The sequence below is a fragment of the Phyllobates terribilis genome, unplaced genomic scaffold, assembly GCF_046119375.1.
Source record: "Phyllobates terribilis strain yellow unplaced genomic scaffold, ASM4611937v1 Scaffold_12__6_contigs__length_324123572, whole genome shotgun sequence".
Classification (NCBI taxonomy): domain Eukaryota; kingdom Metazoa; phylum Chordata; class Amphibia; order Anura; family Dendrobatidae; genus Phyllobates; species Phyllobates terribilis.
In genome coordinates, this window is record NW_027362772.1 from 317,021,622 (window position 1) to 317,165,800 (window position 144,179).

Below are 144,179 nucleotides of genomic sequence, written 5' to 3' on the forward strand. Positions count from 1 at the left end.
CCTCTGTCCAGCATCAGCCGTCTGTCCAGTATCAGCCGTCTATCCAGCATCAGCCCTCTGTCCAGCATCAGCCATCTGTCCAGCATCAGCCCTCGGTCCAGCATCAGTCGCTTGTCCAGCATCAGCCCTCTGTCATGCATCAGCCGTCTGTCCAGCATCAGCCATCTGTCCAGCATCAGCCGCCTGTCCAGCATCAGCCCTCTGTCCAGCATCAGCCTTCTGTCCAGCATCAGCCCTCTGTCCAGCATCAGCCTTCTGTCCAGCATCAGCAGTCTGTCCAGCATCAGCCATCTGTCCAGCATCAGCCATCAGTCCAGCATCAGCCGTCTGTCCAGCATCAGCCCTCTGTCCAGCATCAGCCCTCTGTCCAGCATCAGCGTCTATCCAGCATCAGCCCTCTGTCCAGCATCAGCCCTCTGTCCAGCATCAGCCGCCTGTCCAGCATCAGCCGTCTATCCAGCATCAGCCCTCTGTCCAGCATCAGCCCTCTGTCCAGCATCAGCCCTCTGTCCAGCATCAGCCGTCTGTCCAGCATCAGCCCTCTGTCCAGCATCAGCCGCCTGTCCAGCATCAGCCCTCTGTCCAGCATTAACCGTCTGTCCAGCATCAGCTCTCTGTCCAGCATCAGCCCTCTGTCCAGCATCAGCTGTCTGTCCAGTATCAGCCGTCTATCCAGCATCAGCCCTCTGTCCAGCATCAGCCATCTGTCCAGCATCAGCCCTCGGTCCAGCATCAGTCGCTTGTCCAGCATCAGCCCTCTGTCATGCATCAGCCGTCTGTCCAGCATCAGCCATCTGTCCAGCATCAGCCGCCTGTCCAGCATCAGCCCTCTGTCCAGCATCAGCCCTCTGTCCAGCATCTGCCGTATGTCCAGCATCAGCTCTCTGTCCAGCATCAGCCATCTGTCCAGCATCTGCCGTCTGTCCAGCATCAGCCCTCTGTCCAGCATCAGCCCTCTGTCCAGCATCAGCCGCCTGTCCAGCATCAGCCGTCTGTCCAGCATCAGCCGCCTGTCCAGCATCAGCCATCTGTCCAGCATCAGCTCTCTGTCCAGCATCAGCCATCTGTCCAGCATCTGCCGTCTGTCCAGCATCAGCTCTCTGTCCAGCATCTGCCGTCTGTCCAGCATCAGCTCTCTGTCCAGCATCAGCCGTCTGTCCAGCATCAGCCGTCTGTCCAGCATCAGCCCTCTGTCCAGCATCAGCCCTCTGTCCAGCATCAGCGCTCTGTCCAGCATCAGCGTCTATCCAGCATCAGCCGTCTGTCCAGCATCAGCCTTCTGTCCAGCATCAGCTCTCTGTCCAGCATCAGCTGTCTGTCCAGCATCAGCCTTCTGTCCAGCATCAGCTCTCTGTCCAGCATCAGCTGTCTGTCCAGCATCAGCTGTTTGTCCATCATCAGCGCTCTGTCCAGCATCAGCGTCTATCCAGCATCAGCCGTCTGTCCAGCATCAGCCTTCTGTCCAGCATCAGCTCTCTGTCCAGCATCAGCCGTCTGTCCAGCATCAGCCTTCTGTCCAGCATCAGCTCTCTGTCCAGCATCAGCTGTCTGTCCAGCATCAGCTCTCTGTCCAGCATCAGCTGTCTGTCCAGCATCAGCTGTTTGTCCATCATCAGATGTACGGACAGGCAGAGGAACCTAGAGAGGAGGAAACAACACATTTATATACATTCACCTAGAATGCAGACAGACCTGGGAATCTGTACAACACAGCAATGCATTGACATAGGACTGCAAATCTACAATAAACAACAAAGCACTTACATAGGACTGAAAATATAAAATCAACTGCAATGCACTTACTTAGGACTGCACATGTAAACATACAATTATGCACTTACATGGGCCTTCATATCTACAAATTTGCAGCCCTTACACACGGCTGCAAGTATAAAAAGACACATATCACAAACATGGGGCTAAGAAACAAATCTACAAAATACAGCTGAGTCCTTACATGGGTCTGCAGGTCTATAAAAACAGCATTTCACATACGAAGGGTGTCAGATCGACAACATACAGGTGCAGCTCACTAAATAAGAATATCATCAAAAAGTGAAGCTCCTATATTATATAGAGTCATTACACACAGAGGGATCTATTATATAGAGTCATTACACACAGAGGGATCTATTATATAGAGTCATTACACGCAGAGGGATCTATTATATAGAGTCATTACACACAGAGGGATCTATTATATAGAGTCATTACACGCAGAGGGATCTATTATATAGCGTCATTACACACAGAGGGATCTATTATATAGAGTCATTACACACAGAGGGATCTATTATATAGAGTCATTACACACAGAGGGATCTATTATATAGAGTCATTACACACAGAGGGATCTATTATATAGAGTCATTACACGCAGAGGGATCTATTATATAGAGTCATTACACACAGAGGGATCTATTATATAGAGTCATTACACACAGAGGGATCTATTATATAGAGTCATTACACACAGAGGGATCTATTATATAGAGTCATTACACACAGAGGGATCTATTATATAGAGTCACTACACACAGAGGGATCTATTATATAGTCATTACACGCAGAGGGATCTATTATATAGAGTCATTACACGCAGAGGGATCTATTATATAGAGTCATTACACACAGAGGGATCTATTATATAGAGTCATTACACGCAGAGGGATCTATTATATAGAGTCATTACACGCAGAGGGATCTATTATATAGAGTCATTACACGCAGAGGGATCTATTATATAGAGTCATTACACGCAGAGGGATCTATTATACAGAGTCATTACACACAGAGTGATCTATTATATAGAGTCATTACACGCAGAGGGATCTATTATATAGAGTCATTACACACAGAGCGATCTATTATGACTTTTGTGTTTTCATTGGCTGTAAGCCATAATCATCAACATTAACAGAAATAACCCCGTGAAATAGATCCCTCTGTGTGTAATGACTCTATATAATAGATCCCTCTGTGTGTAATGACTCTATATAATAGATCCCTCTGTGTGTAATGACTCTATATAATAGATCCCTCTGCGTGTAATGACTCTATATAATAGATTCCTTTGTGTGTAATGACTCTATATAATAGATCCCTCTGTGTGTAATGACTCTATATAATAGATCCCTCTGTGTGTAATGACTCTATATAATAGATCCCTCTGCGTGTAATGACTCTATATAATAGATCCCACTGCATGTAATGACTCTATATAATAGATCCCTCTGCGTGTAATGACTCTATATAATAGATCCCTCTGCGTGTAATGACTCTATATAATAGATCGCTCTGTGTGTAATGACTCTATATAATAGATCCCTCTGTGTGTAATGACTCTATATAATAGATCACTCTGTGTGTAATGACTCTATATAATAGATCGCTCTGTGTGTAATGACTCTATATAATAGATCCCTCTGTGTGTAATGACTCTATATAATAGATCCCTCTGTGTGTAATGACTCTATATAATAGATCCCTCTCCGTGTAATGACTCTATATAATAGATCGCTCTGTGTGTAATGACTCTATATAATAGATCCCTCTGCGTGTAATGACTCTATATAATAGATCACTCTGTGTGTAATGACTCTATATAATAGATCCCTCTGTGTGTAATGACTATATAATAGATCCCTCTGCGTGTAATGACTCTATATAATAGATCACTCTGTGTGTAATGACTCTATATAATAGATCGCTCTGTGTGTAATGACTCTATATAATAGATCCCTCTGCGTGTAATGACTCTATATAATAGATCCCTCTGCGTGTAATGACTCTATATAATAGATCCCTCTGCGTGTAGTGACTCTATATAATAGATCGCTCTGTGTGTAATGACTCTATATAATAGATCCCTCTGCTTGTAATGACTCTATATAATAGATCACTCTGTGTGTAATGACTCTATATAATAGATCCCTCTGTGTGTAATGACTCTATATAATAGATCCCTCTGCGTGTAATGACTCTATATAATAGATCGCTCTGTGTGTAATGACTCTATATAATAGATCCCTCTGTGTGTAATGACTCTATATAATAGATCCCTCTGTGTGTAATGACTCTATATAATAGATCCCTGTGTGTAATGACTCTATATAATAGATCACTCTGTGTGTAATGACTCTATATAATAGATCCCTCTGCGTGTAATGATTCTATATAATAGATCGCTCTGTGTGTAATGACTCTATATAATAGATCCCTCTGCGTGTAATGATTCTATATAATAGATCGCTCTGTGTGTAATGACTCTATATAATAGATCCCTCTGTGTGTAATGACTCTATATAATAGATCCCTGTGTGTAATGACTCTATATAATAGATCACTCTGTGTGTAATGACTCTATATAATAGATCCCTCTGCGTGTAATGATTCTATATAATAGATCGCTCTGTGCGTAATGACTCTATATAATAGATCCCTCTGTGTGTAATGACTCTATATAATAGATCCCTGTGTGTAATGACTCTATATAATAGATCACTCTGTGTGTATTGACTCTATATAATAGATCCCTCTGCGTGTAATGATTCTATATAATAGATCCCTCTGTGTGTAATGACTCTATATAATAGATCCCTCTGCGTGTAATGATTCTATATAATAGATCGCTCTGTGTGTAATGACTCTATATAATAGATCCCTCTGTGTAATGACTATATAATAGATCCCTCTGTGTGTAATGACTCTATATAATAGATCCCTCTATGTGTAATGACTCTATATAATAGATCCCTCTGTGTGTAATGACTCTATATAATAGATCGCTCTGTGTGTAATGGCTCTATATAATAGATCCCTCTGTGTGTAATGACTCTATATAATAGATCCCTGTGTGTAATGACTCTATATAATAGATCCCTCTGTGTGTAATGACTCTATATAATAGATCCCTCTGTGTGTAATGACTCTATATAATAGATCGCTCTGTGTGTAATGACTATATAATAGATCCCTCTGTGTGTAATGACTCTATATAATAGATCCCTGTGTGTAATGACTATATAATAGATCCCTCTGTGTGTAATGACTCTATATAATAGATCCCTCTGCGTGTAATGATTCTATATAATAGATCGCTCTGTGTGTAATGACTCTACATAATAGATCACTCTGTGTGTAATGACTCTATATAATAGATTGCTCTGTGTGTAATGACTCTATATAATAGATCCCTCTGTGTGTAATGACTCTATATAATAGATCCCTCTGTGTGTAATGACTCTATATAATAGATCCCTCTGTGTGTAATGACTCTATATAATAGATCCCTCTGTGTGTAATGACTCTATAATAGATCCCTCTGTGTGCAATGACTCTATATAATAGATCACTCTGTGTGTAATGACTCTATATAATAGATCCTTGTGTGCAATGACTCTATATAATAGATCCCTCTGTGTGCAATGACTCTATATAATAGATCCCTCTGTGTGTAATGACTCTATATAATAGATCCCTCTGTGTGCAATGACTCTATATAATAGATCCCTCTGTGTGTAATGACTCTATATAATAGATCCTTGTGTGTAATGACTGTATATAATAGATCCCTCTTTGTGTAATGACTCTATATAATAGATCCCTCTGTGTGTAATGACTCTATATAATAGATCCCTCTGTGTGTAATGACTCTATATAATAGATCCCTCTGTGTGTAATGACTCTATAGAATAGATCCCTCTGTGTGTAATGACTCTATAGAATAGATCCCTCTGTGTGTAATGACTCTATATAATAGATCCCTCTGTGTGTAATGACTCTATATAATAGATCCCTCTGTGTGTAATGACTCTATATAATAGATCCCTCTGTGTGTAATGACTCTATATAATAGATCCCTCTGTGTGTAATGACTCTATATAATAGATCCCTCTGTGTGTAATGACTCTATATAATAGATCCCTCTGCGTGCAATGACTCTATATAATAGATCCCTCTGTGTGTAATGACTCTATAGAATAGATCCCTCTGTGTGTAATGACTCTATATAATAGATCCCTCTGTGTGTAATGACTCTATAGAATAGATCCCTCTGTGTGTAATGACTCTATAGAATAGATCCCTCTGTGTGTAATGACTCTATATAATATGAGTTTCACTTTTTGAATTGAAGAACTGAAATAAATTAACTTTTTGATGATATTCTAATTTTGTGAGAAGCACCTGTACAACAATGCAATTACATGGGGCTAGAAAATCAACCTACAAAGCACAGCAGTACGTTTACATGGGACTGTTCCTGTAAGGAGGCGTCTGGTTTTATGTATAACCTATGAACAATAAAAAGTCCTTCAAATTCCTATGGTGCTCGGTGGTGTTTTATTTTTCAGTGCCCGGTTTATTAGTAGGGCTGCGGAGAAGACAGATCCTGGAATCTGCTGTTCCTAGAAGCTGGTGCAGATTTGTGCTAGAATTTTCCATAATTAATAATAAATGTTTTATTCATTAGTAAACCGACCCAGTGACAAAAGGCAAGAAAAATCTGACATTTTAGTGCAAATAATGTGACTTTTTAAACCACAAGAAAAGGAACATATCCCTTAAAGGGGATGTCCGCCTTACTCTCTCATATCAGACTGGTGGGGGATTGACACATATGTTCGGCTCCAGGGATCGGAGGTGACAGCACAGCGCCATACACTACGCAGTGGCCGCTGCTGAGAACTGCACCTCAGCTCTGTGAACAGGAGCTCAGCTGGTCTTACCCCAGGTTTACCTGTACAGTTAGTGTAGTCAGACTGTCACGAAACAACACCCACTTTTGGGTCAGACCTTGCAGCTCTCTGGCACCCCCTTATCCTGCTGGTCACACACGGTATTGACCGAGGATAAGCACGGGCGCAGCTGCTCTAATTTATGTCGACTATTGCGGCACGTGACGTGACAGGACGTATATATACCACCAGTTCCTTCCAGGAACGTATATATACCTCCAACCAGCCACCCTCAAACCACAATATCACATAAATACTGGTATACTGCCACCACCGATCGCTTAACAGGTGGATCGGGTACCCGTTAGGTAACGTGAATTAGCGGGTGAGGAACGTGTTTGCTCGACATAGGACAAGAAGAACGAAGCTGGTAAATAATGATGATTTACTCCCGAAAGTGGGCAGTGTTCACAAAAGATATACAAGATATTATAAAAGAGACAATTTACATATATGCATAAACAGTTATTAAAATAAAAGGGATAAGTAATAGCAAAACCTGCTTCACAAGGTGATGGTCTCAGATTCTGTGGGGGGGACAGCTCCCCGGAAATTAGAGGTGATTCTTCTACGCAGCGTGGTGTGCATGCGTCTGACGTCCCTGAGAAGAAAGACTTGGAAAATGGCCGTTCTGGTTTTTACTAAAGGGGCCAAACGATTAGGAAACACCCATATTGTTTACCTCACACGGCGGCTCGGTTTTGTGAAACCACCCAGCTGCATAGAACATAAAAACCTTCAGATTTCATATCTTGGTGTGGGGGGGTCCCACATCCAAGATGGAGACATCATGTTGGCCGTCACCACTATTCATGAAGATTAATATCAAATATGAAATCTCTATGACGCTCAGAAGCTCAGAATCCATTACCCCAGTTCCCAGTCGTTTCTCAGTTATGCAAGATATACTATTATAATGGGGGAAAGGTGAGCATTCCAAAAATGTGGTCCCTGGGTTAGTGACAGTCCTGTGCGTTATTAAAATTGACATTAAACGTTTGTCCAGCTAAACAATAGAATTGGAGGGAGAGACCAGTTTAACCCTCCGTCAGGGGCAACTGATCTGACAGGCGCAGCTCACTTAGTTTCATTTCTCTATTTTCAGTGGTTTGTCTGGGAAACACCCTCCTCCCAGTACCTTCCTAACTTTAAAGGCTGCGTGATTATGTGTATTCTCATTTATTACATTCCTATTAAGGTAACTGATCACTTTTAGAGCATTGAAATTTAAAAAAAAGGAAAATATAGCCAATTTTCTAGCCTGTGCCTGACAGGCGCAATGCCCCTAAACTCGTTATAAAACATATTGCCCCTGACGGAGGGTTAAACTAGACGCTGCTCTACGCTGAGGGTTTACGACAGTAATAAAAATTCTTAGGGTGGGGGCAAGCACTGCAGTTCTATGTCTTACAAATGGACAGGGGGGGGGGTGGAATTTGAGACAGCTCTCATTTTTTAAAACTAGGACCAAAAATACATTTTGCCTGACACAGACTGTGGAACGCCCGACCACTAGAGGCAGTAATGGTCGACTCTGGATCAGCCTGTATATTCGGCCGCGGGCTCCTCACAACAAATGGCATTGTGGCAATAAATAATCTAGTGATACAGAATGCAGGACTGGTGGAGAAGAGATGAACTTGATGGAGCAGAGACTTTTTCAGCCCGTATAACTATGTGTTTTAGTCATTTCTCAGTTTCCTGAGAGGTGGGTGACGAGCAGTATGGTGGCCACCAGAGCTGGCACAGAGGCTGCGGACATACCCCCTCCAGATCTTCAGGATACGGTAGATGATAATGCCCCGGCTCGGCTCTGGTGTCAGGCAGAGATGGCACCTTACTCTGCCCATTTAGCGGACACAGACATCTGAGTTGGCATCAGCCGCATTTGGCGCTCTCTCCAGGGCAGGACGGGCAGAGCTGTACCCGCACACTTCCTTGTGAGTGATTGATTATACAAACACCGATCCTACATTACCATGTGCAATGTATTCCTTCATTATGATGACGGGCGATAAGCCTTTGTCATGGTGGGTAATTAATACGGGCGTTCCCCTTCTTTGTTATTTTTTCTGCTGGTTACATTACTTTTCAGATGTGATAAATGGTAAATCATCACGTTAGATAAATAGAGAGCGGCGGTGCCCGCCTGAACATGACGCCATAGAACGTGATATTACCGGGGTGGTCGAGTAGAGCAGATCCGTCCATGTCAGGTCAGAGCCGGGAGGAAGACTCGCTGTCAACACCCGTCGGCTGAATTCTCCATCAGTCATCGGCTCTTCCTCCAGTGCCTTCCCTGGATACGGGCACGCGCAGTGCCCGCAGAGTGCACACGTGTTTTCAATGGTGAAGGTGGAGTATGGCATTGGCAGACCCGACTAGTGGCAGCTTATGTCCCACGTGAAAGATTGTGGCTTAAATTCCTTCTTCCACCCGACATCATCTATTGGGTGAGTCCTTGTGCACATTAATGCATAAGGCCATTCTTACAAGTGACCCGACATCATGAAAGAACGATTGCTGCCCATTAATCGTCACAATGTTACTGCTGCACGGCCGGTCATTATAGAGGGACTACGGCAGAAGTGGACGCTCGCGGCGGATCGGACCTTATAAAACGAGCTGCCGCGGGGGAAATGCGGCCAATTGCATTATTAATTGGCAAACTGGGCCGAAAGGTGATGAAGACAGAGACGATCCCACTGATCCCGAGGTGTGAATGGAGCCATGTCTGCTTTATGTAGAGGAGGATTTCCAGATGATTTAGGATCAGATCGGGGGGTGTTTCTGGAAAAAATATGAGTCGACAGCGCCCCCCTAATAAATCTGTAATAGTCAGTGAAGAGCAAGGAGTTGTGATCACGACACGGATAATAAGGGGCGAGGGCCGTCGGGAGATAATCTGCCATACAACGACTGCAATTATATAAAAATTTTGGGGAATCATCCAGAGGCGTCAATCACGGCACGCAGATTACTGCAATTACATCCAGATTATACATTTTAAGATCCGAGACTTTTTTTTTTATTTCTTCTAAATGAAGTAGTTTGTAGAAGAGGCCAAAGCCCCGAGAAAGGTAATTGTAGCGAGAACATGACGAGTAATTGCCGCATTCCCACTGGTTTTGAGCTTCATTCGCCTCCGCAGTTCATGAGACAAAGATGGAAGCATGAGACTGGGCGCAGAGGACGCGGGCACCACGTGGCGGCACGTCACAGATCGCAGAGACACGCGATATCAGGACCTCGGCTTGTTGTCAGTGGAGTGGTCCAGTGGTCCGGTGGTCGTCCTGCTCTCACACAATCATACCATACGGCTCAGTATCTCAGCTATTCTCACACCCACATCCTCCTCATACACCACCGGGAAGATTCCCATAAATGATACTGAAACCTTGTGCAGAGTCCTCAGATCCGATACAACCTGCAGTCTCCAGGGTGGCGGATTATTTACTTACTGACACATGTGTTTCACCCAGAGGTTAAGAGACTGACAAAGTAGGAAAGACCCCACAGATAGAGCATGGCCGCCTAATGCTGCCAGCTGCTCGGCTCATTCACCCTGTTCATTAAAGTTGTAAAAGCAAACAATAACTCTCATTTTCCTTTACTCTCAGGGCACAAACAAGGAGACTGACAGATACAATATGTGCTGAGAACATAAACACAACATGCAAAATACCACTAATGAGAGGTGATGAGAAGAGCTGGGAGACATGGAAAACAAGCTCAATGAGCAGGAAGAGTGCAGTCCAGACCCTGAGAGCCGCTCCAGCCCCCGAGTACAGCCACAGCCTGAGAGCAGCTCCAGCCCCCGAGTACAGCCACAGCCTGAGAGCCGCTCCAGCCCCCGAGTACAGCCACAGCCTGAGAGCCGCTCCAGCCCCCGAGTACAGCCACAGCCTGAGAGCCGCTCCAGCCCCCGAGTACAGCCACAGCCTGAGAGCCGCTCCAGCCCCCGAGTACAGCCACAGCCTGAGAGCCGCTCCAGCCCCCGAGTACAGCACCAGCCTGAGAGCAGCTCCAGCCCCCGAGTACAGCCACAGCCTGAGAGCCGCTCCAGCCCCCGAGTACAGCACCAGCCTGAGAGCAGCTCCAGCCCCCGAGTACAGCCACAGCCTGAGAGCCGCTCCAGCCCCCGAGTACAGCCACAGCCTGAGAGCCGCTCCAGCCCCCGAGTACAGCACCAGCCTGAGAGCAGCTCCAGCCCCCGAGTACAGCCACAGCCTGAGAGCCGCTCCAGCCCCCGAGTACAGCCACAGCCTGAGAGCCGCTCCAGCCCCCGAGTACAGCCACAGCCTGAGAGCCGCTCCAGCCCCCGAGTACAGCACCAGCCTGAGAGCAGCTCCAGCCCCCGAGTACAGCCACAGCCTGAGAGCCGCTCCAGCCCCCGAGTACAGCCACAGCCTGAGAGCAGCTCCAGCCCCCGAGTACAGCCACAGCCTGAGAGCCGCTCCAGCCCCCGAGTACAGCACCAGCCTGAGAGCAGCTCCAGCCCCCGAGTACAGCCACAGCCTGAGAGCCGCTCCAGCCCCCGAGTACAGCCACAGCCTGAGAGCCGCTCCAGCCCCCGAGTACAGCCACAGCCTGAGAGCCGCTCCAGCCCCCGAGTACAGCACCAGCCTGAGAGCAGCTCCAGCCCCCGAGTACAGCCACAGCCTGAGAGCCGCTCCAGCCCCCGAGTACAGCCACAGCCTGAGAGCAGCTCCAGCCCCCGAGTACAGCCACAGCTTGAGAGCCGCTCCAGTCCCCGAGTACAGCCCCATCCTGAGAGCCGCTCCAGCCCCCGAGTATAGCACCAGCCTGAGAGCCGCTCCAGCCCCTGAGTACAGCCACAGCCTGAGAGCAGCTCCAGCCCCCGAGTACAGCCACAGCCTGAGAGCAGCTCCAGCCCCTGAGTACAGCCACAGCCTCAGAGCCGCTCCAGCCCCCAAGTACAGCCACAGCCTGAGAGCAGCTCCAGCCCCCGAGTACAGCCACAGCCTGAGAGCAGCTCCAGCCCCCGAGTACAGCCACAGCCTGAGAGCAGCTCCAGCCCCCGAGTACAGCACCAGCCTGAGAGCAGCTCCAGCCCCCGAGTACAGCCACAGCCTGAGAGCCGCTCCAGCCCCCGAGTACAGCCACAGCATGAGAGCCGCTCCAGCCCCCGAGTACAGCACCAGCCTGAGAGCAGCTCCAGCCCCCGAGTACAGCCACAGCCTGAGAGCCGCTCCAGCCCTCGAGTACAGCCACAGCCTGAGAGCAGCTCCAGCCCCCGAGTACAGCCACAGCCTGAGAGCCGCTCCAGCCCCCGAGTACAGCCCCATCCTGAGAGCCACTCCAGCCCCCGAGTATAGCACCAGCCTGAGAGCCGCTCCAGCCCCTGAGTACAGCCACAGCCTGAGAGCAGCTCCAGCCCCCGAGTACAGCCACAGCCTGAGAGCAGCTCCAGCCCCTAAGTACAGCCACAGCCTCAGAGCCGCTCCAGCCCCCGAGTACAGCCACAGCCTGAGAGCAGCTCCAGCCCCCGAGTACAGCCACAGCCTGAGAGCAGCTCCAGCCCCCGAGTACAGCCACAGCCTGAGAGCAGCTCCAGCCCCCGAGTACAGCCACAGCCTGAGAGCAGCTCCAGCCCCCGAGTACAGCCACAGCCTGAGAGCAGCTCCAGCCCCTGAGTACAGCCACAGCCTGAGAGCCGCTCCAGCTCCCGAGTACAGCCACAGCCTGAGAGCCACTCCAGCCCCCAAGTATAGCACCAGCCTGAGAGCCGCTCCAGCCCCCAAGTATAGCACCAGCCTGAGAGCCGCTCCAGCCCCCGAGTACAGCCCCAGCCTGAGAGCCGCTCCAGCCCCCAAGTATAGCACCAGCATGAGAGCTGCTCCAGCCCCCGAGTACAGCCACAGCCTGAGAGCCGCTCCAGCCCCCGAGTATAGCCACAGCCTGAGAGCAGCTCCAGCCCCCGAGTACAGCCACAGCCTGAGAGCCGCTCCAGCCCCCGAGTACAGCCACAGCCTGAGAGCCGCTCCAGCCCCCGAGTACAGCCACAGCCTGAGAGCAGCTCCAGCCCCCGAGTACAGCCACAGCCTGAGAGCCGCTCCAGCCCCCGAGTACAGCCACAGTCTGAGAGCCGCTCCAGCCCCCGAGTACAACCACAGCCTGAGAGCCGCTCCAGCCCCCGAGTACAGCCCCAGCCGGAGAGCCGCTCCAGCCCCCGAGTACAGCCCCAGCCGGAGAGCCGCTCCAGCCCCCGAGTACAGCCACAGCCTGAGAGCCGCTCCAGCCCCCGAGTACAGCCCCATCCTGAGAGCCGCTCCAGCCCCCGAGTACAGCCCCAGCCGGAGAGCGGCTCCAGCCCCCGAGTACAGCCACAGCCTGAGAGCCGCTCCAGCCCCCAAGTACAGCCACAGCCTGAGAGCCGCTCCAGCCCCTGAGTACAGCCACAGCCTGAGAGCCACTCCAGCCCCTGAGTACAGCACCAGCCTGAGAGCCGCTCCAGCCCCTGAGTACAGCCCCATCCTGAGAGCCGCTCCAGCCCCCGAGTACAGCCCCAGCCTGAGAGCCGCTCCAGCCCCCGAATAGAGCCCGTTCTGAGAGCCGCTACTGCCCCCGAGTATAGCACCAGCCTGAGAGCTGCTACAGCCCCAGAGTACAGCACCAGCCTGAGAGCCGCTCCAGCCCCCGAGTATAGCACCAGCCTGAGAGCCGCTCCAGCCCCCGAGTACAGCCCCATCCTGAGAGCCGCTCCAGCCCCCGAGTACAGCCCCAGCCGGAGAGCGGCTCCAGCCCCCGAGTACAGCCACAGCCTGAGAGCCGCTCCAGCCCCCGAGTACAGACACAGCCTGAGAGCCGCTCCAGCCCACGAGTACAGCCACAGCCTGAGAGCAGCTCTAGCCCCCGAGTACAGCCCCGTCCTGAGAGCCGCTCCAGCCCCCGAGTATAGCACCAGCCTGAGAGCTGCTACAGCCCCTGAGTACAGCACCAGCCTGAGAGCCGCTCCAGCCCCCAAGTATAGCACCAGCCTGAGAGCCGCTCCAGCCCCCGAGTACAGCCCCAGCCTGAGAGCCGCTCCAGCCCCCGAGTATAGCACCAGCCTGAGAGCCGCTCCAGCCCCCAAGTACAGCCACAGCCTGAGAGCCGCTCCAGCCCCCGAGTACAGCCACAGTCTGAGAGCCGCTCCAGCCCCCGAGTACAGCCACAGCCTGAGAGCAGCTCCAGCCCCCGAGTACAGCCCCATCCTGAGAGCGGCTCTAGCCCCCGAGTACAGCCACAGCCTGAGAGCCGCTCCAGCCCCCAAGTACAGCGACAGCCTGAGAGTCGCTCCAGCCCCCAAGTATAGCACCAGCCTGAGAGCCGCTCCAGCCCCCGAGTACAGCCACAGCCTGAGAGCCGCTCCAGCCCCCGAGTATAGCACCAGCCTGAGAGCCACTCAAGCCCCCGAGTACAGCCACAGCCTGAGAGCCGCTCCAGCCCCCGAGTACAGCCACAGCCTGAGAGCCGCTCCAGCCCCCGAGTATAGCACCAGCCTGAGAGCCGCTCCAGCCCCCGAGTACAGCCACAGCCTGAGAGCTGCTACAACCCCTGAGTACAGCACCAGCCTGAGAGCCGCTCCAGCCCCCGAGTACAGCCACAGCCTGAGAGTCGCTCCAGCCCCCGAGTATAGCACCAGCCTGAGAGCCGCTCCAGCCCCCGAGTACAGCCACAGCCTGAGAGCCGCTCCAGCCCCCGAGTATAGCACCAGCCTGAGAGCCGCTCCAGCCCCCGAGTACAGCCACAGCCTGAGAGCCGCTTCAGCCCCCGAGTATAGCACCAGCCTGAGAGCCGCTCCAGCCCCCGAGTACAGCCACAGCCTGAGAGCCGCTCCAGCCCCCGAGTATAGCACCAGCCTGAGAGCCGCTCCAGCCCCCGAGTACAGCCAAAGCCTGAGAGCCGCTCCTGCCCCCGAGTACAGCCACAGCATGAGAGCCGCTCCAGCCCCCGAGTATAGCACCAGCCTGAGAGCCGCTCCAGCCCCTGAGTATAGCCACAGCCTGAGAGCTGCTACAACCCCTGAGTACAGCACCAGCCTGAGAGCCGCTCCAGCCCCTGAGTACAGCCACAGCCTAAGAGCCGCTCCAGCCCCCGAGTATAGCACCAGCCTGAGAGCCGCTCCAGCCCCCGAGTACAGCCACAGCCTGAGAGCCGCTGCAGCCCCCGAGTACAGCCGCAGCCTGAGAGCCGCTCCAACCCCCGAGTATAGCACCAGCCTGAGAGACGCTCCAGCCCCCGAGTACAGCCACAGCCTGAGAGCTGCTACAACCCCTGAGTACAGCACCAGCCTGAGAGCCGCTCCAGCCCCCGAGTATAGCACCAGCCTGAGAGCCGCTCCAGCCCATGAGTATAGCACCAGCCTGAGAGCCGCTCCAGCCTCCGAGTACAGCACCATCCTGAGAGCCGCTCCAGCCCCAGAGTACAGCACCAGCCTGAGAGCAGCTCCAGCCCCCGAGTACAGGCCCAGCCTGAGAGCCGCTCCAGCTCCCGAGTACAGCACCAGCCTGAGAGCAGCTCCAGCCCCCGAGTATAGCACCAGCCTGAGAGCAGCTCCAGCCCCCAAGTATAGCACCAGCCTGAGAGCCGCTCCAGCCCCCGAGTACAGCACCAGCCTGAGAGCAGCTCCAGCCCCCGAGTATAGCACCAGCCTGAGAGCAGCTCCAGCCCCCGAGTATAGCACCAGCCTGAGAGCCGCTCCAGCCCCCGAGTATAGCACCAGCCTGAGAGCCGCTCCAGCCCCCGAGTAGAGCACCAGCCTGAGAGCCGCTCCTACCCCCGAGTATAGCACCAGCCTGAGAGCCGCTCCAGCCCCCGAGTACAGCCTCAGCCTGAGAGCCGCTCCAGCCCCCGAGTATAGCACCAGTCTGAGAGCCGCTCCAGCCCCCGAGTACAGCCACAGCCTGAGAGCCGCTCCAGCCCCCGAGTACAGCCACAGCCTGAGAGCCGCTCCTGCCCCCGAGTACAGCCACAGCATGAGAGCCGCTCCAGCCCCCGAGTATAGCACCAGCCTGAGAGCCGCTCCAGCCCCCGAGTACAGCCACAGCCTGAGAGCTGCTACAACCCCTGAGTACAGCACCAGCCTGAGAGCCGCTCCAGCCCCTGAGTACAGCCACAGCCTAAGAGCCACTCCAGCCCCCGAGTATAGCACCAGCCTGAGAGCCGCTCCAGCCCTCGAGTACAGCCCCAGCCTGTCAGTGCTCAGCCCCAGCCACTGAGTGCAGCCCCAACCCACAAATACAGCCCAGTCCTGAGAGCCCTCAGCCCCAGCCCTGAATTCAGCCCCAGCCTTAGAGGGCTCGGCCCCACCCCCCGGAGTACAGTCCCAGCCCCCAATACAGCCCCCTTCTGAGAGCACTCAGCCCCAGGCACTGAATACAGCCCCAGCTTGAGAGGGCTCAGCCAACCCCTGAATACAGATTTGGCCCCTGAATACAGCCCCAGCCCCCAAATACAGCCCCATCCTGAGAGCGCTAAGTCCCAGCCCATGAGTACAGCCCCTGCCTGAGAACGTTCAGCCCCGGCCTCTGAGTACAGAACCAGCCTGAGAGGGCTCAGCCCCAGTCATTGAGTACTGGCCCAGCCATAGAGGGCTAAGCCAAAGTCCCCGAGTACAGCACCAGAATGAGAGGGCTCAGCCCCAGCCTCAGCCTCTGAGTACAGGGCCAGCCTCCGAATACAGCTCCAGCCCCTAACTACAGCCACAGCCCCTAACCACAGCTCAGCCCGCGTACAGTCCCTAGCCTTAGAGGGCTCAGCCCCAGTCCTGGAGTACAGCCCCAGAATGAGAGGGCTCAGCCCCAGCCTCTGAGTGCAACCCAAGCTCCTAATCACAGCACAGCTCCTGAATATAGCCCCAGCCTGACAGCACTCAGCCCAAGCCCCTGAGTACAGCCCCAGTCCCTGAGTACAGTCCCAACCCTTGAGTACAGCCCCAGCCCATCCTCTGAGTACAACTCCAGCCTGTGAGGGCTCAGCCCCAACCCCTGAGTACAGCCCCAGCCCTGAATACAGCCCCAGCCCCTGAGTACAGCCCCAGCCCCTCCTCTGAGTACAGCTCCAGCCTGTGAGGGCTCAGACCCAACCCCTGAGTACAGCCCCAGCCCCTCCTTTGAGTACAGCTCCAGCCTGTGAGGGCTCAGCCCCAACCCCTGAGTACAGCCCCAGCCCTGAGTACAGCCCCAGCCCCTCCTCTAAGTACAGCTCCAGCCTGTGAGGGCTCAGACCCAACCTCTGAGTACATCCCCAGCCCCTCATCTGAGTACAGCTTCAGCCTGTGAGGGCTCAGCCCCAACCCCTGAGTACAGCCCCAGCCCTGAGTACAGCCCCAGCCCCTTCTCTGAGTACAGCTCCAGCCTGTGAGGGCTCAGACCCAACCCCTGAATACTGCCCCAGCCCTGAGTACAGCCCCAGCCCCTTCTCTGAGTACAGCTCCAGCCTGTGAGGGCTCAGACCCAACCCCTGAATACAGCCCCAGCCCTGAGTACAGCCCCAGCCCCTCATCTGAGTACAGCTTCAGCCTGTGAGGGCTCAGCCCAAGCCATTTAGCACAGCCCTTAATCCGTCAATATAACCCTAGCTCCAGAGTACTTCCCTAGGCCCTGGACACATCCCCGGAATAACACAGTAAGCTTTGGATTAAACATCACACTCTTTACTTATTTCTAACATAAAATCACGAATGTATATAAAATCTTTTTAGCAGCTTTTCTGTCAGCTCTTTTTTCGCTACGTAAACCGATAATACTTCTAAAACGAAATGACTGTGCTAAATCTGAAGCAGCGCAATCACAGAAATCCCATAAAATAGTCATCTGGGAGGAGTCCAAATCAGGACCAGTCATGCGGTGCTCCGACCCTTCCAGGACAGATTGACATCTCCATGGTCAGTGTAGGTCACTAGCAACCTCCACCAGAGAGATGTCAATCAAGTCAGCAGGTGCCATGTCCTCCTCTTAGGTATGTGCGCATGATCAGGAATTGCTTGCAGAAATTTCAGCAGTGTTTCTACAAGGTTCTGCACCTATTGGCCTCAACAACGCTACGGGAATTCTTCGCATTTTTGATGTGTTTTTTTGCATTCACATGCGTTTTTCGGCGTTTTTGCCTGCGGATTTGCCATGTGTTGTTTTCAATGCATTGTATAGGAAAAACACAGGCAAATCTGCACAAAGAATGGACATGCTGTTTCTTTTTCCGCACATGAAATCCTGGCAGGAAAATTCCTGGTCATGTGCACAGATCTTCCAAAATCCCATAGAAAATGCTGGAATAAGGTTTGCAATGCGTTTTTGGGACCAAATCCACACGGATTTGCCACAGCAAAAACGCACAAGAAAAGCACCGTGTGCACATAGTCTTAGGGGTTGGTTACTGTTTTGTTACAGTGGGTCTACGGCACTAGATAATGATATCATAGGACGGAGTCTTTTACGTGGACACCTATTCCTGATTGCTTCTAATTTGGGATGAATAAAGCTGTGTAATATACATTGCATATAAGTTGGTGTAATTTGTCGGTTTCGTTACCGGGGACGTGATCAGACTTTACTTTCAGTGCTGCCTCATGTTATTTCCGAGTGATACATCTTTTCCTATTAGTGTGATGATTCTTCAGCTGATTGCTAATGTTTGGCTTCGGTTACGTCTCAGTAATAGTTAGGATTCGGAGCTTGTTCACATTCGTCAGTTTGCACACAGACAGTTTCCTATGATGATCCCTCCCTGAGTTGTGCAGTATTTGCTGCAGTGTTTAGAGGCAAAATCCAGAGTTGCTACAAAACTAGTAAAAACAAAAAAGAAAGGTGGATACACCCCGGACACTGTATCTGAGCTCTGTACAGGTGGATACACCCCGGACACTGTATCTGAGCTCTGTACAGGTGGATACACCCCGGACACTGTATCTGAGCTCTGTACAGGTGGATACACCCAGGACACTGTATCTGAGCTCTGTACAGGTGGATACACCCAGGACACTGTATCTGAGCTCTGTACAGGTGGATACACCCAGGACACTGTATCTGAGCTCTGTACAGGTGGATACACCCAGGACACTGTATCTGAGCTGTGTACAGGTGGATACACCCCGGACACTGTATCTGAGCTGTGTACAGGTGGATACACCCAGGACACTGTATCTGAGCTGTGTACAGGTGGATACACCCCGGACACTGTATCTGAGCTGTGTACAGGTGGATACACCCCGGACACTGTATCTGAGCTGTGTACAGGTGGATACACCCAGGACACTGTATCTGAGCTCTGTACAGGTGGATACACCCAGGACACTGTATCTGAGCTCTGTACAGGTGGATACACCCCGGACACTGTATCTGAGCTCTGTACAGGTGGATACACCCAGGGCACTGTATCTGACCTCTGTACAGGTGGATACACCCCGGACACTGTATCTGAGCTCTGTACAGGTGGATACACCCAGGACACTGTATCTGAGCTCTGTACAGGTGGATACACCCAGGACACTGTATCTGAGCTGTGTACAGGTGGATACACCCAGGACACTGTATCTGAGCTCTGTACAGGTGGATACACCCAGGACACTGTATCTGAGCTCTGTACAGGTGGATACACCCCGGACACTGTATCTGAGCTCTGTACAGGTGGATACACCCAGGACACTGTATCTGAGCTCTGTACAGGTGGATACACCCAGGGCACTGTATCTGACCTCTGTACAGGTGGATACACCCCGGACACTGTATCTGAGCTCTGTACAGGTGGATACACCCAGGACACTGTATCTGAGCTCTGTACAGGTGGATACACCCAGGACACTGTATCTGAGCTCTGTACAGGTGGATACACCCAGGACACTGTATCTGAGCTCTGTACAGGTGGATACACCCAGGACACTGTATCTGAGCTGTGTACAGGTGGATACACCCCGGACACTGTATCTGAGCTCTGTACAGGTGGATACACCCCGGACACTGTATCTGAGCTCTGTACAGGTGGATACACCCAGGACACTGTATCTGAGCTCTGTACAGGCGGATACACCCAGGACACTGTATCTGAGCTCTGTACAGGTGGATACACCCCGGACACTGTATCTGAGCTGTGTACAGGTGGATACACCCCGGACACTGTATCTGAGCTCTGTACAGGCGGATACACCCAGGACACTGTATCTGAGCTCTGTACAGGTGGATACACCCAGGACACTGTATCTGAGCTCTGTACAGGTGGATACACCCAGGACACTGTATCTGAGCTCTGTACAGGTGGATACACCCCAGACACTGTATCTGAGCTGTGTACAGGTGGATACACCCCGGACACTGTATCTGAGCTCTGTACAGGTGGATACACCCAGGACACTGTATCTGAGCTGTGTACAGGTGGATACACCCAGGACACTGTATCTGAGCTCTGTACAGGTGGATACACCCAGGACACTGTATCTGAGCTGTGTACAGGTGGATACACCCCGGACACTGTATCTGAGCTGTGTACAGGTGGATACACCCAGGACACTGTATCTGAGCTCTGTACAGGTGGATACACCCCGGACACTGTATCTGAGCTGTGTACAGGTGGATACACCCCGGACACTGTATCTGAGCTGTGTACAGGTGGATACACCCCGGACACTGTATCTGAGCTCTGTACAGGTGGATACACCCAGGACACTGTATCTGAGCTGTGTACAGGTGGATACACCCCGGACACTGTATCTGAGCTGTGTACAGGTGGATACACCCAGGACACTGTATCTGAGCTCTGTACAGGTGGATACACCCCGGACACTGTATCTGAGCTCTGTACAGGTGGATACACCCAGGACACTGTATCTGAGCTCTGCACAGGTGGATACACCCAGGACACTGTATCTGAGCTCTGTACAAGTGGATACACCCAGGACACTGTATCTGAGCTCTGTACAGGTGGATACACCCCGGACACTGTATCTGAGCTGTGTACAGGTGGATACACCCAGGACACTGTATCTGAGCTGTGTACAGGTGGATACACCCCGGACACTGTATCTGAGCTCTGTACAGGTGGATACACCCCGGACACTGTATCTGAGCTCTGTACAGGTGGATACACCCAGGACACTGTATCTGAGCTCTGTACAGGCGGATACACCCAGGACACTGTATCTGAGCTGTGTACAGGTGGATACACCCAGGACACTGTATCTGAGCTCTGTACAGGTGGATACACCCAGGACACTGTATCTGAGCTCTGTACAGGTGGATACACCCCGGACACTGTATCTGAGCTCTGTACAGGTGGATACACCCCGGACACTGTATCTGAGCTCTGTACAGGTGGATACACCCAGGACACTGTATCTGAGCTCTGTACAGGTGGATACACCCCGGACACTGTATCTGAGCTCTGTACAGGTGGATACACCCCGGACACTGTATCTGAGCTGTGTACAGGTGGATACACCCAGGACACTGTATCTGAGCTCTGTACAGGTGGATACACCCCGGACACTGTATCTGAGCTCTGTACAGGTGGATACACCCAGGACACTGTATCTGAGCTCTGTACAGGTGGATACACCCCGGACACTGTATCTGAGCTGTGTACAGGTGGATACACCCCGGACACTGTATCTGAGCTGTGTACAGGTGGATACACCCAGGACACTGTATCTGAGCTCTGTACAGGTGGATACACCCCGGACACTGTATCTGAGCTCTGTACAGGTGGATACACCCCGGACACTGTATCTGAGCTGTGTACAGGTGGATACACCCCGGACACTGTATCTGAGCTGTGTACAGGTGGATACACCCCGGACACTGTATCTGAGCTCTGTACAGGTGGATACACCCCGGACACTGTATCTGAGCTCTGTACAGGTGGATACACCCCGGACACTGTATCTGAGCTCTGTACAGGTGGATACACCCAGGACACTGTATCTGAGCTCTGTACAGGTGGATACACCCCGGACACTGTATCTGAGCTGTGTACAGGTGGATACACCCAGGACACTGCATCTGAGCTCTGTACAGGTGGATACACCCAGGACACTGTATCTGAGCTCTGTACAGGTGGATACACCCCGGACACTGTATCTGAGCTCTGTACAGGTGGATACACCCCGGACACTGTATCTGAGCTCTGTACAGGTGGATACACCCCGGACACTGTATCTGAGCTCTGTACAGGTGGATACACCCCGGACACTGTATCTGAGCTGTGTACAGGTGGATACACCCAGGACACTGTATCTGAGCTGTGTACAGGTGGATACACCCCGGACACTGTATCTGAGCTCTGTACAGGTGGATACACCCAGGACACTGTATCTGAGCTGTGTACAGGTGGATACACCCCGGACACTGTATCTGAGCTGTGTACAGGTGGATACACCCAGGACACTGTATCTGAGCTCTGTACAGGTGGATACACCCCGGACACTGTATCTGAGCTCTGTACAGGTGGATACACCCAGGACACTGTATCTGAGCTCTGCACAGGTGGATACACCCAGGACACTGTATCTGAGCTCTGTACAAGTGGATACACCCAGGACACTGTATCTGAGCTCTGTACAGGTGGATACACCCCGGACACTGTATCTGAGCTGTGTACAGGTGGATACACCCAGGACACTGTATCTGAGCTGTGTACAGGTGGATACACCCCGGACACTGTATCTGAGCTCTGTACAGGTGGATACACCCCGGACACTGTATCTGAGCTCTGTACAGGTGGATACACCCAGGACACTGTATCTGAGCTCTGTACAGGCGGATACACCCAGGACACTGTATCTGAGCTGTGTACAGGTGGATACACCCAGGACACTGTATCTGAGCTCTGTACAGGTGGATACACCCAGGACACTGTATCTGAGCTCTGTACAGGTGGATACACCCCGGACACTGTATCTGAGCTCTGTACAGGTGGATACACCCCGGACACTGTATCTGAGCTCTGTACAGGTGGATACACCCAGGACACTGTATCTGAGCTCTGTACAGGTGGATACACCCCGGACACTGTATCTGAGCTCTGTACAGGTGGATACACCCCGGACACTGTATCTGAGCTGTGTACAGGTGGATACACCCAGGACACTGTATCTGAGCTCTGTACAGGTGGATACACCCCGGACACTGTATCTGAGCTCTGTACAGGTGGATACACCCAGGACACTGTATCTGAGCTCTGTACAGGTGGATACACCCCGGACACTGTATCTGAGCTGTGTACAGGTGGATACACCCCGGACACTGTATCTGAGCTGTGTACAGGTGGATACACCCAGGACACTGTATCTGAGCTCTGTACAGGTGGATACACCCCGGACACTGTATCTGAGCTCTGTACAGGTGGATACACCCCGGACACTGTATCTGAGCTGTGTACAGGTGGATACACCCCGGACACTGTATCTGAGCTGTGTACAGGTGGATACACCCCGGACACTGTATCTGAGCTCTGTACAGGTGGATACACCCCGGACACTGTATCTGAGCTCTGTACAGGTGGATACACCCCGGACACTGTATCTGAGCTCTGTACAGGTGGATACACCCAGGACACTGTATCTGAGCTCTGTACAGGTGGATACACCCCGGACACTGTATCTGAGCTGTGTACAGGTGGATACACCCAGGACACTGCATCTGAGCTCTGTACAGGTGGATACACCCAGGACACTGTATCTGAGCTCTGTACAGGTGGATACACCCCGGACACTGTATCTGAGCTCTGTACAGGTGGATACACCCCGGACACTGTATCTGAGCTCTGTACAGGTGGATACACCCCGGACACTGTATCTGAGCTCTGTACAGGTGGATACACCCCGGACACTGTATCTGAGCTGTGTACAGGTGGATACACCCAGGACACTGTATCTGAGCTCTGTACAGGTGGATACACCCAGGACACTGTATCTGAGCTCTGTACAGGTGGATACACCCAGGACACTGTATCTGAGCTCTGTACAGGTGGATACACCCAGGACACTATATCTGAGCTCTGTACAGGTGGATAGACCCAGGACACTGTATCTGAGCTCTGCACAGGTGGATACACCCAGGACACTGTATCTGAGCTCTGTACAGGTGGATACACCCAGGACACTATATCTGAGCTCTGTACAGGTGGATAGACCCAGGACACTGTATCTGAGCTCTGTACAGGTGGATACACCCAGGACACTGTATCTGAGCTGTGTACAGGTGGATACACCCAGGACACTGTATCTGAGCTCTGTACAGGTGGATACACCCCGGACACTGTATCTGAGCTGTGTACAGGTGGATACACCCAGGACACTGTATCTGAGCTCTGTACAGGTGGATACACCCAGGACACTGTATCTGAGCTCTGTACAGGTGGATAGACCCAGGACACTGTATCTGAGCTCTGTACAGGTGGATACACCCCGGACACTGTATCTGAGCTGTGTACAGGTGGATACACCCCGGACACTGTATCTGAGCTCTGTACAGGTGGATACACCCAGGACACTGTATCTGAGCTGTGTACAGGTGGATACACCCCGGACACTGTATCTGAGCTGTGTACAGGTGGATACACCCCGGACACTGTATCTGAGCTCTGTATAGGTGGATACACCCAGGACACTGTATCTGAGCTCTGTACAGGTGGATACACCCAGGACACTGTATCTGAGCTCTGTACAGGTGGATACACCCAGGACACTGTATCTGAGCTCTGTACAGGTGGATACACCCAGGACACTGTATCTGAGCTCTGTACAGGTGAATACACCCAGGACACTGTATCTGAGCTCTGCACAGGTGGATACACCCCGGACACTGTATCTGAGCTCTGTACAGGTGGATACACCCAGGACACTGTATCTGAGCTCTGCACAGGTGGATACACCCAGGACACTGTATCTGAGCTCTGTACAGGTGGATACACCCAGGGCACTGTATCTGAGCTCTGCACAGGTGGATACACCCAGGACGCTGTATCTGAGCTCTGTACAGGTGGATACACCCCGGACACTGTATCTGAGCTGTGTACAGGTGGATACACCCCGGACACTGTATCTGAGCTCTGTACAGGTGAATACACCCAGGACACTGTATCTGAGCTCTGCACAGGTGGATACACCCAGGACGCTGTATCTGAGCTCTGTACAGGTGGATACACCCCGGACACTGTATCTGAGCTGTGTACAGGTGGATACACCCCGGACACTGTATCTGAGCTCTGTACAGGTGGATACACCCAGGACACTGTATCTGAGCTCTGTACAGGTGGATACACCCCGGACACTGTATCTGAGCTGTGTACAGGTGGATACACCCCGGACACTGTATCTGAGCTCTGTACAGGTGGATACACCCCGGACACTGTATCTGAGCTCTGTACAGGTGGATACACCCCGGACACTGTATCTGAGCTCTGTACAGGTGGATACACCCCGGACACTGTATCTGAGCTGTGTACAGGTGGATACACCCCGGACACTGTATCTGAGCTCTGTACAGGTGGATACACCCAGGACACTGTATCTGAGCTCTGTACAGGTGGATACACCCAGGACACTGTATCTGAGCTCTGCACAGGTGGATACACCCAGGACACTGTATCTGAGCTCTGTACAGGTGGATACACCCAGGACACTATATCTGAGCTCTGTACAGGTGGATACACCCCGGACACTGTATCTGAGCTGTGTACAGGTGGATACACCCAGGACACTGTATCTGAGCTCTGTACAGGTGGATACACCCCGGACACTGTATCTGAGCTCTGCACAGGTGGATACACCCAGGACACTGTATCTGAGCTCTGTACAGGTGGATATGACTCGCCCCCTGGGCCAGTGCTGTAGTGCGGCGCGCGTGCGCGCGGGGGATACCCGGAGCCGGATCCGATGGGGGTAGTAGTCTTCGTGTGGCGGTGACCCGGTCCGCGCTCAGGGTGGTCAAACTAAGTGGCAGTTATTGGTATGATGGTATTAGTGTCCGACTACGCCACCCGTTGAATGCGGTTATGAAACCGCCGCTGCAGGGCAGACCGCTGAGGCCGGTGGTATAGGTGTGCAGCAATGTTGATATAACCCCCAACGGGAGAGGTATGGCCTCAGGGCAGCGGATGTGGATGATGTTGGGAGTGATGGTGTGGATGTCCCAGCACTAACGGTGCGACAAGGAAGCACGGAAACGCGAGGGTACAGTTCAGGGCCTTTACTGATGGTACAAGGCAAATTCCCCCGGGAGTACTGGCTAGTAGTTGGGGCCTGGTTAGTCTGCGAGTAAGCCGGAGTTCCCCTGGCCAGGTGGAGTTGTAGGCCTTCCCGTTAGTCTGTACCCTTCCTGGCTACCCTGCTTTCAGCGGTTACAAGTAGCCCACGTCCCTGGGTATACCGTGTGGTGCTCACCCGTATGGCTGGTGACCTGGGGCCTCCTGTTAGCCTCCGCTCCGGGATGGCGGTGCTGGTCCCTTCGTTGTGACTGAGCTTTTATGGCCAGAGGACCTGGAATCCCCTGCCGGATGGATTCTGCTGCTGGGTATATCTTAGTCCCCACAGCCTCGGACTCCTGTGTCCGGTTTTAGTACCTTCTCCCAGGGCGAGCTCTGCACAACTCCAGCCCCTGGCGCTTCTCCTTGGCTCCTACAGAGCTCCTGATGTCTATCTGTCCCTGTTTCTGCGTGTCCAGACCAGACTCCGTCTCTGTCTGGAACTCCTCTCTCTAACCCTGCCTCAGCCCCAGTTTATATAGGGGAAGTTCTTCCCCTCCCAGGACTGGGCAGGAGGTGTGGCATGCTTAGGATTCCTGCCCAGGAGACCTCCCACCTGCTCACAGACGTAATACTGCTATTACTGTGGAAACCAGACCCCTGGGGTGCCACATTCCCCCCTAGTGAAATTTAGTACTCCCGGACTAAACATAACAGGGTATAAACAATAACAATTAAATACATGAGATGGTCACGGCGTGTCCGTAACCGGGAAGCAATAAGGGTGTCCATTTCACCAAAGAACAGGGAGCCGTAACCAGGTAGGGGTCTGTCCTGCCCCGAGTCTCTAACAGTCTTTAGTCCATTCCTGGGTCACGCTCCAAACATATTTACAACAGAGTTCCGGTTGCTCACTGTCCATAACCTGTCAGTCCATATAAAGAAATCTGTAACTGAAAAACATAATTAGCAACGACTACAACTAAACAGGTAAACATAAAATAGTTAAAGCAACTAGCCAACTTAGATTCTCCAACGTACGGGCAACTGGCCTCTGGTAACCCTAGTGGACCTACGGAGCTCACTAACTGGTCCTGCACTGCAGGGTGTAGGAGGTGTTATGGGCAGGCTGGGCAGCTTTCTGTGCACTCTTTGGCTCACTAGGGGCACGGCAGGCTCACTACTAGCAGAGGGTTGATCCTCCTGTACTGCTGGTGTGGACTCTTCTGCCTCTTGGGCCGGCTGCTCTTCCAGCTCTACTGGTTCTTCTGTAGGCACTTGCGGGGCTGGCTGGAGAAAGGTGAGGACGGGTACCACGACAGCACCGTTTACTTGTGTCCAAGACCGGGGGAAGTCTCCGAGTACAGTCCTGAACATTTCTTCCCTTTCCTCTGCGGGTCGAGGGTTTTCTTGATCTTCCTCTTCAGGGTTTTGCAGCTGCTCGGGACACTTCTTCAGGTGGTCTCTGGAGACAACGGCTGTGGTTTCTCCTCCATCCTTACTGATCACGCAAATCTTTGGGCTCTCATAGCTTGATGGCAGTACGGTGTACGGGTCCTTCTCCCACTGGTCGTCCAACTTGTGGAGCCGTCTTTTCCTCTTCAAGACCTGCTCTCCAGGTACCAGGGGAACAGCGGGAGCATACTGATTATAAGCCCTCTCTTGCCTTTCTCTAGCTTGAGACAGACTTCGCTCCACGCTCTCCTGCACTTTCCGATACTGCTGCTGCCGTCCTGTATCCCAGTCTGCCTCTGGCGAGGTGTCCTCGGGCGTCAGGACTCCCATATCCAGGTCGATAGGCAGCTTACCAGGTCTCGCTCTCATTAGGTAAGCCGGGGTACAGTTGGTAGAACCTACAGGGATGTGGTTGTATAGGTCCACCAGATCAGGCAGCTTCTCAGGCCACATACTGCGTTCTTCCAGGGGCAATGTTTTCAGGAGGTCTATCACCACCTGGTTCATCTTCTCGCAGAGTCCATTAGTTTGTCGGTGATAGGGCGTTGTTCTTATCTTCGTGCAGCCATACAGGTTGCAGAACTCCTGGAAGACTTCCGCTTCGAAGGCTGGCCCTTGGTCTGTCAGCACTTGGTCCGGGTACCCGTGTGGACGGCAGAAGTGCTGCTGGAAGGCTCTAGCTGCTGTTTGAGCCGTTAAGTCCTTGACCGGGACCACCACCAGGAACCGGGAGTAATGATCTACGATTGTGAGGGCGTAGACATACCCAGATCTGCTTGGAGCCAGTTTCACATGGTCCAGGGCTACCAGTTCCAGTGGCTGTCGGGTGATGATGGGCTGCAAGGGAGTCTTCTGGCTGGCACGGTCCTTCCTTCTTAGGTGGCACGGTCCACAGTCTCTGCACCACCTCTCGATGGCTCCTCTCATGCCTACCCAGTAGAACCGCTCACGCAATAAGAACTCCAGCTTCTTCCACCCGAAATGTCCTGCTCCGTTGTGGTACGCCTCCAGAATCATAGCCGCGTCTCGTCTGGGGACCACTACCTGCCAGGTCAACTCATGTGTTCTAGAGTTAACCATTCTCCGGCACAACTTCTCCCTGTAGAGGAACAGCCTACTTTTCTCCTTCCACAGTTGCTTAGTCTCCTCTGGGGCATCTGGGTTCAGACTGGCATCGGCTTGGGTCAGCATTTCCTTCACCAGACGGACTGCAGGATCACTGTCTTGCGTCTCCGCCCAGTTGTAGTGGGGCAAGGGATTGAACGTCGCGGAGCGCCTGTCCTTCACACAGTGGGAATACAGGGTAATCCCATGACGGTGGAACGCAGGGAGCTCAACTTCTTCCAGATCTTCTAGATCTTCCCCTACGTCCGGTAAGTTCGGCATTCTAGACAGGGCATCCGCGTTGGCATTTGAGCGTCCTGCCCGGTATTTGATGGTGAATTCAAAGTTGGACAGGCGGGCCATCCATCTCTGTTCCAGAGCACCGAGCCTTGCAGTGTCCAGGTGTGTCAACGGGTTGTTATCCGTGTACACGATGAATTTGGAGGAGGCAAGGTAATGCTTGAAACGTTCGGTCACTGCCCACACTACTGCCAGGAACTCCAGCTTGAATGAGCTATAATTCTCAGGGTTCCTCTCGGTGGGTCGTAGCTTTCGGCTAGCGTAAGCGATTACTCGTTCTTTTCCTTGCTGGATCTGGGACAGCACGGCTCCTAGTCCGATGTTACTTGCGTCCGTGTGGAGGATAAAGGGCTGGCTGTAGTCTGGATATGCCAGGATTTCATCCCCCGTGAGGGCCATCTTCAGCTGGCAAAAGGACTCCTCTTCCAGCTTTTCCCACCTGAAGGGCGGCTTCTGGTTTTTGGCTTTTCGAGATTGACCTATCAGGAGGTCCTGCATAGGGGCTGCCATTTTGGTGAAACCGGGAATGAATCTTCGGTAGTAGCCTACCAACCCGAGGAACTGCCGCACTTCCTTTATGCTGGAGGGTCTTGGCCAGTCCTTAATCACGGTGATCTTATCAGGGTCAGGAGCCACTCCGTCAGCACTCACCACGTGTCCCAGGTATTGCACCTTTGGTTTCAGGAGGTGACACTTGGAGGGTTTCACCTTTAGGCCGTAGTTTGCCAGAGCTTCGAACACTTCTGCCAGGTGTTTCAGGTGGTCCTCGTAGGTCTTGGAATAGACGATGACATCGTCCAGGTATAACAGGACCGTCTCGAAGTTCCGGTGTCCCAGACAGCATTCCATCAACCGTTGGAAGGTTCCTGGTGCGTTGCAGAGCCCGAACGGCATACAGTTAAATTCGCTGAGACCCATCGGGGTGGTGAATGCGGTCTTCTCTCGGTCTGCCTCTGCTACAGGAACCTGCCAGTACCCGCTAGTGAGATCCAAAGTAGAGAAGAAATTAGCAGATTTTAATGCAGCTAAGGACTCTTCTATCCTTGGTAACGGGTACGCATCTTTGTGTGTGATACGGTTGACCTTCCTGTAGTCTACACACATTCTCATAGTGTTGTCCTTCTTTTTCACTAAGACTAGTGGAGCTGCCCAGGGGCTACAGCTGTCCCTGATTACCCCAGCCTCCTTCATGTCTCTAAGCATCCCCTTGGCGTGTTGGTAGTGTGCAGGGGGTACGGGTCGGTATCTCTCCTTTATGGGAGGATGGTCTCCCGTGGGGATGTGGTGTTCTACCCCCTTTACTCGCCCGAAGTCTAACGGGTGTTTACTAAACACTCTCTCGTACTCTTGAACCACCCGATAGACTCCTTGTTTCTGGTGTGAGGGAGTGGATTCGGTACCCAGATGTAGTTGCTGACACCAGTCCCCCACTGGTTTCTTAGAGCCGTTACCTTCCTCTGGTTGAGATGGAGGCAAGGGTTCCACGGCCTGTACAGAATTCTGGTTTATGGTGAACAATTTAGCTAGCGTGGCATACCGGGGCAGGTGTACTTCTCTCTCACCGATATTTATGATGCGAACGGGCACCCTCCCATGGCGTACATCGACCACCCCCCGTGCTGTCAAAATGGTGGGCCTACTGTCTGAGTAGACGGGTTCTACCATTGCTTGGTAGTCTCTACCTCTTAGACCAATAGCTGCCCGGCACCAAATCATCATCTCACTTTTTGGGGGCATGGCAATAGGGAACGGGTCACACATTCTCACGCTACCTATCTCACCACCAGATAGTTCCACCTGTTGCCGCTTCATCAGTGCCCGGATCTCTTTTTGGAGCACACGCTGCTGGCCGGAACTGGCGTTCTTGGCAACCTGCTGTAAAATGAGAATCACCTCTGCAAGACAATTTTCAATTACATTGGTTCCCAGGGTGATTCTAGGGTGACTCTCATGACGGTCTATGTCCACTATAATCAGTCCTTGTGCCGCCAGTTCGACTTTACCGATTTTAATGGTCACCTCCTTGAATCCCACCTGCGGCACGGGCTGACCATTGCTGGCGATGATACTCAGGTCGTCGTCTGGGTAGCGGGTTATGTCCGAATCATTCCAGTACTGCTTGAAGAGCACGTACGGGATGGTGGTGACCTGTGACCCAGTGTCTAGTAGGGCACTCATAGGAATGCCATCCAGTACCACAGCCAAGATTGGACGTCCCCCTACATATTTATCACGCCAGTTTGATGGGCCTGATGGTCTTATGCCTGGGGGTTGGCCCTCTACCCCAGGTTGTGCCCGTTTAAATGACAGTACCTTGCCACATGTCCGGGTTGATTGCAGCGGCGGCAGATGGGTCGTCCGTCCTCGTTGTATCGGTCACTGGGTCTTCCTCTGGCCGGTGGGGTCCTCCTTGGTCGGCGCCACGGGATGTCCTCCGGTCCGGATGCCAGCTCGATCTTCCCTGCAGTAGAAACCTGTAAAGACTGCACAGTTCGGGTTAGCGCGGCAACGCTTTTAGTTAGCTCTTGGACCTGATGGTGCAGGTCTGGAGCCGGGTCATTGTTCAAAGCCTGCGCATCAGCTCCCACAGGCCCTGCAGACAAGGGCGCCGTCTCCTGGTGATAAGTGGTAGTAGGGCGCCTGTGGGTCACAGCGCCACCTGGTGCCGGTTCTCGGAGCACCCGGATGGCTCTGTCCTTGAACTGTGCAAAGTCCAGGTCAGGGTCCTGTAAGGCCATTGCCCGCAACTGGGTTCGGTGGGCATTGCACAGTAGACCCTCAATGAATTGTTCAGTCAACAGCTTATCTTCATTTCCCACGCTGTCAGGGTCTGCCTGCTTAATGGCTCTCAGGGCCTCTTGTAGGTTTAGAGCATAGTCTCTTATACTCTCATGTGCCCGTTGTTTGCACCCATAAAATCTTAGTTTTATTTCGGCTGAGGTGCGGGTGTCAAATGTGTCTTTCAGCCGGGTTAGTATGTCTCTGACAGTCCTCTTCCTCCCAGGTGGCCAGGACTTTACCTCCCTTTGGGCTGCCCCGATTAATTGAGCCACCAGGATGCTCACTTTTTGCTCTTCTGTGAGGGGGTACACCTGGAAGAGGCTATCCAGCCTTTCTCTGAAGTCATTTAGGGTATGTGACTCCCCTGAGTACTGGGGTAGCCAGGCTGCCCCCGGGATATAGGGCATGGTGAAAGGCATGACCGCAGCAGCGGTGGCGCTGGCGGCGGCTGTGGCGGTGAAGCTCTCCTCCGTATCCGACATCCTCCTCCCCCCTAGTGGACCGTGGCCTACCTTGCGATGATCCTCTTCCGTAGGCCGCGGCTCCGCAGTCGATCGTCAGGGTTGAGGACCTTCCGTCGCGCTCCTGTGACGTCGGCGTCCGCTGGGCTCCTTCCAGGACCTTACGCAACGTCCGGACGTGAGGCGGGGCTTCAGTTCTCGCGGGCTTTCGGAGTCCACGCCCCTCTTCTTCCCGCGCGGCGCCCTCAAGATGACGTCCAATGGCGGGAAAACTCCACGGATGGCGGGAAGAAGGCAGAAGATGGCGTCGGATGGCGGGAATCGGCTCCAGATGGCGGGAAACGACTCCGGACGGCGGGAAACTTCACCACAGGTAAGTGTAAAAGTCTCTTTTTTCAGGTACGCAGTACCCGGTGGTTGCGGGCATGTAATCCTGCCGACTACGCCAAAGTTGACTCGCCCCCTGGGCCAGTGCTGTAGTGCAGCGCGCGTGCGCGCGGGGGATACCCGGAGCCGGATCCGATGGGGGTAGTAGTCTTCGTGTGGCGGTGACCCGGTCCGCGCCCAGGGTGGTCAAACTAAGTGGCAGTTATTGGTATGATGGTATTAGTGTCCGACTACGCCACCCGTTGAATGCGGTTATGAAACCGCCGCTGCAGGGCAGACCGCTGAGGCCGGTGGTATAGGTGTGCAGCAATGTTGATATAACCCCCAACGGGAGAGGTATGGCCTCAGGGCAGCGGATGTGGATGATGTTGGGAGTGATGGTGTGGATGTCCCAGCACTAACGGTGCGACAAGGAAGCACGGAAACGCGAGGGTACAGTTCAGGGCCTTTACTGATGGTACAAGGCAAATTCCCCCGGGAGTACTGGCTAGTAGTTGGGGCCTGGTTAGTCTGCGAGTAAGCCGGAGTTCCCCTGGCCAGGTGGAGTTGTAGGCCTTCCCGTTAGTCTGTACCCTTCCTGGCTACCCTGCTTTCAGCGGTTACAAGTAGCCCACGTCTCTGGGTATACCGTGTGGTGCTCACCCGTATGGCTGGTGACCTGGGGCCTCCTGTTAGCCTCCGCTCCGGGATGGCGGTGCTGGTCCCTTCGTTGTGACTGAGCCTCCGGGCTTTTATGGCCAGAGGACCTGGAATCCCCTGCCGGATGGATTCTGCTGCTGGGTATATCTTAGTCCCCACAGCCTCGGACTCCTGTGTCCGGTTTTAGTACCTTCTCCCAGGGCGAGCTCTGCACAGCTCCAGCCCCTGGCGCTTCTCCTTGGCTCCTACAGAGCTCCTGATGTCTATCTGTCCCTGTTTCTGCGTGTCCAGACCAGACTCCGTCTCTGTCTGGAACTCCTCTCTCTAACCCTGCCTCAGCCCCAGTTTATATAGGGGAAGTTCTTCCCCTCCCAGGACTGGGCAGGAGGTGTGGCATGCTTAGGATTCCTGCCCAGGAGACCTCCCACCTGCTCACAGACATAATATCTCTATCACTGTGGCAACCAGACCCCTGGGGTGCCACAGATACACCCAGGACACTGTATCTGAGCTCTGTACAGGTGGATACACCCAGGACACTGTATCTGAGCTGTGTACAGGTGGATACACCCAGGACACTGTATCTGAGCTCTGTACAGGTGGATACACCCAGGGCACTGTATCTGAGCTCTGTACAGGTGGATACACCCAGGACACAGTATCTGAGCTCTGTACAAGTGGATACACCCAGGGCAGTGTATCTGAGCTCTGTACAGGTGGATACACCCAGGGCTCTGTATCTGAGCTCTGTACAGGTGGATACACCCAGGACACTGTATCTGAGCTGTGTACAGGTGGATACACCCAGGGCTCTGTATCTGAGCTCTGTACAGGTGGATACACCCAGGGCACTGTATCTGAGCTCTCTACAGGTGGATGTACCTAGGACACTGTATCTGAGTTCTGTACAGGTGGATACACCCAGGGCACTGTATCTGAGCTCCGTACAGGTGGATACAACCAGGGCTCTGTATCTGAGCTCTATACAGGTGGATACACCCAGGACACTGCATCTGAGCTCTGTACAGGTGGATACACCCAGGGCTCTGTATCTGAGCTCTGTACAGGTGGATACACCCAGGGCACTGTATCTGAGCTCTGTACAGGTGGATACACCCAGGGCTCTGTATCTGAGCTCTGTACAGGTGGATATACCTAGGACACTGTATCTGAGCTCTGTACAGGTGGATACACTCAGGGCTCTGTATCTGAGCTCTGTACAGGTGGATACACCCAGGGCACTGTATCTGAGCCGTGTACAGGTGGATACACCCAGAGCAGTGTATCTGAGCTCTGTACAGGTGGATACACCCAGGGCTCTGTATCTGAGCTCTGTACAGGTGGATACACCCAGGACACTGTATCTGAGCTGTGTACAGGTGAATACACCCAGGGCTCTGTATCTGAGCTCTGTACAGGTGGATACACCCCGGACACTGTATCTGAGCTGTGTACAGGTGGATACACCCAGGGCACTGTATCTGAGCTCTCTACAGGTGGATATACCTAGGACACTGTATCTGAGCTCTGTACAGGTGGATACACTCAGGGCTCTGTATCTGAGCTCTGTACAGGTGGATACACCCAGGGCACTGTATCTGAGCCGTGTACAGGTGGATACACCCAGAGCAGTGTATCTGAGCTCTGTACAAGCGGATACACCCATGACACTGTATCTGAGCTCTGTACAGGTGGATACACCCAGGGCACTGTATCTGAGCTCTCTACAGGTGGATATACCTAGGACACTGTATCTGAGCTCTGTACAGGTGGATACACTCAGGGCTCTGTATCTGAGCTCTGTACAGGTGGATACACCCAGGGCACTGTATCTGAGCCGTGTACAGGTGGATACACCCAGAGCAGTGTATCTGAGCTCTGTACAAGCGGATACACCCATGACACTGTATCTGAGCTCTGTAGAGGTGAATACACCCAGGGCACTGTATGTGAGCTCTGTACAGGTGGATACACCCAGGACACTGTATCTGAGCTCTGTACAGGTGGATACACCCAGGGCACTGTATCTGAGCTCTGTAGAGGTGAATACACCCAGGACACTGTATCTGAGCTCTGTACAGGTGGATACACCCAGGACACTGTATCTGAGCTCTGTACAGGTGGATACACCCAGGGCACTGTATCTGAGCTGTGTACAGGTGGATACACCCAGGACACTGTATCTGAGCTCTGTACAGGTGGATACATTTGGTGAAGGTCTCATACATGGAGAGTGATGAGAAGGGGATTAAGAACAAGAAAGGAGACAGTCAGCAGAGAGACGGCAGATGGGAGTGAGAGACACCCACTAATACAGGGGGAGTGCCATCCACATGTAGCGTCTCCAGAGACATAGTGGAGAGATCCCAGCAGGAGGGAGTAGTGCTGAGCGTGCAGCCTGGGTGACACAGTGAGAGGCAGCAGATCAGGGGCAGCAGATCAGGAGCAGTGGCAGAGGTGGCAGCAGATCAGGAGCAGTGGCAGAGGTGGCAGCAGATCAGGGCAGCAGATCAGGGGCAGCAGATCAGGGGCAGCAGATCAGGGGCAGCAGATCAGGGGCAGCAGATCAGGAGGGCAGCAGATCAGGGGCAGCAGATCAGGGCAGCAGATCAGGGCAGCAGATCAGGGGCAGCAGATCAGGGGCAGCAGATCAGGGCAGCAGATCAGGGGCAGCAGATCAGGGCAGCAGATCAGGGCAGCAGATCAGGGGCAGCAGATCAGGGGCAGCAGATCAGGGCAGCAGATCAGGGCAGCAGATCAGGGGCAGCAGATCAGGGCAGCAGATCAGGGGCAGCAGATCAGGGCAGCAGATCAGGGGCAGCAGATCAGGGCAGCAGATCAGGGGCAGCAGATCAGGGCAGCAGATCAGGGGCAGCAGATCAGGGCAGCTCCTGCTGACGCTCCCTCCTTCTCCTCTCGCCATGCTCAGCGCTGATTGACAGCTGCACGCTCCCAAAAAGGGATTGAAATGACGTTGATATAACAGAGGAGCTGCGACCCCGCACAGGACAGAAGCGCCCACCCGACACTGCGAGCCCCGAGGATTCACTGGCCGGGCTCACCATGCACTGCCAAGCCGAGCTCAGGCTGCCGTCCCCCGGACACATCAAGGCGGCCCGGCGGCGCTACAAGTCCTTCATGATCGACGAGATTCTCTCCAAGGAGACGTGCGATTACTTCGAGAAGCTGTCGCTGTACTCGGTGTGTCCGTCCCTGCTGGTGCGACCCAAACCCCTGCACTCCTGCCCCGGTAAGAGCCGCGTGCAGACCGCGCGATAGCTGGGGGGATCCTATATCTATTTATTCATTATCTATTTACTATCTATTATTTATCATCTATCTATTATATATTATCTATCTGTTATCTATTATCTATCTATCTATCATCTATCTATTATCTATCATCTATCTATTATCTATCTGTTATCTATTTACTATCTGTTATTTATCACCTATATATCTATTTATCTATTATATCTATTTATTTACTATCTATTATTTATTATCTATATATTATCTATTATCTATCTGTTATCTATTATCTATCTATTATCATCTATCTATTATCTATCTGTTATCTATTATCTATCTATCTATCATCTATCTATTATCTATCATCTATCTGTTATCTATCATCTATCTATTTACTATCTGTTATTTATCGTCTATATCTATTATCTATCTATTATATACATTATATTTATCTATTATCGATCTATTTACTATCTGTTATTTATTTATTATCTATCTATAGAACAAAATATCAGAACAGCATCAATTTAGAAAAGATGTGCGCAAGGCCTCCTAAACAACTATGCCGTGGTTATGTATTTATTGTATAAGAAAAGCAGACAGCACTGAAAAATAGATGAAAAAAGAGGACTTTATTAGGCCATCTGATGTGGCACCACTATCTATCTGTCTATCTATCTATCTATCTATCTATCTATCTCACATCTATCCATTATGATCTATTTATTTACTATCTATTATCTATTTATCAGTCATATATCTATTATAAACTATTTACTATCTATTATCTATCCATATATCTATTTATCATCTATTATCTACCTATTTACTATCTATTATTTCTTTCATCTATTTATTATCAATCATCTATTATCTATCATCTATTTACTATCTATTATCTATCTATTATCCATCTGTCTATTATCTATCATCTGTTATCTATTATCTATCATCTATCTATTATCTATCTATCATCTATCTATTATCTATTATCCATCTGTCTATTATCTATCATCTATCTATTATCTATCTATCTATTATATATCAATCACCTATTATCTATCTATTTACTATCTGTCTATTATTTCTATCATCTATCAAACAAAAAATAAATAATTCCTGACCACTGAATGTATAAAATAACACATGGCAGCACTCCCATTTAAAAAAAAACTGATAAAATAGTATTTATTCTACACCACTGCCACAACATGATCACAGAATAGATACTTTGTTTTCCCCTTGCTGGAGTGGATGCTGCCATCTGTATCTATCCCACATCTCTGCCATATCTTCTATCTATGTATGTGAATCAGGTGATGAGGATTTGGGGGTCACCCGCTGTTCAGCTGTTCTTTGCTGCTGTCACTATCTTGATTTGCCCATGAAGTGGTACATGTGTTATCTGGCAAGGACTGGGGCTGCTCGACAGATATCATCATCATCATCACTGATATTTGCTGCTACTTATGTTATTATAATGATAATATTATGGTAGAGAAATCAGCGCCAGGAGTAATTCCAGAGAAGTGAGGGATCTCAGCTGAGGGTGCAGCCCCCCTCACCCAGGAGTTGACACTTTTCCCTGCATCCTCTGCTCGCCCCAGGAGCTGACACTTTTCCCTGCATCCTCTGCTCGCCTCAGAAGCTGACACTTTTCCCTGCATCCTCTGCTCGCCCCAGGAGCTGACACTTTTCCCTGCATCCTCTGCTCGCCCCAGGAGCTGACACTTTTGCCTGCATCCTCTGCTCGCCCAAGGAGCTGACACTTTTCCCTGCATCCTCTGTTCGCCCCAGGAGCTGACACTTTTCCCTGCATCCTCTGTTCGCCCCAGGAGCTGACACTTTTCCCTGCATCCTCTGCTCGCCCCAGGAGCTGACACTTTTCCCTGCATCCTCTGCTCGCCCCAGGAGCTGACACTTTTGCCTGCATCCTCTGCTCGCCCAAGGAGCTGACACTTTTCCCTGCATCCTCTGCTCGCCCCAGGAGCTGACACTTTTGCCTGCATTCTCTGCTCGCCTCAGAAGCTGACACTTTCCCTGCATCCTCTGCTCGCCTCAGAAGCTGACACTTTTCCCTGCATCCTCTGCTCGCCCCAGGAGCTGACACTTTTGCCTGCATCCTCTGCTCGCCCCAGGAGCTGACACTTTTCCCTGCATCCTCTGTTCGCCCCAGGAGCTGACACTTTTCCCTGCATCCTCTGCTCGCCCCAGGAGCTGACACTTTTGCCTGCATCCTCTGTTCACCCCAGGAGCTGACACTTTTCCCTGCATCCTCTGCTCGCCCCAGGAGCTGACACTTTTCCCTGCATCCTCTGCTCGCCCCAGGAGCTGACACTTTTGCCTGCATCCTCTGCTCACCCCAGGAGCTGACACTTTTCCCTGAATCCTCTGCTCGCCCCAGGAGCTGACACTTTTGCCTGCATCCTCTGCTCGCCCCAGGAGCTGACACTTTTCCCTGCATCCTCTGTTCGCCCCAGGAGCTGACACTTTTGCCTGCATCCTCTGCTCGCCCCAGGAGCTGACACTTTTCCGTGCATCCTCTGCTCGCCCCAGGAGCTGACACTTTTCCCTGCATCCTCTGCTCGCCCCAGGAGCTGACACTTTTCCCTGCATCCTCTGTTCACCCCAGGAGCTGACACTTTTCCCTGCATCCTCTGCTCGCCCCAGGAGCTGACACTTTTCCCTGCATCCTCTGCTCGCCCCAGGAGCTGACACTTTTGCCTGCATCCTCTGCTCACCCCAGGAGCTGACACTTTTCCCTGCATCCTCTGCTCGCCCCAGGAGCTGACACTTTTCCCTGCATCCTCTGCTCGCCCCTGGAGCTGACACTTTTCCCTGCATCCTCTGCTCGCCCCAGGAGCTGACACTTTTCCCTGCATCCTCTGCTCGCCCCAGGAGCTGACACTTTTCCCTGCATCCTCTGTTCACCCCAGGAGCAGACACTTTTCCCTGCATCCTCTGCTCGCCCCAGGAGCTGACACTTTTCCCTGCATCCTCTGCTCGCCCCAGGAGCTGACACTTTTGCCTGCATCCTCTGCTCACCCCAGGAGCTGACACTTTTCCCTGCATCCTCTGCTCGCCCCTGGAGCTGACACTTTTGCCTGCATCCTCTGCTCGCCCCAGGAGCTGACACTTTTGCCTGCATCCTCTGCTCGCCTCAGAAGCTGACACTTTTCCCTGCATCCTCTGCTCGCCCCAGGAGCTGACACTTTTCCCTGCATCCTCTGCTCGCCCCAGGAGATGACTCTTTTCCCTGCATCCTCTGCTCGCCCCTGGAGCTGACACTTTTCCCTGCATCCTCTGCTCGCCCCTGGAGCTGACACTTTTCCCTGCATCCTCTGCTCGCCCCAGGAGCTGACACTTTTCCGTGCATCCTCTGCTCGCCCCAGGAGCTGACACTTTTCCCTGCATCCTCTGCTCGCCCCAGGAGCTGACACTTTTCCCTGCATCCTCTGCTCGCCCCTGGAGCTGACACTTTTCCCTGCATCCTCTGCTCGCCCCAGGAGCTGACACTTTTCCCTGCATCCTCTGCTCGCCCCTGGAGCTGACACTTTTCCCTGCATCCTCTGCTCGCCCCTGGAGCTGACACTTTTCCCTGCATCCTCTGCTCGCCCCAGGAGCTGACACTTTTTCCTGCATTCTCTGCTTGCCTTTTGCGCTAACACTTTTGCATTCTTCGCTCATGAACTTGGAGCAGAGGTCACGCAGGAGGTGTCAGCAGTGATTGGAGGGATTTGGAGCTCCTGTTTCTTGTTGAATGAAGAGAGACTGTTGGCAAATAAAGATCGTGAGCACAACTGAGCTTTTGTTTGAAGCAACAACATTTGTGAACTGTCACTTGACTCCTGATTTAATAATGCATCAGCCTGTCAGGGAGAGCCGGCATCTGAGGGCCAACCTGCCATGTGCACTGGAGCAGGGTCCTCTGTATCTGTCATCTGCACTGGAGCAGGGTCCTCTGTATCTGTCATGTACAATAGAGCAGTGTCCTCTGTATCTGTCATGTGCACTGGAGCAGAGAACTCTGTATCTGGGATGTGCACTGGAGTAGGGTCCTCTTTATCTGTCATGTGCACTGGAGCAGGGAACTCTGTATCTGGGATGTGCACTGGAGTAGGGTCCTCTGTATCTGGGATGTGCACTGGAGTAGGGTCCTCTGTATCTGTCATGTGCACTGGAGCAGGGAACTCTGTATCTGGGATGTGCACTGGAGTAGGGTCCTCTTTATCTGTCATGTGCACTGGAGCAGGGAACTCTGTATCTGGGATGTGCACTGGAGTAGGGTCCTCTGTATCTGTCATGTGCACTGGAGCAGGGAACTCTGTATCTGTCAAGTGCACTGGAGCAGGGAACTCTGTATCTGGGATGTGCACTGGAGTAGGGTCCTCTGTATCTGAGCTGTGCACTGGAGCTGGGTCCTCTGTATCTGTCATGTGCACTGGAGCAGAGAACTCTGTATCTGGGATGTGCACTGGAGTAGGGTCCTCTGTATCTGTCATGTGCACTGGAGCAGGGAACTCTGTATCTGGGATGTGCACTGGAGTAGGGTCCTCTGTATCTGTCATGTGCACTGGAGCAGGGAACTCTGTATCTGGGATGTGCACTGGAGTAGGGTCCTCTGTATCTGTCATGTGCACTGGAGCAGGGAACTCTGTATCTGTCAAGTGCACTGGAGCAGGGAACTCTGTATCTGGGATGTGCACTGGAGTAGGGTCCTCTGTATCTGAGCTGTGCACTGGAGCTGGGTCCTCTGTATCTGTCATGTACACTAGAACAGTGTCCTCTGTTTCTGTCATGTACACTGAAGCAGGGAACTCTGTATCTGAGCTGTGCTCTGCAGCAGTGTCCTCTGTATCTGTCATGTGCACTGGAGCAGGGTTCTCTGTATCTTGGATGTGCACTGGAGCAGTGTCCTCTGTATCTGGGATGCACAATGGAGCAGGGTTCTCTGTATCTGGGATGTGCACTGGAACAGGGTCTTCTACATCTGAGCTGTGCACTGGAGCTGGGAACTCTGTATCTGGGCTGTGCACTGGAGCAGGGCCCTCTGTATCTGGGTTGTGACCTGGAACAGGGTCCTCTGTATCTGGGTTGTGACCTGGAACAGGGTCCTCTATATCTGGGATGTGCACTGGAGCAGGGTCCTCTGCATCTGAGCTGTGCATTGGAACAGGGTCCTCTGTATCTGTGATGTACACTGGAGCAGAGTCCTCTGAATCTGTCTTGTACACTGGAGCAAGGTCCTCTGTATATGGGCTGTGCACTGGAGCAAGGTCCTCTGTATCTGTCTTGTGCGCTGGAGCCGGTTCCTCTGTATTTGGGATGTGTGCTGGAGCAGGGATTATTGCACATTGATTTATCATCCTGTATCGATACATTGATTATCTCTGTAGTTATTGTTCCTGTAGTTATTGCCTCTCTAGTTATTACAGTTATTACCTCTGTAGTTATTACCTCTGTAGTTATTGCCTCTGTAGTTGTTACCTTTGTAGTTATTGCCTCTGTAGTTATTGCCTCTGTAGTTGTTACCTCTGTAGTTATTACCTCTGTAGTTGTTACCTCTGTAGTTATTGCCTCTGTAGTTGTTACCTCTGTAGTTGTTGCCTCTGTAGCTATTGCCTCTGTAGTTGTTACCGCTGTAGTTATTGCCTCTGTAGTTATTGCCTCTGTAGTTGTTACCTCTGTAGTTATTGCCTCTGTAATTATTGCCTCTGTAGTTGTTACCGCTGTAGTTATTGCCTCTGTAGTTATTGCCTCTGTAGTTGTTACCTCTGTAGTTATTGCCTCTGTAGTTGTTACTTCTGTAATTATTGCCTCTGTAGTTGTTACCGCTGTAGTTATTGCCTCTGTAGTTATTGCCTCTGTAGTTGTTACCTCTGTAGTTATTGCCTCTGTAGTTATTGTCTCTGTAGTTATTGCCTCTGTAGTTATTGCCTCTGTAGTTGTTACCTCTGTAGTTATTACAACTGTAGTTATTGCCTCTGTAGTTATTGCCTCTGTAGTTGTTACCTCTGTAGTTGTTACCGCTGTAGTTATTGCCTCTGTAGTTATTGCCTCTGTAGTTGTTACCTCTGTAGTTATTGCCTCTGTAGTTATTGTCTCTGTAGTTGTTACCTCTGTAGTTATTGCCTCTGTAGTTATTGCCTCTGTAGTTATTGCCTCTGTAGTTGTTACCTCTGTAATTATTGCCTCTGTAGTTATTGCCTCTGTAGTTATTACCTCTGTAGTTATTGCCTCTGTAGTTATTACCTCTGTAGTTATTGCCTCTGTAGTTGTTACCTCTGTAGTTATTGCCTCTGTAATTATTGCCTCTGTAGTTATTGCCTCTGTAGTTGTTACCTCTGTAGTTGTTACCGCTGTAGTTATTGCCTCTGTAGTTGTTACCTCTGTAGTTATTACCTCTGTAGTTATTGCCTCTGTAGTTGTTACCTCTGTAGTTATTGCCTCTGTAGTTATTGCCTCTGTAGTTGTTACCTCTGTAGTTATTACCGCTGTAGTTATTGCCTCTGTAGTTATTGCCTCTGTAGTTGTTACCTCTGTAGTTGTTACCTCTGTAGCTGTTACCTCTGTAGTTATTGCCTCTGTAGTTATTGCCTCTGTAGTTATTGTCTCTGTAGTTGCAGGACTCGGCAGCTGTGTGATTATTTCTGACGTATTGTGTGTTCTAGACCTGACAATTGTCGGTCTGCGTCGTTTCTCGGTCATTTTGTTACATGCAGTTATATTTTCATGAGCGACAAGATCGCTTTTGGGTCAGTTTGCAGCTCACAGGAATGAACCTGAGCAACTAGGGAATTAATTACTATACATTGTTATGTAGGATTTGTTTATAGATCTGCTGTGATACAAGATAGATCACTAAAAGGAAAAGTCCTGCCAGTCTGTTACTGTCACCAACCAGGGACTCTACACCGGAATCTCTGCTGCTCCATCAGTTCCCCATAGACGAGCGCATGCACTGGCTGCACTGCCAGGACTCTGCCCTACAGATACAATGCTGGCACCTCAGGTGGCACATTTGTCTGGAGAGGTTTGCACTTTTCTCATTTCTTGCTTCTCTAGGGTCATCACTACAGATCTTCTCTACTGATTGTTGTGGGAATTATGACTATATTCTACAATTGCTCAATAATTTGGCATATAAGAGTCACTATTGATGAGCAGTAAAAGGTTTCATTTCTGAATTTGCAGCCATCTGCATCCAGCTTGTTATCCTTTTAGGGTGGGAGAAAAATGCTGGCGATAGTCTGATCCAGGGTATTCTATCAGCTTGTTCCCATTCACATGGTGCATCAGTTCTCGTCCTAGTTTGGTTTTAGAGCCGGATCAGAAAACGCAGCACACACGGTTTTGTAATCTGGTATAGACAATGGCATCGGTTGCATCCAAATGAGAACAAAGCCTAAAAATGAGAGGGGAAGAGATTTTCCCTTCTGTCCAGTATGACAGTGATTTGTTGTGGGATTTTTCATGGTCTTTATTTCGCCTCCTCGCACACAGTGGAGCAGATTTGGGAATCCTGGCACAGAAGCATGTGCTGCTTGGTAGATTCCATCTGATTTGGCGCGATATTCTTCACCTCCTCTTGGTTGATCTACTTTAGATCTTGCCTCTAAACTTGGTCACATCAGTATTAAATCTGGTGGAACATAAAGCTTCACAATATTGACGCCTGTTTTACAAAGTGTCCAGTAAGGGGGCAAAACCCATTGTTTCTGGCACAAATAATTATTAATTGTGTATAAAATTATTTAAAGTATATTTTTGTGAGCCTAATAGTGGATTCCTGGCACCGTGAAAGTCAATCTGTCCCAGTGGTTGAGTGATTTTAAAAATCAAAAAGTAACTTCAGTTTTAAACATTTTTAATATAACTTTTTTTTTTTCACAATAATTTTAGTTTTTGTATTGTTACATTTGTAAGAACGGCGTTTTCTGAAAATAAAATCCACGCAAAAAAAAACCATCAGTTTTTTTATGGCAGTTCTTCACTTAACAAACCACACAGATACAAAAGGAATAGGAAATATAGAGAAGCAATTATACTTCTAATGGATCCATTTCTTGGTTTAGCTCAAAAAAAAAAAACGGCATCAAAAACTGAAACAATGTTTTTTCCCAAAAACTGCTTTTGTGTGTGTAACGGCCCTGGCTTCACTCGCCAGGTTTATGGAAATAGACACATTTTTGTTCATGGTGTTTTTAGCATTTTTTTGTGCAACCATATATTAACGTAAAATGTTCTACAATACACTGTCTCAACACGCCGCAGATTTTTAGGAACATTGTTGCATATTGTTCAGACATTTGTTCCCATAGGCTTCTCATTAGCGCTTTAGAAACAACAGAAAAACAAAAGCAAATTTATAATTATAACCAAATAAAATAAATAAATAAAATCCCAATAAAACAATTTCAGACTGAGTAAAATATCTGCACATTCGAGTCTGTATTACGGCTCCGCATCCTGCGCTGTTCTGCTGAATCTAACTCAGGTCACTAATCTTAAATACCTGCAAAGAAAAAAAAACGAAAAAAAACCCATAAAATAGTGGAAACGTTTATTATAGACAGAACCTGACACTACTTTGGGTCTTTAAACAGATGTAAATATTATATATGTATAGATACATTTGATCTCATTGATTCATAAGTCGACCAGTTTGTTTTATCCATGTTTAAAAAAAAGAAATGAAAAATAAAAAAACAGCTGCCAGTGTGAACGCGGCAATATTTGCCATTGTTGGCTGCATTGTACTAATCTCTGTCCTGTCCAATTACACAGCACAGAATAAGATCCGGCTAGAAAAATAACATTAATAATAAGAAAAAAAATAACAACAACATTTCAAAATAATAGTAATAATAAAATACAAATAAAGCAACAATAGAATTTATAAGTTGACATGACTTCATCCTTACTAGAAAATGTGAGATTTGATGTTTTATCATTTAAAATAAATAATTCACAATAAATTCTGCATCTATAAATCTGCTGTATAAAACAAGACCCAAAAAAGAAGCGATGGGAAGAAACGCTGCGTCGGATGTCCCGCGTCAATCATCTCCGTAGCCGTTAATAATAGTAGAAATTCCCAGAAGCTTCAGGGTGAATTTATCCTTCATTATAATAAATGTAACAAGTCTTCAGTTTTAGAAATAATTGGATTTTCTTTTTGTTTTGCTTACAGTTTACATAACTAAAGATATTTATTAAATTGTAATTGAAGAAAACCTCGAGTAATCTATCCTTTACACAATAAGAAGAACATCTGATTCTCTACAGTCACACATTTCTTTTCCTTAATATTCTGATTAGAAAATTCAAACATATGAAATTGCCACATTATTATCAGCAAGTGACAGAAAATATTCTTAACATTTCTTTGTATTTTTTTTTATATTGGGAAATATCTTTTATTAATAAAAATAAAATAAAACCTTAGAAACTAAATATTCAGTTGGATTTAATAAAACATCTAATATAATAGCAGCAACAAAAATTATAGAAAAACTCTTTCTTTCTCAATTAAAAATACTTTGTTATAATTTTTTATAACTTCCAACAAAAAAAACATATTTCATTGTTACCAAATATATACACATATATCTATACGTACACACATATTTACATTCACATATTGGTAAAGTAACAACCTGCATAAAACTTTCAGTGTTGGGAACGGTGTAAAAACAGTAAAAAAAAGAATAAGGATTAAAGAAAATACAATCTAAATTAAATAATAACTTTTTTCTTTCATGAGAAGCCTTTGTTACTGCAGTTACACAGGGCTGGTACTTACATGAAGTTGCGCTATGGGATATTCACATGTAACAAGAATTTCAGAAGGGGTCTGCAGTGTCTTCCGGGGTCATTTATTTGTGGTCATGGATATATTCTGGTGATTGAGGTTTACACGACCTAACGTGCATCAGGTGCTTGTGCGGGGCAGAGGTCGCTGGGTCCCGGGGCTCGGTGCGCCTCCTTGTTATGTGCACAGCAGCCGTATGGAACAGTCTTCCTATCTTTGTTTCTCACTTAATTGTTTATACTCGAACGCTTCTTCATAGACATTATTTTCATAACTGTCCTTTTGTTCTTTTTAATTATTACGCTATTATACCCGGCAGAGTCCACTCTGCACAGAACCGCTGCCAGTGCATCCCACAAACTACCCACCCATTCACACTTGTTATTTGTCATGTTATGTCTCACAAGATAAATATTAATATTAATTATCTTATAAGCATTGAACCAGTTCTGCAAGACGGAAAAAGCTGCACATAAACCTAACTAATATACATAAACCATTACCGAAATATATTACACAAACCTGTTCATAAACACCACTAAAATACATCAATCTCAACATAAAGGGAAATAAAATACATAAACCTGAGCATAAAGGGAAATAAAATACATAAACCTGAGCATAAAGGGAAATAAAATACATAAACCTGAGCATAAAGGGAAATAAAATACATAAACCTGAGCATAAAGGGAAATAAAATACATAAACCTGAGCATAAAGGGAAATAAAATACATAAACCTGAGCATAAAGGGAAATAAAATACATAAACCTGAGAATAAAGGGAAATAAAATACATAAACCTGAGCATAAAGGGAAATAAAATACATAAACCTGAGCATAAAGGGAAATAAAATACATAAACCTGAGCATAAAGGGAAATAAAATACATAAACCTGAGAATAAAGGGAAATAAAATACATAAACCTGAGAATAAAGGGGAAATAAAATACATAAACCTGAGCATAAAGGGAAATAAAATACATAAACCTGAGCATAAAGGGAAATAAAATACATAAACCTGAGCATAAAGGGGAAATAAAATACATAAACCTGAGCATAAAGGGAAATAAAATACATAAACCTGAGCATAAAAGGGAAATAAAATACATAAACCTGAGCATAAAGGGGAAATAAAATACATAAACCTGAGAATAAAGGGAAATAAAATACATAAACCTGAGAATAAAGGGAAATAAAATACATAAACCTGAGAATAAAGGGAAATAAAATACATAAACCTGAGAATAAAGGGGAAATAAAATACATAAACCTGAGAATAAAGGGAAATAAAATACATAAACCTGAGAATAAAGGGAAATAAAATACATAAACCTGAGAATAAAGGGGAAATAAAATACATAAACCTGAGAATAAAGGGAAATAAAATACATAAACCTGAGCATAAAGGGAAATAAAATACATAAACCTGAGCATAAAGGGGAAATAAAATACATAAACCTGAGAATAAAGGGAAATAAAATACATAAACCTGAGAATAAAGGGAAATAAAATACATAAACCTGAGCATAAAGGGAAATAAAATACATAAACCTGAACATAAAGGGAAATAAAATACATAAACCTGAGCATAAAGGGAAATAAAATACATAAACCTGAGAATAAAGGGAAATAAAATACATAAACCTGAGAATAAAGGGAAATAAAATACATAAACCTGAGCATAAAGGGGAAATAAAATACATAAACCTGAGAATAAAGGGAAATAAAATACATAAACCTGAGAATAAAGGGAAATAAAATACATAAACCTGAGCATAAAGGGAAATAAAATACATAAACCTGAGCATAAAGGGAAATAAAATACATAAACCTGAGCATAAAGGGAAATAAAATACATAAACCTGAACATAAAGGGAAATAAAATACATAAACCTGAGCATAAAGGGAAATAAAATACATAAACCTGAGAATAAAGGGAAATAAAATACATAAACCTGAGAATAAAGGGAAATAAAATACATAAACCTGAGAATAAAGGGGAAATAAAATACATAAACCTGAGCATAAAGGGAAATAAAATACATAAACCTGAACATAAAGGGAAATAAAATACATAAACCTGAGCATAAAGGGAAATAAAATACATAAACCTGAGAATAAAGGGAAATAAAATACATAAACCTGAGAATAAAGGGAAATAAAATACATAAACCTGAGAATAAAGGGAAATAAAATACATAAACCTGAGCATAAAGGGAAATAAAATACATAAACCTGAGAATAAAGGGGAAATAAAATACATAAACCTGAGAATAAAGGGGAAATAAAATACATAAACCTGAGAATAAAGGGAAATAAAATACATAAACCTGAGAATAAAGGGAAATAAAATACATAAACCTGAGAATAAAGGGAAATAAAATACATAAACCTGAGAATAAAGGGAAATAAAATACATAAACCTGAGAATAAAGGGAAATAAAATACATAAACCTGAGAATAAAGGGAAATAAAATACATAAACCTGAGAATAAAGGGGAAATAAAATACATAAACCTGAGAATAAAGGGAAATAAAATACATAAACCTGAACATAAAGGGAAATAAAATACATAAACCTGAGAATAAAGGGAAATAAAATACATAAACCTGAGCATAAAGGGAAATAAAATACATAAACCTGAGAATAAAGGGAAATAAAATACATAAACCTGAACATAAAGGGAAATAAAATACATAAACCTGAGAATAAAGGGAAATAAAATACATAAACCTGAGCATAAAGGGGAAATAAAATACATAAACCTGAGAATAAAGGGAAATAAAATACATAAACCTGAGAATAAAGGGAAATAAAATACATAAACCTGAGCATAAAGGGAAATAAAATACATAAACCTGAGAATAAAGGGAAATAAAATACATAAACCTGAGAATAAAGGGAAATAAAATACATAAACCTGAGAATAAAGGGAAATAAAATACATAAACCTGAGAATAAAGGGAAATAAAATACATAAACCTGAGAATAAAGGGAAATAAAATACATAAACCTGAGAATAAAGTAAGATAAAATATGAAGTGAAAGGCGGAGAATTTTTTGGACCTGACTTAACTGATTAAACGGATCTATTTCTTAATTACTCTGCATTCAATAGAAGCACATGGGATCCACCCAATAATTCTTACATTTATGTTTTTCTTTCTTTCATGAATAATCTTGCGTCAACAACGGAATATTATGATTAGGAAATGAATAAATCCATGTTTCAGGACTTCGCCAAACCCAGATTCCTATTACAAAGTTTCCCTCTAAGTCTCAGGGCGATCTCCTTTATTTTTAGCTGCAGGAGATAGGAGCTCGGGGAGGAAGGATTTTGGCTGAAGTTGGCAATCGTTCACATTTAGCAGGGAATCTTGCCCCGTCCTCAGTGGTACAGGTCTGCGCCATGTGGCTGTGAATATATTGGGCCGGCGAGCAGAGGCCGCCATGACACCAGATCATGGAGCACAACATCTGCGCATTCTGCGGATCACACGTTAATTTTAGAACGGCTTCACGTCGGCATAGTTGTCACCTGTTCTCCTCTCGGGGACGGTCCCTTGGGGTGTAACGTTATAAGGGTCTCTGTATCATGCTGTCCCCTATGGATCTACGCCACACATAGGTGACATCGCGGGCAACCGCAGTACAAAGTCCCATTCTAATATATTTAATAGATATTTGCAGAAATTTCTGCAACAAAACTGCTGCGTAACTGCTAATATGGTGATGTTCATTTCTGGGACCCCCGGCTGGGGGGCTGCACGGAGTACTACTCTACTATGTATTGTCCCCGGAGATCACCTGGTGCATGTGACCCTCGCTTTATATTTTACGTCTTGTAAGACCAGGAGCAATCGTTGCTAACCCTTCTGACCTGGTATTTCTCACAGCCCAGCTTGTTACTGTTGTATCCAGTCCTAACAATCCTGTAACACTGGCAGGACCCCAGAAACTGTGAGGACCCCAGAAACTGTGAGGACAAGGCAGAGATCTGTGCTGCCGAGGAGCTGAGCTCACAGACCATGGCGTCGCTGGATATTGAGTTCCAGCCTCTGTGTTTCCATTAACTGACAGCAAGGAGAGATCTTGGAAACGTTGAGGCATTTTATATTGGTGCCGACGCTTCCAGGTAGCGAGGACCGGTCACCTGCAGCCGCGTAATTCAGTGTTATGTACATATTAGCAGCTTTATCTCATGTCTGCAGGTTCGTTCACTGCTTCTTACTACTCCTGTGTGATACAGGACATTTTATTAGCTGCCACCTCACACACAGTACATTACCCTGCAGGCAGCACACAGGATGACTAAGCCAGGGAGTAACGATGGGTGTAGTAGTACGTGTAACTGGCTATACACATTCTGCGCACGTATTAGTGCCTGCAAACTACTGACATATAAGGGCCAGCAGCCGGCACACAGGCTAGCTGCATGATAATGATTAGTCGGGGTGAATGCTCTCGTGCCCTGGCAGTTAGTGGCATGCTGGCGCAGGAGCTGGAGCTGGCACCGGAGCTGGCACAGGAGCCGACACAGGAGCCGGCACAAGAGCTGACACAGGAGCTGGCACAGTTGCTGGCGCAGGAGCTGGCACAGGAGCCGGCACAAGAGCTGACACAGGAGCTGGCACAGGAGCTGGTACCGGAGCTGGCACAGGAGCCGGCACAAGAGCTGACACAGGAGCTGGCACAGGAGCTGGCGCAGGAGCTGGCACAGGAGCTGGCGCAGGAGCTGGCACAAGAGCTGGCACCGGAGCTGGCACAGGAGCCGACACAGGAGCCGGCACAAGAGCTGACACAGGAGCTGGCACAGGAGCTGGCACCGGAGCTGGCACCGGAGCTGGCACAGGAGCTGGCGCAGGAGCTGGCACAGGAGCCGGCACAGGAGCTGACACAGGAGCTGGCACAGGAGCTGGCACCGGAGCTGGCACAGGAGCCGACACAGGAGCCGGCACAAGAGCTGACACAGAAGCTGGCGCAGGAGCTGGCACAGGAGCCGGCGCAGGAGCTGGCACAGGAGCTGGCACAGGAGCTGGCACAAGAGCTGGCACAGGAGCTGGCACAGGAGCCGACACAGGAGCCGGCACAAGAGCTGACACAGGAGCTGGCACAGGAGCTGGCGCAGGAGCTGGCACAGGAGCTGGCGCAGGAGCTGGCGCAGGAGCCGACACAGGAGCCGGCACAAGAGCTGACACAGGAGCTGGCACAGGAGCTGGCACCGGAGCTGGCACCGGAGCTGGCACAGGAGCTGGCGCAGGAGCCGACACAGGAGCCGGCACAAGAGCTGACACAGGAGCTGGCACAGGAGCTGGCACCGGAGCTGGCACCAGAGCTGGCACAGGAGCTGGCGCAGGAGCTGGCACAGGAGCCGGCACAGGAGCTGACACAGGAGCTGGCACAGGAGCTGGCACCGGAGCTGGCACAGGAGCCGACACAGGAGCCGGCACAAGAGCTGACACAGAAGCTGGCGCAGGAGCTGGCACAGGAGCCGGCGCAGGAGCTGGCACAGGAGCTGGCACAAGAGCTGGCACAGGAGCTGGCACCGGAGCTGGCACAGGAGCCGACACAGGAGCCGGCACAAGAGCTGACACAGGAGCTGGCACAGGAGCTGGCGCAGGAGCTGGCGCAGGAGCCGACACAGGAGCCGGCACAAGAGCTGACACAGGAGCTGGCACCGGAGCTGGCACCGGAGCTGGCACAGGAGCTGGCGCAGGAGCTGGCACAGGAGCCGGCACAGGAGCTGACACAGGAGCTGGCACAGGAGCTGGCACCGGAGCTGGCACAGGAGCCGACACAGGAGCCGGCACAAGAGCTGACACAGGAGCTGGCGCAGGAGCTGGCACAGGAGCCGGCGCAGGAGCTGGCACAGGAGCTGGCACAGGAGCTGGCACAAGAGCTGGCACAGGAGCTGGCACCGGAGCTGGCACAGGAGCCGACACAGGAGCCGGCACAAGAGCTGACACAGGAGCTGGCGCAGGAGCTGGCACAGGAGCCGGCGCAGGAGCTGGCACAGGAGCTGGCACAGGAGCTGGCACAAGAGCTGGCACAGGAGCTGGCGCAGGAGCTGGCATCAGGACCCAGTCCTGGGGCTCACATTACACTTGGGCTTATTTTCAGGGTGAATGCTCCCTCTGAACCTGCTGCAAGAGACGTGGCTGCCTACATGTACACAAGTCACAAATGATAAATCAGCATTTCTACAGTTTTTTCACTTCCATTTGACTATTAGGCTATGTTCACACGTTACATTTTTTCTGCGTTATTTATACAAATGTATGCAAATTTTAAGCTGCATTTTACAGCACCCGCAAAAGCTATGACATTTCTGAAATCTCTGAACTCACATTGTTTTGTTTTTTTTCCTCACTGAATTGGAAAAATTGCAGCCTGTCACTTCTTTCAACGTTTTTTCACCCATAGAAAGCAATAAATAAGTGCAAAAACGCAGCAAAAATGCAGCAAAAAACGCAAGTATCGGGTTTTACTGTGTTTTTTAGTGAAAAAAAAAGCATGTACAGCAGTATGGGAAACCCATTTATTTTTGTGATTTTCCCAAGTTTAAACCGTAATGTTTTGGCCTCATCACCTGAGATGGAAGTTTAGGATTAGTACAGTTTAATTAGGATTAATGTGGTGTGGAAAGTAAACATCTGGCGACCAAGGTGTGAAATTGAACAGTGTCCTACAACCTCAATGCTCTGCCAATGTCTTAGGTAAACTATTCCCGACCAATTCACCTCCCTCGGCTGTTACATTTGTAATTGTGTATTTTTTCATGAACTTTCTTGTTCAGAATAGTTACTGTTTTTTTCAGACATAAAAATCTTTTTCCACTAATAATTTGATCAAATTGCCCTTTTTTTTTTCCAAAAATGTTTTTTATGGTTTCACATGTCTTGCATTGTGCCCTAACACCTTGCATTGTTCATGCTTCCGTGGTGGAAACAAAGCTGAACTTTGGGATCCTGAAAAACGCAGCAAAACCTGCTTTTTGTAAGCAGCATCAGGTTTTGCCTGCAGCGAAAAACGCAACGTGTAAACATAGCTTAACTCTAAGGCCACGTTCACACGTTCAGGATTTTACATCAGTATTTGTAAGCCAAAAACCAGGAGTGGGTGATAAATACAGAAGTGGTGACGTGTTTCTATGATACCTTTCCTCTCCTGGTTCTGGCTTACAAATAAGTGATGTAAAATACTGACCAAATACTGAGAGTGTGAACGTGGGCTAAGGCGGGGTACAGAATGCTGTGTGAAAACTGGGACCAGTCAGGTCAGCATAGGGTCCACAGGCCGCTCCCAGTGCCCGTCGGCATAGCAGATAGGAGCAGGGGCCGGCTGCTATTCACATGCAATAGTCTTTGCCATATAGCGGACCAGACTTGCACAAGCTGCCATTTATTTCAGACGGAGCTCAGGCGGAAATACGGTCCTTGTGGGGTCTGGAAACGTTTGTCTGAACGTACCCTAGAGGGGCACTAAGGACCTCGATGTAAGAAATCCATCGTCTCTTGTTTAAGGCCCCTTCACACGGCCGATGCAAACTGTATGTGGTTAAGACGATAGCTTGCTACCCTTGTTGTCTGCAGCACATCCTCTCTTTACACGTAGCGATGTGCTGCCGACAACAATAATCTAATAGCCGCATAACTGGTCCAATCACTGCCCGATTGTTGGGTGGTCGGCGACATGCTTACAGGGGCCGCTAACTGGAAACATATGAAAGCCCTGACAATTCACTGACAATTGTGGAGGGTCTTTAGTGGTGATTGACTTATTATTGGATACTCTATGCTCCTGACCAAAGGACCATTATTACCAGACTGATTATCATCTCCCAAAGCTTAAGTAAAATGGGTGGAAGTCTGGTAACCAGGGCTGTCCGCGCTACTGTGTGTGATGGCGATACTGCATTTCCGTTCCTGTCTGGAGTCCAAAAGAATGTGTCACCCTGCACCGATACATTGTAACAGACGTGGCAGAAGAGAGAATTCCGCTGCTGATTGGGCCGAGTGCATTTGTAACGGCTTCTAGATGTCGATATGAAAGTCTCCATCATCCCCTGACAGCAAAGCCGAGATGTCGAAAATGGTGAGGAAGTGAAAAACACCGGGCTCAATTCATTATTCCGGGGATTTTTTAGGTCACTTTTGTTTGGTCTTGTGCTATTTGCTGACATTGTTTGTGCCTAATTCTGCAAAATGAGATTTATGCGAAATAAAAGGACTGCTCTTCACTTTTGTCTTTAACGCGTTTTATGACTTTTTAGTGTAAAAAAGACGCATATTGCAGTAAAAAGGTCACAAGTTACAGCGAAAGACTGGAGCATAATTGCATTAAAATGTGGGATATTTGGAAAAGTCACAAATGATGAATCATCTGGAAATCCTGAACTACGACCACTGTGACAAATTAGAAAAAAACAACAAACACATAAAAAGCGACTTTAGAAAAGGATCAAATGGAAAAGATGGATTTGGTGCAAAAAAAAAAAGACCCAAAAATCCAGGAGTAGGTGCAATAATGAATGCGCCCCATAGTGTATTGGAAGCGCCATCGCTGTCCATTGTAATGATATAATGAGGCGGAAATACTTGGGGGGTCTCTCGCTCTCCGTTGTCCGTCAGATGCGTCGCGGGGCCGGTGTCACTGTCACCACAGCTATATACACAGAATGGAACAAAACGTATCGGTGGGACAGAAAGTCAATGTGAATTCTGCAGCTTCCGTCAATGGCCGCCGGGAACATAAGACGTGTCCCTACAATATGGCAGGTGCAGATACTGCAGAAGACCATGGGCTAAGATTATAGACGACTTCTAAAGACGTGGCCTCCAGCCGGAAAGTACAACTCCCAACATGCACCGCCACCGGGCAAGTGTCCGGTACACCGGCAGGACAATCGCTGTCCCGCATGTCTGGATGGGGCTGCAGGGCGGCGCTCCGCTGTTACCTGGATTTTCGGGGGGTCTCTGGGCACTGATCATGACTGATGCAGCAGGGTGTCAGATATGGCGTACAGCTGCTGGATTGTCACCTGTATGGGGGGATGCTAGTCTCTTATATATCAGGCCAGTAAAAAGACGCATTGGTGGACACTAAGGGGTTAAAAGAATATGGATTTTACAATATAAAATTAGAAAAGAAATATATACAACATACATGAGATATGAAATATAAAAAAAAATCTATAATATAAAAATATTACATATCGTTCTATGTGAAATGTAAAAATCTAGAAAATGTTACATTTATTTCTTCTAATATTAAATGTAAAGAAAATTAGCTTTATATAAGGTCTAAGACTTTCTGGAATTTTTTTTTGCATTGACCATGAAGGTTTTTTTTTCTCATTTGACTTCTGTAGGTGTAAGACGTGGGGCTGTGAGCGAGCGGCGTATAGTTCTGCCATGTAGGGCACATGTGTAATGCTGTGACGGATCAGTAGATTCTGTGTATAGTCAACTCCTCATGAAGGACCAGAGCCCAATGTGAACTGGAAACACCTGCAGAAGTCTCCCACAGTCCATGAAATCTGTGCCGGGGGGGACAGTCTGCTCCACGACCAGGAGGGGATATCCGGGGGCATCGGTGAATGGCGTAAAGGCTGGACAGGAAAGTCAGGGCAGCACGTGTCTCCACACACTGACCCCCGGATCCCTTCTTATGGCAGCACCCCGGCTCTAGGTCCCTACCGGCACATTGGTTTTTACCCAGGCTGCAGTGTTGTGTCATTAAATTGTGGCAAAATAGAATTGATAACATATAGAACGTGTAAGAGAAAGAAAAAGAACAGAACAATAGGACTAAAGAGAAAGTGACCCGTGCTGCAACTTAGTTCTATACTTGCCGCACACGTCTCTGCCGCACACGTCTCTGCCGCTCACGTCTCTGCCGCACACGTCTCTGCCGCTCACGTCTCTGCCGCACACTGACATCTCTGCCGCACACGTCTCTGCCGCACACGTCTCTGCCGCACACGTCTCTGCCGCTCACGTCTCTGCCGCACACGTCTCTGCCGCTCACGTCTCTGCCGCACACTGACATCTCTGCCGCTCACGTCTCTGCCGCTCACGTCTCTGCCGCACACTGACATCTCTGCCGCTCACGTCTCTGCCGCACACGTCTCCGCCGCTCACGTCTCCGCCGCTCACGTCTCTGCCACTCACGTCTCTGCCGCACACTGACATCTCTGCCGCACACGTCTCTGCCGCTCACGTCTCCGCCGCTCACGTCTCCGCCTTTCACGTCTCTGCCGCACACGTCTCTGCCGCACACGTCTCTGCCGCTCACGTCTCTGCCGCACACTGACATCTCTGCCGCACACGTCTCTGCCGCACACTGACATCTCTGCCGCACACGTCTCTGCCGCTCATGTCTCTGCCGCACACGTCTCTGCCACTCACGTCTCTGCCGCACACTGACATCTCTGCCGCACACGTCTCTGCCGCTCACGTCTCTGCCGCACACTGACATCTCTGCCGCTCACGTCTCTGCCGCACACGTCTCTGCCGCTCACGTCTCTGCTGCACACGTCTCTGCCGCACACTGACATCTCTGCCGCTCACGTCTCTGCCGCACACGTCTCTGCCGCACACTGACATCTCTGCCGCACACGTCTCTGCCGCACACGTCTCTGCTGCACACGTCTCTGCCGCTCACGTCTCTGCCGCTCACGTCTCTGCCGCACACTGACATCTCTGCCGCACACTGACATCTCTGCCGCTCACGTCTTAGCCGCACACGTCTCTGCCACTCACGTCTCTGCCGCACACTGACATCTCTGCCGCACACGTCTCTGCCGCTCACGTCTCTGCCGCACACGTCTCTGCCGCTCACGTCTCTGCCGCTAACGTCTCTGCCGCTCACGTCTCTGCCGCACACGTCTCTGCCGCTCACGTCTCCGCCGCTCACGTCTCTGCCGCTCATGTCTCTGCTGCACACGTCTCTGCCGCTCACGTCTCTGCTGCACACGTCTCTGCTGCACACGTCTCTGCCGCTCACGTCTCTGCTGCACACGTCTCTGCTGCACACGTTTCTGCCGCTCACGTCTCTGCCGCACACGTCTCTACCGCTCACGTCTCTGCCGCACACGTCTCTGCCGCTCACGTCTCTGCCGCACACGTCTCTGCCGCACACTGACATCTCTGCCGCACACTGACATCTCTGCCGCACACGTCTCTGCCGCACACGTCTCTGCCGCTCACGTCTCTGCCGCTCACGTCTCTGCCGCTCACGTCTCTGCCGCACACTGACATCTCTGCCGCTCACGTCTCTGCCGCTCACGTCTCTGCCGCACACTGACATCTCTGCCGCTCACGTCTCTGCCGCACACTGACATCTCCGCCGCTCACGTCTCCGCCGCACACTGACATCTCTGCCGCACACGTCTCTGCCACTCACGTCTCCGCCGCTCACGTCTCCGCCGCACACTGACATCTCTGCCGCACACGTCTCTGCCGCACACGTCTCTGCCGCTCACGTCTCTGCCGCACACGTCTCTGCCGCACACGTCTCTGCCGCTCACGTCTCTGCCGCACACTGACATCTCTGCCGCACACGTCTCTGCCGCTCACGTCTCTGCCGCACACTGACATCTCTGCCGCACACGTCTCCGCCGCACACTGACATCTCCGCCGCACACGTCTCCGCCGCACACTGACATCTCTGCCGCACACGTCTCTGCTGCTCACGTCTCTGCCGCACACGTCTCTGCCGCACACGTCTCTGCCGCTCACGTCTCTGCCGCACACGTCTCTGCCGCTCACGTCTCTGCCGCACACTGACATCTCTGCCGCACACGTCTCTGCCGCTCACGTCTCTGCCGCACACGTCTCTGCAGCACACGTCTCTGCCGCTCACGTCTCTGCCGCACACGTCTCTGCCGCACACGTCTCTGCCGCTCACGTCTCTGCTGCACACGTCTCTGCCGCACACGTCTCTGCCGCTCACGTCTCTGCTGCACACGTCTCTGCCGCACACGTCTCTGCCGCTCACGTCTCTGCCGCACACGTCTCTGCCGCACACGTCTCTGCCGCACACGTCTCTGCCGCACAAGTCTCTGCCGCTCACGTCTCTGCCGCACACGTCTCTGCCGCACACGTCTCTGCCGCTCACGTCTCTGCCGCACACTGACATCTCTGCCGCACACGTCTCTGCCGCTCACGTCTCTGCCGCACACGTCTCTGCCGCACACGTCTCTGCCGCTCACGTCTCTGCCGCACACGTCTCTGCCGCACACGTCTCTGCCGCTCACGTCTCTGCTGCACACGTCTCTGCCGCACACGTCTCTGCCGCACACGTCTCTGCCGCTCACGTCTCTGCCGCACACGTCTCTGCCGCACACGTCTCTGCCGCACACGTCTCTGCCGCTCACGTCTCTGCCGCACACGTCTCTGCTGCACACGTCTCTGCCGCTCACGTCTCTGCCGCACACGTCTCTGCCGCTCACGTCTCTGCTGCACACGTCTCTGCCGCTCACGTCTCTGCCGCACACGTCTCTGCCGCTCACGTCTCTGCCGCACACGTCTCTGCCGCACACGTCTCTGCCGCTCACGTCTCTGCCGCACACGTCTCTGCCGCACACGTCTCTGCCGCTCACGTCTCTGCCGCACACGTCTCTGCCGCACACGTCTCTGCCGCTCACGTCTCTGCTGCACACGTCTCTGCCGCACACGTCTCTGCCGCACACTGACATCTCTGCCGCACACGTCTCTGCCGCACACGTCTCTGCCGCTCACGTCTCTGCCGCACACGTCTCTGCCGCTCACGTCTCTGCCGCACACGTCTCTGCCGCACACGTCTCTGCCACTCACGTCTCTGCCGCACATGTCTCTGCCGCACACGTCTCTGCCGCACACGTCTCTGCCGCTCACGTCTCTGCCGCACACGTCTCTGCCGCACACGTCTCTGCCGCTCACGTCTCTGCTGCACACGTCTCTGCCGCTCACGTCTCTGCCGCACACGTCTCTGCCGCACACGTCTCTGCCGCTCACGTCTCTGCTGCTCACGTCTCTGCCGCACACGTCTCTGCCGCACACTGACATCTCTGCCGCACACGTCTCTGCCGCACACGTCTCTGCCGCTCACGTCTCTGCCGCACACGTCTCTGCCGCTCACGTCTCTGCCGCACACGTCTCTGCCGCACACGTCTCTGCCACTCACGTCTCTGCCGCACATGTCTCTGCCGCACACGTCTCTGCCGCACACGTCTCTGCCGCTCACGTCTCTGCCGCACACGTCTCTGCCGCACACGTCTCTGCCGCTCACGTCTCTGCTGCACACGTCTCTGCCGCTCACGTCTCTGCCGCACACGTCTCTGCCGCACACGTCTCTGCCGCACACGTCTCTGCCGCTCACGTCTCTGCCGCACACGTCTCTGCCGCACACGTCTCTGCCGCACACGTCTCTGCCGCACACGTCTCTGCCGCACACGTCTCTGCCGCTCACGTCTCTGCTGCACACGTCTCTGCCGCACACGTCTCTGCCGCACACTGACATCTCTGCCGCACACGTCTCTGCCGCACACGTCTCTGCCGCTCACGTCTCTGCCGCACACGTCTCTGCCGCTCACGTCTCTGCCGCACACGTCTCTGCCGCACACGTCTCTGCCGCTCACGTCTCTGCCGCACACTGACATCTCTGCCGCACATGTCTCTGCCGCACACGTCTCTGCCGCTCACGTCTCTGCCGCTCACGTCTCTGCCGCACACTGACATCTCTGCCGCTCACGTCTCTGCCGCTCACGTCTCTGCCGCACACGTCTCTGCCGCACACGTCTCTGCCGCTCACGTCTCTGCCGCACACGTCTCTGCCGCACACTGACATCTCTGCCGCTCACGTCTCTGCCGCTCACGTCTCTGCCGCACACTGACATCTCTGCCGCTCACGTCTCTGCCGCACACGTCTCCGCCGCACACGTCTCCGCCGCTCACGTCTCCGCCGCTCACGTCTCTGCCACTCACGTCTCTGCCGCACACTGACATCTCTGCCGCACACGTCTCTGCCGCTCACGTCTCCGCCGCTCACGTCTCCGCCTTTCACGTCTCTGCCGCACACGTCTCTGCCGCACACGTCTCTGCCGCTCACGTCTCTGCCGCACACTGACATCTCTGCCGCACACGTCTCTGCCGCACACTGACATCTCTGCCGCACACGTCTCTGCCGCTCATGTCTCTGCCGCACACGTCTCTGCCACTCACGTCTCTGCCGCACACTGACATCTCTGCCGCACACGTCTCTGCCGCTCACGTCTCTGCCGCACACGTCTCTGCCGCACACTGACATCTCTGCCGCTCACGTCTCTGCCGCACACGTCTCTGCCGCTCACGTCTCTGCTGCACACGTCTCTGCCGCACACTGACATCTCTGCCGCTCACGTCTCTGCCGCACACGTCTCTGCCGCACACTGACATCTCTGCCGCACACGTCTCTGCCGCACACGTCTCTGCTGCACACGTCTCTGCCGCTCACGTCTCTGCCGCTCACGTCTCTGCCGCACACTGACATCTCTGCCGCACACTGACATCTCTGCCGCTCACGTCTTAGCCGCACACGTCTCTGCCACTCACGTCTCTGCCGCACACTGACATCTCTGCCGCACACGTCTCTGCCGCTCACGTCTCTGCCGCACACGTCTCTGCCGCTCACGTCTCTGCCGCTAACGTCTCTGCCGCTCACGTCTCTGCCGCACACGTCTCTGCCGCTCACGTCTCCGCCGCTCACGTCTCTGCCGCTCATGTCTCTGCTGCACACGTCTCTGCTGCACACGTCTCTGCCGCTCACGTCTCTGCTGCACACGTCTCTGCTGCACACGTCTCTGCCGCTCACGTCTCTGCTGCACACGTCTCTGCTGCACACGTTTCTGCCGCTCACGTCTCTGCCGCACACGTCTCTACCGCTCACGTCTCTGCCGCACACGTCTCTGCCGCTCACGTCTCTGCCGCACACGTCTCTGCCGCACACTGACATCTCTGCCGCACACTGACATCTCTGCCGCACACGTCTCTGCCGCACACGTCTCTGCCGCTCACGTCTCTGCCGCTCACGTCTCTGCCGCACACTGACATCTCTGCCGCTCACGTCTCTGCCGCTCACGTCTCTGCCGCACACTGACATCTCTGCCGCTCACGTCTCTGCCGCACACTGACATCTCCGCCGCTCACGTCTCCGCCGCACACTGACATCTCTGCCGCACACGTCTCTGCCACTCACGTCTCCGCCGCTCACGTCTCCGCCGCACACTGACATCTCTGCCGCACACGTCTCTGCCGCACACGTCTCTGCCGCTCACGTCTCTGCCGCACACGTCTCTGCCGCACACGTCTCTGCCGCTCACGTCTCTGCCGCACACTGACATCTCTGCCGCACACGTCACTGCCGCTCACGTCTCTGCCGCACACTGACATCTCTGCCGCACACGTCTCCGCCGCACACGTCTCTGCCGCTCACGTCTCTTCCGCACACTGACATCTCTGCCGCACACGTCTCTGCCGCTCACGTCTCTGCCGCACACTGACATCTCTGCCGCACACGTCTCCGCCGCACACTGACATCTCCGCCGCACACGTCTCCGCCGCACACTGACATCTCTGCCGCACACGTCTCTGCTGCTCACGTCTCTGCCGGACACGTCTCTGCCGCACACTGACATCTCTGCCGCACACGTCTCTGCCGCACACTGACATCTCTGCCGCACACGTCTCTGCTGCTCACGTCTCTGCCGGACACGTCTCTGCCGCACACTGACATCTCTGCCGCACACGTCTCTGCCGCACACGTCTCTGCCGCACACGTCTCCGCCGCACACTGACATCTCTGCCGCACACGTCTCTGCCGCTCACGTCTCTGCCGCACACTGACATCTCTGCCGCACACGTCTCCGCCGCACACTGACATCTCCGCCGCACACGTCTCCGCCGCACACTGACATCTCTGCCGCACACGTCTCTGCTGCTCACGTCTCTGCCGGACACGTCTCTGCCGCACACTGACATCTCTGCCGCACACGTCTCTGCCGCACACTGACATCTCTGCCGCACACGTCTCTGCTGCTCACGTCTCTGCCGGACACGTCTCTGCCGCACACTGACATCTCTGCCGCACACGTCTCTGCCGCACACGTCTCTGCCGCACACGTCTCCGCCGCACACTGACATCTCTGCCGCACACGTCTCTGCCGCTCACGTGTCTGCCGCACACGTCTCTGCCGCTCACGTCTCCTCCGCACACGTCTCCGCCGCTCACGTCTCCGCCGCACACGTCTCCGCCGCACACTGACATCTCTGCCGCACACGTCTCTGCCGCACACGTCTCTGCCGCTCACGTCTCTGCCGCACACGTCTCTGCCGCTCACGTCTCTGCTGCACACTGACATCTCTGCCGCACACGTCTCTGCCGCACACGTCTCTGCCGCTCACGTCTCTGCCGCACACGTCTCTGCCGCACACTGACATCTCTGCCGCACACGTCTCTGCCGCTCACGTCTCTGCTGCACACTGACATCTCTGCCGCACACGTCTCTGCCGCTCACGTCTCTGCCGCACACTGACATCTCTGCCGCACACGTCTCTGCCGCACACTGACATGTCTGCCGCACACGTCTCTGCCGCTCACGTCTCTGCCGCACACGTCTCTGCCGCGCACGTCTCTGCCGCACACTGACATCTCTGCCGCACACGTCTCTGCCGCTCACGTCTCTGCCGCACACTGACATCTCTGCCGCACACGTCTCTGCCGCACACTGACATCTCTGCCGCACACGTCTCTGCCGCTCACGTCTCTGCCGCACACGTCTCTGCCGCGCACGTCTCTGCCGCACACTGACATCTCTGCCGCACACGTCTCTGCCGCGCACGTCTCTGCCGCACACTGACATCTCTGCCGCACACGTCTCTGCCGCACACTGACATCTCTGCCGCACACGTCTCTGCCGCTCACGTCTCTGCCGCACACGTCTCTGCCGCGCACGTCTCTGCCGCACACTGACATCTCTGCCGCACACGTCTCTGCCGCACACGTCTCTGCCGCTCACGTCTCTGCCGCACACGTCTCTGCCGCGCACGTCTCTGCCGCACACTGACATCTCTGCCGCACACGTCTCTGCCGCTCACGTCTCTGCCGCACACTGACATCTCTGCCGCACACGTCTCTGCCGCACACTGACATCTCTGCCGCACACGTCTCTGCCGCTCACGTCTCTGCCGCACACGTCTCTGCCGCGCACGTCTCTGCCGCACACTGACATCTCTGCCGCACACGTCTCTGCCGCACACTGACATCTCTGCCGCTCACGTCTCTGCCGCACACTGACATCTCTGCCGCACACGTCTCTGCCGCACACTGACATCTCTGCCGCACACGTCTCTGCCGCTCACGTCTCTGCCGCACACGTCTCTGCCGCGCACGTCTCTGCCGCACACTGACATCTCTGCCGCACACGTCTCTGCCGCACACGTCTCTGCCGCTCACGTCTCTGCCGCACACGTCTCTGCCGCTCACGTCTCTGCCGCACACTGACATCTCTGCCGCACACGTCTCTGCCGCTCACGTCTCTGCCGCTCACGTCTCTGCCGCACACTGACATCTCCGCCGCTCACGTCTCTGCCGCACACGTCTCTGCCGCTCACGTCTCTGCTGCACACGTCTCTGCCGCACACTGACATCTCCGCCGCTCACGTCTCTGCCGCTCACGTCTCTGCCGCACACGTCTCTGCCGCTCACGTCTCTGCCGCACACTGACATCTCCGCCGCTCACGTCTCTGCCGCACACGTCTCTGCCGCACACTGACATCTCTGCCGCACACGTCTCTGCCGCTCACGTCTCTGCCGCACACGTCTCTGCCGCACACTGACATCTCTGCTGCACACGTCTCTGCCGCACACGTCTCTGCCGCGCACGTCTCTGCCGCACACTGACATCTCTGCCGCACACGTCTCTGCCGCACACGTCCCTGCCGCTCACGTCTCTGCCGCACACGTCTCTGCCGCTCACGTCTCTGCCGCACACGTCTCTGCCGCGCACGTCTCTGCCGCACACTGACATCTCTGCCGCACACGTCTCTGCCGCACACGTCTCTGCCGCTCACGTCTCTGCCGCACACGTCTCTGCCGCTCACGTCTCTGCTGCACACGTCTCTGCTGCTCACGTCTCTGCCGCACACTGACATCTCTGCCGCACACGTCTCTGCCGCTCACGTCTCTGCCGCACACTGACATCTCCGCCGCGCACGTCTCCGCCGCTCACGTCTCCGCCGCACACTGACATCTCTGCCGCACACGTCTCTGCCGCTCACGTCTCTGCCGCACACGTCTCTGCCGCTCACGTCTCTGCCGCTCACGTCTCTGCCGCACACTGACATCTCTGCCGCTCACGTCTCTGCCGCACACGTCTCTGCCGCTCACGTCTCTGCTGCACACGTCTCTGCCGCACACGTCTCTGCCACACACGTCTCTGCCGCACACGTCTCTGCCGCTCACGTCTCTGCCGCACACGTCTCTGCTGCACACGTCTCTGCCGCTCACGTCTCTGCCGCACACGTCTCTGCCGCTCACGTCTCTGCGGCACACGTCTCTGCCGCTCACGTCTCTGCCGCACACGTCTCTGCCGCACACGTCTCTGCCGCTCACGTCTCTGCCGCACACGTCTCTGCCGCACACGTCTCTGCCGCTCACGTCTCTGCCGCACATGTCTCTGCCGCACACGTCTCTGCCGCACACGTCTCTGCCGCTCACGTCTCTGCCGCACATGTCTCTGCCGCACACGTCTCTGCCGCACACGTCTCTGCCGCACACGTCTCTGCCGCTCACGTCTCTGCCGCACATGTCTCTGCCGCACACGTCTCTGCCGCTCACGTCTCTGCCGCACACGTCTCTGCCGCTCACGTCTCTGCTGCACACGTCTCTGCCGCACACGTCTCTGCCGCACACTGACATCTCTGCCGCACACGTCTCTGCCGCACACGTCTCTGCCGCTCACGTCTCTGCCGCACACGTCTCTGCCGCTCACGTCTCTGCCGCACACGTCTCTGCCGCACACGTCTCTGCCGCTCACGTCTCTGCCGCACACGTCTCTGCTGCTCACGTCTCTGCCGCACACGTCTCTGCCGCACACGTCTCTGCCGCTCACGTCTCTGCCGCACACGTCTCTGCCGCACACGTCTCTGCCACTCACGTCTCTGCCACTCACGTCTCTGCCGCACACGTCTCTGCCGCTCACGTCTCTGCCGCACACGTCTCTGCCGCACACGTCTCTGCCGCTCACGTCTCTGCCGCACACGTCTCTGCCGCACACGTCTCTGCCGCTCACGTCTCTGCTGCACACGTCTCTGCCGCTCACGTCTCTGCCGCACACGTCTCTGCCGCTCACGTCTCTGCCGCACACGTCTCTGCCGCACACGTCTCTGCCGCTCACGTCTCTGCCGCTCACGTCTCTGCTGCACACGTCTCTGCCGCACACGTCTCTGCCGCACATGTCTCTGCCGCACACGTCTCTGCCGCTCACGTCTCTGCCGCACACGTCTCTGCCGCACACGTCTCTGCCGCTCACGTCTCTGCTGCACACGTCTCTGCCGCACACGTCTCTGCCGCACACGTCTCTGCCGCTCACGTCTCTGCCGCACACGTCTCTGCCGCACACGTCTCTGCCGCTCACGTCTCTGCCGCACACTGACATCTCTGCCGCACATGTCTCTGCCGCACACGTCTCTGCCGCTCACGTCTCTGCTTCACACGTCTCTGCCGCACACTGACATCTCTGCCGCTCACGTCTCTGCCGCTCACGTCTCTGCCGCACACTGACATCTCTGCCGCTCACGTCTCTGCCGCTCACGTCTCTGCCGCACACGTCTCTGCCGCACACGTCTCTGCCGCTCACGTCTCTGCCGCACACGTCTCTGCCGCACACTGACATCTCTGCCGCTCACGTCTCTGCCGCTCACGTCTCTGCCGCACACTGACATCTCTGCCGCTCACGTCTCTGCCGCACACGTCTCCGCCGCACACGTCTCCGCCGCTCACGTCTCCGCCGCTCACGTCTCTGCCACTCACGTCTCTGCCGCACACTGACATCTCTGCCGCACACGTCTCTGCCGCTCACGTCTCCGCCGCTCACGTCTCCGCCTTTCACGTCTCTGCCGCACACGTCTCTGCCGCTCACGTCTCCGCCGCTCACGTCTCCGCCTTTCACGTCTCTGCCGCACACGTCTCTGCCGCTCACGTCTCTGCCGCACACTGACATCTCTGCCGCACACTGACATCTCTGCCGCACACGTCTCTGCCGCACACTGACATCTCTGCCGCACACGTCTCTGCCGCTCATGTCTCTGCCGCACACGTCTCTGCCACTCACGTCTCTGCCGCACACTGACATCTCTGCCGCACACGTCTCTGCCGCTCACGTCTCTGCCGCACACGTCTCTGCCGCACACTGACATCTCTGCCGCTCACGTCTCTGCCGCACACGTCTGTGCCGCTCACGTCTCTGCTGCACACGTCTCTGCCGCACACTGACATCTCTGCCGCTCACGTCTCTGCCGCACACGTCTCTGCCGCACACTGACATCTCTGCCGCACACGTCTCTGCCGCACACGTCTCTGCTGCACACGTCTCTGCCGCTCACGTCTCTGCCGCACACTGACATCTCTGCCGCACACTGACATCTCTGCCGCTCACGTCTTAGCCGCACACGTCTCTGCCACTCACGTCTCTGCCGCACACTGACATCTCTGCCGCACACGTCTCTGCCGCTCACGTCTCTGCCGCACACGTCTCTGCCGCTCACGTCTCTGCCGCTAACGTCTCTGCCGCTCACGTCTCTGCCGCACACGTCTCTGCCGCTCACGTCTCCGCCGCTCACGTCTCTGCCGCTCACGTCTCTGCTGCACACGTCTCTGCTGCACACGTCTCTGCCGCTCACGTCTCTGCTGCACACGTCTCTGCTGCACACGTTTCTGCCGCTCACGTCTCTGCCGCACACGTCTCTACCGCTCACGTCTCTGCCGCACACGTCTCTGCCGCTCACGTCTCTGCCGCACACGTCTCTGCCGCACACTGACATCTCTGCCGCACACTGACATCTCTGCCGCACACGTCTCTGCCGCACACGTCTCTGCCGCTCACGTCTCTGCCGCTCACGTCTCTGCCGCACACTGACATCTCTGCCGCTCACGTCTCTGCCGCTCACGTCTCTGCCGCACACTGACATCTCTGCCGCTCACGTCTCCGCCGCTCACGTCTCCGCCGCACACTGACATCTCTGCCGCACACGTCTCTGCCGCACACGTCTCTGCCGCTCACGTCTCTGCCGCACACGTCTCTGCCGCACACGTCTCTGCCGCTCACGTCTCTGCCGCACACTGACATCTCTCCCGCACACGTCTCTGCCACTCACGTCTCCGCCGCACACTGACATCTCTGCCGCACACGTCTCTGCCGCACACGTCTCTGCCGCTCACGTCTCTGCCGCACACGTCTCTGCCGCACACGTCTCTGCCGCTCACGTCTCTGCCGCACACTGACATCTCTGCCGCACACGTCTCTGCCGCTCACGTCTCCGCCTTTCACGTCTCTGCCGCACACGTCTCTGCCGCACACGTCTCTGCCGCTCACGTCTCTGCCGCACACTGACATCTCTGCCGCACACGTCTCTGCCGCACACTGACATCTCTGCCGCACACGTCTCTGCCGCTCATGTCTCTGCCGCACACGTCTCTGCCACTCACGTCTCTGCCGCACACTGACATCTCTGCCGCACACGTCTCTGCCGCTCACGTCTCTGCCGCACACGTCTCTGCCGCACACTGACATCTCTGCCGCTCACGTCTCTGCCGCACACGTCTCTGCCGCTCACGTCTCTGCTGCACACGTCTCTGCCGCACACTGACATCTCTGCCGCTCACGTCTCTGCCGCACACGTCTCTGCCGCACACTGACATCTCTGCCGCTCACGTCTCTGCCGCACACGTCTCTGCCGCACACTGACATCTCTGCCGCACACGTCTCTGCCGCACACGTCTCTGCTGCACACGTCTCTGCCGCTCACGTCTCTGCCGCTCACGTCTCTGCCGCACACTGACATCTCTGCCGCACACTGACATCTCTGCCGCTCACGTCTTAGCCGCACACGTCTCTGCCACTCACGTCTCTGCCGCACACTGACATCTCTGCCGCACACGTCTCTGCCGCTCACGTCTCTGCCGCACACGTCTCTGCCGCTCACGTCTCTGCCGCTAACGTCTCTGCCGCTCACGTCTCTGCCGCACACGTCTCTGCCGCTCACGTCTCCGCCGCTCACGTCTCTGCCGCTCACGTCTCTGCTGCACACGTCTCTGTTGCACACGTCTCTGCCGCTCACGTCTCTGCTGCACACGTCTCTGCTGCACACGTTTCTGCCGCTCACGTCTCTGCCGCACACGTCTCTACCGCTCACGTCTCTGCCGCACACGTCTCTGCCGCTCACGTCTCTGCCGCACACGTCTCTGCCGCACACTGACATCTCTGCCGCACACTGACATCTCTGCCGCACACGTCTCTGCCGCACACGTCTCTGCCGCTCACGTCTCTGCCGCACACTGACATCTCTGCCGCTCACGTCTCTGCCGCTCACGTCTCTGCCGCACACTGACATCTCTGCCGCTCACGTCTCTGCCGCACACTGACATCTCCGCCGCACACGTCTCCGCCGCTCACGTCTCCGCCGCACACTGACATCTCTGCCGCACACGTCTCTGCCACTCACGTCTCCGCCGCTCACGTCTCCGCCGCACACTGACATCTCTGCCGCACACGTCTCTGCCGCACACGTCTCTGCCGCTCACGTCTCTGCCGCACACGTCTCTGCCGCACACGTCTCTGCCGCACACGTCTCTGCCGCTCACGTCTCTGCCGCACACGTCTCTGCCGCTCACGTCTCTGCCGCACACTGACATCTCCGCCGCGCACGTCACTGCCGCTCACGTCTCTGCCGCACACGTCTCTGCCGCACACGTCTCTGCCGCACACTGACATCTCTCCCGCACACGTCACTGCCGCTCACGTCTCTGCCGCACACTGACATCTCTCCCGCACACGTCACTGCCGCTCACGTCTCTGCCGCACACTGACATCTCTCCCGCACACGTCACTGCCGCTCACGTCTCTGCCGCACACTGACATCTCCGCCGCGCACGTCTCCGCCGCACACGTCTCCGCCGCTCACGTCTCTGCCGCACACGTCTCTGCCGCTCACGTCTCTGCCGCACACTGACATCTCTGCCGCACACGTCTCTGCCGCTCACGTCTCCGCCTTTCACGTCTCTGCCGCACACGTCTCTGCCGCACACGTCTCTGCCGCACACTGACATCTCTGCCGCACACGTCTCTGCCGCACACTGACATCTCTGCCGCACACGTCTCTGCCGCTCATGTCTCTGCCGCACACGTCTCTGCCACTCACGTCTCTGCCGCACACTGACATCTCTGCCGCACACGTCTCTGCCGCTCACGTCTCTGCCGCACACGTCTCTGCCGCACACTGACATCTCTGCCGCTCACGTCTCTGCCGCACACGTCTCTGCCGCTCACGTCTCTGCTGCACACGTCTCTGCCGCACACTGACATCTCTGCCGCTCACGTCTCTGCCGCACACGTCTCTGCCGCACACTGACATCTCTGCCGCACACGTCTCTGCCGCACACGTCTCTGCTGCACACGTCTCTGCCGCTCACGTCTCTGCCGCTCACGTCTCTGCCGCACACTGACATCTCTGCCGCACACGTCTCTGCCACTCACGTCTCTGCCGCACACTGACATCTCTGCCGCACACGTCTCTGCCGCTCACGTCTCTGCCGCACACGTCTCTGCCGCTCACGTCTCTGCCGCTAACGTCTCTGCCGCTCACGTCTCTGCCGCACACGTCTCTGCCGCTCACGTCTCCGCCGCTCACGTCTCTGCCGCTCACGTCTCTGCTGCACACGTCTCTGCTGCACACGTCTCTGCCGCTCACGTCTCTGCTGCACACGTCTCTGCTGCACACGTTTCTGCCGCTCACGTCTCTGCCGCACACTGACATCTCTGCCGCACACGTCACTGCCGCTCACGTCTCTGCCGCACACTGACATCTCCGCCGCGCACGTCTCCGCCGCACACGTCTCCGCCGCACACGTCTCTGCCGCTCACGTCTCTGCCGCACACTGACATCTCTGCCGCACACGTCTCTGCCGCTCACGTCTCTGCCGCACACGTCTCTGCCGCTCACGTCTCTGCCGCTCACGTCTCTGCCGCACACTGACATCTCTGCCGCACACGTCTCCGCCGCACACTGACATCTCTGCCGCACACGTCTCTGCTGCTCACGTCTCTGCCGGACACGTCTCTGCCGCACACTGACATCTCTGCCGCACACGTCTCTGCCGCACACTGACATCTCCGCCGCACACGTCTCCGCCGCACACTGACATCTCTGCCGCACACGTCTCTGCTGCTCACGTCTCTGCCGGACACGTCTCTGCCGCACACTGACATCTCTGCCGCACACGTCTCTGCCGCACACTGACATCTCCGCCGCACACCTCTCCGCCGCACACGTCTCTGCCGCTCACGTGTCTGCCGCACACGTCTCTGCCGCTCACGTCTCCTCCGCACACGTCTCCGCCGCTCACGTCTCCGCCGCACACGTCTCCGCCGCACACTGACATCTCTGCCGCACACGTCTCTGCCGCACACGTCTCTGCCGCTCACGTCTCTGCCGCACACGTCTCTGCCGCTCACGTCTCTGCTGCACACTGACATCTCTGCCGCACACGTCTCTGCCGCTCACGTCTCTGCCGCACACTGACATCTCTGCCGCACACGTCTCTGCCGCACACTGACATCTCTGCCGCACACGTCTCTGCCGCTCACGTCTCTGCCGCACACGTCTCTGCCGCACACTGACATCTCTGCCGCACACGTCTCTGCCGCACACTGACATGTCTGCCGCACACGTCTCTGCCGCTCACGTCTCTGCCGCACACGTCTCTGCCGCGCACGTCTCTGCCGCACACTGACATCTCTGCCGCACACGTCTCTGCCGCTCACGTCTCTGCCGCACACTGACATCTCTGCCGCACACGTCTCTGCCGCACACTGACATCTCTGCCGCACACGTCTCTGCCGCTCACGTCTCTGCCGCACACGTCTCTGCCGCGCACGTCTCTGCCGCACACTGAAATCTCTGCCGCACACGTCTCTGCCGCACACTGACATCTCTGCCGCTCAAGTCTCTGCCACTCATGTCTCTGCCGCACACTGACATCTCTGCCGCACACGTCTCTGCCGCACACTGACATCTCTGCCGCACACGTCTCTGCCGCTCACGTCTCTGCCGCACACGTCTCTGCCGCGCACGTCTCTGCCGCACACTGACATCTCTGCCGCACACGTCTCTGCCGCACACGTCTCTGCCGCTCACGTCTCTGCCGCACACGTCTCTGCCGCTCACGTCTCTGCCGCACACTGACATCTCTGCCGCACACGTCTCTGCCGCTCACGTCTCTGCTGCACACTGACATCTCTGCCGCTCACGTCTCTGCCGCTCACGTCTCTGCCGCACACTGACATCTCTGCCGCACACGTCTCTGCCGCACACTGACATCTCTGCCGCACACGTCTCTGCCGCTCACGTCTCTGCCGCACACGTCTCTGCCGCACACTGACATCTCTGCTGCACACGTCTCTGCCGCACACGTCTCTGCCGCGCACGTCTCTGCCGCACACTGACATCTCTGCCGCACACGTCTCTGCCGCACACGTCTCTGCCGCTCACGTCTCTGCCGCACACGTCTCTGCCGCTCACGTCTCTGCCGCACACGTCTCTGCCGCGCACGTCTCTGCCGCACACTGACATCTCTGCCGCACACGTCTCTGCCGCACACGTCTCTGCCGCTCACGTCTCTGCCGCACACGTCTCTGCCGCTCACGTCTCTGCCGCACACGTCTCTGCCGCTCACGTCTCTGCCGCACACTGACATCTCTGCCGCACACGTCTCTGCCGCACACTGACATCTCTGCCGCACACGTCTCTGCCGCTCACGTCTCTGCCGCACACGTCTCTGCCGCGCACGTCTCTGCCGCACACTGACATCTCTGCCGCACACGTCTCTGCCGCACACGTCTCTGCCGCTCACGTCTCTGCCGCACACGTCTCTGCCGCTCACGTCTCTGCCGCACACTGACATCTCTGCCGCACACGTCTCTGCCGCTCACGTCTCTGCCGCACACTGACATCTCTGCCGCACACGTCTCTGCCGCTCACGTCTCTGCCGCACACTGACATCTCTGCCGCACACGTCTCTGCCGCTCACGTCTCTGCCGCACACTGACATCTCCGCCGCTCACGTCTCTGCCGCTCACGTCTCTGCCGCACACTGACATCTCTGCCGCACACGTCTCTGCCGCACACTGACATCTCTGCCGCACACGTCTCTGCCGCTCACGTCTCTGCCGCACACGTCTCTGCCGCACACTGACATCTCTGCTGCACACGTCTCTGCCGCACACGTCTCTGCCGCGCACGTCTCTGCCGCACACTGACATCTCTGCCGCACACGTCTCTGCCGCACACGTCTCTGCCGCTCACGTCTCTGCCGCACACGTCTCTGCCGCTCACGTCTCTGCCGCACACGTCTCTGCCGCGCACGTCTCTGCCGCACACGTCTCTGCCGCTCACGTCTCTGCCGCACACTGACATCTCTGCCGCACACGTCTCTGCCGCTCACGTCTCCGCCGCACACGTCTCCGCCGCTCACGTCTCCGCCGCACACTGACATCTCTGCCGCACACGTCTCTGCCGCTCACGTCTCTGCCGCACACGTCTCTGCCGCTCACGTCTCTGCCGCTCACGTCTCTGCCGCACACGTCTCTGCCGCTCACGTCTCTGCCGCACACTGACATCTCTGCCGCACACGTCTCTGCCGCTCACGTCTCTGCCGCACACGTCTCTGCCGCTCACGTCTCTGCCGCACACGTCTCCGCCGCTCACGTCTCCGCCGCACACTGACATCTCTGCCGCACACGTCTCTGCCGCTCACGTCTCTGCCGCACACGTCTCTGCCGCTCACGTCTCTGCCGCACACGTCTCTGCCGCTCACGTCTCTGCCGCACACTGACATCTCCGCCGCTCACGTCTCCGCCGCACACTGACATCTCTGCCGCACACGTCTCTGCCGCTCACGTCTCTGCCGCACACGTCTCTGCCGCACACTAACATCTCTGCCGCACACGTCTCCGCCGCACACTGACATCTCCGCCGCACACGTCTCCGCCGCACACGTCTCCGCCGCACACTGACATCTCTGCCGCACACGTCTCCGCCGCACACTGACATCTCTGCCGCACACGTCTCTGCTGCTCACGTCTCTGCCGCACACGTCTCTGCCGCACACTGACATCTCTGCCGCACACGTCTCTGCCGCACACGTCTCCGCCGCACACTGACATCTCCGCCGCACACGTCTCCGCCGCACACTGACATCTCTGCTGCACACGTCTCTGCCGCTCACTTCTCTGCCGCACACGTCTCTGCCGCTCACGTCTCCGCCGCACACGTCTCCGCCGCTCACGTCTCCGCCGCACACGTCTCCGCCGCTCACGTCTCCGTCGCACACGTCTCCGCCGCTCACATCTCCGCCGCACACGTCTCCGCCGCTCACGTCTCCGCCGCACAAGTCTCCGCCGCTCACGTCTCCGCCGCTCACGTCTCCGCCGCTCACGTCTCCGCCGCACAAGTCTCCGCCGCTCACGTCTCCGCCGCTCACGTCTCCGCCGCACACGTCTCCGCCGCTCACGTCTCCGCCGCACAAGTCTCCGCCGCTCACGTCTCCGCCGCACAAGTCTCCGCCGCTCACGTCTCCGCCGCACACGTCTCCGCCGCTCACGTCTCCGCCGCACACGTCTCCGCCGCACACGTCTCCGCCGCTCACGTCTCCGCCGCACACGTCTCCGCCGCTCACGTCTCCGCCGCACACGTCTCCGCCGCTCACGTCTCCGCCGCACACGTCTCCGCCGCTCACGTCTCCGCCGCTCACGTCTCCGCAGCACAAGTCTCCGCCGCTCACGTCTCCGCCGCTCACGTCTCCGCCGCACACGTCTCCGCCGCTCACGTCTCCGCCGCACAAGTCTCCGCCGCTCACGTCTCCGCCGCTCACGTCTCCGCCGCACACGTCTCCGCCGCTCACGTCTCCGCCGCACAAGTCTCCGCCGCTCACGTCTCCGCCGCACAAGTCTCCGCCGCTCACGTCTCCGCCGCACACGTCTCCGCCGCTCACGTCTCCGCCGCACACGTCTCCGCCGCACACGTCTCCGCCGCTCACGTCTCCGCCGCACACGTCTCCGCCGCTCACGTCTCCGCCGCACACGTCTCCGCCGCTCACGTCTCCGCCGCACACGTCTCCGCCGCTCACGTCTCCGCCGCTCACGTCTCCGCAGCACAAGTCTCCGCCGCTCACGTCTCCGCCGCTCACGTCTCTGCTGCACACATCTGTAGATGAGACAAGTGACGTGAAGAAGAACTATGAGGATGGGAGGGGGAGAAAGAGTTGTGGCCGTAAACTGCCCCAATAAGCTCTAAAGCGGACGAGGTGATGAACGCACACGGCTCTACAGAAGATCATGGGGTTTGTGCTCACTGCTAATGTTTCATAATTCCCATCCACTACAATGAAGCCGCAGACACGGCGGCCGCCTGTCCAATTCACATATTGCTTTCTGGAGCAGAACAGGTGACGAGACCCCATTCTCCTGATGTCTGAGGCCTCCAGAGATGTCCACGCCGGGCACCATTACTACCTGCCAGTCCCGACTCCTCCGCTGCTGCTCTTCTGTGTGCCTGCCCACATATAGTTAATCTGGCAAGCATTTTTCTGTCCGTGTGGTTGGGGGCCGCACAGAATGGCATCGGGGGCCACTCCTGGACTAGACAGTCACTGACAGAAAGCCAATAGCTTAAAATGTAAAGTTTTGTCTATATAAAAGAGGAAAACTTTTATTTTGCCGTCATGTTTTCTTTTTCTGTGTGTGGTGTTTTTTGTAGCCTTTTTTTCCTCTACACTTTTTTTGGTCGGGCGTAAAACCTGATAGGCACGGTGCCATCTTCAGTACATATTCTTCATATTTCCACAACTTTCTAAAAGGAGCTTTCTTCCTCTAGACGCCTGTGTCAGAGGTTACAATGGAGCTGAGATTGAGGAGTAAATCCATGGGGCGAGACCACGCAGACGAGGTGCTCCCGGGGCAGATGCTGCCCCCCGATCTGCTCCAGCATAAACTGCTGCGATAATGAACATTTACTGCAGAACATCAGGCAGAAATTCCCACACAAAGAACGGATGGCAACATGAGATTACGGATATCACCACAGCAAATAATAGATGTCATGATCGCCTCCGAGGCAGCAGAGATGCTAATGGATTTTCTGGGAGTTCCCTGGCACACTTCACTGCCAGGAGAAATGAATGCGAGGCAGGTACAGAGCCAGGAACAGAGGCAGCCTGAGACCTCTTTACACGGAGCATGAAATACAGACGAGTGATGTCCCCCGACGAGTGATGTCCCCCGACGAGCAATGTCCCCCCCAACGAGCGATGTCCCCTGACGAGCAATGTTCCCCCGACATTCGATGTCCCACCCCCGATCTGCAATGTCCCCCCGACATGCGATGTCCCCCGACGTGCGATGTCCCGACGTGTGATGTCCCCTGACGTGCGATGTCCCCCCGACTTGCAGTGTCCCCCGACGTGAGATGTACCCTGATGTGCGATGTCCCCCACAATGTGTGATGTCCCCCGACGTGCGATGTCCCCCGACATGCTATGTCCCCCGATCTGCGATGTCCCCCGATGTGAAATCGATGTGCAATGTCCCCCCGACATGCGATGTCCCACTGTCATGCGATGTTCCAACGTGCGATGTCCCCCGCTCCTGCCATCACTTATTACGTCAGTGACAATCACTCCGTCGTTGATGCTGTGTTTAGATCACAAAGCATCGTCTATACCGATACACTGTAACAAATTGCTGCTGTGTAGGAAGGTCTGGGTCGGGACTGGTCTTCATAGTGATTTCCGTCTATTACATAGTTGCAGAACTTTTCATTCTATAATGATCTGATCCTCATGAGATGTTTGCTCCCTGGGATATTTCTTATATATTATACCACATTAGATAAAACTGATGGGGTCTCCAAGAAATCTGGGACGATTATCGCCACCTGACCCCCCATACCCCAACTCTCCTATTCCAATAAATTCACAAGGATAATGGGAGGGATACAGTGACAATAGATTGTAAGGATGATGGGAGTGATATACTGTATATAATATGATAATAGCTTGTACGTGGTAATAGCTTGTACGCTCCTGGGGCAGGGATGATGGGAGTGATAGTGACCATAGACTAAGGATGATGGGAGTGATATACTGTATAATATGATAAGAACATATTGTATGTTCCTGGATCAGGGATGATAGGAGTGATACAGTGACAATAGATTGTAAGGATGATGGGAGTGATATACGGTATATAATATGGTAATAGAGTGTACGCTCCTGGGGCAGGGATGATGGGAGTGATACAGTGACTATAGACTAAGGATGATGGGAGTGATACAGTAGATTGCAAGGATGATGAGAGTGATACAGTAGATTGTAAGGATGATGGGAGTGATACAGTAGATTGTAAGGATGATTGGAGTGATAAAGTAGATTGCAAGGATGATGGGAGTAATACAGTAGATTGCAAGGATGATGTGAGTGATACAGGAGATTGCAAGGATGATGGGAGTGATACAGTAGATTGTAAGGATGATGGGAGTGATACAGTAGATTGTAAGGATGATTGGAGTGATAAAGTAGATTGCAAGGATGATGGGAGTGATACAGTAAATTGCAAGGATGATGAGAGTGATACAGTAGATTGTAAGGATGATGGGACTGATACAGTAGATTGTAAGGATGATGGGACTGATACAGTAGATTGTAAGGATGATGGGAGTGATACAGTAAATTGCAAGGATGATGAGAGTGATACAGTAGATTGTAAGGATGATGGGACTGATACAGTAGATTGCAAGGATGATGGGACTGATACAGTAGATTGTAAGGATGATGGGAGTGATACAGTAGATTGCAAGGATGATGAGAGTGATACAGGAGATTGCAAGGATGATGGGAGTGATACAGTAGATTGCAAGGATGATGGGAGTGATACAGGAGATTGTAAGGATGATGGGAGTGATACAGGAGATTGCAAGGATGATGGGAGTGATACAGTATATTGCAAGGATGATGGGAGTGATACAGTAGATTGCAAGGATGATGGGAGTGATACAGGAGATTGCAAGGATGATGGGAGTGATACAGTAGATTGCAAGGATGATGGGAGTGATACAGTATATTGCAAGGATGATGGGAGTGATACAGTAGATTGCAAGGATGATGGGAGTGATACAATAGATTGCAAGGATGATGGGAGTGATACAGGAGACTGCAAGGATGATGGGAGTGATACAGTAGATTGCAAGGATGATGGGAGTGATACAGTAGATTGCAAGGATGATGGGAGTGATACAGGAGATTGCAAGGATGATGGGAGTGATACAGGAGATTGCAAGGATGATGGGAGTGATACAGTAGATTGCAAGGATGATGGAAGTGATACAGTAGATTGCAAGGATGATGGGAGTGATACAGGAGATTGTAAGGATGATGGGAGTGATACAGGAGATTGCAAGGATGATGGGAGTGATACAGTATATTGCAAGGATCATGGGAGTGATACAGTAGATTGCAAGGATGATGGGAGTGATACAGGAGATTGCAAGGATGATGGGAGTGATACAGTAGATTGCAAGGATGATGGGAGTGATACAGTATATTGCAAGGATGATGGGAGTGATACAGTAGATTGCAAGGATGATGGGAGTGATACAGGAGATTGCAAGGATGATGGGAGTGATACAGTAGATTGCAAGGATGATGGGAGTAATACAGTAGATTGCAAGGATGATGGGAGTGATACAGTAGATTGCAAGGATGATGGGAGTGATACAGGAGATTGCAAGGATGATGGGAGTGATACAGGAGATTGCAAGGATGATGGGAGTGATACAGTAGATTGCAAGGATGATGGGAGTGATACAGTAGATTGCAAGGATGATGGGAGTGATACAGGAGATTGCAAGGATGATGGGAGTGATACAGGAGATTGCAAGGATGATGGGAGTGATACAGGAGATTGCAAGGATGATGGGAGTGATACAGTAGATTGCAAGGATGATGGGAGTGATACAGGAGATTGCAAGGATGATGGGAGTGATACAGTAGATTGCAAGGATGATGGGAGTGATACAGTAGATTGCAAGGATGATGGGAGTGATACAGTAGATTGTAAGGATGATGGGAGTGATACAGTAGATTGCAAGGATGATGGGAGTGATACAGTAGATTGTAAGGATGATGGGAGTGATACAGTAGATTGTAAGGATGATGGGAGTGATACAGTAGATTGTAAGGATGATTGGAGTGATAAAGTAGATTGCAAGGATGATGGGAGTAATACAGTAGATTGCAAGGATGATGGGAGTGATACAGGAGATTGCAAGGATGATGGGAGTGATACAGTAGATTGTAAGGATGATGGGAGTGATACAGTAGATTGTAAGGATGATTGGAGTGATAAAGTAGATTGCAAGGATGATGGGAGTGATACAGTAAATTGCAAGGATGATGGGAGTGATACAGTAAATTGCAAGGATGATGGGAGTGATACAGTAGATTGCAAGGATGATGGGACTGATACAGTAGATTGTAAGGATGATGGGAGTGATACAGTAGATTGCAAGGATGATGAGAGTGATACAGGAGATTGCAAGGATGATGGGAGTGATACAGTAGATTGCAAGGATGATGGGAGTGATACAGGAGATTGTAAGGATGATGGGAGTGATACAGGAGATTGCAAGGATGATGGGAGTGATACAGTATATTGTAAGGATGATGGGAGTGATACAGTAGATTGCAAGGATGATGGGAGTGATACAGGAGATTGCAAGGATGATGGGAGTGATACAGTAGATTGCAAGGATGACGGGAGTGATACAGTATATTGCAAGGATGATGGGAGTGATACAGTAGATTGCAAGGATGATGGGAGTGATACAGGAGATTGCAAGGATGATGGGAGTGATACAGTAGATTGCAAGGATGATGGGAGTGATACAGGAGATTGCAAGGATGATGGGAGTGATACAGGAGATTGCAAGGATGATGGGAGTGATACAGTAGATTGCAAGGATGATGGGAGTGATACAGTAGATTGCAAGGATGATGGGAGTGATACAGTAGATTGCAAGGATGATGGGAGTGATACAGGAGATTGTAAGGATGATGGGAGTGATACAGGAGATTGCAAGGATGATGGGAGTGATACAGTATATTGCAAGGATGATGGGAGTGATACAGTAGATTGCAAGGATGATGGGAGTGATACAGGAGATTGCAAGGATGATGGGAGTGATACAGTATATTGCAAGGATGATGGGAGTGATACAGGAGATTGCAAGGATGATGGGAGTGATACAGTAGATTGCAAGGATGATGGGAGTGATACAGTAGATTGCAAGGATGATGGGAGTGATACAGTAGATTGCAAGGATGATGGGAGTGATACAGGAGATTGCAAGGATGATGGGAGTGATACAGTAGATTGCAAGGATGATGGGAGTGATACAGGAGATTGCAAGGATGATGGGAGTGATACAGGAGATTGCAAGGATGATGGGAGTGATACATTTGATTGCAAGGATGATGGGAGTGATACAGTAGATTGCAAGGATGATGGGAGTGATACAGGAGATTGCAAGGATGATGGGAGTGATACAGTAGATTGCAAGGATGATGGGAGTGATACAGGAGATTGCAAGGATGATGGGAGTGATACAGTATATTGCAAGGATGATGGGAGTGATACAGTAGATTGCAAGGATGATGGGAGTGATACAGGAGATTGCAAGGATGATGGGAGTGATATAGTAGATTGCAAGGATGATGGGAGTGATACAGTATATTGCAAGGATGATGGGAGTGATACAGGAGATTGCAAGGATGATGGGAGTGATATAGTAGATTGCAAGGATGATGGGAGTGATACAGTAGATTGCAAGGATGATGGGAGAGATACAGGAGATTGCAAGGATGATGGGAGTGATACAGTAGATTGTAAGGATGATGGGAGTGATACAGTAGATTGTAAGGATGATGGGAGTGATAAAGTATATTGCAAGGATGATGGGAGTGATACAGTAGATTGCAAGGATGATGGGAGTGATACAGTAGATTGTAAGGATGATGGGAGTGATACAGTAGATTGTAAGGATGATGGGAGTGATACAGTAGATTGCAAGGATGATGGGAGTGATACAGTAGATTGTAAGGATGATGGGAGTGATACAGTAGATTGCAAGGATGATGGGAGTGATACAGTAGATTGCAAGGATGATGGGAGTGATACAGTAGATTGTAAGGATGATGGGAGTGATACAGGAGATTGTAAGGATGATGGGAGTGATACAGTAGATTGTAAGGATGATGGGAGTGATGCAGTAGATTGTAAGGATGATGGGAGTGATACAGTAGATTGTAAGGATGATGGGGGTGATGCAGTAGATTGTAAGGATGATGGGAGTGATACAGTAGATTGTAAGGATGATGGGAGTGATACAGTAGATTGTAAGGATGATGGGAGTGATGCAGTAGATTGTAAGGATGATGGGAGTGATACAGGAGATTGCAAGGATGATGGGAGTGATACAGTAGATTGCAAGGATGATGGGAGTGATACAGGAGATTGCAAGGATGATGGGAGTGATACAGTAGATTGCAAGGATGATGGGAGTGATACAGTAGATTGCAAGGATGATGGGAGTGATACAGTAGATTGCAAGGATGATGGGAGTGATACAGGAGATTGTAAGGATGATGGGAGTGATACAGGAGATTGCAAGGATGATGGGAGTGATACAGTATATTGCAAGGATGATGGGAGTGATACAGTAGATTGCAAGGATGATGGGAGTGATACAGTAGATTGCAAGGATGATGGGAGTGATACAGGAGATTGCAAGGATGATGGGAGTGATACAGGAGATTGCAAGGATGATGGGAGTGATACAGTAGATTGCAAGGATGATGGGAGTGATACAGTAGATTGCAAGGATGATGGGAGTGATACAGGAGATTGCAAGGATGATGGGAGTGATACAGTAGATTGCAAGGATGATGGGAGTGATACAGTAGATTGCAAGGATGATGGGAGTGATACAGTAGATTGCAAGGATGATGGGAGTGATACAGTAGATTGCAAGGATGATGGGAGTGATACAGTATATTGCAAGGATGATGGGAGTGATACAGTAGATTGCAAGGATGATGGGAGTGATACAGGAGATTGCAAGGATGATGGGAGTGATATAGTAGATTGCAAGGATGATGGGAGTGATACAGTATATTGCAAGGATGATGGGAGTGATACAGTAGATTGCAAGGATGATGGGAGTGATACAGGAGATTGCAAGGATGATGGGAGTGATATAGTAGATTGCAAGGATGATGGGAGTGATACAGTAGATTGCAAGGATGATGGGAGTGATACAGTAGATTGCAAGGATGATGGGAGTGATACAGGAGATTGTAAGGATGATGGGAGTGATACAGGAGATTGCAAGGATGATGGGAGTGATACAGTATATTGCAAGGATGATGGGAGTGATACAGTAGATTGCAAGGATGATGGGAGTGATACAGGAGATTGCAAGGATGATGGGAGTGATACAGTATATTGCAAGGATGATGGGAGTGATACAGGAGATTGCAAGGATGATGGGAGTGATACAGTAGATTGCAAGGATGATGGGAGTGATACAGTAGATTGCAAGGATGATGGGAGTGATACAGTAGATTGCAAGGATGATGGGAGTGATACAGGAGATTGCAAGGATGATGGGAGTGATACAGTAGATTGCAAGGATGATGGGAGTGATACAGGAGATTGCAAGGATGATGGGAGTGATACAGGAGATTGCAAGGATGATGGGAGTGATACATTTGATTGCAAGGATGATGGGAGTGATACAGTAGATTGCAAGGATGATGGGAGTGATACAGGAGATTGCAAGGATGATGGGAGTGATACAGTAGATTGCAAGGATGATGGGAGTGATACAGGAGATTGCAAGGATGATGGGAGTGATACAGTATATTGCAAGGATGATGGGAGTGATACAGTAGATTGCAAGGATGATGGGAGTGATACAGGAGATTGCAAGGATGATGGGAGTGATATAGTAGATTGCAAGGATGATGGGAGTGATACAGTATATTGCAAGGATGATGGGAGTGATACAGGAGATTGCAAGGATGATGGGAGTGATATAGTAGATTGCAAGGATGATGGGAGTGATACAGTAGATTGCAAGGATGATGGGAGAGATACAGGAGATTGCAAGGATGATGGGAGTGATACAGTAGATTGTAAGGATGATGGGAGTGATACAGTAGATTGTAAGGATGATGGGAGTGATAAAGTATATTGCAAGGATGATGGGAGTGATACAGTAGATTGCAAGGATGATGGGAGTGATACAGTAGATTGTAAGGATGATGGGAGTGATACAGTAGATTGTAAGGATGATGGGAGTGATACAGTAGATTGCAAGGATGATGGGAGTGATACAGTAGATTGTAAGGATGATGGGAGTGATACAGTAGATTGCAAGGATGATGGGAGTGATACAGTAGATTGCAAGGATGATGGGAGTGATACAGTAGATTGTAAGGATGATGGGAGTGATACAGGAGATTGTAAGGATGATGGGAGTGATACAGTAGATTGTAAGGATGATGGGAGTGATACAGTAGATTGTAAGGATGATGGGGGTGATGCAGTAGATTGTAAGGATGATGGGAGTGATACAGTAGATTGTAAGGATGATGGGAGTGATACAGTAGATTGTAAGGATGATGGGAGTGATACAGTAGATTGTAAGGATGATGGGGGTGATGCAGTAGATTGTAAGGATGATGGGAGTGATACAGTAGATTGTAAGGATGATGGGGGTGATGCAGTAGATTGTAAGGATGATGGGAGTGATACAGTAGATTGTAAGGATGATGGGAGTGATACAGTAGATTGTAAGGATGATGGGAGTGATGCAGTAGATTGTAAGGATGATGGGAGTGATACAGGAGATTGCAAGGATGATGGGAGTGATACAGTAGATTGCAAGGATGATGGGAGTGATACAGGAGATTGCAAGGATGATGGGAGTGATACAGTAGATTGCAAGGATGATGGGAGTGATACAGTAGATTGCAAGGATGATGGGAGTGATACAGTAGATTGCAAGGATGATGGGAGTGATACAGGAGATTGTAAGGATGATGGGAGTGATACAGGAGATTGCAAGGATGATGGGAGTGATACAGTATATTGCAAGGATGATGGGAGTGATACAGTAGATTGCAAGGATGATGGGAGTGATACAGTAGATTGCAAGGATGATGGGAGTGATACAGGAGATTGCAAGGATGATGGGAGTGATACAGGAGATTGCAAGGATGATGGGAGTGATACAGTAGATTGCAAGGATGATGGGAGTGATACAGTAGATTGCAAGGATGATGGGAGTGATACAGGAGATTGCAAGGATGATGGGAGTGATACAGTAGATTGCAAGGATGATGGGAGTGATACAGTAGATTGCAAGGATGATGGGAGTGATACAGTAGATTGCAAGGATGATGGGAGTGATACAGTAGATTGCAAGGATGATGGGAGTGATACAGTATATTGCAAGGATGATGGGAGTGATACAGTAGATTGCAAGGATGATGGGAGTGATACAGGAGATTGCAAGGATGATGGGAGTGATATAGTAGATTGCAAGGATGATGGGAGTGATACAGTATATTGCAAGGATGATGGGAGTGATACAGTAGATTGCAAGGATGATGGGAGTGATACAGGAGATTGCAAGGATGATGGGAGTGATATAGTAGATTGCAAGGATGATGGGAGTGATACAGTAGATTGCAAGGATGATGGGAGTGATACAGGAGATTGCAAGGATGATGGGAGTGATACAGTAGATTGTAAGGATGATGGGAGTGATACAGTAGATTGTAAGGATGATGGGAGTGATACAGTAGATTGTAAGGATGATGGGAGTGATAAAGTATATTGCAAGGATGATGGGAGTGATACAGTAGATTGCAAGGATGATGGGAGTGATACAGTAGATTGTAAGGATGATGGGAGTGATACAGTAGATTGTAAGGATGATGGGAGTGATACAGTAGATTGCAAGGATGATGGGTGTGATACAGTAGATTGTAAGGATGATGGGAGTGATACAGTAGATTGCAAGGATGATGGGAGTGATACAGTAGATTGCAAGGATGATGGGAGTGATACAGTAGATTGTAAGGATGATGGGAGTGATACAGGAGATTGTAAGGATGATGGGAGTGATACAGTAGATTGTAAGGATGATGGGAGTGATGCAGTAGATTGTAAGGATGATGGGAGTGATGCAGTAGATTGTAAGGATGATGGGAGTGATACAGTAGATTGTAAGGATGATGGGGGTGATGCAGTAGATTGTAAGGATGATGGGAGTGATACAGTAGATTGTAAGGATGATGGGAGTGATACAGTAGATTGTAAGGATGATGGGAGTGATGCAGTAGATTGTAAGGATGATGGGAGTGATGCAGTAGATTGTAAGGATGATGGGAGTGATGCAGTAGATTGTAAGGATGATGGGAGTGATGCAGTAGATTGTAAGGATGATGGGAGTGATGCAGTAGATTGTAAGGATGATGGGAGTGATACAGTAGATTGTAAGGATGATGGGGGTGATGCAGTAGATTGTAAGGATGATGGGAGTGATACAGTAGATTGTAAGGATGATGGGAGTGATACAGTAGATTGTAAGGATGATGGGGGTGATGCAGTAGATTGTAAGGATGATGGGAGTGATACAGTAGATTGTAAGGATGATGGGAGTGATGCAGTAGATTGTAAGGATGATGGGGGTGATGCAGTAGATTGTAAGGATGATGGGAGTGATACAGTAGATTGTAAGGATGATGGGAGTGATACAGTAGATTGTAAGGATGATGGGGGTGATGCAGTAGATTGTAAGGATGATGGGAGTGATACAGTAGATTGTAAGGATGATGGGAGTGATACAGTAGATTGTAAGGATGATGGGGGTGATGCAGTAGATTGTAAGGATGATGGGAGTGATGCAGTAGATTGTAAGGATGATGGGAGTGATGCAGTAGATTGTAAGGATGATAGGAGTGATGCAGTAGATTGTAAGGATGATGGGAGTGATGCAGTAGATTGTAAGGATGATGGGAGTGATACAGTAGATTGTAAGGATGATGGGGGTGATGCAGTAGATTGTAAGGATGATGGGAGTGATACAGTAGATTGTAAGGATGATGGGAGTGATACAGTAGATTGTAAGGATGATGGGAGTGATGCAGTAGATTGTAAGGATGATGGGAGTGATGCAGTAGATTGTAAGGATGATGGGAGTGATGCAGTAGATTGTAAGGATGATGGGAGTGATGCAGTAGATTGTAAGGATGATGGGAGTGATGCAGTAGATTGTAAGGATGATGGGAGTGATGCAGTAGATTGTAAGGATGATGGGAGTGATACAGTAGATTGTAAGGATGATGGGGGTGATGCAGTAGATTGTAAGGATGATGGGAGTGATGCAGTAGATTGTAAGGATGATGGGGGTGATGCAGTAGATTGTAAGGATGATGGGAGTGATGCAGTAGATTGTAAGGATGATGGGAGTGATGCAGTAGATTGTAAGGATGATGGGGGTGATGCAGTAGATTGTAAGGATGATGGGAGTGATGCAGTAGATTGTAAGGATGATGGGGGTGATGCAGTAGATTGTAAGGATGATGGGGGTGATGCAGTAGATTGTAAGGATGATGGGAGTGATGCAGTAGATTGTAAGGATGATGGGGGTGATGCAGTAGATTGTAAGGATGATGGGAGTTACTCGCCCATGTACACAGGAGTTATATATGTGGGAAATTGTAGTGTTTTCTTGCTCTGCAGCTATCCGATCTGCGCGGTGAGGAAGCTGCGGCCAGAGTTCACCTGTGCGGCCTCCTGACTCATCGCTAACAGTTTTTTTTCGCTTACTTATGACAAGTTTATTATATTCAATCATGGAAATCTAATTATACGTTGATCATATTTAATTATGAAAATCCAGCTGTGCATGTATTATCATTTAATGATGACGAGCCGCAGGAGAGGAGTCATTAGCATTGAAGGCACATTTCTCATCTGCCCAGATTGGCTTACGCTGCAGGTGCGGACATGCCACCAGATCGGCCTGAGAATCCGGTGAACGCTGCCGAGACTCAGCAGAGGCAGAGAGTAATTATCCGGAGATATGGGGGAAACGAAGGGACCGGGTCCAGAAATCCCGGGACAGTCAGTGAAAATGCTGCGCTCTTTTGTAATGTCTATAAAAAACATTTGAGGCTGAAGAAACTTATATGGATAATTTTAACTGTAATTATCAAGATGTACAGCGGGTACAGAAAGTATTCAGACCCCTTTGCTCAGTATTGAGTAGAAGCCCCCTTTTGAGCTAGTACAGCCATGAGTCTTCTTGGGAATGATGCAACAAGTTTTTCACGCCTGGATTTGGGGGTCCTCGGCCATTCTTCCTGGCAGATCCTCTCCAGTTCCGTCAGGTTGGATGGTGAACGTTGGTGGACAGCTATTTTCAGGTCTCTCCAGAGATACTCAATAGGGTTTAGGTCAGGGCTCTGGCTGGGCCAGTCAAGAATGGTCACAGAGTTGTTCTGAAGCCGCTCCTTTGTTACTTTAGCTGTGTGCTTAGGGTCATTGTCTTGTTGGAAGGTGAACCTTTGGCCAAGTCTGAGATCCAGAGAACTCTGAAAGAGGTTTTCATCCAGGATATCTCTGTACTTGGCTGCATTCATGTTTCCTTCAATTGTAACCAGTCGTCCTGTCCCTGCAGCTGAAAAACACCCCCATAGCATGATGCTGCCACCACCATGTTTCACTGTTGGGATTGTATTGGGCAGGTGATGAGCAGTGCCTGGTTTTCTCCACACATGCCTCTTAGAATTATCACCCAAAAGTTCTATCTTCATCTCATCAGACCAGAGAATCTTATTTCTCATAGTCTGGGAGTCCTTCATGTGTTTTTGAGCAAACTCTATGCGGGCTTTCATATGTCTTGCACTGAGGAGAGGCTTCCGTCGGGCCACTCTGCCATAAAGGCCCAACTGGTGAGGGCTGCAGTGATAGTTGACTTTGTGGAACTTTCTCCCATCTCCCTACTGCATCTCTGGAGCTCAGCCACAGTGATCTTGGGTTTCTTCTTTACCTCTCTCACCAAGGCTCTTCTCCCACGATTGCTCAGTTTGGCTGGACGGCCAGGTCTAGGAAGACTTCTGGTGGTCCCAAGCTTCTTCCATTTAAGGATTATGGAGGCCACTGTGCTCTTAGGAACCTTGAGTAATGCAGAAATTCTTTTGTAACCTTGGCCAGATCTGTGCCTTGCCACAATTCTGTCTCTGAGCTCCTTGGGCAGTTCCTTTGAGCTCATGATTCTCATTTGGTCTGACATGCACTGTGAGCTGTGAGGTCTTATATAGACAGGTGTGTGCCTTTCCAAATCAAGTCCTATCAGTTTAATTAAACACAGCTGGACTCCAATGAAGGAGTAGAACCATCTCAAGGAGGATCACAAGGAAATGGACAGTATGTGACTTAAATATGAGTGTCTGAGCAAAGGGTCTGAATACTTATGACCATGGGATATTTCAGTTTTTCTTTTTTAATAAATTTGCAAACATTTCTACATTTCTGTTTTTTTTCAGTCCAGATGGGGTGCAGAGTGGACTGTAAGGAGAAAAAAATGTACTTTTTAGAATTTACCAAATGGCTGCAATGAAACAAAGAGTGAAAGATTTAAAGGGGTCTGAATACTTTCCGTACGCACTGTAACAATGAATGTAACTAATGTCTGGTATCTGGATTGTGGACTGTAGGTGCGGAGCGCTGATCATGATTTATTATGGTTTTCCAATGTGTCCATTCAGTCAAGCTGGCCTCACTCATATACAGCGCTGGTCATCCGGCTATAGCAGATCTGGTGACGGATTATCAAATCTGTGTTACTGGAACATGGAAAAGCCAAAAATAAGACGGCTGCGCACAGAGCCGCTGCTGCCGCTCAGTGACGGTAGCGCAGGTTATAACACGTTTTATACATCTTGTTATCCACCTGATGGCAGCGCGAGGACTCATGGCCCTATAGAGGATGAAGAAACACTGATCTCTTCTTTAGTTTGCAACTTCAAACAAACGTAGTGTGATCCCTAAATGCATCTACGCACCTCTGACATCCGCCTCTCCCAGCACCCCACACACATGCATTGTAAAGGATCTGGGAATGTTTAGCTGCAAAAAAGAAGACGGAGAGGAGCCTTAATAGCTGTCTACAGATATCTGAAGGGCTGTCACATTGTAGAAGGATCATCTGTATTCTCATTTACACAAGGAAAGACTAGAAGCAATGGGATGAAACTGAAAGGGAGAAGATACAGATTAGATATTAGAAGACACTGTATGACAGTTAGGGTGATTAATGAGTGGAACAGGCGGCCACGAGAGGTGGTGAGGTCTCCTTCAATGGACGTCTTCAGAGGCCAGACAGACATCTGTCTAAGATGGTTTACTGACTCCTGCATTGAGCCGGGGGTTGGACACGAGGACCCTGGAGGTCCCCTCCAACTCTGACATTCTATCATTCTATGATTTGTTCTGAGTAGGAAAAGAGGAGGCAGCCATTGACCCAAACCTGTGTACCTTTCCATACCCTTCTGTTCTCATCCTCAAGACTCCTCTGTTCCCCTCCTCCATCCCTTCCTGCAGACTCCTCTGCCCTCCTCAATCCTCTTTGACTCCTCTATTCTCCTCCTCCAGACTCCTCTGTCCTACTTGACTCCTCTATTCTCCTCCTCCAGACTCCTCTGTCCTCCTTCAGACTCCACTATTCTCCTCCAGACTCTTCTGTCCTCCTTCACACTCCTCTATTCTCCTCCAGACTCCTCTGTCCTCCTTCAGACTCATCTATTCTCCTCCAGACTCCTCTGTTCTCCTTCAGACTCCTCTATTCTCCTCCACACTTCTCTGTCCCCTTTCATACTCCTCTATTCTCCTCCTCCAGACTCCTCTGTCCTCCTTCAGACTCCACTATTCTCCTCCAGACTCTTCTGTCCTCCTTCACACTCCTCTATTCTCCTCCAGACTCCTCTGTCCTCCTTCAGACTCATCTATTCTCCTCCAGACTCCTCTGTTCTCCTTCAGACTCCTCTATTCTCCTCCACACTTCTCTGTCCCCTTTCATACTCCTCTATTCTCCTCCTCCAGACTCCTCTGTTCTCCTTCAGACTCCTCTATTCTCCTCCACACTTCTCTGTCCCCTTTCATACTCCTCTATTCTCCTCCTCCAGACTCCTCTGTCCTCCTTCAGACTCCTCTATTCTCCTCCAGACTTCTCTGTCCCCCTGCACGCTCCTCTATTCTCCTCCTCCAGACTCCTCTGTCCTCCTCCAGACTCCTCTGTCCTTCTTCAGACTCTTCTATTCTCCTCCAGACTTCTCTGTCCCCCTTCACACTCCTCTATTCTCCTCCTCCAAACTCCTCTGTCCTCCTTCAGACTCTTCTATTCTCCTCCAGACTTCTCTGTCCCCCTTCACACTCCTCTATTCTCCTCCTCCAAACTCCTCTGTCCTCCTTCAGACTCTTCTATTCTCCTCCAGACTCCTCTGTCCCCCTTCACACTCCTCTATTCTCCTCCTTTAGACTCCTCTGTCCCCCTGCACACTCCTCTATTCTCCTCCTCCAGACTCCTCTGTCCTCCTCCAGACTCTGCTGTCCTCCTTCAGACTCCTCTTTTCTATTCCAGACTCCTCTATCCTACTTCAGACTTCTCTGTCCTCTTTCAGACTCTTCTATTCTCCTCCAGACTCCTCTGTCCTTCTTCAGACTCTTCTATTCTCCTCCAGACTTCTCTGTCCTCCTTCAGACTCCTCTATTCTCTTCCAGACTCCTCTGTCCTCCTTCAGACTCCTCTATTCTCCTCCTCCAGACTCCTCTGTCCTCCTTCAGACTCTTCTATTGTCCTCCAGACTCCTCTGTCCTCCTTCAGACCCTTCTATTCTCCAGACTCCTCTGTCCCCCTTCACACGCCTCTATTCTCCTCCAGACTTCTCTGTCCCCCTTCACACTCCTCTATTCTCCTCCTCCAGACTCCCCCCCCTTCACACTCCTCTATTCTCCTACAGACTTCTCTGTCCCCCTTCACACTCCTCTATTCTCCTCCTTCAGACTCCTCTGTCCTCCTTCAGACTCCTCTGTCCCCCTTCACACTCCTCTATTCTCCTTTAGACTCTTCTGTCCCCCTTCACACTCCTCTATTCTCCTCTGTCCTCCTTCACACTCCTCTATTCTCCTCCAGACTCCTCTGTCCTCCTTCACACTCCTCTATTCTCCTCTTCCAGACTCCTCTGTCCTCCTTCAGACTCCTCTATTCATCTCCAGACTTCTCTGTCCCCCTGCATACTCCTCTATTCTCCTCCTCCAGACTCCTCTGTCCTCCTCCTGACTCCTCTGTCCTCTTTCAGACTCCTCTATTCTCCTCCAGACTTCTCTGTCCTCCTTCACACTCCTCTATTCTCCTCCAGATTCCTCTGTCCTCCTTCAGAATCTTCTATTCTCCTCCAGACTCCTCTGTCCTCCTTCACACTCCTCTATTCTCCTCCAGACTCCTCTGTCCTCCTTCAGACTCCTCTATTCTCCTCCAGACTCCTCTGTCCTCCTTCAGACTCCTCTATTCTCCTCCTCCAGACTCCTCTGTCCTCCTTCAGACTCTTCTATTCTCCTCCAGACTCCTCTGTCCTCCTTCAGACTCTTCTATTCTCCTCCAGACTTTTCTGTCCCCTTTCACACTCCTCTATTTTCCTCTTCCAGACTCATCTGTCCCCCTTCAAAATCCTCTATTCTCCTCCTCCAGACTCCTCTGTCCCCCTTCACATTTCTCTATTCTCCTCCAGACTCCTCTGTCCTCCTTCAGACTCCTCTATTCTCCTCCTTTAGACTCCTCTGTCCCCCTTCACACTCCTCTATTCTCCAGACTCCTCTGTCCCCCTTCACACTCCTCTATTCTCCTCCTTTAGACTCCTCTGTCCCCCTCCAGACTCCTCTGTCCTCCTTCAGACTCTTCTATTCTCCTCCAGACTTTTCTGTCCCCTTTCACACTCCTCTATTTTCCTCTTCCAGACTCATCTGTCCCCCTTCAAAATCCTCTATTCTCCTCCTCCAGACTCCTCTGTCCCCCTTCACATTTCTCTATTCTCCTCCAGACTCCTCTGTCCTCCTTCAGACTCCTCTATTCTCCTCCTTTAGACTCCTCTGTCCCCCTTCACACTCCTCTATTCTCCAGACTCCTCTGTCCCCCTTCACACTCCTCTATTCTCCTCCTTTAGACTCCTCTGTCCCCCTTCACACTCCTCTATTCTCCTCCAGACTCCTCTGTCCTCCTTCAGACTCCTCTATTCTCCTCCTTTAGACTCCTCTGTCCCCCTTCACACTCCTCTATTCTCCTCCAGACTCCTCTGTCCCCCTTCACACTCCTCTATTCTCCTTTTTTAGACTCCTCTGTCCCCCTTCACACTCCTCTATTCTCCTCCAGACTCCTCTATTCTCCTCCTTTAGACTCCTCTGTCCCCCTTCCGACTCTTCTATTCTCCTCCAGACTCCTCTGTCCCCCTTCACACTCCTCCATTCTCCTTCTCCAGACTCCTCTGTCCTCCTTCAGACTCCTCTGTCCCCTTTCACACTCCTCTATTCTCCTCCAGACTCCTCTGTCCTCCTTCAGACTCCTCTGTCCCCCTTCACACTCCTCTATTCTCCTCCAGACTCCTCTGTCCCCCTTCACACTCGTCTATTCTCCTCCAGACTCCTCTGTCCTCCTTCACACTCGTCTATTCTCCTCCAGACTCCTCTGTCCTCCTTCACACTCCTCTATTCTCCTCCAGACTCCTCTGTCCCCCTTCACACTCCTCTATTCTCCTCCAGACTCTTCTGTCCCCCTTCACACTCCTCTATTCTCCTCCAGACTCCTCTGTCCCCCTTCACACTCCTCTATTCTCCTCCAGACTCCTCTGTCCCCCTTCACACTCCTCTATTCTCCTTCAGACTCCTCTGTCCCCCTTCACACTCCTCTATTCTCCTCCAGACTCCTCTGTCCCCCTTCATACTCCTCTATTCTCTTCCTCCAGACTCCTCTGTCCCCATTCACACTCCTCTATTCTCCTTCAGACTCCTCTGTCCTCCTTCACACTCCTATATTCTCCTCCTTTAGACTCCTCTGTCCCCTTCACACTCCTCTATTCTCCTCCAGACTCCTCTGTCCCCCTTCACACTCCTCCATTCTCCTTCTCCAGACTCCTCTGTCCTCCTTCAGACTCCTCTGTCCCCCTTCACACTCTTCTATTCTCCTCCAGACTCCTCTGTCCCCCTGCACACTCCTCTATTCTCCTCCTCCAGACTCCTCTGTCCTCCTCCAGACTCCTCTGTCCTTCTTCAGACTCTTCTATTCTCCTCCAGACTTCTCTGTCCCCCTTCACACTCCTCTATTCTCCTCCTCCAAACTCCTCTGTCCTCCTTCAGACTCTTCTATTCTCCTCCAGACTCCTCTGTCCCCCTTCACACTCCTCTATTCTCCTCCTTTAGACTCCTCTGTCCCCCTGCACACTCCTCTATTCTCCTCCTCCAGACTCCTCTGTCCTCCTCCAGACTCCGCTGTCCTCCTTCAGACTCCTCTTTTCTATTCCAGACTCCTCTATCCTACTTCAGACTTCTCTGCCCCCCTTCACACCCTCCTTTCTCCTCCTCCAGACTTCTCTGTCCTCTTTCAGACTCTTCTATTCTCCTCCAGACTCCTCTGTCCTTCTTCAGACTCTTCTATTCTCCTCCAGACTTCTCTGTCCTCCTTCAGACTCCTCTATTCTCTTCCAGACTCCTCTGTCCTCCTTCAGACTCCTCTATTCTCCTCCTCCAGACTCCTCTGTCCTCCTTCAGACTCTTCTATTGTCCTCCAGACTCCTCTGTCCTCCTTCAGACTCTTCTATTCTCCAGACTCCTCTGTCCCCCTTCACACGCCTCTATTCTCCTCCAGACTTCTCTGTCCCCCTTCACACTCCTCTATTCTCCTCCTCCAGACTCCCCCCCTTCACACTCCTCTATTCTCCTACAGACTTCTCTGTCCCCCTTCACACTCCTCTATTCTCCTCCTTCAGACTCCTCTGTCCTCCTTCAGACTCCTCTGTCCCCCTTCACACTCCTCTATTCTCCTTTAGACTCTTCTGTCCCCCTTCACACTCCTCTATTCTCCTCTGTCCTCCTTCAGACTCCTCTATTCTCCTCCAGACTCCTCTGTCCTCCTTCACACTCCTCTATTCTCCTCCTCCAGACTCCTCTGTCCTCCTTCAGACTCCTCTATTCTCCTCCAGACTTCTCTGTCCCCCTGCATACTCCTCTATTCTCCTCCTCCAGACTCCTCTGTCCTCCTCCTGACTCCTCTGTCCTCCTTCAGACTCCTCTATTCTCCTCCAGACTTCTCTTTCCTCCTTCACACTCCTCTATTCTCCTCCAGATTCCTCTGTCCTCCTTCAGAATCTTCTATTCTCCTCCAGACTCCTCTGTCCTCCTTCACACTCCTCTATTCTCCTCCAGACTCATCTGTCCTCCTTCAGACTCCTCTATTCTCCTCCTCCAGACTCCTCTGTCCTACTTCAGACTCTTCTATTCTCCTCCAGACTCCTCTGTCCTCCTTCAGACTCTTCTATTCTCCTCCAGACTCATCTGTCCTACTTCAGACTCTTCTATTCTCCTCCAGACTTTTCTGTCCCCTTTCACACTCCTCTATTTTCCTCTTCCAGACTCATCTGTCCCCCTTCAAAATCCTGTATTCTCCTCCTCCAGACTCCTCTGTCCCCCTTCACACTCCTCTATTCTCCTCCAGACTCCTCTGTCCTCCTTCAGACTCCTCTATTCTCCTCCTTTAGACTCCTCTGTCCCCCTTCACACTCCTCTATTCTCCAGACTCCTCTGTCCCCCTTCACACTCCTCTATTCTCCTCCAGACTCCTCTGTCCTCCTTCAGACTCTTCTATTCTCCTCCAGACTCCTCTGTCCTCCTTCAGACTCTTCTATTCTCCTCCAGACTCCTCTGTCCTCCTTCAGACTCTTCTATTCTCCTCCAGACTCCTCTGTCCTCCTTCAGACTCTTCTATTCTCCTCCAGACTTTTCTGTCCCCTTTCACACTCCTCTATTTTCCTCTTCCAGACTCATCTGTCCCCCTTCAGAATCCTCTATTCTCCTCCTCCAGACTCCTCTGTCCCCCTTCACACTCCTCTATTCTCTTCCTTTAGACTCCTCTGTCCCCCTTCACACTCCTCTATTCTCCAGACTCCTCTGTCCCCCTTCACACTCCTCTATTCTCCTCCTTTAGACTCCTCTGTCCCCCTTCACACTCCTCTATTCTCCTCCAGACTCCTCTGTCCCCCTTCACACTCCTCTATTCTCCTCCTTTAGACTCCTCTGTCCCCCTACACACTCCTCTATTCTCCTCCAGACTCCTCTGTCTCCCTTCGCACTCCTCTATTCTCCTCCTTTAGACTCCTCTGTCCCCCTTCACACTCCTCTATTCTCCTCCAGACTCCTCTATTCTCCTCCTTTAGACTCCTCTGTCCCCCTTCCGACTCTTCTATTCTCCTCCAGACTCCTCTGTCCCCCTTCACACTCCTCCATTCTCCTTCTCCAGACTCCTCTGTCCTCCTTCAGACTCCTCTGTCCCCCTTCACCCTCCTCTATTCTCTTCCTTCAGACTCCTCTGTCCCCCTTCACACTCCTCTATTCTCCTCCAGACTCCTCTGTCCTCCTTCAGACTCCTCTGTCCCCCTTCACACTCCTCTATTCTCCTCCAGACTCCTCTGTCCCCCTTCACACTCCTCTATTCTCCTCCAGACTCCTCTGTCCCCCTTCACACTCCTCTATTCTCCTCCAGACTCCTCTGTCCCCCTTCACACTCTTCTTTTCTCCTCCAGACTCCTCTGTCCCCCTTCACACTCCTCCATTCTCCTTCTCCAGACTCCTCTGTCCTCCTTCAGACTCCTCTGTCCCCCTTCACACTCCTCTATTCTCCTCCTTTAGACTCCTATGTCCCCCTTCACACTCCTCCATTCTCCTTCTCCAGACTCCTCTGTCCTCCTTCAGACTCCTCTGTCCCCCTTCACACTCTTCTATTCTCCTCCAGACTCCTCTGTCCTCCTTCACACTCCTCTATTCTCCTCCAGACTCCTCTGTCCCCCTTCACACTCCTCTATTCTCCTCCAGACTCCTCTGTCCTCCTTCAGACTCCTCTGTCCCCCTTCACACTCCTCTATTCTCCTCCAGACTCCTCTGTCCCCCTTCACACTCGTCTATTCTCCTCCAGACTCCTCTGTCCTCCTTCACACTCCTCTATTCTCCTCCAGACTCCTCTGTCCCCTTCACACTCCTCTATTCTCCTCCAAACTCCTCTGTCCCCCTTCACACTCCTCTGTCCTCCTTTAGACTCCTCTGTCCTCCTTCAGACTCCTCTGTCCCCCTTCACACTCCTCTGTCCTCCTTTAGACTCCTCTGTCCCCCTTCAGACTCCTCTGTCCTCCTTTAGACTCCTCTGTCCTCCTTTACACTGCTCTTGGGGCTGATTATCCTTTAGGAGAACCAAAAATCAGACATTGCAATCGAACATGCTCAATAGTTCTCTCCCCTGATGGAGATGGGGCCCCGCGCACATTAGACGCTTGGTCACTTACTGTTTGCACTATGAAGCTATAGATTAGACACAGCTTTTCTTGCTTTCTGACTGACGGGCCATTTGCACTGGCTGAATTCCCGGGGCACTTTGCTGCCAGCAGCGATGATTTCTCAGTGTTTTGCTTGTTCACTGATTATTGGACTCTTATTCAATGTATCACAGACCATCCCCACTGGTGACGATACATATAGTGGTAATTGTGGTTTTGCGCTCTGTCCATGTAGAGGTGCACAGGTGGCAGAGGAGGCAAAGTTGTATTTCCATGTATCCAATAAACATTTCCATTATCACAATTATTTTTCTTTGTATGTTCAGTATCGAACAGCAGTTACTGATATTGAGAGTTTTATACTGGCGATATTAATGGGAATTTGTCAGCAGGTTTTTGCTATTTAATCTGCGAGCAGCATAATGTAGGAGCTGAGACCCTGATTCCAGCGATGTGACAATCATTGGGCTGTGTGCTGTAGTTTCAGTATAATTAGTGTTTTATCAGCAGGAGATTATCACTGCTGGACTAGGTCTCATATGCAGCCCAGTCCAGGTAATCTGTGTAACCCCACCCCCACCTCTGACTGGCTGTTTACTGATAATGTACCGTGTACCCAGGAAGCTGCCAATCAGGGTGTAGCTGTGGTTATACACCGGAAGCTGCCAATCAGTGGTGTGCGTGGGGTTATACACTGGAAGCTGCCAATCACTGATGTGTGTGGGGTTATACAGAGCTCAGCATTCCGAGCACTGTTACATCTATAGCCGAGAACACAGGGATTCTATCCAAACTGCAGCCAGCCCGATGCTGTGTGCGGATGTGCTGGATGCACGAGGACAATCCTGTACAGACCTATGGGATCAGGACTGCAGGATCAATCCTGTGTGCGGATGTGCTGGATGCCCGAGGACAATCCTGTACAGACCTATGGGATCAGGACTGCAGGATCAATCCTGTGTGCGGATGTGCTGGATGCCCGAGGACAATCATGTACAGACCTATGGGATCAGGACTGCAGGATCAATCCTGTGTGCGGATGTGCTGGATGCCCGAGGACAATCCTGTACAGACCTATGGGATCAGGACTGCAGGATCAATCCTGTGTGCGGATGTGCTGGATGCCCGAGGACAATCCTGTACAGACCTATGGGATCAGGACTGCAGGATCTATCCTGTGTGCGGATGTGCTGGATGCCCGAGGACAATCCTGTACAGACCTATGGGACCAGGACTGCAGGACCGATCCTGTGTGCGGATGTGCTGGATGACCGAGGACAATCCTGTACAGACCTATGGAATCAGGACTGCAGGACCGATCCTGTGTGCGGATGTGCTGGATGCCTGAGGACAATCCTGAACAGACCTATGGGATCAGGACTGCAGGACCGATCCTGTGTGCGGATGTGCTGGATGCCCGAGGACAATCCTGTACAAACCTATGGGATCAGGACTGCAGGATCAATCCTGTGTGCGGATGTGCTGGATGCACGAGGACAATCCTGTACAGACCTATGGGATCAGGACTGCAGGACCGATCCTGTGTGTGGATGTGCTGGATGCCCGAGGACAATCCTGTACAGACCTATGGGATCAGGACTGCAGGACCGATCCTGTGTGCGGATGTGCTGGATGCCCGAGGACAATCCTGTACAGACCTATGGGATCAGGACTGCAGGATCAATCCTGTGTGCGGATGTGCTGGATGCCCGAGGACAATCCTGAACAGACCTATGGGATCAGGACTGCAGGACCGATCCTGTGTGCGGATGTGCTGGATGCCCGAGGACAATCCTGTACAAACCTATGGGATCAGGACTGCAGGACCGATCCTGTGTGCGGATGTGCTGGATGCACGAGGACAATCCTGTACAGACCTATGGGATCAGGACTGCAGGACCGATCCTGTGTGCGGATGTGCTTGATGTCCAAGGACAATCCTGTACAGACCTATGGGGTCAGAACTGCAGTACCGATCCTGTGCGCGGATGTGCTGGATGCCCGAGGACAATCCTGTACAGACCTATGGGATCAGGACTGCAGGATCAATCCTGTGTGCGGATGTGCTGGATGCCCGAGGACAATCCTGTACAGACCTATGGGATCTGGACTGCAGGACCAATCCTGTGTGCGGATGTGCTGGATGCACGAGGACAATCCTGTACAGACCTATGGGATCAGGACTGCAGGATCAATCCTGTGTGCGGATGTGCTGGATGCACGAGGACAATCCTGTACAGACCTATGGGATCAGGACTGCAGGATCAATCCTGTGTGCGGATGTGCTGGATGCCCGAGGACAATCCTGTACAGACCTATGGGATCAGGACTGCAGGACCGATCCTGTGTGCGGATGTGCTCGATGTCCAAGGACAATCCTGTACAGACCTATGGGGTCAGAACTGCAGTACCGATCCTGTGCGCGGATGTGCTGGATGCCCGAGGACAATCCTGTACAGACCTATGGGATCAGGACTGCAGGATCAATCCTGTGTGCGGATGTGCTGGATGCCCGAGGACAATCCTGTACAGACCTATGGGATCTGGACTGCAGGACCAATCCTGTGTGCGGATGTGCTGGATGCACGAGGACAATCCTGTACAGACCTATGGGATCAGGACTGCAGGATCAATCCTGTGTGCGGATGTGCTGGATGCCCGAGGACAATCCTGTACAAACCTATGGGATCAGGACTGCAGGACCGATCCTGTGTGCGGATGTGCTGGATGCCCGAGGACAATCCTGTACAAACCTATGGGATCAGGACTGCAGGACCGATCCTGTGTGCGGATGTGCTGGATGCCCGAGTACAATCCTGTACAGACCTATGGGATCAGGACTGCAGGATCGATCCTGTGTGCGGATGTGCTGGATGCCCGAGGACAATCCTGAACAGACCTATGGGATCAGGACTGCAGGACCGATCCTGTGTGCGGATGTGCTGGATGCCCGAGGACAATCCTGTACAGACCTATGGGATCAGGACTGCAGGACCGATCCTGTGTGCGGATGTGCTGGATGCCCGAGGACAATCCTGTACAGACCTATGGGATCAGGACTGCAGGACCGATCCTGTGTGCGGATGTGCTGGATGCACGAGGACAATCCTGTACAGACCTATGGGATCAGGACTGCAGGACCGATCCTGTGTGCGGATGTGCTGGATGCCTGTGGACAATCCTGAACAGACCTATGGGATCAGGACTGCAGGACCGATACTGTGTGCGGATGTGCTGGATGCCCGAGGACAATCCTGTACAAACCTATGGGATCAGGACTGCAGGACCGATCCTGTGTGCGGATGTGCTGGATGCCCGAGGGCAATCCTGTACAGACCTAAGGGGTCAAGACTGCAGGACCGATCCTGTGTGCGGATGTGCTGGATGCCCGAGGACAATCCTGTACAGACCTATGGGATCAGGACTGCAGGACCGATCCTGTGTGCGGATGTGCTGGATGCCCGAGGACACTCCTGTACAGACCTATGGGATCAGGACTGCAGGACCGATCCTGTGTGCGGATGTGCTGGATGCCCGAGGACAATCCTGTACAGACCTATGGGATCAGGACTCATCCTGTTTGCAGATATGCTGGATGCCCGAGGACAATCCTGTACAGACCTATGGGATCAGGACTGCAGGACCGATCCTGTGTGCGGATGTGCTCGATGTCCAAGGACAATCCTGTACAGACCTATGGGATCAGGACTGCAGGATCAATCCTGTGTGCGGATGTGCTGGATGCCCGAGGACAATCCTGTACAGACCTATGGGATCAGGACTGCAGGATCGATCCTGTGTGCGGATGTGCTGGATGCCTGAGGACAATCCTGAACAGACCTATGAGATCAGGACTGCAGGACCGATTCTGTGTGCGGATGTGCTGGATGCCCGAGGACAATCCTGTACAATCCTATGGGATCAAGACTGCAGGACCGATCCTGTGTGTGGATGTGCTGGATGCCCGAGGACAATCCTGAACAGACCTATGAGATCAGGACTGCAGGACCGATTCTATGTGCAGAATTGCTGGATGTCCGAGGACAATCCTGTACAAACCTATGAGGTCAGGACTGCAGGACCGATCCTGTGTGCGGATGTGCTGGATGCCCGAGTACAATCCTGTACAGACCTATGGGATCAGGACTGCAGGACCGATCCTGTGTGTGGATGTGCTGGATGCCCGAGGACAATCCTGTACAGACCTATGGGATCAGGACTGCAGGACCGATCCTGTGTGCGGATGTGCTCGATGTCCAAGGACAATCCTGTACAGACCTATGGGATCAGGACTGCAGGATCAATCCTGTGTGCGGATGTGCTGGATGCCCGAGGACAATCCTGTACAGACCTATGGGGTCAGGACTGCAGTACCGATCCTGTGCGCGGATGTGATGGATGCCCGAGGACAATCCTGTACAGACCTATGGGATCAGGACTGCAGGATCAATCCTGTGTGCGGATGTGCTGGATGCCCGAGGACAATCCTGTACAGACCTATGGGATCAGGACTGCAGGACCGATCCTGTGCGTGGATGTGCTGGATGCACGAGGACAATCCTGTACAGACCTATGGGATCAGGACTGCAGGACCGATCCTGTGTGCGGATGTGCTGGATGCCCGAGGACAATCCTGTACAGACCTATGGAATCAGGACTGCAGGACCGATCCTGTGTGTGGATGTGCTGGATGCCCGAGGACAATCCTGTACAGACCTATGGGGTCAGGACTGCAGGACCGATTCTATGTGCGGAAGTGCTGGATGTCCGAGGACAATCCTGTACAAACCTATGAGGTCAGGACTGCAGGACCGATCCTGTGTGTGGATATGCTGGATGCCCGAGGACAATCCTGTACAAACCTATGGAATCAGGACTGCAGGACCGATTCTATGTGCGGAAGTGCTGGATGTCCGAGGACAATCCTGTACAAACCTATGAGGTCAGGACTGCAGGACCGATCCTGTGTGCGGATGTGCTGGATGTCCGAGGACAATCCTGTACAGACCTATGGGATCAGGACTGCAGGATCAATCCTGTGTGCGGATGTGCTGGATGCCCGAGGACAATCCTGTACAGACCTATGGAATCAGGACTGCAGGATCAATCCTGTGTGCGGATGTGCTGGATGCCCGAGGACAATCCTGTACAGACCTATGGGGTCAGGACTGCAGTACCGATCCTGTGTGCGGATGTGCTGGATGCCCGAGGACAATCCTGTACAGACCTTTGGGATCAGGACTGCAGGACCGATCCTGTGCGCGGATGTGCTGGATGCCCGAGGACAATCCTGTACAGACCTATGGAATCAGGACTGCAGGACCGATCCTGTGTGCGGATGTCCTGGATGCCCGAGGACAATCCTGTACAGACCTATGGGGTCAGGACTGCAGGACCGATCCTGTGCGCGGATGTGCTGGATGCCCGAGGACAATCCTGTACAGACCTATGGAATCAGGACTGCAGGACCGATCCTGTGTGCGGATGTGCTGGATGCCCGAGGACAATCCTGTACAGACCTATGGAATCAGGACTGCAGGACCGATCCTGTGTGCGGATGTGCTGGATGCCCGAGGACAATCCTGTACAGACCTATGGGATCAGGACTGCAGGACCGATCCTGTGTGTGGATGTGCTGGATGCCCGAGGACAATCCTGTACAGACCTATGGGATCAGGACTGCAGGATCAATCCTGTGTGCGGATGTGCTGGATGCCCGAGGACAATCCTGTACAGACCTATGGGATCAGGACTGCAGGACCGATCCTGTGTGCGGATGTGCTGGATGCCCGAGGACAATCCTGTACAGACCTATGGGATCAGGACTGCAGGACCGATCCTGTGTGCGGATGTGCTGGATGCCCGAGGACAATCCTGTACAGACCTATGGGATCAGGACCGCAGGACCGATCCTGTGTGCGGATGTGCTGGATGCCTGAGGACAATCCTGTACAGACTTATGGGGTCAGGACTGCAGGACCGATCCTGTGTGCGGATGTGCTGGATGCCCGAGGACAATCCTGTACAGACCTATGGGATCAGGACTGCAGGACCGATCCTGTGTGCGGATGTGCTGGATGCCCGAGGACAATCCTGTACAGACCTATGGGGTCAGGACTGCAGGACCGATCCTGTGTGCGGATGTGCTGGATGCCCGAGGACAATCCTGTACAGACCTATGGGGTCAGGACTGCCAGCATTCTGTCTCTGGTGTCTCACCACCATGCTGGACAGAAAATACAAGGGATGGCTGGATGTGTGGGAACTCCAGTAAAGGTTAGTGTCCTAAGATGTTGTGTGACATTGCGTTGTGTGAACCTGTGTTGTGTGACCTTGTGTTATATAACGTTGTTTCATTGTGTTGTGACATTGTGTTGTGACATTGTGTTGTGACATTGTGTTGTGTGACATTGTGTTGTGTGATGTTGTGTGACATTGTGTTGTGTGATGTTGTGTGACGGTGCATTGTGTGACCTTATGTTGTGTGACGGTGCATTGTGTGACGTTGTGTTGTGTGACCTTGTGTTGTGTGACCTTATGTTGTGTGACGGTGCATTGTGTGACCTTGTGTTGTTTGACGTTGCGTTGTGTGACCTTATGTTGTGTGACGGTGCATTGTGTGACGTTGTGTTGTGTGACGTTGCGTTGTGTGACCTTATGTTGTGTGACGGTGCATTGTGTGACGTTGCGTTGTGTGACCTTATGTTGTGTGACGGTGCATTGTGTGACCTTGTGTTGTGTGACCTTATGTTGTGTGACCTTATGTTGTGTGACCTTATGTTGTGTGACGGTGCATTGTGTGATGTGTGACGTTGCGTTGTGTGACCTTGTGTTGTGTGACCTTATGTTGTGTGACGGTGCATTGTGTGACGTTGTGTTGTGTGACGTTGTGTTGTGTGACCTTATGTTGTGTGACGGTGCATTGTGTGACCTTGTGTTGTGTGACGTTGCATTGTGTGACGTTGTGTTGTGTGACCTTGTGTTGTGTGACCTTATGTTGTGTGACGGTGCATTGTGTGACCTTGTGTTGTGTGACGTTGCATTGTGTGACGTTGTGTTGTGTGACCTTGTGTTGTGTGACCTTATGTTGTGTGACGGTGCATTGTGTGACGTTGTGTTGTGTGACCTTGTGTTGTGTGACCTTGTGTTGTGTGACGTTGCATTGTGTGACCTTGTGTTGTGTGACCTTATGTTGTGTGACGTTGTGTTGTGTGACCTTATGTTGTGTGACGGTGCATTGTGTGACGTTGTGTTGTGTGACGTTGCATTGTGTGATGTTGTGTGATGTGTTGTAACCTTGTGTTGTGTGACGTTGTTTCTGCCGGACACAGTTAACGCTCCCATTGTGTTCACATTGACAGGCTCATCACCGCTTCGGTCATACCCTCTCCTCTCCGTCATCAGCCGCCAGCCCGGGCTCCTCAGCCACATCGTCCCCTCCACGTCCTCCTCACCCATTCAGGTCTTGTCTCCCACACATCTTTCTCCGCCATGTGTGCGCTCAGAGACCCCGGCCAGCGAAGCTCCGCTAAGCAGCGAATCAGAACTTGAACAGACGGCCCCTCGTCTGAAGAAGCCGCGGCGCAGCAGAACCATATTCACCGAGATTCAGCTCATGGGGCTGGAAAAGAAATTCCAGAAGCAAAAATATCTGTCCACCCCGGACCGGTGAGTACACGTGAGGCTCCTGGCGGAGTCTGTTATAGGGCCCCACATTTTATTATAGGGTCCCACATCCCATTATAGAGCCCCGCATCCTATTATAGGGCCCCGACATCCTATTATAGGGCCCCATCTTCTGTTATAGGGCCCTCGCATTCTATTATAATGTCCTCACATTCTGTTATAGGGCGCTGACATCCTATTATAGGGCTCCACATCCTATTATAAGGCCCTGCATCCTATTATAGGGCCCCCACATGCTATTATAGGGCCCCCACATCCTGTTATAGGGCCCCACATCCTATTATAGGGCCCTCACATTCTATTATAGGGCCCCACATCCTATTATAGGGCCCTCACATTCTATTATAGGGCCCCACATCCTATTATAGGGCCCTCACATTCTATTATAGGGCTCCACATCCTATTATAAGGCCCTGCATCCTATTATAGGGCCCCCACATCCTGTTATAGGGCCCCCACATGCTATTATAGGGCCCCCACATCCTGTTATAGGGCCCCACATTCTGTTATAGAGCCCTGACATCCTATTATAGGGCCCCACATCCTATTATAGGGCCCTGACATCCTATTATAGCGCCCCACATCCTATTATAGGGCCCCACATTCTGTTATAGAGCCCCCACATGCTATTATAGGGCCCCACATTCTGTTATAGGGCCCTGACATCCTATTATATGGCCCCACATCCTATTATAGGGCCCTGACATCCTATTATAGGGCCCCCACATCCTGTTATAGGGCCCCACATTCTGTTATAGAGCCCCACATCCTATTATAGACAATGGCTCCAGACTGCAGTGAAGGCTTTTTCTGGGCAGTAGGATAATTCACTTATCTCACCTCCGCACTTCCCCGTGTTATTTTATTGCTATCTCATGGGGCACAGGGCTCCTGGAGGAGCATCACCTTCACCTTGCAGGCTCCTGGAGGAGCATTTCCTTCACCTTGCAGGCTCCTAGAGGAGCATCGCCTTCACCTTGCAGGCTCCTGGAGGAGCATCACCTTCACCTTGCAGGCTCCTCGAGGAGCATTTCCTTCACCTTGCAGGCTCCTCGAGGAGCATCGCCTTCACCTTGCAGGCTCCTCGAGGAGCATCACCTTCACCTTGCAGGCTCCTCGAGGAGCATTTCCTTCACCTTGCAGGCTCCTGGAGGAGCATCGCCTTCACCTTGCAGGCTCCTGGAGGAGCATCACCTTCACCTTGCAGGCTCCTGGAGGAGCATCGCCTTCACCTTGCAGGTTCCTGGAGGAGCATCGCCTTCACCTTGCAGGCTCCTCGAGGAGCATCGCCTTCACCTTGCAGGCTCCTCGAGGAGCATCACCTTCACCTTGCAGGCTCCTCGAGGAGCATCGCCTTCACCTTGCAGGCTCCTGGAGGAGCATCGCCTTCACCTTGCAGGCTCCTCGAGGAGCATCGCCTTCACCTTGCAGGCTCCTCGAGGAGCATCACCTTCACCTTGCAGGCTCCTCGAGGAGCATCGCCTTTACCTTGCAGGTTCCTGGAGGAGCATCGCCTTCACCTTGCAGGCTCCTCGAGGAGCATCGCCTTCACCTTGCAGGCTCCTCGAGGAGCATCACCTCCACCTTGCAGGCTCCTCGAGGAGCATCACCTTCTGCTCTGAGGACATAGTTTTTGCATTATAGTATTCTGAAAAGTAAGACTATAAAATATATTATCATTGTCCAGGGACCCAACAGCGATCCCCAGTGCAGAGGTTTGTAGCTCGTCCCTAGCAGATGAGCGGCGTGCACTTCCATCAGCTTGAATATCAGCCGGTCCCTGTCCTCCCCCGAGCGGCAGCCCCCTGTGACAATAAATGGTTCTATTCAGTCTCATTTCAGACGGTTTTCATTGGCATTCTCTGCCAACCTAAGTCCACTCCAGCTGTTTGTGCTTAAACGGTTCCCCAGCTGCAGGGTGATGTCAGCCCACGGCCAAATCCCATCTACAGCTCTGGCATCTGAGCTGGCACAAGTGCTCGGCGCGGAGGATCAATGGGTCCGCCTGTTACCCACATGCCTGAGATCAGAGGCATTCACACAAATAGAAGGAATTTCTGTGACGTGAGACTCGTACTCTGGTCAGATCCAAGCTCCTGTTCACATGTCAGATCCCATCTTGTGAGATCTGCTCCAACCCGACGCGCAGATATGATCTGGTAACACGGGGACTAATGATTATTCTCAGTCTGTCCCTGGCACTGACTGCTGCGCTCCTTTTCAGGCTGGACCTGGCACAGTCGTTGGGATTGACGCAGCTTCAAGTCAAGACGTGGTATCAGAATCGAAGAATGAAGTGGAAAAAAATAGTAAGTTCACGGTGATTCATCCAGATGCCGTAGATGATGATGTTTCATATGATGCCACTAATAATTGTCGCATCCGCAGATCAGATACGAATGATGGAAAACCTGTCACTGAGAACTAATCCTAGAAAATACTACAATTCTGGTATTTTACTGCTGGATTTGTCTCCACGTGTCACGTATTATCGTGATGCCACATTGTACTCACAGATCGTGGATTAGTTGTGGAATAGTTATAACTAGTGTTGAGCGAGTATGTTCTGTTCTGAGTATGCTCGGGCCGAGCTCCCAGTATTTACAGCTGCTCGGTGATATGGTTGAATCGCTCCCATGTGCATGATTTGCAACTGTTTGACAGTTTTAGTACATATAAGGAATGTGTAAGAAACAGACATTCCTCACATGTAATAAAACTGTCAAACAGTTGCAAATCATGCACATGGGAGCGATTCAACCATATCACCGAGCAGCTGTAAATACTCGGAGCTCGGCCCGAGCATACTCGGCGAAAGGGTTAATAGAACATACTCACTCAACACTAGTTATAACCTAAAGCTGTAACTGGAAGCTCCTGAGCCCTAACTCACATCTGTGCCAGCAGCCGGGTAACCGGCCACCTCGTAATGCCCCTGTATTACCGATCGCCAGTCATTAGTGCTGCAGTACGAGATGCCGAGGGCTGGTACGGACCAATCATAGTCCTACTTTAGGATGGGGAATCGGACACACAGGTGCCTGGGATAAATGATGCCTGAAGATGTCATTCACAAGGCTGTCATTGTATTCCTAGTATCCAGGGTCAGACATGACCAGTTCGGTGGAGGAGCTCGTTAATGAACTCCACTTAATGAGAGCTGACGCTCAAACAAACAAAGTCATCGACAATCATTATTATTTATACATTTATTTCATTCTCACAACACATTGAGGCAAAATATTAAGAATTTATGGCAGGATAATTCAGAAACGGACCAAAAGCAGATATGAGAAGTACTGGGAGGGTGGATATCCTGTATAGTGGTGTCCACATCCGCCCAATACAATCTGTCAGTGTTCCTCAGTCATTGCTTCTTATCATATTGACGGGGATATGAGGAATGGACTTTTCAGGTCCATACAAAGTGTTACTGGAGGCCGGGGGTCTCCAATGAGGCCGTGGGTCAATCAATGAGCTCCATCCGACCTACTGATACTCTCAACATGCGCAGTATACATTCTGAAAAGACGATCGCTGTGATCCAATGTGCTGTTAGGTTGTAAGCAAAAGCCCAATTCAATTTATAATAAGTGAACAATTATCATACACTTCTCCATAGGTCCTCAAGGGTGGACAGGAGGCGCCCACCAAGCCAAAAGGACGTCCAAAGAAAAATTCTATCCCAACGTCAGAGGAAATCGAGGCAGAGGAGAAACTGCAGAAACAGGTTCAAGAGGCTAAATCCGAGGAGGAGCAAGAAACCGTGGCGGAAGAAGGTCAGGATGAGCAAACTCTGAAGGAAAATGAAGATGATGAGAAGGAACTGGAGTCAGGGTCACCTCCCGCCACGTCTACATCACAGCCAAATATCCCAACAAATGACAGGGGATCCTCCAGTTAAAAATAAAAGGACACAAGGAGTTTGTCATGAACGTGGCCAAGCTGCCCCCGTAGTCTCAGGGTTACCCGGTGTGTGCAGACCCTGACCCGCAAGGCAATGTTACCTCTAAGTCCTTTTATCTAGAAGGAAAAGGTTAAAGCCGCATGGAGGAGGGAAGAGAATGGAGGATCTCCGTGACTAATGGTGTCTGTGCAGACAAGACTGGGAATTTTTGCTGTGTTTGGAAACAATTGGACAGTGTATATATAGTGTTCTTTATTATTGTGCCAAAAACTGCAGTGAAAAGGGTGAAGATAGCCAAAAAATGGGAAAGAAGCTGTTTTCCCAGTGTAACTTACTTGAGAACGCTTTCACATTAAGTGCCTTTTTGCATGTGGAATCCTGTTTTGTGTTAATTAATGACTGCAGTCATTTAATCTCTTCTTTATTCAGGACTGGGGATCCATAGTATGGGCAGTAAGAGGCGTCCGTCAGTCAGTGCAACAGACGTCCTCTCAGGACGCAGGGCTCAGGCGCCATAGAAATGTCCCCAGAAGGTCACACCGTGCCTTCTCTGCAGTACAGAGGATACTGTTGTATCACTGATAGAAATATACAATGTGCTAGACCGCTGCTCCCCAACTCCAGTCCTCAAGGCCACCAACAGGTCATGTTTTCGGGATTTCCTTAATATTGCACAGGTGATGGAATTATCACCTGGGAAATACCAGGGAAATCCTGAAAACATTATCTGTTGGAGGCCTTGAGGACTGGAGTTGGGGAACCCTGGAGTAGACGATCCAAAGATGATGCAAGTAGCTCTCACCAAAGACTGGACGGTAGCGGCAGCTTATGCTGCAAACAATTCACACTGCGTATTCTCAGGTCAATGAAAATATATAGTCCGAAGACTAAGGGGCAACAGCTGGAACAATCATGAAATCTTATTGTCTGAAAACAATATCAATTATCAGCCGACCTGCCCAGAACATACATGAAACAACGGCACTTACTTTGCTACAATAAACTCTCATGTCATATACAGAAAAGTTCTGAAACTTTCAAATAAACTTTCTGCTGAGTTAAAGACGCTTGCTGCCAGCGAATGGGATATCATTCCTCTTTACATTTCCAGGTTGATAATCTGTACAGACCTGGGAATTCTCACAGCTGAGGGTTTTGCTACATTGTGTCTATTCTAGACACAACTCAAATGAGAAAAGCAGCCTGGTCAGGACAGAGCTTCAGTTTACAGAGGACAAATGATCAGTTATGAGAGGAATCAAGTCACAATGGCTACAAATCTCTGAATATAAAGTACGAGGATCCCCATTCACTAACAGCAAGCTGAGATTTTGAAAATGGGGTAAAATAATATCACAAAGAAGGAGATTTTTTTAGGACTGGCATTTTATAGACCAGACTTAAAACCATGTTGCCTTGTAATAAAGCTGATGCATCTTAGGCTGTCCTAAAACAGGACACGAATGTGCGTCTGGTGTAAACTGATGTCATTTGTAAGATTAAGGGCGCAGTCAGACGGCCGTATAAATCAGAACGCGGTGCACGGACTGGTGGCGGCTCCCGCGGCCCCAACGTCACATAGAGATCCATGAAGCTGTCACACTCGGTCAGAGAGCCGCGGCCGTCCGTGCACCGCCTTCTGATCTCCACCGCCGTCTGACTGCTTCTTCACTGTTTTTACCAATGAAAAATCTGTTAGGTCTCATTCAGACGTCCGCGTTTATTCACAAATGCAAAACAATGGTAGGAGTGTCACAGATATATCTGTCCCCACTGATTTCCCACCGATTCGGCAGGGTGCACCATCTTCATGACAATCACATGATATGAGGAGGACACTCTGGACATCTCTCAATGGTTTTCTAGATTTACAATTGTTTAAATCCCAGAGCTTAGATACATCGTAGAAAGTTGCAGAACCTTTCATTACACAGTGATTGACAGGTCGCCGGCACCTGACCTGCTGCTATAGAGAATACTGAGATTTTACATGAAATACCCCTGGGGCGTCATGTCTCAGAACTTTACATTGTTATGTTCCTCTGTTTCCCTCCAGAACATTGTTGAACAAACTGGGCGTTACCATTATTTTACAAGTGGGTGTGTCCCTGTAGTCTCAAACTGTCAGCACTGATTGGACATAGTCAATGTGGAAAAACACGCCCCAAACTGGTAACGCCCACCTGTCATACTGTCAGGCTCGGACTGGCCCACCAGAGAGCAGGAGAATTCCCAGGTGGGCCCCTGTGAAGGAGTCCTGATAAGCGATAATAATACGCTTGATGTAATATTTACAGAGAAATGAACACTCTAATCACCAATAGTGGCCCTCAGATTCTATATTACTGGGGGGCCCCTTGCAGCCCAGTCTGACACTGCATACTGTACCTAATGGGGGAATAGCAGGATCAGCACAACACAGATTTTTAAGTAAAAATGTCACAGAAACGTTATTCCTGAAATAAGAAAAACCCATTTATAGGAACTAGAAAACCCCATTACCTTTACTCATGTAGTCAGGAGCACAAGAGTATATGTCAGAGGCCTAATGTAGCTTCCTTACTGCCTAGTAGTTGGCTCCTTTTAGGCTCCGCTCCACCAGGACAGAGTTTACCTGTGGTGCCTGCAGGAGTCTGTGGTAGTCTGGGACACACCTCCTGTCTTCCATTCTCTCAGGTTGCTGCTTCCTCCCCTGCTATGATTGGCTGCTATATAACAGAAGTGGATCCCAGTATCAGCAGGAGGTCCGTGCAGGGAGTGATCACCGCTGCTTTACAGCCTGTGATTACACAATATGGTTTACTACCACTACCCCACCAGGGGGAAAAGAACTTCCACACAAATTCTGAGCCTGACGAAAGAGGCTCGGAGGGTTCCTGTAAGACTTATATTAAAGTCAGCAATGTCATGTCACATTGCAAGGCTCGTTAAAGGGTCGATATTGACTTTTTGGACTACTACTTCCAATAAGTGGCGCTAGAGGTCCAGTGCTCTTCCTCTCTGGATGGTGAAGCCCCTCATGGCTCGGAGTGACCCACCCACCTTTTCTCAGGTTTCAGACTGCAGGGTTACCTTTTAACACTTAAGACATTTTTAGGTTCAGTATTCAGGGCTGATTCTGCTACCGAGCTCCATACCTCCCGCACATATACACGAGACAAATGTGGCTGATAACAGAGAATTACAGCTGGCTTCCAATCTAAAAACCTCAGCGGGGTATTATTACCTGTCACACGGTACAATTAATAGCTACAACTGGGATACAGCCGGAATCGAACATTACAGGCAACAATGATCTCATGTCTATGGCAGATTTACAACCAATTCACCCACCGGCAAAAAAGAGCCAGAAAAGGTCGTGATCAGAGACCAGACCCCCCAAAATGTCGTCTCTTCATCCACACTGTACATTAGATTCCCACTTTCCTCTCATTGTTTTTAAATTGCCTTAAAGAAAAAAGACACTTAAAGAAGTGTTTCCCTGGAGCGCATGTCTGATTGTGAAATGTGTAACACTGACCTGGAAGAAGATTTATAATAAAATATCTATTTTTAAAAATAATTTAGAAGTGAAATGAAAATATTTGTTCAGTGTTTTCTTTCTTTTTTTACTTTGGATGTAGAAAATATTGATGAGTTACTGAGAAATAAAGAGAATAACTTACAATTATTACTGTGATGAGGATGGTCACATACTGCCGGACCTCACAGACGAAAGGACGCGGCTATCGGCCATCACAAGGGGGTCCATATACAGTATAGCCGTGGATCCAGCCACGTTATGTTTTACACTTACTGATTACGGGTCTAATAGTTTGACATGTGGATATATATTACATTACTTACAGTATGTATTGATCCTGAGTTACATCCTGTATTATACTCCAGAGCTGCACTCACTATTCTGCTGGTGCAGTCACTGTGTACATACATTACATTACTGATCCTGAGTTACATCCTGTATTATACTCCAGAGCTGCACTCACTATTCTGCTGGTGCAGTCACTGTGTACATACATTACATTACTGATCCTGAGTTACCTCCTGTATTATACTCCAGAGCTGCACTCACTATTCTGCTGGTGCAGTCACTGTGTACATACATTACATTACTGATCCTGAGTTACATCTTGTATTATACTCCAGAGCTGCACTCACTATTCTGCTGGTGCAGTCACTGTGTACATACAGTACAGACCAAAAGTTTGGACACACCTTCTCATTTAAAGATTTTTCTGTATTTTCTTGACTATGGAAATTGTACATTCACACTGAAGGCATCAAAACTATGAATTAACACATGTGGAATTATATACTTAACAAAAAAGTGTGAAACAATTGAAAATATGTCCTATATTCTATGTTCTTCAAAGTAGCCACCTTTTGCTTTGATGACTGCTTTGCACACTCTTGGCATTCTCTTGATGAGCTTCAAGAGGTAGTCACCGGAAATGGTTTTCACTTCACAGGTGTGCCCTGTCAGGTTTAACAAGTGGGATTGGGACCGTCAGTTGTGTTGTGAGAAGTCTGGTGGATACACAGCTGATAGTCCTACTGAATAGACTGTTAGAATTTGTATTATGGCAAGAAAAAAACAGCTAAGTAAAGAAAAATGTGTGGCCATCATTACTTTAAGAAATGAAGGTCAGTCAGTCCGAAAAATTGGGAAAACTTTGAATGTGTCCCCAAGTGCAGTTGCAAAAACCATCAAGCGCTACAAAGAAACTGGCTCACATGAGGACCGCCCCAGGAAATGAAGACCAAGAGTCACCTCTGCTTCTGAGGATAAGTTTATCTGAGTCACCAGCCTCAGAAATCGCAGGTTAACAGCAGCTCAGATTAGAGACCAGGTCAATGCCACACAGAGTTCTAGCAGCAGACACATCTCTACAACAACTGTTAAGAGGAGACTTTGTGCAGCCGGCCTTCATGGTAAAATAGCTGCTAGGAAACCTCTGCTAAGGACAGACAACAAGCAGAAGAGACTTGTTTGGGCTAAAGAACACAAGGAATGGACATTAGACCAGTGGAAATCTGTGCTTTGGTCTGATGAGTCCAAATTTGAGATCTTTGGTTCCAACCACCGAGTCTTTGTGCGACACAGAAAAGGTGAACGGATGGACTCTACATGCCTGGTTCCCACCGTGAAGCATGGAGGAGGAGGTGTGATGGTGTGGGGGGCTTTGCTGGTGACACTGTTGGGGATTTATTCTAAATTGAAGGTATACTGAACCAGCATGGCTACCACAGCATCTTGCAGCGGCATGCTATTCCATCCGGTTTGCGTTTAGTTGGACCATCATTTATTTTTCAACAGGACAATGGCCCCAAACACCTCCAGGCTGTGTAAGGGCTATTTGACCAAGAAGGAGAGTGATGGGGTGCTACACCAGATGACCTGGCCTCCACAGTCACCAGACCTGAACCCAATCGAGATGGTTTGGGGTGAGCTGGACCGCAGAGTGAAGGCAAAAGGGCCAACAAGTGCTAAGCATCTCTGGGAACTCCTTCAAGATTGTTGGAAGACCATTTCCGGTGACTACCTCTTGAAGCTCATCAAGAGAATGCCAAGAGTGTGCAAAGCAGTCATCAAAGCAAAAGGAGGCTACTGTGAAGACCCTAGAATATAAGACATATTTTCAGTTGTTTCACACTTTTTTGTTAAGTATATAATTCCACATGTGGTAATTCATAGTTTTGATGCCTTCAGTGTGAATGTACAATTTTCATAGTCATGAAAATACAGAAAAATCTTTAAATGAGAAGGTGTGTCCAAACTTTTGGTCTGTACTGTACATTACATTACTGATCCTGAGTTACCTCCTGTATTATACTCCAGAGCTGCACTCACTATTCTGCTGGTGCAGTCACTGTGTACACACATTACATTACTGAGCCTGAGTTACATCCTGTATTATACTCCAGAGCTGCACTCACTATTCTGCTGGTGCAGTCACTGTGTACATACATTACATTACAGATCCTGAGTTACATCCTGTATTATACTCCAGAGCAGCACTCACTATTCTGCTGGTGCAGTCACTGTGTACATACATTACATTACTGATCCTGAGTTACCTCCTGTATTATACTCCAGAGCTGCACTCACTATTCTGCTGGTGCAGTCACTGTGTACATACATTACATTACTGATCCTGAGTTACATCCTGTATTATACTCCAGAGCTGCACTCACTATTCTGCTGGTGCAGTCACTGTGTACATACATTACATTACTGATCCTGAGTTACCTCCTGTATTATACTCCAGAGCTGCACTCACTATTCTGCTGGTGCAGTCACTGTGTACATACATTACATTACTGATCCTGAGTTACCTCCTCTATTATACTCCAGAGCTGCACTCACTATTCTGCTGGTGCAGTCACTGTGTACATACATTACATTACTGATCCTGAGTTACCTCCTGTATTATACTCCAGAGCTGCACTCACTATTCTGCTGGTGCAGTCACTGTGTACATACATTACATTACTGATCCTGAGTTACCTCCTCTATTATACTCCAGAGCTGCACTCACTATTCTGCTGGTGCAGTCACTGTGTACATACATTACATTACTGATCCTGAGTTACATCCTGTATTATACTCCAGAGCTGCACTCACTATTCTGCTGGTGCAGTCACTGTGTACATACATTACATTACTGATCCTGAGTTACCTCCTGTATTATACTCCAGAGCTGCACTCACTATTCTGCTGCTGCAGTCACTGTGTACACACATTACATTACTGATCCTGAGTTACCTCCTGTATTATACTCCAGAGCTGCACTCACTATTCTGCTGGTGCAGTCACTGTGTACATACATTACATTACTGATCCCGAGTTACATCCTGTATTATACTCCAGAGCTGCACTCACTATTCTGCTGGTGCAGTCACTGTGTACATACATTACATTACTGATCCTGAGTTACTTCCTGTATTATACTCCAGAGCTGCACTCACTATTCTGCTGGTGCAGTCACTGTGTACATACATTACATTACTGATCCTGAGTTACCTCCTGTATTATACTCCAGAGCTGCACTCACTATTCTGCTGGTGCAGTCACTGTGTACATACATTACATTACTGATCCTGAGTTACATCCTGTATTATACTCCAGAGCTGCACTCACTATTCTGCTGGTGCAGTCACTGTGTACATACATTACAGTACTAATCCTGAGTTACCTCCTGTATTATACTCCAGAGCTGCACTCACTATTCTGCTGGTGCAGTCACTGAGTACATATATTACATTACTGATCCTGAGTTCCATCCTGTATTATACTCCAGGGCTGCACTCACTATTCTGCTGGTGCAGTCACTGTGTACATACATTACATTACTGATCCTGAGTTACCTCCTGTATTATACTCCAGAGCTTCACTCACTATTCTGCTGGTGCAATCACTGTATACATACATTACATTACTGATCCTGAGTTACATCCTGTATTATACTCCAGAGCTGCACTCACTATTCTGCTGGTGTAGTCACTGTGTACATACATTACATTACTGATCCTGAGTTACATCCTGTATTATACTCCAGAGCTGCACTCACTATTCTGCTGGTGCAGTCACTGTGTACATACATTACATTACTGATCCTGAGTTACATCCTGTATTATACTCCAGAGCTGCACTCACTATTCTGCTGGTGCAGTCACTGTGTACATACATTACATTACTGATCCTGAGTTACCTCCTGTATTATACTCCAGAGCTTCACTCACTATTCTGCTGGTGCAATCACTGTATACATACATTACATTACTGATCCTGAGTTACATCCTGTATTATACTCCAGAGCTGCACTCACTATTCTGTTGGTGCAGTCACTGTGTACATACATTACATTACTGATCCTGAGTTACATCCTGTATTATACTCCAGAGCTGCACTCACTATTCTGCTGGTGCAGTCACTGTGTACATACATTACATTACTGATCCTGAGTTACATCCTGTATTATACTCCAGAGCTGCACTCACTATTCTGCTGGTGCAGTCACTGTGTACATACATTACATTACTGATCCTGAGTTACATCCTGTATTATACTCCAGAGCTGCACTCACTATTCTGCTGGTGCAGTCACTGTGTACACACATTACATTACTGATCCTGAGTTACCTCCTGTATTATACTCCAGAGCTGCACTCACTATTCTGCTGGTGCAGTCACTGTGTACATACATTACATTACTGAGCCTGAGTTACATCCTGTATTATACTCCAGAGCTGCACTCACTATTCTGCTGGTGCAGTCACTGTGTACATACATTACATTACTGATCCTGAGTTACATCCTGTATTATACTCCAGAGCTGCACTCACTATTCTGCTGGTGCAGTCACTGTGTACATACATTACATTACTGATCCTGAGTTACCTCCTGTATTATACTCCAGAGCTGCACTCACTATTCTGCTGGTGCAGTCACTGTGTACACACATTACATTACTGATCCTGAGTTACCTCCTGTATTATACTCCAGAGCTGCACTCACTATTCTGCTGGTGCAGTCACTGTGTACATACATTACATTACTGAGCCTGAGTTACATCCTGTATTATACTCCAGAGCTGCACTCACTATTCTGCTGGTGCAGTCACTGTGTACATACATTACATTACTGAGCCTGAGTTACATCCTGTATTATACTCCAGAGCTGCACTCACTATTCTGCTGGTGCAGTCACTGTGTACATACATTACATTACTGATCCTGAGTTACATCCTGTATTATACTCCAGAGCTGCACTCACTATTCTGCTGGTGCAGTCACTGTGTGCATACATTACATTACTGATCCTGAGTTACCTCCTGTATTATACTCCAGAGCTGCACTCACTATTCTGCTGGTGCAGTCACTGTGTACATACATTACATTACTGATCCTGAGTTACATCCTGTATTATACTCCAGAGCTGCTCTCACTATTCTGCTGGTGCAGTCACTGTGTACATACATTACATTACTGATCCTGAGTTACATCCTGTATTATACTCCAGAGCTGCACTCACTATTCTGCTGGTGCAGTCACTGTGTACATACATTACATTATTGATCCTGAGTTACATCCTGTATTATACTCCAGAGCTGCACTCACTTTTCTGCTGGTGGAGTCACTATGTACATACATTACATTACTGATCCTGAGTTACATCCTGTATTATACTCCAGAGCTGCACTCACTATTCTGCTGGTGCAGTCACTGTGTACATACATTACATTACTGATCCTGAGTTACCTCCTGTATTATACTCCAGAGCTGCACTCACTATTCTGCTGGTGCAGTCACTGTGTACATACATTACATTACTGATCCTGAGTTACCTCCTGTATTATACTCCAGAGCTGCACTCACTATTCTGCTGGTGCAGTCACTGTGTACACACATTACATTACTGATCCTGAGTTACCTCCTGTATTATACTCCAGAGCTGCACTCACTATTCTGCTGGTGCAGTCACTGTGTACATACATTACATTACTGAGCCTGAGTTACATCCTGTATTATACTCCAGAGCTGCACTCACTATTCTGCTGGTGCAGTCACTGTGTACATACATTACATTACTGATCCTGAGTTACATCCTGTATTATACTCCAGAGCTGCACTCACTATTCTGCTGGTGCAGTCACTGTGTACATACATTACATTACTGAGCCTGAGTTACATCCTGTATTATACTCCAGAGCTGCACTCACTATTCTGCTGGTGCAGTCACTGTGTGCATACATTACATTACTGATCCTGAGTTACATCCTGTATTATACTCCAGAGCTGCACTCACTATTCTGCTGGTGCAGTCACTGTGTGCATACATTACATTACTGATCCTGAGTTACCTCCTGTATTATACTCCAGAGCTGCACTCACTATTCTGCTGGTGCAGTCACTGTGTACATACATTACATTACTGATCCTGAGTTACATCCTGTATTATACTCCAGAGCTGCTCTCACTATTCTGCTGGTGCAGTCACTGTGTACATACATTACATTACTGATCCTGAGTTACATCCTGTATTATACTCCAGAGCTGCACTCACTATTCTGCTGGTGCAGTCACTGTGTACATACATTACATTATTGATCCTGAGTTACATCCTGTATTATACTCCAGAGCTGCACTCACTTTTCTGCTGGTGGAGTCACTGTGTACATACATTACATTACTGATCCTGAGTTACATCCTGTATTATACTCCAGAGCTGCACTCACTATTCTGCTGGTGCAGTCACTGTGTACATACATTACATTACTGATCCTGAGTTACCTCCTGTCTTATACTCCAGAGCTGCACTCACTATTCTGCTGGTGCAGTCACTGTGTACATACATTACATTACTGATCCTGAGTTACCTCCTGTATTATACTCCAGAGCTGCACTCACTATTCTGCTGGTGCAGTCACTGTGTACACACATTACATTACTGATCCTGAGTTACCTCCTGTATTATACTCCAGAGCTGCACTCACTATTCTGCTGGTGCAGTCACTGTGTACATACATTACATTACTGATCCTGAGTTACCTCCTGTATTATACTCCAGAGCTGCACTCACTATTCTGCTGGTGCAGTCACTGTGTACATACATTACATTACTGAGCCTGAGTTACATCCTGTATTATACTCCAGAGCTGCACTCACTATTCTGCTGGTGCAGTCACTGTGTACATACATTACATTACTGATCCTGAGTTACATCCTGTATTATACTCCAGAGCTGCACTCACTATTCTGCTGGTGCAGTCACTGTGTGCATACATTACATTACTGATCCTGAGTTACCTCCTGTATTATACTCCAGAGCTGCACTCACTATTCTGCTGGTGCAGTCACTGTGTACATACATTACATTACTGATCCTGAGTTACATCCTGTATTATACTCCAGAGCTGCTCTCACTATTCTGCTGGTGCAGTCACTGTGTACATACATTACATTACTGATCCTGAGTTACATCCTGTATTATACTCCAGAGCTGCACTCACTATTCTGCTGGTGCAGTCACTGTGTACATACATTACATTACTGATCCTGAGTTACATCCTGTATTATACTCCAGAGCTGCACTCACTTTTCTGCTGGTGGAGTCACTATGTACATACATTACATTACTGATCCTGAGTTACATCCTGTATTATACTCCAGAGCTGCACTCACTATTCTGCTGGTGCAGTCACTGTGTACATACATTACATTACTGATCCTGAGTTACCTCCTGTATTATACTCCAGAGCTGCACTCACTATTCTGCTGGTGCAGTCACTGTGTACATACATTACATTACTGATCCTGAGTTACTTCCTGTATTATACTCCAGAGCTGCACTCACTATTCTGCTGGTGCAGTCACTGTGTACATACATTACATTACTGATCCTGAGTTACTTCCTGTATTATACTCCAGAGCTGCACTCACTATTCTGTTGGTGCAGTCACTGTGTACATACATTACATTACTGATCCTGAGTTACATCCTGTATTATACTCCAGAGCTGCACTCACTATTCTGCTGGTGCAGTCACTGTGTATATACATTACATTACTGATCCTGAGTTACATCCTGTATTATACTCCAGAGCTGCACTCACTATTCTGCTGGTGCAGTCACTGTGTACATACATTACATTACTGATCCTGAGTTACATCCTGAATTATACCCCAGAGCTGCACTCACTATTCTGCTGGTGCAGTCACTGTGTACATACATTACATTACTGATCCTGAGTTACATCCTGTATTATACTCCAGAGCTGCACTCACTATTCTGCTGGTGCAGTCACTGTGTACATACATTACATTACTGATCCTGAGTTACATCCTGAATTATACCCCAGAGCTGCACTCACTATTCTGCTGGTGCAGTCACTGTGTACATACATTACATTACTGATCCTGAGTTATATCCTGTATTATACTCCAGAGCTGCACTCACTATTCTGCTGGTGCAGTCACTGTGTACATACATTACATTACTGATCCTGAGTTACATCCTGTATTATACTCCAGAGCTGCACTCACTATTCTGCTGGTGCAGTCACTGTGTACATACATTACATTACTGATCCTGAGTTACATCCTGTATTATACTCCAGAGCTGCACTCACTATTCTGCTGGTGCAGTCACTGTGTACATACATTACATTACTGATCCTGAGTTACCTCCTGTATTATACTCCAGAGCTGCACTCACTATTCTGCTGGTGCAGTCACTGTGTACATACATTACATTACTGATCCTGAGTTACCTCCTGTATTATACTCCAGAGCTGCACTCACTATTCTGCTGGTGCAGTCACTGTGTATATACATTACATTACTGATACTGAGTTACATCCTGTATTATACTCCAGAGCTGCACTCACTATTCTGCTGGTGCAGTCACTGTGTACACACATTACATTACTGATCCTGAGTTACCTCCTGTATTATACTCCAGAGCTGCACTCACTATTCTGCTGGTGCAGTCACTGTGTACATACATTACATTACTGAGCCTGAGTTACATCCTGTATTATACTCCAGAGCTGCACTCACTATTCTGCTGGTGCAGTCACTGTGTACACACATTACATTACTGATCCTGAGTTACCTCCTGTATTATACTCCAGAGCTGCACTCACTATTCTGCTGGTGCAGTCATTGTGTACATACATTACATTACTGATCCTGAATTACATCCTGTATTATACTCCAGAGCTGCGCTCACTATTCTGCTGGTGCAGTCACTGTGTACATACATTACATTACTGATCCTGAGTTACATCCTGTATTATACTCCAGAGCTGCACTCACTATTCTGCTGGTGGAGTCACTGTGTACATACATTACATTACTGATCCTGAGTTACCTCCTGTATTATACTCCAGAGCTGCACTCACTATTCTGCTGGTGCAGTCACTGTGTACACACATTACATTACTGATCCTGAGTTACCTCCTGTATTATACTCCAGAGCTGCACTCACTATTCTGCTGGTGCAGTCACTGTGTACATACATTACATTACTGATCCTGAATTACATCCTGTATTATACTCCAGAGCTGCACTCACTATTCTGCTGGTGCAGTCACTGTGTACATACATTACATTACTGATCCCGAGTTACATCCTGTATTATACTCCAGAGCTGCAGTCACTATTCTGCTGGTGCAGTCACTGTGTACATACATTACATTACTGATCCTGAGTTACCTCCTGTATTATACTCCAGAGCTGCACTCACTATTCTGCTGGTGCAGTCACTGTGTACACACATTACATTACTGAGCCTGAGTTACCTCCTGTATTATACTCCAGAGCTGCACTCACTATTCTGCTGGTGCAGTCACTGTGTACACACATTACATTACTGATCCTGAGTTACCTCCTGTATTATACTCCAGAGCTGCACTCACTATTCTGTTGGTGCAGTCACTGTGTACATACATTACATTACTGATCCTGAGTTACATCCTGTATTATACTCCAGAGCTGCACTCACTATTCTGCTGGTGCAGTCACTGTGTATATACATTACATTACTGATCCTGAGTTACATCCTGTATTATACTCCAGAGCTGCACTCACTATTCTGCTGGTGCAGTCACTGTGTACATACATTACATTACTGATCCTGAGTTACATCCTGAATTATACCCCAGAGCTGCACTCACTATTCTGCTGGTGCAGTCACTGTGTACATACATTACATTACTGATCCTGAGTTATATCCTGTATTATACTCCAGAGCTGCACTCACTATTCTGCTGGTGCAGTCACTGTGTACATACATTACATTACTGATCCTGAGTTACATCCTGTATTATACTCCAGAGCTGCACTCACTATTCTGCTGGTGCAGTCACTGTGTACATACATTACATTACTGATCCTGAGTTACACCCTGTATTATACTCCAGGGCTGCACTCACTATTCTGCTGGTGCAGTCACTGTGTACATACATTACATTACTGATCCTGAGTTACCTCCTGTATTATACTCCAGAGCTGCACTCACTATTCTGCTGGTGCAGTCACTGTGTACATACATTACATTACTGATCCTGAGTTACATCCTGTATTATACTCCAGAGCTGCACTCACTATTCTGCTGGTGCAGTCACTGTGTACATACATTACATTACTGATCTTGAGTTACCTCCTGTATTATACTCCAGAGCTGCACTCACTATTCTGCTGGTGCAGTCACTGTGTACATACATTACATTACTGATCCTGAGTTACCTCCTGTATTATACTCCAGAGCTGCACTCACTATTCTGCTGGTGCAGTCACTGTGTACACACATTACATTACTGATCCTGAGTTACCTCCTGTATTATACTCCAGAGCTGCACTCACTATTCTGCTGGTGCAGTCACTGTGTACATACATTACATTACTGGGCCTGAGTTACATCCTGTATTATACTCCAGAGCTGCACTCACTATTCTGCTGGTGCAGTCACTGTGTACACACATTACATTACTGATCCTGAGTTACCTCCTGTATTATACTCCAGAGCTGCACTCACTATTCTGCTGGTGCAGTCACTGTGTACATACATTACATTACTGATCCTGAATTACATCCTGTATTATACTCCAGAGCTGCGCTCACTATTCTGCTGGTGCAGTCACTGTGTACATACATTACATTACTGATCCTGAGTTACATCCTGTATTATACTCCAGAGCTGCACTCACTATTCTGCTGGTGGAGTCACTGTGTACATACATTACATTACTGATCCTGAGTTACCTCCTGTATTATACTCCAGAGCTGCACTCACTATTCTGCTGGTGCAGTCACTGTGTACATACATTACATTACTGATCCTGAATTACATCCTGTATTATACTCCAGAGCTGCGCTCACTATTCTGCTGGTGCAGTCACTGTGTACATACATTACATTACTGATCCTGAGTTACATCCTGTATTATACTCCAGAGCTGCACTCACTATTCTGCTGGTGCAGTCACTGTGTACATACATTACATTACTGATCCTGAGTTACCTCCTGTATTATACTCCAGAGCTGCACTCACTATTCTGCTGGTGCAGTCACTGTGTACATACATTACATTACTGAGCCTGAGTTACCTCCTGTATTATACTCCAGAGCTGCACTCACTATTCTGCTGGTGCAGTCACTGTGTACACACATTACATTACTGATCCTGAGTTACCTCCTGTATTATACTCCAGAGCTGCACTCACTATTCTGCTGGTGCAGTCACTGTGTACATACATTACATTACTGAGCCTGAGTTACATCCTGTATTATACTCCAGAGCTGCACTCACTATTCTGCTGGTGCAGTCACTGTGTACACACATTACATTACTGATCCTGAGTTACCTCCTGTATTATACTCCAGAGCTGCACTCACTATTCTGCTGGTGCAGTCACTGTGTACACACATTACATTACTGATCCTGAGTTACCTCCTGTATTATACTCCAGAGCTGCACTCACTATTCTGCTGGTGCAGTCACTGTGTACATACATTACATTACTGATCCTGAGTTACCTCCTGTATTATACTCCAGAGCTGCACTCACTATTCTGCTGGTGCAGTCACTGTGTACATACATTACATTACTGATCCTGAGTTACCTCCTGTATTATACTCCAGAGCTGCGCTCACTATTCTGTTGGTGCAGTCACTGTGTACATACATTACATTACTGATCCTGAGTTACCTCCTGTATTATACTCCAGAGCTGCACTCACTATTCTGCTGGTGCAGTCACTGTGTACATACATTACATTACTGATCCTGAATTACATCCTGTATTATACTCCAGAGCTGCGCTCACTATTCTGCTGGTGCAGTCACTGTGTACATACATTACATTACTGATCCTGAGTTACCTCCTGTATTATACTCCAGAGCTGCACTCACTATTCTGCTGGTGCAGTCACTGTGTACACACATTACATTACTGATCCTGAGTTACCTCCTGTATTATACTCCAGAGCTGCACTCACTATTCTGCTGGTGCAGTCACTGTGTACATACATTACATTACTGATCCTGAATTACATCCTGTATTATACTCCAGAGCTGCGCTCACTATTCTGCTGGTGCAGTCACTGTGTACATACATTACATTACTGATCCTGAGTTACATCCTGTATTATACTCCAGAGCTGCACTCACTATTCTGCTGGTGCAGTCACTGTGTACATACATTACATTACTGATCCTGAGTTACCTCCTGTATTATACTCCAGAGCTGCACTCACTATTCTGCTGGTGCAGTCACTGTGTACATACATTACATTCCTGATCCTGAATTACATCCTGTATTATACTCCAGAGCTGCGCTCACTATTCTGCTGGTGCAGTCACTGTGTACATACATTACTGATCCTGAGTTAGATCCTGTATTATACTCCAGAGCTGCACTCACTATTCTGCTGGTGCAGTCACTGTGTACATACATTACATTACTGATTCTGAGTTACATCCTGTATTATACTCCAGAGCTGCACTCACTATTCTGCTGGTGCAGTCACTGTGTACATACATTACATTACTGATCCTGAGTTACATCCTGTATTATACTCCAGAGCTGCACTCACTATTCTGCTGGTGCAGTCACTGTGTACATACATTACATTACTGATCCTGAATTACATCCTGTATTATACTCCAGAGCTGCGCTCACTATTCTGCTGGTGCAGTCACTGTGTACATACATTACATTACTGATCCTGAGTTACCTCCTGTATTATACTCCAGAGCTGCACTCACTATTCTGCTGGTGCAGTCACTGTGTACACACATTACATTACTGATCCTGAGTTACCTCCTGTATTATACTCCAGAGCTGCACTCACTATTCTGCTGGTGCAGTCACTGTGTACATACATTACATTACTGATCCTGAATTACATCCTGTATTATACTCCAGAGCTGCGCTCACTATTCTGCTGGTGCAGTCACTGTGTACATACATTACATTACTGATCCTGAGTTACATCCTGTATTATACTCCAGAGCTGCACTCACTATTCTGCTGGTGCAGTCACTGTGTACATACATTACATTACTGATCCTGAGTTACCTCCTGTATTATACTCCAGAGCTGCACTCACTATTCTGCTGGTGCAGTCACTGTGTACATACATTACATTACTGATCCTGAATTACATCCTGTATTATACTCCAGAGCTGCGCTCACTATTCTGCTGGTGCAGTCACTGTGTACATACATTACATTACTGATCCTGAGTTACCTCCTGTATTATACTCCAGAGCTGCACTCACTATTCTGCTGGTGCAGTCACTGTGTACATACATTACATTACTGATCCTGAATTACATCCTGTATTATACTCCAGAGCTGCGCTCACTATTCTGCTGGTGCAGTCACTGTGTACATACATTACTGATCCTGAGTTAGATCCTGTATTATACTCCAGAGCTGCACTCACTATTCTGCTGGTGCAGTCACTGTGTACATACATTACATTACTGATCCTGAGTTACATCCTGTATTATACTCCAGAGCTGCACTCACTATTCTGCTGGTGCAGTCACTGTGTACATACATTACATTACTGATCCTGAGTTACATCCTGTATTATACTCCAGAGCTGCACTCACTATTCTGCTGGTGCAGTCACTGTGTACATACATTACATTACTGATTCTGAGTTACATCCTGTATTATACTCCAGAGCTGCACTCACTATTCTGCTGGTGCAGTCACTGTGTACATACATTACATTACTGATTCTGAGTTACATCCTGTATTATACTCCAGAGCTGCGCTCACTATTCTGCTGGTGCAGTCACTGTGTACATACATTACATTACTGATTCTGAGTTACATCCTGTATTATACTCCAGAGCTGCACTCTCTATTCTGCTGGTCCAGCCGCTCCCTCTCTCCTCACACACATATTATACATATATACACAATAATAACTACCTACACTGTGACATCTGGTCCGGTTACCAAACAAAAAAATAACAATATACTAAACAATAACCGACAAATTATATACAAACTAATATATACATTCTTTTTTTTTTTTTTTTTTTTTTTAAAAATAAAATAAATGCTAACTATACAAATATATACAAAACAAAACAAAACCCCCCACACTGGAGCCCACCAGTCCCTCCCCGGCACTGACCTGAGAGCTGCTCCTGCGCCTCATGCCTCAGTCCAACGTCCATAGGACAGATCAGGCAGTGCCAGTTTTTCACCCAAATAACGAGTGTCCCACAAGATGAACCCACCTCCCCCCTTTTCCCTCCACCCAACCTAACACCTCCACCCAAACCCATATATACAATATATACAGAAACACACAATACAATAACCACAACTGACAAAGCCCAAGTTCGGCGCCTGCAGCCCTACATCACTGTCTACTGATCAATAAAACAAAAATCTATGGTGTCAGCAGCAGCCCACCACCAGGAGAGGAGACGACCAGACTAGGGCACACTAAAAGAAAAGCCCCTCCAGAGGAGAGCGGCCCTCCGTGTACCCAGTCTCTCATACTCCAGAGAACGCACCTTCACCAGGTCACCGAGTATGGTCCTAAACACATCGTCCACTGGGAGGATTTTCCGCTGCGTCGATACTAAGCACCGTGCGTTCCACGTGTGATACCTAACCACTGCGCTAACTAGAAATAAGGTGCAGCGGTCCCGACCACCCAGGTCCCCGAATGCTCCATAGGCCCATTCCGCATAAGAGAGACCGGCCAGCCGGGGCCAGCCAATGGAGGCGCCCACCCTGTTGTACACCTCTGTGTTAAAGGGACAACGAAGCAGGAAGTGGTCCATGCTTTCAAGCATGGTACCACAATGCTCCCGAGGACAGTTCCTGTCCTCAGAGCTCCTACACTTCAGATTGTCCCTCACACACAGTTTCCCATGGAAGCAGCGCCAAGCCAAGTCCCAAACCTTCGAGGGGATCCTGATAGAATTCAAAAGATGCAGACCCACCCCAAGATCCCGACTTGGGCAATCCCTGAGCGCCAGAGGCCTCTGAAAATGGGTCAACAGAACCCTTTTGTCAAGGAGCTTCCTTGGCAGAGTCCTGACCTCCCACATTCCCAGACCCCACCGGCGAATTACCTTCAGAACCACGGTAGCGTAAGCCGGGAGATGTCCATGCGGTGTGCGGAGATCCTTCACTTGCCCTCCTGTCTCCCATTCCTGGAAGAAAGGCTGAAACCATCCCTTACAGGAGAATACCCACGGAGGAGCCCTCTCTTTCCAGAGGTTTGCAATATTGATCTTAATGAAGGTATTCACAAGGAATACCACAGGGTTGACCATACCCAACCCTCCTAGTCTCCTCGTACGGTAAGTAACCTCCCTCTTGACCAGGTTCAGTCTATTCCCCCATAACAGTTGAAAGAACAAACTGTAGACCCGAGTCCAGAGAGGCTCTGGCAAGATGCACACACTGCCCAGATAGATCAGCAAAGGGAGCAGGTAAGTTTTGATCAGGTTTACCCTTTCCCTTAGGGTCAAAGACCAACCCTTCCATTGGTTCACCTTCTGAGTGGCGATCTCTAGCCTACTGTCCCAATTTTGTTTGGGGTAATCCCCCTGGCCAAATCGATGCCAAGAACTTTTGCAGAGACTTTGGGTTCTGGAAGGGTGTCCGGGAGATCAAAACCAGGATCTCCTCCTCCCAGCCAGAGACTCTCACACTTATCCCGGTTGATCTTAGACCCGGATGCCTCCGAGTAGCGATTTACCTCTGACATCAGCCATTCTGCCTCCCCATCAGAGGAAACAAAAACGGTGACGTCATCGGCATACGCCACCACTCTCAGAGTGGCTTCCGGTGCTGCCCAGTCCATCCCGATCCCAGCTAACGGTCCACGCTCCACCCTCCTAAGAAGTGGGTCAATCGAAAACGCGTACAGTAGCGGGCTCAAGTGACAACCCTGGCGAACACCACACCCAACCTCAAAAGAGCTGCCAATCCAACCGTTCACAAGTGGGAAACTCTCTGCCCCAGCGTACAAGGTCTTAAGCCAATCAACGAACCCCCCCGGCAGGCCATACCTCAGAAGGACAGACCAGAGGTACTCATGATTAACCCGATCAAACGCTTTTGCCTGGTCCAATAACAGCATGTACCCCTTCCAGTGGCCAGCCCTACCCTGCTCCACCGCCTCTCGGACACAGAGTACAGCACTAATTGTACTGCGGCCCGGAACAGAGCAATGCTGGGCCCCCGAAAGGAGCTGGGGTGCAAATTTCACCAGCCGATTAAACAGCACCTTTGCCAAAACCTTCCTGTCTGCATTGAGAAGCGCTATGGGACGCCAATTCTCAATGCAAGATGGGTCCTTACCCTTTGACAAGATGATCAGGGCAGACCTCCTCATTGACTTTGGCAGAGTGCCCGAGGAAAGACACTCATTGAATACCTCAGTCAAGAGGGGAACCAAGGCGTCCTTAAAGGTCTTATAGAATTCAGATGTTAAGCCATCCGGACCGGGAGATTTCTTCAGGGCAAGCCCTTCAATCGCCAACTTAACTTCCTCTTCCCTGATCATCTCTGTCAAAACGCCAAGAGAGGGGTCTACCCCTGGTTCGGGGACGGGTTCAGCCAGAAAAGCCGACATCTCATCCCAATCCAGATCCCTCTTCCCCAAGAGGTGCGAGTAGAAGGATCTGACGACCTCCAGGATCCCCGATCTGGATCTTTTCAGGGACCCCGTAGTGTCAACCAGTCCTGTAACAACTTTACTATTCACTGACATCTTGCAGTTTCTGTAAGGGTCGGGCGAGCGGTACTTCCCGTAATCCCTCTCAAAAACCAAAGATGCGTGTCTATCATACTGACACCTCATTAGCAAAGATTTCACTCTGGAGATCTCCTCGCGGCTACCTCCAGTTAAGACAAGATGCTCGAGTTTCCTCCTCAGGCCCTGATACAGGCGGTACCTGTCCAGGCTCCTGAGGCTCGAGAGCTGGAGGAAGAATCTTGCCACCCTTTTCTTGAACATCTCCCACCACTCTGACTTACTACTACAAAGATCCAGTAAGGGTACCTGGCTCTGAAGAAAATCCTCAAAGGACTGTCTTATCTCCGCTTCTTCCAAGAGAGACGAATTGAGCCTCCAAAAGCCTCTTCCCATCCGGGGGTCTCTGTAACATTCAGGGAAAACAAAATCATACAGTGATCGGAGAACTCCACCTCAACAACAGATACTGCTGAAGAGACGGCTTCCTCCTTTAAATAAATCCTGTCTATCCTGGACCTACAGTTACCTCTATGATAGGTGAACCCCTCGTGGCCTGCGGTGTGCCGGATGTGGACATCCACCAGGCGAGCCTCACTAGCTATACTATTAAGGGCGACGCTATCATAAGTCAGCTTGTCTCTGGAACCTCCTCTATCCCGGGGCCTCGTGACAGTGTTGAAGTCCCCTCCAAAGACGACCTGCCGACTCGTAAAAAGGTAGGGCTTGATCCTCGTAAAGAGACACTTCCGGTCCCACTTAGATTGGGGACCATAAATGTTAATGAGCCGAAGCTCCTGTCCCTTCATGAGGACATCTAATATCAGGCACCTCCCCATTTCTAACTCAATAACCCGTCGGCATTCTACTGGTGCGGTAAAAAGGACCGCCACTCCGCTATACGGCTCGGCCGCAAGAGACCAATAGGAGGGCCCGAGTCTCTGACGCGCCCCCTGGGCCATATTCTTTTAGGGGGAATATCCGGAGCCGGATCAGATGGGGGTTGTAGTCTTCCGAGTGGCTGTGACCCGGTCCGTGCCCAGGGTGTCAAACTCAGTTGTATGTGGCAGTCCTACAGATGTTATTAAGTTCTTTATTGTCGACTACGCCACCCGTTGTATTGCGGTCACTATGGCCGCCGCTGCAGCAGGGTCCGCTGAGGCTGATGGTGTAGGTGCAGCTGGTGATGGTATAACCCCCAACGGGTGGGGTATAGCCTCAGGGGGATCAGGTGCAGAGGATGGGAGTTGTGGTGATGCAGGGTAGACGGCAATCAGAGACAGAGTCGGGTTATGCAGTTTAGGATGTTTACTCACTGCTGATGTTCTGGTCACTCCAGCTTCGAGTGACCTCCCGAGCCGTGCTGCGTCCACCAGGTTCTGGATCCAGCCAACCCCCAAATAAGTCCGGAGCGTGACCCTGAGCTCTCCTTCTGTCCTTTCTCTGGCCGTCCCCACTATTGATCCACCCAGTTCCAGCTCCCTCGGGCCTTCTGTTGGGAGACCCTTGGCCTCGGGTTCCCTGACCCTCCACGTGGTGTGCCTTCGTGGTGGATGTGGTGGGTGGCCGTGGCAAACGCTGCCCACGGCCTCCGGTCTCTGGCTGGGGTGTGTTTTTGCCCCCACCAGCTTGGGTTCCGGTACCCTGTGCCGACTCTTCACCCGGGGATTTAATTTGGGGTCTTAGAGTCCTTTCTTCTTTTTCCCCCTCTGGGTCTCTCTCTCTCCTCTCTCACTCAGGGTCTCTCTTCTCCTCCGCTCGCTGACTTTCTCTCTGCAACTGACCCTGTTCTTAGTTGGTGCCCACCTTATATACACCCTCTATGTGTGAGCTCAGGTGACCAGCACCCAATGAGCTCCTATCTTTACCCAGGCTGCTCCCCCTATCTGCCCCTACACTACTTGGGATGTTCCACCCCCCTCCCACTCCAGCCAGGAACAGACTCGGTCGTACCTGCACATTTCTAAGTGGGAGTACCGTCGGTCTGCTCCTCGGAAATGGGATGTGTGTAGTGCATGCAGTCTACCGAGCTCAGTTCCACACTCCATCCTTACCCGGGAGTGGAATATCACACCTCTGGGTTGAGGTGCAATACCCCTGTAGCAGCCGAATCCTCAGGGTGCTACATCTCCACTCCCTCTTAGCTATAAACACCTCTGCCATATTTGGCAGCCTGGTCTCTTGCAAAAAGAAAATGTCAGCTTCAACCCGGCTGAGAAAATCAAAGGCCGCAAATCTAGCCATGTTTGACTTAATGCTGGCGACATTAATGGAAGCCAGCGTCAACGGAGTGGGTACCGCCATCATTGGTGATTGAGTTAGATGGCTTTCTTCTTCCCACTCTCCTTACCCTCTGCCTCAGAGGAGGAATCCTTCCCCCTCTTTAATGACACAGAGGTGTCCATTCCCACATTTTTCCTTCTTTTCTCGTCCTCGTCTCCGGACTCTGGGCCAGTCCCTCCCCCCAAGGACCCTGCATCCCCAGGAGAAGGAGACTCGGCGCCCCCTGTAAGCTCCGCTGAAGCCGGAACCTCACCCTCGGCCTCCTCCTCAGAAGAAGAGATGTTATCAAGGGCTTGGAACCGGTTAGAAAGACCAACCAGAGGGGAGTCAGTTTTATCTTCCTTAGGTACCTTGGTCAGAGCGGGAGAAGATGTTTTATCTCCCTTCTTCCTCTTCTTTTTGGTGCCGAGCTTACGCTTGTCCTCTAGCCACCGCTTATTATCCTCATCCATACTTTCATAATGGGAGGATTCTGAGGCAGAGGCGGTTTCCTCCCTGTGGATCCTCCTGACCTCCTCATCCAACTCATCATCCCTCGGGGCCTCAGCAGCAAGACTGGCATCCAGGACAGGGGCTGCCCCGGTAGTCTGGGGCTCGCCCCGCTCCCTCTCCTGTCTGCGCTTGTCTAGAGCCTCAGCTGGGCAGGCATCTTTTTATTGCTTTTCTTCCCTGGCCCCTCGGCTCCCCCACCCCTGCTAGTCCCCTCCCCAGCAGAATCGGCCTCACGGCTTACTCCCACCGGGGTCTCGACTGCATTAGCGAAGGAGCGAGGACAACAGCTGAATGGGTGACCTAACTCACCACACAGGTGGCACCTAATCTCCACACAAGAGGCGGCAAGATGGCCGACACCCCCACACAACGCGCATTTCTGCACGGTGCAGTTTGCACTGAAGTGTGTGGGGTCGCCGCACCTGTGACAGAGCTTCGGTTGCCCCTGGTAGAAGACCAGGATACGATCCCTACCCAGGAAGGCAGACGATGGAATGTGGGCAACCGTACCACCTGAACGCTTAAGTTTTACCATAAACGTCCAGGCCCCTGACCAGATACCAAACTCGTCGCGGTTTTTCTTTGGCATCTCCACCACCTCTCCATACCGACCAAGCTACGTCATGATGTCATAGCAAGAAAGCGACTCGTTACGAGTCATCACGGTCACTTTCTTGATCTGGTTTTGGCGAGACACTGCCTGAACGGCAAAGTCTCGCCAGCCGGGCTCATTTTTTGCCAGCTCATAATTCGCCCAGAAGAGCTCAAGCCCCTCCGGCCGAACAAAGCTGACATCAAACTCAGGCGTGGAATAGGGATGTATCAAGGCGTAGATGTCAATCGCCTTGAAGCCCATCCTCAGCAGGAGCTCCACAACTTTAGACCTTGGTGGACATGCATCACTGCCCCTCCACCGAAGACGGACCACATTCCTACGCACACTGCCTGGCCCGGCTGTTGGGAGGGACCACACTGTATCTCCCCCTTTTTGCTCTCGGAAGGCCCCGAGGCCATGCCTCTCTATCCAGAAGGATAGATCAACCTCTCGACCCTCTACCATTAGTGATCTCTCCCCCTTCTTTAGAGCCTCCAGAAGGCGCCGTTGCAACATGCCGTCCCCAAAGCCCGGAGACAAGGAGGATGCCCTATTTGCCCCAGAGGTGACACTGGCATAACTCTGGACAGGTGTTGCCACCCCCGGGGGGGCAACCGGACCAGTGACCACATCAGCCCGAACAGCAACACCATTACCCACCTCCATCTCACCCTCCACCAAACCAGCAACCACACCACTAGACAATGAATTAGCCTCATTCACCCCCACCACCACATTCATTCCTGCTGGACCAGTAACAATGGCGGATGACATTTTGACCTCCGCATCAGGCACAAGGGGCTCAGTCACCTCCATAGAACTGGAGGCGACCTCACCCCCGGTCTTATGTGTGCCCTCCACATCATTGGTCGGTAATTTCCGCTGTTTAGCATTCGGAATAATGTGCCGCTGATCTTTAGATGCTATTAGGCGCCGCTGATCTTTAGCATCAGGATCTTCCGGACCAGCGACGCCAACACAAAATAGCACTTTCGTGGGAGGACCGGAACGCTCAGCCCCGACAGCCCCCTCACACTGCCGTCGCTTCTCAACTAAGTGATCAGCGGTAACAGCATTCAGAGGCGCCGAGGCTACCGGAGCTGCCCCCGACACCGGGCTGCTCCCCCCTCCCACTGAGGAGCGCACCACAGCATCGTGGCCTGATGGAACGCCCGCCGCCGGGCCGCCCTCACTGTCCAGCCTCTCGGCTGATGCACCTCCTGCTGCGTCCCCGCTACTACAAGCAGAGACGGAGCTCTGCGCCTCACTACCGCGCTCTGTAATCTCCCCGCGCCTTTGCACCGGATCCACAGCAGAACCCGGGCTGGGCTGGGCAACGGGGCTTATACAGCGAGCTGAGCCTGCCGCCGACTCAGGGGGTACAGGGAGGGGGGCATATACGTATCTTACCGCCTCCTGCAGCTTTGGCTTGGTCTTCTTTGCCTTTTTGTGGCCCCTAGGTGCCTCTTCTGGTAGATCGTCACCAAGATGGAAGTTTTGGAGGCACACTGGGGACTCCAGGAGCTTAATCTCCGCCATTAGCGCCCCTCCCTGGCCGCTGCTGTCACTGTCCTCCCCAGAGCCGGCAGAACTGCGACCGGATGTCACTGTCGCCTGTCCTGCAGGGAGCTCGCTGCACGTTGCCTGCGGGTGACTTTGCAGGCTGCCAGGTGGGGCTTGCTGCTGGTCATCATCACTCTCATCATCCACCTGGCTCTCAGGCTGCAGCCCTATCTGCCTTTGCTCTCTGGTATCAGCCATTTCTCTAAAGCGGTCTTCATTTATTAGTTTTTCTTTGAAATGACCACTCTGCTCCCTGATGTCAGCTTTCCTCAGTTCCAGCAGGTGAATCTCGCTGGTCAGTCGCTTTACCTCGGCCTGGAGTTTAGCCTTGCTCTGTTTGGAGGCCCCCGCAGCTTTGGCGCTTGTGCAGCGCAGCTCCTCCCGGAGCCTCCTGATGAGCTTACTGGCATCTTCATACTCACGGAGGTGGATCATGACCCGGGAGGCATAGGTGGACACAGACTCCCGGGGTCCCTGCTGCGCCCACTCCCCCTCAGGGAGGTCGGCCTCACCTCCGTGAGCACTCCGCTTTCCTCCAGAAGGAGCACCATCATGCACGCCGCTGTCAGGCTTTACCTCCATGCTGGAAGCCTTGCGGCTTCTAGGGGTCTCCACAATCCCGGGAGGAGTAGGAGCCACATTGCTGCGACTCCTGGTGCAGCGTCTCACCCCCGAGTCCTCTGATGTGCAGGCCGGTTGCTGGTTTCTTCTGCCCCCCGCCAGCCTGGTTCGGGAAGCAGAAGCCTGGGGCTTGGCTCCTTCACTCATCCCAGAAACCAGCTCTCCCTCCGGGAAAGAGAGAGAGCAGGTCCCCAGGTGGAGAGGTGTTGGTTCTCAGAGATCAGGAGCTCACAGCAGGATCTGCAGCCACCACACCCGTAATCACCACACTGACTAGCAGCTGATCAGAGCTGCACCCAGTATGCTGCTGGTGGAGTCACTGTGTACATACATTACATTACTGATCCTCAGTTACACCCTCTATTATACTCCAGAGCTGCCCTCACTATGCTGCTGGTGCAGTCGCTGTGTACATACATTACATTACTGATCCTGAGTTACATCCTGTATTATACTCCAGAGCTGCACTCACTATTCTGCTGGTGCAGTCACTGTGTACATACATTACATTACTGATCCTGAGTTACATCCTGTATTATACTCCAAAGCTGCACTCACTATTCTGCTGGTGGAGTCACTGTGTACATACATTACATTACTGATCCTGAGTTACATCCTATATTATACTCCAGAGCTGCACTCACTATTCTGCTGGTGGAGTCACTGTGTACATACATTACATTACTGATCCTGAGTTACATCCTGTATTATACTCCAGAGCTGCACTCACTATTCTGCTGGTGCAGTCACTGTGTACATATATTACATTACTGATCCTGAGTTACATCCTGTATTATACTCCAGAGCTGCACTCACTATTCTGCTGGTGCAGTCACTGTGTACATACATTACATTACTGATCCTCAGTTACACCCTGTATTATACTCCAGAGCTGCACTCACTATGCTGCTGGTGAAGTCGCTGTGTACATACATTACATTACTGATCCTGAGTTACATCCTGTATTATACTCCAGAGCTGCACTCACTATTCTGCTGGTGCAGTCACTGTGTACATACATTACATTACTGATCCTGAGTTACATCCTGTATTATACTCCAGAGCTGCACTCACTATTCTGCTGGTGTAGTCACTGTGAACATATATTACATTACTGATCCTGAGTTACATCCTGTATTATACTCCAGAGCTGCACTCACTATTCTGCTGGTGCAGTCACTGTGTACATACATTACATTACTGATCCTGAGTTACCTCCTGTATTATACCCCAGAGCTGCACTCAGTATTCTGTTGGTGCAGTCACTGTGTACATACATTACATTACTGATCCTGAGTTACATCCTGTATTATACTCCAGAGCTGCACTCACTATTCTGCTGGTGTAGTCACTGTGTACATACATTACATTACTGATCCTGAGTTACATCCTGTATTATACTCCAGAGCTGCACTCACTATTCTGCTGGTGCAGTCACTGTGTACATACATTACATTACTGATCCTGAGTTACCTCCTGTATTATACTGCAGAGCTGCACTCATTATTCTGCTGGTGCAGTCACTGTGTACATACATTACATTACTGATCCTGAGTTACATCCTGTATTATACTCCAGAGCTGCACTCACTGTTCTGCTGGTGCAGTCACTGTGTACATACATTACATTACTGATCCTGAGTTACATCCTGTATTATACCCCAGAGCTGCACTCACTATTCTGCTGGTGCAGTCACTGTGTACATACATTACATTACTGATCCTAAGTTACCTCCTGTATTATACTCCAGAGCTGCACTCACTATTCTGCTGGTGCAGTCACTGTGTGCATACATTACATTACTGATCCTGAGTTACATCCTGTATTATACTCCAGAGCTGCACTCACTGTTCTGCTGGTGCAGTCACTGTGTACATACATTACATTACTGATCCTGAGTTACCTCCTGTATTATACTCCAGAGCTGCACTCACTATTCTGTTGGTGCAGTCACTGTGTACATTACATTAATGATCCCGAGTTACCTCTTGTATTATACTCCAGAGCTGCACTCACTATTCTGCAGGTGCAGTCACTGTGTACATACATTACATTATTGATCCTGAGTTACATCCTGTATTATATTCCAGAGCTGCGCTCACTATTCTGCTGGTGCAGTCACTGTGTACATACATTACATTACTGATCCCGAGTTACCTCCTGTATTATACTCCAGAGCTGCACTCACTATTCTGCTGGTGCAGTCACTGTGTACATACATTACATTACTGATCCTGAGTTACATCATGTATTATACTCCAGAGCTGCACTCACTATTCTGATGGTGCAGTCACTGTGTACATACATTACATTACTGATCCTGAGTTACATCCTGTATTATATTCCAGAGCTGCACTCACTATTCTGCTGGTGCAGTCACTGTGTACATACATTACATTACTGATCCTGAGTTACCTCCTGTATTATACTCCAGAGCTGCACTCACTATTCTGCTGGTGCAGTCACTGTGTACATACATTACATTACTGATCCTGAGTTACATCCTGTATTATACTCCAGAGCTGCACTCACTATTCTGCTGGTGCAGTCACTGTGTACATATATTACATTACTGATCCTGAGTTACATCCTGCATTATACTCCAGAGCTGCACTCACTATTCTGCTGGTGCAGTCACTGTGTACATACATTACATTACTGATCCTGAGTTACCTCCTGTATTATACCCCAGAGCTGCACTCAGTATTCTGTTGGTGCAGTCACTGTGTACATACATTACATTACTGATCTTGAGTTACATCCTGTATTATACTCCAGAGCTGCACTCACTATTCTGCTGGTGTAGTCACTGTGTACATACATTACATTACTGATCCTGAGTTACATCCTGTATTATACTCCAGAGCTGCACTCACTATTCTGCTGGTGCAGTCACTGTGTACATACATTGCATTACTGATCCTGAGTTACATCCTGTATTATACTCCAGAGCTGCACTCACTATTCTGCTGGTGCAGTCACTGTGTACATACATTACATTACTGATCCTGAGTTACCTCCTGTATTATACTCCAGAGCTGCACTCACTATTCTGCTGGTGCAATCACTGTATACATACATTACATTACTGATCCTGAGTTACCTCCTGTATTATACTCCAGAGCTGCACTCACTATTCTGGTGGTGCAGTCACTGTGTGTATACATTACATTACTGATCCTGAGTTACCTCCTGTATTATACTCCAGAGCTGCCCTCACTATTCTGCTGGTGCAGTCACTGTGTACATACATTACATTACTGATCCTGAGTTACATCCTGTATTATACCCCAAAGCTGCACTCACTATTCTGCTGGTGCAGTCACTGTGTACATACATTACATTACTGATCCTGAGTTACATCCTGTATTATACTCCAGAGCTGCAATCACTATTCTGCTGAAGCAGTCACTGTGTACATACATTACATTACTGATCCTGAGTTACATCCTGTATTATACTCCAGAGCTGCACTCACTATTCTGCTGGTGCAGTCACTGTGTACATACATTACATTACTGATTCTGAGTTACATCCTGTATTATACTCCAGAGCTGCACTCACTATTCTGCTGGTGCAGTCACTGTGTACATACATTACATTACTGATCCTGAGTTACATCCTATATTATACTCCAGAGCTTCACTCACTATTCTGCTGGTGCAGTCTCTATGAATATACATTATATTACTGATCCTTAGTTACATCCTGTATTATACCCCAGAGCTGTACTCACTATTCTGCTGGTGCAGTCACTGTGTACATACATTACATTACTGATTCTGAGTTACATCCTGTATTATACTGCAGAGCTGCACTCACTATTCTGCTGGTGCAGTCTCTGTGTATATACATTATATTACTGATCCTGAGTTACATCCTGTATTATACTCCAGAGCTGCACTCACTATTCTGCTGGAGCAGTCACTGTGTACATACATTACATTACTGATTCTGAGTTACATCCTGTATTATACTCCAGAGCTGCACTCACTATTCTGCTGGTGCAGTCTCTGTGTATATATATTATATTACTGATCCTGAGTTACATACTGTATTATACTCCAGAGCTGCACTCACTATTCTGCTGGTGCAGTCACTGTGTACATACATTACATTACTGATCCTGAGTTACATCCTGTATTATAATCCAGAGCTGCACTCACTATTCTGCTGGTGCAGTCACTGTGTACATACATTACATTACTGATCCTGAGTTACCTCCTGTATTATACTGCAGAGCTGCACTCACTATTCTGCTGGTGCAGTCACTGTGTACATACATTACAATATGGATCCTGAGTTACATCCTGTATTATACTCCAGAGCTGCACTCACTGTTCTGCTGGTGCAGTCACTGTGTACATACATTACATTACTGATCCTGAGTTACATCCTGTATTATACTCCAGAGCTGCACTCACTATTCTGCTGGTGCAGTCACTGTGTACATACATTACATGACTGATCACGAGTTACATCCTGTATTATACTCCAGAGCTGCACTCACTGTTCTGCTGGTGCAGTCACTGTGTACATACATTACATTACTGATCCTGAGTTACATCCTGTATTATACTCCAGAGCTGCACTCACTATTCTGCTGGTGCAGTCACTGTGTACATATATTACATTACTGATCCTGAGTTACATCCTGTATTATACTCCAGAGCTGCACTCACTATTCTGCTGGTGCAGTCACTGTGTACATACATTACATTACTGATCCTGAGTTACATCATGTATTATACCCCAGAGCTGTGCTCACTATTCTGCTGCTGCAGTCACTGTGTACATACATTACATTACTGATCCTGAGTTACATCCTGTATTATACTCCAGAGCTGCACTCACTATTCTGCTGGTGCAGTCACTGTGTACATACAACACATTACTGATCCTGAGTTACATCCTGTATTATACTCCAGAGCTGCGCTCACTATTCTGCTGCTGCAGTCACTGTGTACATACATTACATTACTACTCCTGAGTTACATCCTGTATTATACTCCAGAGCTGCACTCACTATTCTGCTGGTGCAGTCACTGTGTACATACAACACATTACTGATCCTGAGTTACATCCTGTATTATACCCCAGAGCTGCGCTCACTATTCTGCTGCTGCAGTCACTGTGTACATACATTACTGATCCTGAGTTACCTCCTGTATTATACCCCAGAGCTGCACTCACTATTCTGCTGGTGCAGTCGCTGTGTACATACATTATATTACTGATCCTGAGTTACATCCTGTATTATACTCCAGAGCTGCACTCACTATTCTGCTGGTGCAGTCACTGTGTACATACATTACATTACTGATCCTGAGTTACATCCTGTATTATACTCCAGAGCTGCACTCACTATTCTGCTGGTGCAGTCACTGTGTACATACATTACTGATCCTGAGTTACCTCCTGTATTATACCCCAGAGCTGCACTCACTATTCTGCTGGTGCAGTCACTGTGTACATACATTATATTACTGATCCTGAGTTACATCCTGTATTATACCCCAGAGCTGCACTCACTATTCTGCTGGTGCAATCACTGTGTACATACATTACATTACTGATCCTGAGTTACATCCTGTATTATACCCCAGAGCTGCACTCACTATTCTGCTGGTGGAGTCATTGTGTACATACATTACATTACTGATCCTGAGTTACATCCTGTATTATACCCCAGAGCTGCGCTCACTATTCTGCTGGTGCAGTCACTGTGTACATACATTACATTACTGATCCTGAGTTACATCCTGTATTATACTCCAGAGCTGCACTCACTATTCTGCTGGTGCAGTCACTGTGTACATACATTACATTACTGATCCTGAGTTACCTCCTGTATTATACTCCAGAGCTGCGCTCACTATTCTGCTGGTCCAGTCACTGTGTACATACATTACATTACTGATCCTGGGTTACCTCCTGTATTATACTCCAGAGCTGCACTCACTATTCTGCTGGTGCAGTCTCTGTGTACATACATTACATTACTGATCCTGAGTTACCTCATGTATTATACTCCAGAGCTGCACTCACTATTCTGCTGGTGCAGTCACTGTGTACATACATTACATTACTGATCCTGAGTTACCTCCTGTATTATACTCCAGAGCTGCACTCACTATTCTGCTGGTCCAGTCACTGTGTACATACATTACATTACTGATCCTGAGTTACATCCTGTATTATACTCCAGAGCTGCACTCACTATTCTGCTGGTGCAGTCACTGTGTACATACATTACATTACTGATCCTGAGTTACCTCATGTATTATACTCCAGAGCTGCACTCACTATTCTGCTGGTGCAGTCACTGTGTACATACATTACATTACTGATCCTGAGTTACCTCCTGTATTATACTCCAGAGCTGCACTCACTATTCTGCTGGTGCAGTCACTGTGTACATACTTTACATTACTGATCCTGAGTTACCTCCTGTATTATATTCCAGAGCTGCACTCACTATTCTGCTGGTGCAGTCACTGTGTACATACATTACATTACTGATCCTGAGTTACCTCATGTATTATACTCCAGAGCTGCACTCACTATTCTGCTGGTGCAGTCTCTGTGTACATACATTACATTACTGATCCTGAGTTACCTCATGTATTATACTCCAGAGCTTCACTCACTATTCTGCTGGTGCAGTCACTATGTACATACATTACATTACTGATCCTGAGTTACCTCCTGTATTATACTCCAGAGCTGCACTCACTATTCTGCTGGTGCAGTCACTGTGTACATACATTACATTACTGATCCTGAGTTACCTCCTGTATTATACTCCAGAGCTGCACTCACTATTCTGCTGGTGCAGTCACTGTGTACATACATTACATTACTGATCCTGAGTTACATCCTGTATTATACTCCAGAGCTGCACTCACTATTCTGCTGTTACAGTCACTGTGTACATACATTACATTACTGATCCTGAGTTACATCCTGTATTATACTCCAGAGCTGCACTCACTATTCTTCTGGTGCAGTCACTGTGTACATACATTACTGATCCTGAGTTACATCCTGTATTATACTCCAGAGCTGCACTCACTATTCTGCTGGTGCAGTCACTGTGTACATACATTACATTACTGATCCTGAGTTACATCCTGTATTATACTCCAGAGCTGAACTCACTATTCTGCTGGTGCAGTCACTGTGTACATACATTACATTACTACTCCTGAGTTACATCCTGTATTATACTCCAGAGCTGCACTCACTATTCTGCTGCTGCAGTCACTGTGTACATACATTACATTACTGATCCTGAGTTACACCCTGTATTATACTCCAGAGCTGCACTCACTATTCTGCTGGTGCAGTCACTGTGTACATACATTACATTACTGATCCTGAGTTACCTCCTGTATTATACTCCAGAGCTGCGCTCACTATTCTGCTGGAGCAGTCACTGTGTACATACATTACTGATCCTGAGTTACATCCTGTATTATACTCCAGAGCTGCACTCACTATTCTGCTGGTGCAGTCACTGTGTACATACATTACATTACTGATCCTGAGTTACCTCCTGTATTATACTCCAGAGCTGCACTCACTATTCTGCTGGTGGAGTCACTGTGTACATACATTACATTACTGATCCTGAGTTACCTCCTGTATTATACTCCAGAGCTGCACTCACTATTCTGCTGGTGCAGTCACTGTGTACATACATTACATTACTGATCCTGAGTTACATCCTGTATTATACTCCAGAGCTGCACTCACTATTCTGCTGGTGCAGTCACTGTGTACATACATTACATTACTGATCCTGAGTTACATCCTGTATTATACTCCAGAGCTGCACTCACTATTCTGCTGGTGCAGTCACTGTGTACATACATTACATTACTGATCCTGAGTTACCTCCTGTATTATACTCCAGAGCTGCACTCACTATTCTGCTGGTGCAGTCACTGTGCACATACATTACATTACTGATCCTGAGTTGCATCCTGTATTATACTCCAGAGCTGCACTCACTATTCTGCTGGTGCAGTCACTGTGTACATACATTACACTACTGATCCTGAGTTACATCCTGTATTATACTCCAGAGCTGCACTCACTATTCTGCTGGTGCAGTCACTGTGTACATACATTACATTACTGATCCTGAGTTACCTCCTGTATTATACTCCAGAGCTGCACTCACTATTCTGCTGGTGCAGTCACTGTGTACATACAATACATTACTGATCCTGAGTTACATCCTGTATTATACTCCAGAGCTGCACTCACTATTCTGCTGGTGCAGTCACTGTGTACATACATTACATTACTGATCCTGAGTTACCTCCTGTATTACACTCCAGAGCTGCACTCACTATTCTACTGGTGCATCACTGTGTACATACATTACATTACTGATCCTGAGTTACCTCCTGTATTATACTCCAGAGCTGCGCTCACTATTCTACTGGAGCAGTCACTGTGTACATACATTACTGATCCTGAGTTACATCCTGTATTATACTCCAGAGCTGCACTCACTATTCTGCTGGTGCAGTCACTGTGTACATACATTACATTACTGATCCTGAGTTACCTCCTGTATTATACTCCAGAGCTGCACTCACTATTCTGCTGGTGGAGTCACTGTGTACATACATTACATTACTGATCCTGAGTTACATCCTGTATTATCCTCCAGAGCTGCACTCACTATTCTGCTGGTGCAGTCACTGTTTACATACATTACATTACTGATCCTGAATTACATCCTGTATTATACTCCAGAGCTGCACTCACTATTCTGCTGGTGTAGTCACTGTGTACATACATTACATTACTGATCCTGAGTTACATCCTGTATTATACTCCAGAGCTGCGCTCACTATTCTGCTGGTGCAGTCACTGTGTACATACATTACATTACTGATCCTGAGTTATCTCCTGTATTATACTCCAGAGCTGCACTCACTATTCTGCTGGTGCAGTCACTGTGCACATACATTACATTACTGATCCTGAGTTGCATCCTGTATTATACTCCAGAGCTGCACTCACTATTCTGCTGGTGCAGTCACTGTGTACATACATTACATTACTGATCCTGAGTTACATCCTGTATTATACTCCAGAGCTGCACTCACTATTCTGCTGGTGCAGTCACTGTGTACATACATTACATTACTGATCCTGAGTTACATCCTGTATTATACTCCAGAGCTGCACTCACTATTCTGCTGGTGCAGTCACTGTGTACATACATTACATTACTGATCCTGAGTTACCTCCTGTATTATACTCCAGAGCTGCACTCACTATTCTGCTGCTGCAGTCACTGTGCACATACATTACATTACTGATCCTGAGTTGCATCCTCTATTATACTCCAGAGCTGCACTCACTATTCTGCTGGTGCAGTCACTGTGTACATACATTACACTACTGATCCTGAGTTACATCCTGTATTATACTCCAGAGCTGCACTCACTATTCTGCTGGTGCAGTCACTGTGTACATACATTACATTACTGATCCTGAGTTACATCCTGTATTATACTCCAGAGCTGCACTCACTATTCTGCTGGTGCAGTCACTGTGTACATACATTACATTACTGATCCTGAGTTACCTCCTGTATTATACTCCAGAGCTGCACTCACTATTCTGCTGGTGCAGTCACTGTGTACATGCATTACATTACTAATCCTGAGTTACCTCCTGTATTACACTCCAGAGCTGCACTCACTATTCTACTGGTGCATCACTGTGTACATACATTACATTACTGATCCTGAGTTACATCCTGTATTATACTCCAGAGCTGCACTCACTAATCTGCTGGTGCAGTCACTGTGTACATATATTACATTACTGATCCTGAGTTACATCCTGTATTATACTCCAGAGCTGCACTCACTATTCTGCTGGTGCAGTCACTGTGTACATACATTACATTACTGATCCTGAGTTACATCATGTATTATACCCCAGAGCTGTGCTCACTATTCTGCTGCTGCAGTCACTGTGTACATACATTACATTACTGATCCTGAGTTACATCCTGTATTATACTCCAGAGCTGCACTCACTATTCTGCTGGTGCAGTCACTGTGTACATACAACACATTACTGATCCTGAGTTACATCCTGTATTATACTCCAGAGCTGCGCTCACTATTCTGCTGCTG

The 144,179-nt window shown here is 50.2% G+C and overlaps 2 protein-coding genes across 2 annotated transcripts; one reads left to right on the top strand and one right to left on the bottom strand.

Moving 5' to 3' along the window:
* The first annotated feature begins 35,341 nt into the window (after positions 1 to 35,341).
* Positions 35,342 to 111,270, top strand: BARX2 (BARX homeobox 2). Its single transcript, XM_073657447.1, has 5 exons — positions 35,342 to 35,789; positions 35,897 to 36,290; positions 103,477 to 103,783; positions 106,026 to 106,110; positions 107,424 to 111,270. The coding sequence occupies exons 2-5, from the start codon at positions 36,104 to 36,106 to the stop codon at positions 107,703 to 107,705; spliced, it is 861 nt and encodes a 286-aa protein (XP_073513548.1). The 5' UTR covers positions 35,342 to 35,789; positions 35,897 to 36,103; the 3' UTR covers positions 107,706 to 111,270.
* Positions 51,445 to 52,182, bottom strand: LOC141172892 (uncharacterized; the record flags this gene model as incomplete). The annotated part of the gene is made up of 1 exon (XM_073657513.1): positions 51,445 to 52,182. A coding segment is annotated over exon 1 (738 nt), but the record flags the coding sequence as incomplete, so codon positions are not given.
* Positions 111,271 to 144,179: the final 32,909 nt, after the last annotated feature.

Excerpts from the sequence above, each read along its gene's own strand:
- BARX2 (XM_073657447.1), top strand. The coding sequence starts at position 36,104 with ATGCACTGCCAAGCCGAGCTCAGGCTGCCGTCCCCCGGACACATCAAG. Across the intron at positions 36,291-103,476 it reads ACCCCTGCACTCCTGCCCCG|GCTCATCACCGCTTCGGTCA; the intron begins GTAAGAGCCGCG and ends TCACATTGACAG. Across the intron at positions 103,784-106,025 it reads TATCTGTCCACCCCGGACCG|GCTGGACCTGGCACAGTCGT; the intron begins GTGAGTACACGT and ends GCTCCTTTTCAG.